The sequence below is a fragment of the Hippoglossus hippoglossus genome, chromosome 20, assembly GCF_009819705.1.
Source record: "Hippoglossus hippoglossus isolate fHipHip1 chromosome 20, fHipHip1.pri, whole genome shotgun sequence".
Lineage (NCBI taxonomy): Eukaryota > Metazoa > Chordata > Actinopteri > Pleuronectiformes > Pleuronectidae > Hippoglossus > Hippoglossus hippoglossus.
In genome coordinates this window covers 4,516,911-4,661,089 of record NC_047170.1, presented here as the reverse complement: position 1 = coordinate 4,661,089, position 144,179 = coordinate 4,516,911, and the positions used below count along the sequence as shown (strand labels likewise).

Here is a 144,179-nt window from a genome sequence, read left to right as displayed (position 1 = left end):
CAGGCAGAATGGACTTACATCAAGGCAGCTAATTTGGTCCCAACTGTGTTGATAATAGCACTTAAATGAAGCTTTCTGAATTGTTTTCTCTAGGTCGTGCTCGCTGGTTTACACCGGTTGCGTCATGACGCTTTGTGCCCTCAGAATATGTATATGGTAGTTTGTTTCTCAGAGGTGATTCACATGGGAGCTGTGCCAAATAATATCACGTCTGCCGCTCCTGGGCAAGGGTGTAATGTTATGAGAAGTTCTCAAACGTATATATTGTGAACTGCGATGCAGGCTATGGGTGTTTTGAGTCTTCATTATACAGTCAGTCTAGTATAGGCTGCCTTGTGCTCCCTCTGCGCGGGGTGTGCATGTATCCATGCAACTGAGTCCCATAGGAGCCTCTGAGAGGGAGTAAGTGACGAGAGCGGGGAGGGGACAGTTTGTTTAAAAGACAGTATCAGGCCCGATATACCACATTGTCCCCTTTCTCCCAGTGCCCTGTTATTTTTACCCTTGACTTCTTATTGTTGTGACGACGAAGCATCATCTGAGCCGTGCCGCAGACCCCTGTGGAGGAGTCTCTCGTCTCTCACCTCTGCCTGCCCTCCTCTCCTGTGTAATCTAAGATCCTCTCAAATGTCAAGGTGGGACAAATGGGAGCCATTCCCTCCTGTAATGGCCCCAGAAATGGGCTGGAGTGTTTCTTTTTCCCTCCCTCTCTTTGTCTCTTTCCTCTTTCAGAAAACACGCGGGCCTTTTCATCCCTTTCTATCTTATTGCGCTGCTTTCTTTCTTTGTAGCTTTCAGACTCTCATAGCAATTTCCTGCTTTTCTTTTTTGGCCTTTTGTAAATTGAATCACAGAGTTTCTGGCTCTGTTGTTTTAATATGTTAAAGCTGTTTAGAACTGGGTGTAGCACTGACATATTGCATAACGGCTCTCACTCAGAATCACATATAATAATGCCATTTCATCACTGTGGCTTAACTTCTAAGAAGTGTTTCTAGAAATTTAGCCCAAGGATTTGTGGTTTCATTTGAAAAATCCTACATTCAGAGCCTGAATATTCATATCTGCACACTAAGATAGATACATATGGAGCGCTGCTGTATACTAAGCAATTTCATTTCTGAAGCTCACTGAGCAGAGAAAAAATAATAAATGTGTATTTCCATTTTGCCAAAGGCAGTTTTCAAATTTATTGTACTTATTCTCGCTGTATTCATGATAAGAAGATGTGCGATAGGAGAGAAAACTTGGGATATTCCCAACCCTGCTTACCATTGTAGCTATTATAAACAGCTTTCATACAGTCTGTTGAACTTTTCACATCAGAAGTGAAGTATTTTTTGACCTATTAAAAAAATCCAAAAGAAGAATATAATAATATAATCAAAATGGCAGCTTGTAATTTTGTACTGCATTCATAGATGGGGTATTAACACATAAATAGATGCTGTGGTCTTACAATATTTAGTTAAAAGCAGACATTGAGAGGTATTTTATAAAGAAATGAACATTCCATATTTAGAACATTTCTTCAAAAGAATGTTATTTAGAAATACCCTTTGCAGCTTAACAACCATTTATTCTTGCTGTCATCTGGGGGTTAATAAGATTTTTCCAGCTTCAGCAAAAGGACCTTTGTGAAAAATGCAGTCAAGGTAGTTCTCTGGGAGCAGGAATCACACATTTTGGAAGCATCACAACAAACAGTTTTGTTTCAAACCAGTCAACCACTTAAAAGAAAATGCTGAGACCTTTGATTATCTTCAAGTCAGCTGCGTTAGGCCACATAAGACACATGGCTATGTAACAGAGAGCATTTTTATCCCTACTCTTATCTTATAGTCTCACTTCTATAATCCCATTATTGTGACCTATTTGTCACGACTTGCAGAAAATCCCCCCGTAGGGTAGAAACCTCCCTCGGTCTATCTGTCCTTAGATTTCTGAATAAATGAGTATTGTGCATGTTGCAGAGGGAGAGGGATGCAATAATTGAGCCTAAATAGCCAAATTCATTAATTTGATTGTTGGCGACAGCAGACCTCTCGACAGTGTAATTAGGAAAGCTAATGGATGGAGGCATGTTAAATCCATCAATGCTAATGATAATTGCTGTTTGGGAAAGCGACACTGCTCCACAAACGTGTGGCCAAGGCCGCCACAAAATCAGAACCAGCCACGATATCTAAAAATATGACAGATCTGACTCTCGCCGTGTGGGGGTGACACCCAAAGAGGCACGTTGGACGGGTGCAGCTGGGCCGTCTGGGCGGGTAATCTACATCTTTTCATCCATCTTTTTTAACTTCAATCCATCCATGTGGCAGGGAGGCGGTGAGCAAAGCAATCATGTCCCTCTCCCCTCACCGACAAGGAACCACTTCTGAACCCATCAGCTCTGATTGGGTGGTGGTTTATCCTGCTCGGTGGGTTGGCACGTTCTGTGGCCGTCTTTTTTGCGGATTCAGAAGTAGAGATCAGTGCAGAGATTGATAGCTTAAAAAAGCTCCCAAAGTTTTCATGCCTCATGGTCAAGCTGGTTTAATGATGAGGTCTCTCCCTTCAATACAAATTCTTAACAAGGGTTACCACTGGGGTTAATGTTTTTAGCTTGGACCTGGTTTACGGCCCCGTTTATTTAGCTCTTCCTCGTCTGTCCAGGCAAGCTGACGTTTGGGTCATTACAACTGGACTGGCTCTGGGGAGGAAGAGGGAACTTGTTATTCTAGTTCGGGTTAATGAATGTCACATGCAAGAAGGGGAGGGGGCAGTATGGGAGGGAAAGCGGAGAAAGAGAGACCATTTTATTGCAGTGATATGTCCCCTCCAGGCTTGGAAAAAGTAAGTCGCAGATCAGCTTGTCTCGGGCCCCATTGTACAAGCATTAATGATATTTTCCGGGAGCCCCAGTGACAGTTTGTTAGCGGGGACTCATTAACACCTGAAGTCTCCGGCTGGAGTTTTCTGACAGCTGACAACAAGGTCCTTTTATCCTGCTAAGCCTCCATGGGCCTCCCAGAGCCGTCCCAAGCATGTTGTTCAGGCCTTTCCACCTGTGTTACTTGGAGATGTTTTGACGTGTTGCAGGTGACATGTTTTCATGCAACAGCAATATTATACCGTGACAGCCACAGAAAAAACGGAATGCCAGAGAAATGCATCAGGCATTTGTTCTACACGCAGCTCAGCAAGAGAGTAATGACACAAAAAGAGCTCTTGTTCTGGGGCTTTCCACAGAATGCTTGAGCTTATAAATGGTCTGATTAAGAAATTTAACCAACTGTTTGAGGCTTATACAGTCCGTCATAGCGTTATTCCATTGCCTCAGATTGTATTTCTTTTTGTAGAACCATATCAAGCAGACATTTATAGAGGGAGGACAGATTATTTCCATGGGAAAGCTTCAGGCAATATAACTGTTATATTGTTAGACCAGTGGTTTGTCGCCTTCTCTTTGGCTTTGCAATGAGGGCTAATGTTCTCGTTTGACACTGGCGGATTGCTTTCTCTCTGTGCCTGAAGAAAGACGGCGAGCTAATACATTTGAATCGGTGAAGCGAAGGTCGTAGAGAATTACATTCGCCCCACCCCGCTCTGCATCACCCCCAACCCCTCTCTCTTTTTTTTCCCTCTTAATTTCCCCACTGGATTGGCAAACCGTTTTCACTATTAGCACTGTGTTAGGTGGCTCACTGTATGTGTGTGTAATCATCTGTGTATGTGTGTTGTGGTGTGCTGACAGGCCCACCCACACCCAAAGCAGACTAGACAGATAAATAGGTGCATGGCTTAACTGGATTCTATTGTCATGAGGAATAAGAACAACAACGGCAGCATAAAAAAAAATCACCACACAGGCCCCTGAGAATCTAAGTTTAACTTGACAGGACAGGAGGACATAGTTAAGAGGCAAAAACCCGAAAACGTGGGACCATGCAGGGCTTACAAGTAGGCCGTGTTCTTGTTCTTCTTTTGGAGATTGTTAACTGTCCTCCATCTTCCCCCAAAGACTCCCAACCCTAGAAGCAAGTCCCCACAGGTGTTTAGAGAAAAGGATTAGAGCTACATTTAACACAACTGGCAACAGGAGAGCCTTTCATAGGCGTCAAACTGCCCCGCCAAGCGTTTCCCATAATGTCTTCCAGGTGATAAGGGCCTGGATAAAGTGTGTGGACCTACTGGTGCAGAACCACTGGAGTTCTGGCACACACACCAGTCATTTAGTCACAAATAGAGATGTTTTAGAGGTGTCGCCTTTCTTAGAGCGCGGCAAGGACCACCCCCCCCCCCCCCCCCCCCCCCCCCCCCCCCTCTCTCCAAGGCATATTCTCTCCTCCATCTGCATCCTGTCTCCCACGGCGCCGCCTTTACGAGGACCATGCGTGCTGATAACGCACCAGGGTGAAAATGCAATAAACAGCTTTTCTGGAGGTGCGACGAGTTGACAAAGACGCAACAATGAGACTATTTCTCTCGTTTGGATGATGAACAAAGACTCTGTGAGGACAGGCTAAATGAAAGCATGAGCTGATTGGCTTCTGTCCATATGCACACATATGATTTTGAGCTGTTCACACACTCATTTGCACATATATCATGCATATGTGCACAGAAACAACAGAATCACACACAAAAACACTTGCTCAGCTCCTTCAGCTGTACTGCAGCTTGCTCTTCTCTCCCTCTTCATCTCAGCGATGCATCTTAGCATCAATTTTTTAGGCGTCTGGCAATGCTCAGCTTTTGGCAGTTGCAGGGGAGGAGTCAGATAGCTGCAGAGACAGAGGCTCTGAGGTGAATTATAAGTCTGCTGATAGAGCAGAGCAGACCCGCAGAAAGATTGATGCTCTCTGTTGTGAGCTGTGAACCAAGGGAAGGAGAGGAGAGGAAGAGTGGGAGAGGAGAGGAAGAGTAGGAGAGGGAGAGGAGAGGAAGAGGGAGAGGAGGAGAGGAAGAGTAGAAGATTGAGAGGAGGAGAGTAGAGGGAATTGATTTCAACAACAGAAACAATTTGGGGAAGAAAACTTACTGCTGCATCTTTTTCTAATCTGTTTTGATAAATACTGGCCCATTTATTGCAGACAGTAACATAAGACATTCAAAAATACCTTTAATTCAATTTTGACTCTAAAAAACTTAACTGGTGACTTAACTCGACAATGACAACATTAGAGCAGAAACACGATCCCTGCTTCAGGGGAGGCCTTTAAACTAAATAATGAGAAACTCCCTGGCCGTTAAGCCGTGAAGCCGTGGAGGAGGATAACATTGTAAACACCATGTGAAACTAGTATATTTTTTACCGAGCTGCAGCTGATAAAGAAGCTGAAACAAAGTGGTATTTGTGAAGGCCGTGCTTCTGAAATCCCAGCAAAGAGCAACGAGGAAAAAGCCAAATAACTCAAGCAGGGGATTTCACAGAGCAAGCAACAGAAATGAAAGGACTGGGCTCCTGAAGGATTTTAAGCAGTTTGAACTGAAGTGGAGGGAGCAATATATTCTCAGTTTGTGATGAAAGTTGTAATGCAGCTTGAATGTCTGTATGAGCGGACTGGAGCTGGATATATCAGGGCACACAGGCAGTTGTTGGATTGGATTTACAGACTGCAGTTCTCCTGCCACATACAGAACCAATCCTTCAACCTGAGGCGCTGAAATTTAAAGAGACAACGAATAAGAGGAGACTCATGTTGCATATTGACAGCTCCATATCACCTCAGATCACTGTACAGAAAGACGAGGGAAGTCATCCATCCACCCATTCTTCTTTGCAACATTTGTCTCTTATGTCCAACTCCACATTTAGTTACACTCGGTCTTTCCCCCGGTTTTGCTGACTCCCACCACAGGCCGTAATAATTCCCCACCTCCCCAAATCCCCTCTGGCAATTTAATTTCTGTTCACTGAATTTGAAGCAGGTGAAGGAAACCATTTTCATACGAAAAAAGTCCAAAATGGTGCGTGTGGAGACATGTCGAGGCCCACCTCAGGGACCTCACCCACCCTGAGCCATCATTCAAAGTGTAAATCGCCTTTTTGTGCAAAATCCTGTGAATTAAGTGAGTTCAGAATCGTTAAGGAGGTGCAATGTTTTGACAGTAATTTAGGAATCAAATAAAACTGTGAAAATAGGCCCCTTTGCCCAGAGGGCACATATTTTCTGAGGAAACAGAAGGCGCATTTGTACGACTAAATGTGCCTGCTCACCTGTTGCACATTATACTTAACATACATTAAAATGTATTAATGTAGTACTATGTGTGGATTGCATTTTTTTTTCTTCAACTGGTTGAAGAACGCGGCAGCAGGTCATCAGGGTTTGGGCAGGAAAATGTTTGATAAGTGGCGTGCATAGCTGAAAACTTGGCGTGAACAGACGTTATGGGCAATTAGGATCTATGGAAACCTGAACCAGAATCTGCTTTGAGAGGGGAGCTCGCCTCGTCACTCACAGTCAAAACACAGCACGGAAAAGTCATCTAAATCATCGTGCAAACACACACACACGTGCAGGCGCTGGAGTAGAACCAAGTCCTGCACTTTATGTTCCCTCTTAATAACTGCCTGAAAACATATACAGTGATAACCCGAGGCTGTTTGGACCACCCTCACTGATAGTCACTCTCATTTCTCCTCTGCCATCTTGGTTGGCATGCTAGATTCTGTGTGTGTGTGTGCTTGAGTGCGTGCGTCAGTTCCCGTTCCCAGTCTCATTTCAGTGCTGTTTTCCTCTTCTGCTCCCAAACTCTGCGACAACTCAATTAGGCGGCTGCTCCCTTCAATAGCCGTAGGTCTGAAATTCCATTTGAATGTGATGTTTCTGTCTGGGTGGGTGTGTGTGTTTAAATAGCTTTACCACCTGCTCTGTCTATACACCACCATTCTAAGCCAAAGGCCAAAATATGATCACTCTCGATTCTCTCATAGTCTCTTAAAGAACAGTCACACACACACACACACACACACACACACACACACACACACACACACACACACACACACACACACACACACACTGTCAGAGTTCTCCTGAGGTTAAGTAACACATAGACAACTGTTCAGCTGCAGTTCAGTAGTTAAAGCTGTTACGTAAACCTGACCTCAGCACTGTCGGGAGTACAAGACCTGTGTCTGTGTCTCTCTCTCTCTCTCTCTCTCTCTCTGTGTGTGTGTGTGTGTGTGTGTGTGTGTGTGTGTGTGTGTGTGTGTGTGTGTGTGTGTGTGTGTGTGTGTGTGTGTGTGTGTGTGTGTGTGTGTGTGTGTGTGTGTGTGTGTGTGTGTGTGTGTCAAGTCGATGTAATGAAATCAAAGCCGCCCACCTGTTCTCACAGTTTTAACCTGAGACCTCATTAGTACACAGTGTTTTATTTCCACTACATTACCTGCACAATATGTTATGTTGCTCTGTGGGTGTGCTCCTGCAAATATGAATGCGTGTGTGTGTGTGAGTGACATACTTGCACAGTATACACAACATACGAGTGATGTTCTAATTCCCAACTCAAGTAACTTTTCAAGAGGACAGGAAAACAAAGAGAACATGCACACTGGGACTGACGTTGCCTCTCTTCCTCTTGTTCAGATATGATTACATCGAGGTGCGAGATGGCGTGGACGAGAGCGGTCAGCTGGTGGGAAAGTACTGCGGGAAGATCGCCCCATCTCCGGTCGTCTCCTCTGGAAACCAGCTCTTCATCAAGTTTGTGTCGGACTACGAGACCCACGGAGCAGGTTTCTCCATCCGATATGAGATCTTCAAGACAGGTGGGTGGATTAATACAGATGAAGCTTCACTTAATCCCAGCTATCTGAAACATATACAGTACAGTACATACAGCATCATAACACCATGGGACATATATAGCTTTCCTTACTTCTACCTGAAGAATCCTATGTTACACGGTACAGAGACCGAAATACACCTGTGATGGCCAAAAACTAAATATTACATTCTCTTGAATATTAGAATGATTTGACTTTAGGTGAATCCATCATACCAACAGAGCAGGATAGAATATTAAGTTCCGATAGTGGGTTTTTATGGTTTGTTTGTGATTGAGTCAAGGCACCAGAGCATCAAATTATACACTCGCAATATGGCAGACAATATGTTCTCTTCAAAACCAATGAATCATAGTCACATATGTTCCATAATTGTAGCAGTTTGTATTTCGTGTGAATTATTGCACAATAAGCAAGGACATAATTCACTAAGCTGTGATCCAACTAATGTTGTGTGGAGTGTTGGTTTATCGTCAGATGGCAGGTTAGGACTAACACAGCAAGGACATGAACCTGTCACCATAACTAATCACCAGCTGGTTCTGGAGAAAGTGAGATCAGTGGACTCAACAATACACTTGTTTTCTGAGTGCTGCTATGGAATTCAGTCACGTTGGAAAACACATCAACTCTGCTACAGACACGCTCGGCATCCAAACTACTCCAAAATGTTTAGTCGCTAAAACGGAGAAGAATCCGTTTTAGTTTGAAAACTTTGTGTTAGTCTGGACGAGCAGAAACTGAGATTGTTCCAAACGATGACGTAGACACTCACACCCACTTGCTGATTGGGTCTTTCCGGTCGTGACGTAGCCTTCACTGATTCGGCGGCCTCCTATCACATAAACACCTTTTGAAAGAAAACAACCCTGAGGTTACATGTGTAGGAGACAAGCTATTGTCAAGTTATTCCAGCATTTCCTGTTTACACCCACACACGCCGCCAGTGGTCACGTAATAAGCATTTTTAGGTGTGTTTGTATGGACGAGGATTAAATCTGAGATGGGGCCAAGACATAAACATAGAAATATGTATGTAGCCTGAGGTTCCTTCCTTCATGTTAATCCTAAAAATAAGACCTCTGGGTAATTCTAGTTGGGAATTAAGTCCACATTTCCTCAGGGGAAGTCTATCTTATCAGAACACAGCATAACACGAGGGAGTACCCTGTTGGTTGGCTGCCTGCTTTGTTTGGACTAAACGAAGCGGGAGGAGGACAACACATATCTGGAGAGTGACTAGCAGGCAGACAGGTGCCACAGACTCCACTTTCATTAATTAACCTCAGCAGCGCTCCATAAGACGGCCCCCGTGACCTCGGAGACAAGATGAATGACTCTGCAAGGTCCCTCCTTCCTTTTAATCTGGGCTCGCATGCGTCTGCCTTGCCGCGTGTTTGTGTGTCTGGGCGCGTGCGTGTCTCCATCGCGGGAGGGCAGCTGGTGGAGTGTGGGTCCATTTACGAGATCAAAGCGACACTCCACCCCTGACGTACACAAACTCATCAACGCTGCCTCATTCCCCTTGATAGTCCGGTTAAATCTACCACATTCTTCCCTAATTTTCAGCATTGGTATTTCCGTTTCTCATCTATTAGTCAAAGCTGTTTATAAATGAGGCATGTAAGGGCCCAGTAGCAATATAAAAAAACACAGTTGTCGGATGTGTAGATATGAGGAAATACAGATCTGGCATTAAATATGAACGTAAGTGTGGATAGAGGATAGAAAGTCAGGACGAGAGAATTAAAGCTATAAGAATCAGCTTTGTTTGCTGATTGAATCCAATGGGGAGATTGAACCCAGGAACAAAGTTTTGTCCCACTTCTTTTGCTTCCTGAGTTGATCCAGACATTCATTATGCTTTGAATTCACTCTGTTCTAACTGCTGCCATGAAAAGAGCTGGTTTTAGAGATCAACTAACAGCTCTGTTTGAATAAGGCATAGAGAGCGGGTACCAGGCAAAAAGAGAGATACAAAGCTAGTTTATTAGCACAGCTTATCAACAAGCAGTGTATTAGTCGGGGAAAACATTGTGTTGGCTAACACATGTTACGTTAATGATGGCACACAGATGGCCTGATAACGGATGGAGGAACGGGAGGCGCGCGCTCATGCATTCCAATGAAAGACAAAGCAAAAAAAACAGAAAAGAAAAGATGCAGGCTGTTTATCACTGTGATTATAGGCCTGGAGATCAACCTCAGGGACAGCTCGTACCTTTCATCCTGGGTTTGACACAAGCAAAGTTCACGTGGAAGATGGATACATGCACAAAGCAAACATATGTAAGGACTCAAATCGGGGATCACACGCCAATGTTTGCAAGCTGTAAAGCTGTAAACTATGTAAATACACTTTAAAACACACGTACACTTCAACATGCTCGTTTTCGTAGCCCTGGCTTTCATCAGCGGTAGCCTGCAAAGTGTCTAATTGGGAGAGAACAGGTTGTTTGGCGGCTCTCTATGGCCACTTCCACATCAGTCTCTACCCCACTCCACTCCTCAATCCCATCCAACCATCTTAATTAGCATGGGCTATTTATTTTATAGCCTGCAAATTGGCAGCCTCGCTCCACTGGCTGAAGTCTGGCAAGAGATGGGAAGGAGGGAGATCATGGGAGAGGAGGAAGAGATGGGGAAAAGGGATGGGTCGGAGAGTGAGGGATATTTGAAGCCGTGTTTGTGTTTCTTTTTGGCATACCACCTCCAATTAATAATAAAATGTTGAATTAAAAAATCGAAACAAAACGTGAGGAACTAGAATGATACTCGCATACCCCCACCAAGGGCCGACAGTCCCCATATGAAGCCACATTTAAATTCACTAGATCCAGATTTTTGTCATGGATGTGCACCAAAATATTTTTCATCAAATATTCAATATGTTGAATTCCTGGATCTGCCCTATGATGCATATCTACACCAAAATTAGTTATTTTCTGACCCATATCCATTCAGTAGTTTTTGTGTAATGTTGCTTACAAACAAACCAACCAACCAACCAATGAACAAAAACACTGGGTTGAAAACACTACCTTCTTGGTAAAAATAACAATAACCAGCATTATGGCTGCTTCAAATCAAAATCATGGTAATTTTATTTGTCTTATCATCTGACAGGATTTCACTCGAAATGTTTCTGGACACATCCATCCTCTCCAGTATACTCATGCATACACAGCACATGTTTTCTTTTACAGCCCTGCAGTGAGCTCAGAGCCACATCAAGGCTGGCTGAGGGCCCATTGAAGTGGGCGACGAGGCAGAGATAGTGCCACTGGGAGCCCCCCTCCCTCCCACTTCCACACATTGAGGCTCATCTTCGTCTCCTCACTATTACTCAGCACAATGACTGTTGGTGGCAGAGCTATCGTGTTTCTCCTTGCACTAAAAAACACAATCTTTCACACGGGAGCGCTGTTTATTATGTCATCGTGATGCGGGCACATTTACTGTGAGCACACACCTGTGAAAACACTGTCAAGGTGCGTGTGTGTGTATATTTATGCGTGTGTGTGTTTGGTGGGGCCTAATAGAGGGTACATTCTGCTTTCATGGACGGCACGCCCTGATGGCATAGGTCACATCTGGCATGGAGAAGTACTGTCATCACACACGCAGCCCTCATGGAAACCCAAGACAACAAATCTCTTTAAGGGGAGCCGGAGGGAGACTGCATCCCCCTCCTCTACCCCTTCCCCTGCCCCAGAATCCCAACAGCACCGTGTCATCCCTCATTGGGTGGGTGGGGGGGTGGGTGACGTTCCCTGGCGCAGTCAATGCACTAAATACCATGTCAGAAGCCTCAGGGTGTGTGAGGGGATAAACGTAAACCTACCTTCCCATCTGTTTGAATGGCCGACACCCCAAAGGCTTCAGGTTAATGTTTGATTTAGTGTTGAAAGAGTTAATACTCCACCGGCGATTAATCCCCCCCGTTAGCGTGGCATGAGTACAGGGTGGAGGAGAGGTGGTGTGGTTACAGGGGGTGAATGCCAGGGGGCAGAGGGGGGTGAACTGGGCTAATGATCAGCCAGAGAGCATCATGGAATATAAACAGTGGTGATTTACTTAGGAGTCCAATAACAACACCTTCAGTCCCTATGGCTCCGGCCCCTAATAACCCCCGACTGTGGAGAGAGAGAGGGATGAATAGATGAAAAAATAGAGAGAATATGTGGAAAGGCAGAGCAAGAGGGAGAGTTTTAAAAATGAAAATAGCGAGAGGCCGTCACATTTAACGCCTGCTCCTTGGCGCTGTGTTGTTCTAATGATGAACGCCCGGTCTCTGCTCTCAGCACTTAGAGCAACAGCTTAATAGAGACATAGAGGACAAGTCATCTAGAAGACTAACAGTTGAAAGGCGCCGTTTTCCCTGAATGCTGAAACCATATTTATTTAAAATGCATAATAAATCTCTAACACTTGCAAAGACTGAAATCAGATCTCCATTAAATAGCATTTTACCGGCTACAACTTGTCCTGTTAAACAAACTCTAATCAGTCAGAGAGCGGGGGGGACTGACATTTGTTTATTCCCCCCCCCCCCTCCTGAGCAGAAGGGCTCGACATAAATGAGAGTTAAAAGAATCCATTACGGCCGGCAGTAAACGTTAGAGCGCCTGCTTGGAGGTTGATGGTAAATGCTGTGCGTTCAAGGTTACTTCTTTTTCTCTCCCATTGTAAATTCTGCCGTTTGTTTAAAAGCAGTGCATGGACCAGTGGGCACATGCTAGTATTTGTGTGTGTGAAGTCAAACCTGTCATTGTAACAAAACCCTTTTCCATTTGAAACCCTGTCTCGCTGTCGAGGTGATGAATCCGCCAGAGCAGCGACAGAGAGTGAGTGAGGGGCGAGGAGTAGGCATTTGGCTGACAACCGTGATATATTTGTCCCAACAAAGATGCAAGCACACAAGACGCCACCACTGAAACGCGTGACCGCTATCACTGAATGCCTCTCACACAGACATCAGCACAAAGCATCCTGGGTTGTAGCGAGGGGAGCCGGGGACGAAAGCCCTCCCATGTTGAGACGCCAGATAAAAGAGATCTGTCGGATGATTATCTTGCCGGTGGGAATGACCAGAGCGCTCTGTCTTCTCTTGCCACTCTATTTTGTTGTGATGTCTTCGCTCTGTCGTTTTCTCGGGGTGGTGGTGTATTAATAGAGACACACGAAATTTGACAATAGTGGAGTGTGTCCTTGGCTCGGCCTCAGTCGTAAGCATTCAGAGGCGTAACAGTATTAGTGAGATATGTAAAGTTAACTTTGAATTAAGTTGTGCATACTTTCAGCACTATCCTATACTTGCCAACTACAAAATCGTATAAAATACTGCAGGTAATACTGATGGAATATTAGTATTCGGGCCAGTCTTGGATTTTCACAGGTTTTCACAGTGGAACAGTTTCTCAAGACCAAATCTGTTCTGGTCAGCTGCTGCGCTGAGATAAGGGTCAAGGTGGGGGCTGATGAAATGGACGGAGAGCGGAGTTGTGAGCCAATATCCACAGGAAATTCAACACTCTGAACTAAATTGCATTTTGGATACCGTAGCTGTCTCGAGCACTGAGGAACCATGGGCGCCTTTTTCAAAGAAGTTTCTTGCATCTGTAGTTGTTTTCCCCCCCTAAAGCTGGCTGACATTTCTCCCAAATATGGCGAGGATGAAGTGCAGAGCTGCAGCGTCCGTCCAGCCGCTAATCCCAGGGAACGCTCTCTCTCGCTTTCTCCCTCTGAGCAGAGCCTCTTTATTTTGCAGGGGTAAATACGTGGGGAAGCTGCGAAAATTAATGGTGCCCACTGTTCTAAAAAGCCACACTTTAGCCGCTGCACTAAATGTCAACTCTCTTTAGAGTAAAAAATGCCGCTTGCTGTGGCTTTCAACTTGGGAAGAAAGAAAATCAAATGGCTCTCGCTCCTTTCACTCACTCCACTGGTGGACAGGCTGAAGTGGGCCTGATGGTCTTGAATTAGGGGCCCAGCGAGATACTTGAATGACAGTGGAAAAAGCAGTTTGCCACATTCATTTATGCAGCAATGACTGCAGTATAGCAGCTCTATCTAGCGATAACTCCCTGCAATTTTAGTCTTGATCGGCACCATCTGCAGCCATAATGCCGGCTGTCAGAGTAGCATAAAAATGACATTATGACATTTTGCTGGGCACATTTCTGCCACCAATGGCTCCAAATAATTGCCATCCTGTTTTGTTTTTTTCCCCTTCCTGTCATTGTATGTATGTGTGTTTGTGTAAAGCCTGGCTTGCTAACACTCCGGACCAGTGCTTGAGTCTGCATAGTGAACACGTCTTATGTGTCATTCCCTGCAGCTGCTAGCATCAGTTGTTTTTCCCCTCGTGTGTCACTCATTCTCAAATCATAATCTTGCGCTCATGATGCTCTGACAAGTGGCTAACATGGGAAATGTGTTAATGTTCCTCATCAGCTGAAAGGCAGCTCTCTGGGGAGCTGTGAATAAATATTTTGACTTTCCCTCGTGTGAAATTGTGTGTTTAAGTGTGCGCATGTGTGTTGATGTATGCAAAGTCATTGCCCTTCCCTTCCATCACTGACGCTGTAATTTTGCCTGAGCACCACTCATATGTTTCACAGACGTGTCCTGATGAGTGTGTGTGTGTGTGTGTGTGTGTCTGGGTGTGAGAGAGAAAGAGAGACGGAGAGAGAGAAAAGTTTTTCCACCGTAAATCAAACTGTTTACTTATTGTTCCCTGCTCCTGGTGATTGAGGCCTTTCACTAATGTTTACACTCATGTTCCAGATGTTCCAGGAGTAACAGATTTAACACACACATACACATACACTTTCACACAGAAACAGTGATGAAACAGTCTGATGTTTGTGAAAAGGGAGGGGAAAAATGCTCAAAACCACAGTGAGAGGAGTTGAGACACAGATGTTGACTCTCGTGAAAAGATGAAGCCATCAAGGTGGTCCTTCTGTGGACCGTAAACTGTCCTCCACTCAAAAGACCAGCTGGGAGGCAGCGCTCCTTAGTAACCACCACACAAAGTCACCCAAAACAGGTCACTTAACCAACAGTCGTACAAGAGAATCATCTCCGGCCACTCTCTCATCTCTTCCCTTCATCCTTCCTGCAGGTCCCGAATGCTCCAGGAACTTCACCTCCAACAGCGGCGTCATAAAATCCCCCGGTTTCCCGGAGAAGTACCCCAACAACCTGGACTGCACTTTCATGATCTTCGCCCCAAAGATGTCCGAGATCATCTTGGAGTTCGAGAGCTTTGAGCTGGAGCCGGACCCGACGCCCCCTACTGGTGTGTTCTGCCGCTATGACAGACTGGAGATTTGGGACGGCTTCCCCGGAGGTGAGTGAACAGTGCCAGTAAATTGTTTTGCTTGTAATTTAAACCATGAATGTGTATTTATCTTCTATCTACTATCTCGGTCTGTCTGTATGTGGCTTGCATATCTCAAGAACCATTCATATTATCTGCTTCACACTGCCCAGGGAAGTGCAGAGTGTAATTTGGTGCGATTTGGACATGTGATAGGTTGCATATTAATGAAATTTAAATAAAGAGGTGATCAGCGCTCTGTAGATTACAACAACAGCACTTCCCGCCAATGGCAAGAACATCTGATTCTCCTTTTCGGGGCTCTCCATACTGAGTTGAGCTTTACCGAGCTTTGAATAAACACATGAACAGCTCTTTGTGCAGCAGCAGCTTCCAGCAGTCACTCTTTACTTGCCGCGTCTATATTACGGCAGATCGCTGTTATAGTTTCAGAAAGAAAGCTGCAACCAGCATTACCACAGACCAAGTAAACAATCCATTCCAAACAGACATGTTTCGAACAGGCACTGCACTAATTTTATTAAAAGAGGAAATTAGAGGATTCTCCAAATAAAAAAAATAAAAAATCACACATAACAGAACCCATCCCTTGTTGACTTAATACACTCGGGGCATCTGCTGCCACAATCTCACTCGGTCTGGTATGACTTATTAACAAACTTCACATCACCAATTTAGACACAGAAGAGTGATTGTTTCAATAGTGGAACAGGAAAGATGTAAAAAGCTGCATTGTCCTGCTGCTTAGAAATCGTCTGTCCTGCACTGGGAAGCAGTTCATCTCTCCAGAAGGAATGAACAGCTTTACACTATATGATGGCATTACCCGGGCCAGTGGGCTCACTGCCTACGCCAGGCTTGGCAGAGCTCCAAGAGTCTGTCGTCATGAGCGTAATGCTTCGTCATTGCTCAGTGCCAGACACTTCCTGATTACAAGGGCCTCCCGCCCTTCCTTTTCTCTTTCACAGGCTGCATTGTGTCGGAGGATTTGTTCGTGTCAGTACGTTTGGGAATTCGGGGTCTAATGTAAGCTGCGATATTTAAGTTGTTGCCTCTCTGCGTCCTGATTCACAGGCCGATCTTGCAGGAAATGACTATAAAAGGAATTTCCTCTGGAAATGTCCTTGTGTTTCCCACTATGGAGAGGAGGAAAAAAAGTCTTATTGAATTTGAACTGAGCCAGTTTGGTCCTGATAAGAGCCAGCATCTCCCGGTCACAGGGCAAAGCAACGATAGATTCAGACACACAATAAAATATAGTATTTCTCAAATCCATCTAAAAATCAGCAGGTGAGAGAGAGGAGCGGGGGAGCAATGTTCAAAGAAATGCTTCCATAGCCCAAGATGAGGCTTTGAACTCAGCGAGAAAAATCACCTCTTGAAGTTTTCGGCTTTTCTTCTGGCTATTCCGACGCTGGGCGCAGACGAGATGAAAGCTTCTCTCATCCGTCACTGGCTGAAAATTGAAAGGATTTTATCGAGTGGCGTTCAACCTGGTGCGTATCAATGCTCCAAGTGATGGGGTTGAAGTGTAAATCTAGGTGCCTTTTCAAGCAAGTTTACTCAAAGTTCTGTCTTCTCTGTAGATGTGAACTGTGCAGCAGCTGACCCTTTGTTCCGTGACTCATTTGTGTGATCTTCCCAGGAGGTTTAATTTTCAAGATTAGTGTTGATTAATGCTTGTAGAGCAGAGAATATCGCACATAATTATCACCTTTAAATACATATTTTTACAAAAAAATAACCTCTGGGGATGGGGAGAGATACATTTCCTGTGCTACTTCGATGATTTCTACGATTTATCAGTTGATTCAGGTGAAAATGAGACACAAAAGTACCAGAATCAGTCGACCAGAATCTCTTTTACCCAACACTGAGTCTGTTCAGGGCAGAAACTTGACACCACCGCTTTGGACTGAAGTGGCATCGCACCCTTCATGTGTTGTGACAGACAGCCTTGTGTAAAAATAAGCCACGGGTGGAAAATAAGTGTGTTGGCTTTTGCCAGGCGTTTCCTGTGGTGCCTGCTGGATCGATAGTGCATTATCACAGAAGGCTGGAGTCGTGTTATTTGTCAGGGTGTGCGGAGCCAGGAGATGTCCGGGCAAAGGCAGACCTCCGCCAAGCACCAGGGGGGAGTCACACCTCCCTGTACCACTACCACTCAAAACACACCCTGCTGGTCAGGCTCTGTGGATGAAGAACCTACACTCCCTCATCCCTCTTCCCCGAGGACCAGGAAGACAAACAGGAGTTCATAGCAAGGATCTTAAACATTTCATAGTTCTGGGGAGTCATGCAGATAATCCAAGAGATAGTGTTTTTTCTTGTTCTGCCCAGTTCTTGGCAGGTTTAAAGGCACACATGGATTCTCACAAACACCTGGGTTATTAAGATTAATCTGAGCCCTGTAACTCTCCGAGGCCGTTCCCGGAGGAGCTGGGCTGGAAGGAGCATGTTTTGGATGACAGGAAACCGCAGGGAGGCAGGACTGTCACTGGCCGCTGATCACAGCATTACTAATCACAGATAAGGCGCAGCTCCCTGCACACCAACAAGGAGCACACGCTAACAAATGTGCACGGATCGCAGCGCACATCAGAGGCATAGCGCAAGGTCATTGTGTTCTCTTGCTCTCCCTTGTTACCACATCACTCTTTCCCGATGCTTCCCCACCCCTCTGCCTCCCCTGTCTCTCACCTTCACCCCCTTTTTTTTTCCCATTCCTCCTGTTTTTCCATTCTTCTCAGTCTGCTCAGTGGAACATGTCCCTCTCGTGCTTTTATTGCTCTTTAAATGGCCCTGTAGTCTATCTGTCCGGCCTTTACGTGTTTTGTCTCTTTCACAAAACTCACTCAGCCATGGCTGTGTCTGCCTCAAGTCTGCACGGAAATGAAAAAAAAAAAAGAGTTTGGATAGAGGAAGGACGGGATGTCTGAAGTATTTACAGCCACCAAATAGACAGAGACCGTGACCTGTCCACACCACAGGTCCCTCTTCCGCTTTTCTCTTTTTGTGTTTGACCAGCAAGCAGCCATGGAATGTTGGGAGTCTCTTCTCACGCATCGTTACGGGGTCAACAAAACAAAATGCAGCCGGTGCCATGCCTCATTGACACACTAGTTTCCACACCTCTGCAGGGGGGAGCTGCTAGTAAAAACCCATGTGTGACAAGGCCGTGGCAAACAAACAAATATTAACCTAACTCGAGTCTGACAGAGTAACGACATTTGTTCTTTTCTCTCTTTTCTCCCTCCAGTCGGCCCATACGTCGGCAGGTACTGTGGGCAGAACACTCCTGGCAGGATCATCTCCTACACAGGCATCCTGGCGCTAACAATCAACACTGACAGTGCCATTGCTAAGGAGGGCTTCTCTGCCAACTTCACCGTCATTGAAAGGACCGTTCCAGAGGGTGAGCCGGCATAAAAACCACTGAAAATCAGACTGATGGGATTGTCAGGGAGGCAGAGCGAGCCAAGGAATGCAGACGAAAAAGAAAATCTATATAATTGAGGTAGAAATCAAAATTAAATCAGAATCCAGAGAGATCTGTTCAGTGGAAGAAGATTTGGGTTGTGAGGATAGTGAATTAAAGCTGTGTAGTTGAATAAGAATTAGGGGGCAATAAAGTAACCACCAGAGGAATATTACTAAAAGTAAGAAACAGATGTTGTCTGCTACCGAAGCTACTCATGGTCCTATTGTGACAAATTTCCACTGAGCCGTTTAAACAAGGCTTAGGAGTTATTAAATAAACACCTCTTCCTGCTTCATGTGAGAAATGTGTTACATTTGAGAAGACTTGTAAACTGCCTCCCGGGGTTTACAAGAAGCTACGTTTACACACTGAGGTCCCAGACAGGCTTCAAAAGGCAGCCTCCCCACAAGTAACCACTCTAGACACACACCAACACACAACCCCAGGGTTTCTTTTTACATGCTACGCCGTCGTCACAGAGTTTGACCTCCAACCCCATTTTGCAAAACGCTCCGACTAAACATTTCATTAAGGAAGACGAGGACTGGAAGGAGTCATAAATCTGTCTATAGGACAGACCACCCCGGGCACACACACACACACACACACACACACACACACACACACACACACACACATACACACACACACACACACACACACACACACACACACACACACACACACAATGTCAGTCTTTGAATAGCGATAGAGATGGATGACATTCAACAAATCTACTAATCAACTAATCATCATCAAGAGGATTTTGTTTTGCCCAAAGGGAAGATGGGCGCAGAGTATACACGCAAACACACACACACAACCCTGTCTCACACTAATGAGATGACTGCTGATGTCATTTTCTCCTTAGTTTCCCCTGAGCTGAGTTGCGTTAATCACACATCATAAAATCAGATTACGCAAATCAAGTTTTCACATTCAGCATTAGGTGGCATGGTGAAATATCTGACCCATGATCAGTAAATACCTTAATTCACTTGAATTGCTTGCTCTTACATCACCAGCTGAGAGTTATCCAAGATAAGATTAAAAAAAAACTCCAAACTTTGGGTTTCCAGACTTGCACCACTTAAATCATTCATAATCCCCTTATGCATAATACACGGTGGATTTTCTCGCTTCTGCGTGGCAAGTGGAAGGGTACACTCTGGCTGAAAGCTACTGTTGAGAGATGATAAGGTGATGAAAGGAAGCCTGGTCTTTTGCTCTTATCCTGCTTCTCTTGCTTTCCTGCAGTCACCCTCCTCACCCTCACTTTCACCTCATCTTCTCCCCTAACAATCCCCCTTTGGCCAGTAATCCACATGATCAGATATTGTCCTTTGCTGTAAACAAATGCCTGATTTTGTTGATCGTGACCCAGTGACCTAGATGATGTGGGTTTGTTGCGTACAAACGTTAAGGCGAGAGCGGGCAGTCTCCTCAAAGAAAGAGCCAATGACGCGGGTGGAAAGGTGTGAGACAATTTTCTCAGCCTCACACAAAGCCTCGTGCATGAGCGCATACATATGCAACCGCACACTGACACTGTCGAGCACAGACACACACACTGACCCAGTGACTGAGGTGTGTTTGCAGTGTGGCAGATGGGGAGACCATCTGTGTTAGCTCATAGGCAGCAGCCACATTGCAGTTCCACACTGCTCCTCATACTGTGCTTTCTGAGTGTGTGTGTGTGTGTGTGTGTGTGTGTTGAACAAAAATAATTGGATCAGATTACTTGGCCGAATAATTGCAGATTACTCAAAATTGCCATATTTTAAAGATGCAACAACAGTCGAGATTCATTTATTAAAATATAATCTGAGTTGATTATAGTTTCTCAGGCTTGCAATCTGATTACGTAATCCCTATTATGTATTATTGCATTTTTGGCCAAAGGTAAGTTTATGGCTTCTGAAGGTCGACACCTTGAAACACTGTTAATGTGCTTTACATCCAGCTTCATCACCAGGTGACAAAGAAGTAAATAAACAATAGGAAGAAGGATTGTCCATGTCTGTGCGTAAATGTGCTGTCACATACCACTGTGTTGTTGTGGCGACATTATACAAATCCTGCCCAGATCAAAAGGTCAAGTCGTTCGTTCAGTCCGTTGCTGCCGCTCCGTCCATGTTGGTGTCAGCATGTCTGACCTCCAGGGGATAGAGAGGCTGACCCCAACCTGACCCAGCTCTCGCTTTAGCCACGGAGCCCGGGATGCCTCAAAATGGCTTACCCATGTCAACACAAACAAGGGGAGCCACTGCCTACCATGGCTGGTTGGGCCATTGAGTGTAAAATATGGCCCCAGAATACAGATACACAGCTCACCTAAACTCCCCCAAGAGAGCAAGTTGGAGGAAGATAGTCACCATGTAGAAAAAAAGATAAATTGCCCACAGGGAGGTGAGGCAAATAGGTCCAGTCAGTGGAAGAAATAAGCACAGTGAAAGTCACTTTAACGCCTAATACTGGCGTAAACTTAGCCCACACTGAATGTTTTATGAAGACACTTTTACATCTTAATGCGGAACACTTCCATCCTTCTTCCATTAAAAAGTAGAGGGAGAGAAACAGAAAGGATTTACTGAGGCATCGCTGATACGCTGTTCTTTTCTAGCCAGCAGCGCTGAGTGCCTGTCGTGTGGTGTCATCCTCCCCAGAGACGAGCTCTGAATCAGGAGGACACTGAAAGCACATGCTGGGTACATTCTGGTGCTTTCAGCACCTTACAACTCGACTAAACATCTTTTGCTCACTCCCTTTTTATCCTTTTCTTCCACCTTCTATCTGCCTCCCCCCTCTCTCACCCTTCAGACTTTGACTGCAGCGACCCTCTGGGAATGGAATCGGGGGAGATAACATCGGACCAAATCATGGCTTCATCCCAGTACAACCCCAGCTGGTCCCCAGAGCGCTCCAGACTCCACTACTATGAAAACGCATGGACACCGGCTGAAGACTCAAACAAAGAGTGGATACAGGTACAACCTTACTTTGCAGGATTGATTTATTATAGATTTTTTTTTTCAAGATAAATCAACTACTACTGAGGAAAGGTAGAAAATATTTGAACAGTCCACTGTGGCAGCTGCCTGCAGTATGTTTTTTGGAGGTGAGTCACAAACTGAGGGTGTATGCACAGTAGGAGTGTTCGTGTTTGTCCTTCAGTCTCCGGAGCTGTTGTCTCTCCACAACACTTTGACGAGAACCCAACAATGTGGATGATGAATGTCACCCGCACTGATGGAGCTCTGGGTGGTCAGAGTCCACGCCTCACAGAAATTGCCAGTGTCCACTCTCTCTGTCATTGTCTGCCTGTCTGTGTGTGTCTCTCCTCTGTCTTCCTGTCATACCTGACAACTTTCCCTTTCCTTGATAACAGAGTCCACCTCCAGGGAGGCTGGGATTTAGTCCAGGCGTCCTGCCTAGCCACACACACGCATGCACACACACATCGGCTGTGTCATATTTTTCCGTCTTTCTTTCGGCTTATCTCATCATCACCCTCCAGGGAAACTTTGGGAAGATTAAGGATTTAGTTCTTCCTCAGATGGGGATAAGTCACATATTCCAAGTCCACCAACGGTGCAGCCCCACCCCCCACCACCTCCAGTGACACAACCACCATAGCTCTACTCGATAGTTTGCACAATGTTTGATTTATTAGCAGAAAGCCTCCAGGCCTTGTAAATGCCCAGACTGTTTTTCTTTTTCTACTGTTGTTCCACAGTTTGTACTCCATCATTGAAAAGTTTTGGCCCCTGCATATTCCTCCAGGGATGAATAATAGAGCTGACCCAAAGCCAAATATTTGCTTGGGGAGGGCCATAAGCAAGCTTTTCCTTTTATTATAGCAATGAAAATATTGTCCTTGGGGCCCCCCACTGCTCCTTTGGACTAATTTAATCAGTGTGTGAGCGTGTGTGTGGGTTCACATGCATTCTCCCGTGCTTGTGGGTGAGTAGGAAGTTCTGGCTGGGTCCATATTGTCCTGTAGAGGAACCCAGCATGTGTCTGAGTGGATCAGGATTCATGGCCTCCCTAAACACTTCTCCAGTAGTTGTCTAGTACACTTACATGAAATCATTTGTCTCTCTAAAAGCAAAGTCCATGTTCATACTTGTCTCCACTCGTCCTTTTGTCAGTGGCAATTACAAGCGATCACAAGGATTTGTTGCCACTCAAGACTCTCCCTGCTGTAGTATTGATCATATTGAGGATTCGATTTGGTAGTGACATTTGGATTTTAAAGGGGTTGTGCAATAATGGGCGTGCTGATCCCTCAATACTAATCAGTTCAAAATACTGAACTGGACTCTTTTTTTAATTCAAATGCAGAAAAAGAGCCAAGTCTGTGTTCGCCACATAATTTATGTTTTCCAAGGAGTGTGATGCTCTTGCACAGAGCACTCTGAGAAGCCCAATTATCACAAGTGGTATTAAAAGAGGCGAATTCTTCATTCCTCTTTCATCATGCCCGTCCGTGGTGCAACAAGCTCTGGCCCCCTCACGGCACGTACAAATCATCTCAGTCTGCTGTTACATGCATAGTAATCAATTCATTATTTATTTCATTATCATTCCCCGTCTGCAGTATGAGGCCCACAGTTTTATTATTCATGACAGGTGGCCTTTTGATTCCTGGGCATTTTTCTCCGCTCTGCTTTTTCTTCTTTTTTTTGCTGAACATAATCCAGATTTGCCATCCATTTTAATGCTGCTTTATTCTGATGCCTGCAGAGGAGGAGGGCAAGATACCGGAGTGTGTGCACTCTTCTCTGGGTAATTAGATTGGTGTGGTGTGGCTCAGCAATGAGTGCTGGGTTAGCCAGGTCATTAATCGGCCCTTTGGTGAACACTGAGATAGACAGATGTCCTTTGAGGGGGTTGAGCAGGGAGTAATAAAAAGAGGCTGTAATCCCTCAGAACAGGATTTCATTTTTTCCCTTGTTCCTTTCAGATCAGCTCATTTTCACTCCTCTTTTCTGCCCTTGTTTTCCTCATTCCTCTTGAAAATTCGGGTTTACAGATCGACATCAAGGCGAGGGGAGATTTGTGCATATTATCTGGCTGCATGAGCCATGGCTTTCTTTGAAGCATAAGAGGATGAACAGTGGGGTTATAGCGAAAATAAATGAGGGTACAGCCCCCTCCCAGACTACCCAGTTTATGGACTGATCCTTGCTTTATGAACTCAGGCTGGTTCCACAAGGATACCTGAGCAACGCAGAATATTGCTGAGGAAAAACCTTAGTCTGCACAATATGTTTGTCTCTAAGAGGAAGGTTTATGATTTCAGACTGGCACGTCACAGCCCGAGAACTTACAGTTCCTCTTGGACCGTGACAGGGCAAATTGCTAAGAAGCTGACACAATGTAGACCGGCTTTGTCAAATATGTCAGTGGAAGGATCTGATGGCCGCCGTGAGACACAGCAGCACCGATGAAGCAATAAAAGCAAGACTGGATCTCAGTCAGGAAGCTTCCATTGATTGCACATACACAAAACATGAATAATTTACACTGTCTTGGAGAGAACCAGACTGTCAATACCTGAAAGCCTCTTTATTGTGCATCACATCATGGTACGGTTCATATATCTCATACACCAGGACTAGGTTATAGTTTTTTATCCTAATAGGCTTCACTTCATTTGTGCTCTCCATTTCTATGATGTAGTTGCAATGGTTCCTGCCATTATCTTCAATCTTCTTGCCATGATGAATTGTCCCCGACAACTTCATCAGTATTTGTCAGTCCCAATAACATGAAGTGTTTAATCATGAGTAGACACAGTGAGCTCCTTTACTCTTGCAATCTTGCCTTAGGGGTAAAGGTAAAGTCAACCATTTGCGGAGAAACTCAAAACAAGGAGTTTATAACATTAGGGACGGAGGGTTGGGGGGGATGGCATGTCCCACTTTAACCATATTTCCTCTGAATCTGTAAGGTAAACAATGCTGTCAAACCTGGGTCACTTAGCAAAGATAACAGGTTGACTTCCACCGCCCGACCAAACAAACAACCACTAATTGTACACTTCCTCGACAAAATCACCAGTCTGGCAACTGCAGCGTTTCCCTTTTCTGCAGCCGCAAGTGGTGAGGCGAAGATTGGATTATAAAACGGCACAGGCTTCTATATCCTGTTTTCCCTTCTCATCCAAATCTGCTTTGAATTACCCCAGGTCAAAGAGCTACAGAAATTCCCCCTTTACTGCCATTGTCTCTGTCTTCACTTTCTGTCCCAAGTCCAGGGGTTCCCGCCGCGTCGAGTTGATGAGTAATTATGATATGGACCAGTAATTAACAGCAGCTTCTCAGTTGATGAAGTGCAAGAACTGGGGAGCGGAGGCTGGCATGCGGCTGCCGGTGAGATCATCACCGTGCCGCACAAATGGAAACAATGGATGCTGTCTGTGCCTCGCTGCTCACAGGCCTCGCTCTCAATTGGAAAATCAATGTGAGGATAGAGATCCACAGTTGAGTGGAGTAGCCCAAAAGTGGGACTAGAAATCGAAACATGAGGGATGGCATGATGTAATGAAATGAAACAGTGCTGCATAAGTACCCCCAGACACAAACTCAGCTCAGCCGTAATCAGTGTCATTTTCAGTGTCTGCGCTGGAGACAGGGGAAATGCCTGAAAGCCTGGGAGTCGCTCGTCATCAGTAAATGGACCTCTTTAGCTTTATATCCAGGGATGGGGTCATGATGCAGCTTCCAGACGTGACATACCTACAGGTCGCCCTCTTTTCCCTCCTGATCCCTGTGTCATGGTTTCATAATCATTACTCAGAGTGTTAGTCATGTGTGTGGGGTAAGGATGGGACTGATCCCATCTTAACTGAGTTAAGAGTCTTTAAGGTGATTCACACAGAAGGGAACTGTAAAACCACTGTTAGGAACCCTTCCTTTAAAAGCTGGGACTTAAACGATTAGTCATGCAACAGTACGTACCGCACCGGGGGAGCACTTCACTCATGGCAAACTGGACCTTTTATTTTATTATATCTTTCACCCTACCTATATGTCCCTCTTTGTCAGGAAAAGAGATGATCGGCGCATAGGAAGACATGCATAATTTAATGCCACCAAAGAGGTGTCGAGGGGCTAAAAATAAAGTGTAATTGCGTCAGGTGAATATTGTGATAAATGGAGGGTCGGAGTGGAGCTCATAGGTCCTGCAGCATCAGAGTAATAGAATTTTTATGAAAGGAGAATTAATTACACTCTCAGGTAATGGAGCTCTTCCTAAAACGCTCAAACTACCAACAACGAGGTAGTGGAGTGATTTCTGAATCTCTCTCGAACTGCATTGTAAAGTAGCTGTGTTTATAGCTGCCTTCTTACGCGCACTGAACTCTAGATAATCTCCTTGCATTCTTAGAAGGGGATGTATGAGAGAATTCAAATGTCCGAGTGAGCGGACCCTTAGCAGCCCCTTAGTAAAAACTCCAGATAATGTCCAAATGAGCCCCAATTGAAACGTTATGTCCTGCCTCTGCATGCTGCCCCAGAATGCTCCGGAGATCTCTGTGCTGTTGTGAACACATGTGACCGGAGAATCTTCTGCTGCATTCTTCATGTGTAAAAGGTAAACTCCGGAGAAAGTCCGAACCCAATTCTGCGGAGATTCTCTGGAGTTCATGTCTGAACACGGCTAATGTCAGCTCACAAAGAAATTTGCTTTCCCTTATTACCATTCAAAGGACATTTTAATTGGATTTTATATGTAAAACAACAGGTGAATAAAGGTTTTTGCATCTATGTGATGGCCCAGGATGATCCCAGCCTGTCAGTCTCCCACCAGCTGCTCTTTGACTTTAGAACACAGAGGAGCGCTCCATCCTTTCTCACCCTCAGCATTTCTCTCGCTGTTGTTTTTGGTGAGGGAAAACTAATACATTCATTCCCCAGAGGCCTTGGTTATTCACTCAGCAGCCCACACACCTCTCTCTCTCTCTCTCTCTCTCTCTCTCTCTCTCTCTCTCTCTCTCTCTCTCGCCTCAGTTAGAAGCAGAGAAATGGACTGAAAAATAAAATTTCTTTCTCTCTGAGAACGATTCGCTGCATACAACTTCTTGGCAACTCAATTATAAGGCAATCAAGCAGCGAGAGATAGAGCCCTTGAGCCTTTGCTACCCCCCCCCACCCCCTATATAAGCCACATGTCTCCTCTCTACACCCACATAACAATGACTAGGCTTTAACCTCAAATACATATAATTTGGCCTTTGCTGCACATCTGAGTCATACAGCAGAGAGACAATACACTTAGCACCAGAGTGACGTCATGATCACTCCCACAAATGTCTCTGGTGCTGAGGAATAAGCATATTTTAAAATGTGTACAAACACATGAAAATACATCGTCTGTCTGTCTCTCTTCATAATGTTTCCCCATATTTACACACATACTGATGGCTCAGTCGAATGCCTGACGTGGATTTCAGTAAGCTGATAATTGCAAGCACACCTGACGTTACAAGCCCGAGCTCGACTAATTCTTTTTCTGCTTTTCTGGTTTCATTAGTCTGTGAAAACGACTGGAGCCATGTACAGTGGCTGGTGTGAGGCAAGAGACTTTGAGTCATCAGTTTGCCTCACAACAGGAAAGCAGAGAACAGCCAAAACGCACACACACACTGACACAGAGTCAAACATATTTTGGACTGAGCTGGAGCAGGAGACAAGAACATGTTGAAGTCGTGCCCACATATCAGCATGCCGCTGCTTCATGGAAAGATTCTTTACCCTGTCTGGCAGGTCTATGGCTCCAAGAGTGTGTTTGTTTGTGTCCCTCCAGATATGAGTTACCATGCACCAGCATGCCCAAAATATATAATTTCATCTGTCTATAGGTGGGATTGAGTCCAAACACGCTTGTAGGAGAATAACAATATAGTGAATGTGGATTCATTCTGTTGGATCAGCAAAGTCTGGAAATGCAACATGTCCCTGCAGATGCTAGATTAGGAGTCATAAATCCAACCTTTCAGTGCAGTGATTACATCACCCATTAAGCATGATTCAGCCTTTCAGGGCTTGATAGTTTATCATCTGAGCGGCATATATTTACCCAAGACCCGCTGCACGCTGTGTGCAATTTCTAATTGTTGGTTATTGGTTATGTATATAGGTCATGTTGTGCTGTTCATGGCTGCAGGATAAAAAGGAGTCCCGCCAGTAATCATTATCTGGTCCTGTTTGTTTTTCACTGCGGTCTCTGCGGTGTGGGATGGACTGCGCTTTACATCCAAGCATCCTGGCAGCACGTCTTCTCTCCCTGACCCGTCTAACCTCAGTCTGTTAGCGCAGCCTCTGCCTCGTTCCTCTGCCTCTAACAAGCAGCCATTAATAAATCATGCTTTGCCCGTTACACATGCCCTGTTAGCAGCCCTTGTCTGTGAAATGGAGACCCCACTGTTCTGTCCATCACATATCTTCCAAGGCATCAATGTCAACGGCCAGCTTCCCCTTCCAGCCATCTTCTGTCTTTCCATCCCTCGCACTGAAAACCTTTGTCCTCGTGTCACAGGTGGACCTGATGCCACTTTTGAACTTTTCAAAAATTCTAATAATTCCGTTTCCTTCAGCATCTCTTTGGTTTGCAGGACCTTAAAACTCTTGACTACATAGTGATGTGTATAAGTACATCTAAAAAAGAAAGTTACTACTCTTCAGATGAAATCCTTTCGGCTCAAAATATTGATTAAAGTCTGACATTACTCATACACTCTTCAAATCAGCCATATTTCAGTACGCTCATGTCCTGAGATTGTTTCGGTCTGAGCACCCATGAGTGTTCCCAATTAGTCCCGCCACTCATTTCATCCCCAGAGGTTCCTCCTCTCCATTACATCTAATGAGATCCTCTCAGAAAAACATCCCAAGGCCAAGTCTTTCTATTAGGTGAGCCTTTTTAGTAAGCCCCATCACCATTGGTCCAGATTGGAAATTGGTAACACTGGCTCTTTGATCGCAGATGTTAAAGACTTGTCTGCGCTAATATAAGCAAGCAGAGGTCTCACTGCCTTCCGCTGTGCTTGCCTCTTCCAGTGCAGGCACATACTGTACAGATATTTACCCACAGAGAGGAATTCAGCTGTGTGTTATTAAATGGGAACCATCTGAAGCTGACGGGATTTGATGTTTTTCTCTATTTGTGGACCCAAAAGAATCTGGGACTTACTGTTAAGCCCATTGAGCCTGTAGTCAGGAACAAAAGTATTCTGTCTTTATATGAGACAGTCTTTGTGAGTCTCCATCCATCCACATCCTTTGAGTAGCCAAGAGACAGTGAGAGAAAAGCATGGGGGAACCTCATTATTGCTACCATCTGTTTATCTCTTTTTACTTCTGGAAGTGGATTTGAGGAGCAGGAATGACCAGCGCTCTGTGGCATGCAGATGTTCCTTCCCTGCTCTTTGCTCCGAGTCATTAAGTGTGGTAAAGTGCTGTATATAAGGTTGGCAGACGAAGCTAGCGCCTCCGACTGTATGGTTTTAACATGCCAGAGCTGTGTTGGAGGCAGATCAACCTGGCTTTGATTTTCTCAAATATGTGCACGCTACTGGCTCTGTCTGCTCGCACCCGCATGAAGGATTTCACTGTTGTCGCTGTCGTTTACACACCCTTGCAGATGCACATACCGATGGTATCCCCCTGAGTCGATTCAGTAATCTACTCAAGACTCTGGTCGCCATCCATCACGGCCTGAGCCCATCTCACGTCAACATCAAAGGCCTTGTCTCTCTCATCATGATCTTGGAAACCTGCTCCGCCGACACCCCGGCTTTCGTGTTTCGCCGTTTTAGCGGAGCCTGCATGCAACACCATTACACCTCATTAATGTCAGCTCAGCCTGTCAGAGGCAGTGTTAACGCTTGTTAAAATTAAGCACACTGCTTCATATGCTGAGGAGTTAGCATTCTTTGACGGGCTTTAAGTTTCACATCACACCTCTTTTTTTCCCCTCAGTTATGGATGAAGGGATGGTACGGTGGGGTTAAGTAGCCTCCGCAGAGGGTCAGGAGGAGACGATTTGTTAATGTTGGTGGCTAGTGTGTCCCAATCAATAACTGACCGCTCCTCCATGCTCCGAGCCACGCCCTTAAAGTCGGGTGGGGTCAGACAAGGCCGTAGACAGCAAAGAAAAGTGATATGCAGACGGAGTGTGTGTTGTGTTTTCTTTGGCAGTGATGGACATGAACAAAGCATGATGGCTGAAAGACACTATGCTGCTCCAACAGGTCTAATGCAAATCAATACATTTCTCTGGTCAGCATCGTCTCTGAATGTTTAACACACACACACACATTAAAATATATACATGCCACGACCGAACTCATTCACGTGCCTGTCTAAACCCACCGCCTCCGGCTACCTCCTTGTGAAAATACAAAAGCCCTCCATTAATGCTACGCAGTTCATGATTACTTTATAAAGCCCTGCATGTTTTAAAAGCACAATATTTGATATTCAGTGTGTATCTCTCTTTCCTCCTGGACGATTTTGATAATGTGATTGCAGAACCCGTTTTATTCAACATTCACTTTTATCCAATAAGCTCTTGTCTCCCATCTCAGGAAATTAGATTGTCATCCTGTGTCTCTTTCATTAATGTGACTATCATTTCATAGCTGTTTATTAAATTCCAGGTAGCAGACTATGGCCAGAGGTGATTCTAATAGGGAGGGGGTTATATTTATACCTCTCCAGCTTGTCAGTGCATTATTAATACAAACTGCACTGAAAGCCTCTTCTCCAAAAATTATTCATGTATCTGAGCCGGAAAGGAACATTTTATTTCAGCGGTATATGCTCCAGTGTGTCACGCTGAAGGGGAATCTTGGCTTCCTTACAGCTACTGTGGAATTTTCTCACTATAGATTATATGCAAAGTCATTTTAGCAGCGTTTGCTCAGCTTATGTGTCTTTTCCTTTGCCCTCCACAGGTGGATCTTGGGTTCTTGCGGTTTGTCTCGGCCATCGGTACCGAGGGCGCCATTTCCCAGGAGACCCAGAGGGTTTACTTTGTCAAGTCGTACAAGGTGGACGTCAGCTCTAACGGAGAGGACTGGATCACTTTGAAGGAAGGCTCCAAACAAAAGGTAGGCGACCGAGCATTTGTGAAAAAAAGCGAGATAATTGGACACATACAGTTGTGTATGGTTCGCAGCCTTTAGCTCTATGGAAGACAATCAAAGCAGCCTAGATGATAAAAATACTTATTTTTGTTATACCTGAGCAGTAACTATGTCATTAAACAAACCTACACGTGTACTGCACTAGAATATCCCATCCCAGTGTAGCAGCCAGCTGAATTGAATTGCGGTCTGCTCCAAGTTGCCTTTGAACGCAACAAAAGGGAAAATACTCAGCAATATGTACTTGTCTCTGTCTCCCAACATGCAATTATATGCTTTGCTCGGTATGGTAATATACGCACCATCTGTGTAAGTAAATAGTATTTACAGCAAAGACTGCGGCGCTAATACGGCTCTGCAGTAGGCGCAGGGAGGATTGTGTAAAGAATGTAGCCACCGTTTTATGTCAGGCTCCCGTCAACATTGTAAAAGACTCAAGGTTGACAAAAGACTTGACAAACAAGGGTTAAAAGGGGAGAGGGAGAGACAGAAACAGGAGAGGCTGTCATGTTTGAGCAGCTGGTAGAGGTGGGTCCAGGAGGGGAAAGAGGAGAAAGGACGGGAGGGATGGCATGCTTGACTGGAGCGTGACAGGCTATAACCATCGATTGCTGATCAGCCCGTCAAACAGACCGGGTTTTGTCCATCTGGAGGTAAACACACCCTCCACTGTGGGTGTCTGCGGGGTCAGGGAGGCAATGTGTGTGTCTGACAGTCCTCAGGTTGTGTGACATGTAAATACCACAAGGTGTTTTTTGAGTGCCAGGCTGCACGTGGAACAAATAAAAGTTCTCAACGGCAACAGAACCTCCAAACAAGTGTCTTTGTGCTGCAGTGTACACATACCCAAGGCCTGATTCTTTTATGGTCCCTCCAAAGTACACAAGTTGCTTCTGTAAAGTGGTGGCTTAAAGGTGCCATGGTAAGCCCCGCCTGTGTTTTCCGGACTCTAAAGTGCTTTTGTGCGTAGGGGCACCATTTGCTACATGCTGAGCCTGCAGTTTGGCGTCTTAGCGCAGCTCTGAGAAAAAGCCACTTTACAGTTAGTGAGAGGAGAAGAGACCCAGCGTTACATGCTCTACAAGTATTGCTCAAGGTTACAGAGGGATAAACTAGTTGTAAAGACCAAAAGGTCAGCCCTGTTGGTTTTTTTCCGTTCATTAGCTGAACCTCTATCTTTTATCTTTCTCTCCATTGTGCTACTCTCCGCTGGATTCCCCTCTTGCCCATAGCTACTCCGTCAGGGAGGTCAGGAGGTCACATGGTCACCGGTGTTATTCAATTACCCAGAATGAACCGTGATGGACTGCGGGGAGTTGCTTAGATGGGTGGCCAGCCTCTTCGTATGGTGCTAGTAAACTGTCAACTGACCCCAGGGGAGAACAGCGGCATCTCCGACCTTTAAACAAGACGCTTGCAGTAAAATGTCCGCCAGAACTGGAACCGAGGGGACACAGAGAGGGCATCTTGAGCCAATCTGGTCTCGTCAATGTTACATTTAACTGCCTCGGGTTACCGCCAGTCACACACCGTGGCATGTTTGTGCTGCTGCATGTGGTGCAAGAGGAAGTGCTGGAAATGTCAGGAGTGACAGGGAAGCTATTTATCAGTCAGCGAAACCAACCTTCAGAAGGCTTTATGTGATATTTGTCTCTTATAGAAAGGGTTTATTACACAGTCTTGCACCAGTATCGTAACAATTATCCCTTTTAAAGTATTATTTAGATTTTCACTTCTCGTTCCTGTCTCAGTACGTTGTCTCAACGAAGATTAAGGCCAATCACTCAGCTCCAGTTATAAATCTCAACACTTGAAAATGAATGTGAATCTTTTTTCGGTTCTTTATTCTGTGCCAAGGTCTCACAAAAATTTCCACCCTGCATCTCAACTCAACATGTTCTGTCAATAACTTTCTTTTTCTCCGCCTCTATCACAGGTTTTCCAAGGCAACACCAACCCAAAAGACGTTGCCAAGACAATGCTGCCTAAACCCACGCTGACACGCTTCGTTCGGATCCGTCCGGTTACCTGGGAAACAGGCATCGCGCTGCGCTTCGAGGTGTACGGATGTAAGATATCAGGTTGGTGTTGCTGCGATTCCTGCTGATCCACATGCATACACACACGTACAAACACGCGCAGATCTCAGCTTTATGTTTGCATAAAGCAGCCGTGGAAAACAAACTCTGATTAGATACAGAACTGTTTCAAATGCAATAGTCAGACGATACCACTGACCCTGTTTATGATATATGTCCGTTCAGCTCTGCTCATGTTGCACCTTAGTTGGTATGTCCCATGCTACCCCCAGTTGCACAAACACCTCTCTTCTTATAGGACGAAGCTCTATTTCTGTGCGAGTCCTCCTCCAAGGCTGAGGCAGGCTGCTGCATAATAGAGCAGCGGCACATGAGGGAGGATTACCTATTTATGCTACCCCATGTTTAGATGTAGCTCATTCAATATAAATGGAGCCAACAGCTGGCAGGCAGGGAGTGCTGGAGCTGGGTGGGCTCTATGTGGTCCCATCCCTCCTGCTGATCTGGTCTCAGCCTCATCTTTAGCCACAGTCTGTCTTTTGCTTACAGTGCGTTGATTTTGGCAAAGCTCTTCTCATCTCTGCTTTTTTTTTGTTATTAATTGAGTGTGGTGTGTGTTTGTGCATATATGTATGCATGTGGCTCACTTTCATATGGTTTTAGCGCATCTGTCTGCATCTTATGGCTCCATGAGCATGTGTATTGAATGCTAATTAGTGCGTGCCTGAATACTTGTGGACGTCAAACGAGGACAGAAAACACCGAAAGTATTCTTTTCAAATGTTGTTAGTTCAGGATGAAGCCTTGGATTAAATTTAGGGTCAGGATTAGACATAGTCAGCCAAATGTCCTCATTCGTCAAGTTTGTTGTGTTATCTCTTTGTGTGTGGAGTTGTGCATTACATACTGTGTATGTATCTTTTCATGCCGGAGCACAGGGCACTGCGGGTACAGCAGGGCTGCAGCTGGGGCGTGTGTTTCAGGCACACGACCAGACCGCTGCGCAGATCATAAACACATCACAGGATCGAAGTCACCACAGGGCCTCCATGCTGACGTCAGCACCCCTGGGTGCTCTGAAGACACTGCCAGCTCCACTGCATGGTAGCAGCACAGTGGGAGGGAGAGCAACTGGGAGGCTCTTGAAGGCTGCGTGAACTCATTGACTCAGTCATTCCTACCTTAGGTTATGAATCTCTAATATCAGAACTTTAATGACAAACTTTTTTCTTGAAATTGCTGCCATAGTAGCAGCCTACACAGGGAGCTCTCTATATATAACAATTCAAAGTTGCATTATTTTTAGATGTTAAGACCACGATTAAGACCTCAGAGGAGGGGAGGAGTTGAACCCAGACTGTTGCAAGATGTTTTTCCCTAAATCACCATGGTCCCAAGCCCCTTGCTGATACAAACAGCCACACATTAATAATAAAGATCCACCGCCCTGATGTTTGTAAATAAGCCTTGGTGTATAAATATCTGTGATGAACCACTGATGCTCCGCCCAAACCCTTAATGCGGCCCACATAGCCATGGATCAACATCCGTGCTTGCTGTCCACAAAAACACACATGTGTTTGTTCCTCTGGGTGTGTCAGTACATGCGTGCCATCTCGGAAGCTGCTGTGATCGCAGCTGAAGTCGATTAACAGCCCCATATGACCCAGGGAGTTCACCGCAGTGCCTCAACTCAGATCAGCACCCATGCACGCACGCACGCACACACACACACACACACACACACACATACACCTTTCTCTCATTTATTCCTTGTTCAAAGATAGTCAGCATGCAGTGCCTTAGCTCTACTCTGCCAGAGGCCAGCTCCTGTGATCACTCCCAAACAGACCTTGGCCAAAAACAGAAGAAGAAAAAGAGAGAAAAACTCTGACAACAGTGGAGGGACTGCACTGACAGCGTTTGTTCCTCGAGTTCTGATTTTCAAGAATTAAGGTCCAGAGAGTCCCACGGGTCTGCATACGAGTGGCTTTAGATAACCAGCGAGCGAGAAAGACAAGTCTGAATAAAGCCTTGTTCTCCAAATCTTTTCCCAGATGCAGCAACAAAATTGAGTCCCATCAGTGTTACAGTGCACACTTTGTCTCATAGAGACACAGAGGATGTAATAATGCCCAGATTTATTCCTCTGTGGGAGCCAGATAGTAAATATGTTATTGCTTACCAGAGGTGCCTGACTCACTGTCTTGGGACTGGGATTGAGTGCACGAGAAAAGTTAGTGAAAGAGGGAAGGGGGTTTTAGCCCTAACACAAGCTGTCAAGTGTCCGACGTCTGGTCGTAGTTACAACATACAAACATTTGTAAACTCCAGTGTTTTCAATTTGGATACAAGCAGAAAAACATTGCAACCAGTCGACGAATGTTGGAATACTTTACTCCTGGAGGTGTTTCAGAATTACATTGTTTTATTGAGATTCATATTCAAGTTTTGCTACTCACTGTTACACCCATGGGACTCAAAAACTATGAAGAATATTCAAAGACCGCTAGTGTTTACATGAATATAGTGTTTACATGAATATAGTGTTTACATGAATATGTCAGGCCGATTATCATTTTAGTCTTTCTTGTTAATTTCAAAATGAATTTCTTTTCACATAAATAATCCAGGTACCATACACAACAGTGTAGGCTATATAACTGAAACCTTTATTATTGTTCCTCCCTACCTTTAAAGCAGTCTGGCAGTCGCTTTAAATCCTTGAAAATGTGAAGTCCAAATTCCATTTAAGAGTCTTTAAGTTTTTTTGTTTTTGTTTTATTTAAACTAGCACTGGTGCAAAGAAATCTTAATTGTAGTGTTGGGTTGTTGTCCTGGATGAAACATATTCTAGTGTGCAAAACAAATCTCATGTTTAAGCATGCAAATAGCTACAGTCTGTATCAACAGGTTGTTATTCTGTTCACCGCTTTGTATGAAGGGATGTCCATGAACAGTAAATGGTGAGGAAAAAAGGAAAAAATGGCCTTCTCCCTCAGGAAACAAATCAGGATTGATCTTAAGACGCTAAAACCTATAGAGGGTTAATATCTATAAGATCAGAGACATGGAACAAAAGGAGGAGAAGAAAGTTTTAGGGACATGGACAGAAAACAACAAGGTGTTAAAAGGCAGTCGCACAGATGCTGACAGCTGCGGCGTAGAAGGTAGATGACTGCAGCTGCAGATAAAACACAAAGAGAATGTGTTTTTGTGTGTGTGAGTATATGTGAGTCCATAGAGGGAGGAGGGGGTGGATGAGGGAGATGAAAAGAAAAGGCGCTCCCAGAATGCAGGAGGTGGAAGCACCAACCGAGAGGAGGGTTTTAATTGGCTGCCTGGAGACAAGCGCTTCAGGCGGAGGAATTAGTATGCATGAGATCTGCAGACAGAGGGAGAAAGAGTATGGAGGGAGAGATCACACTAACATCACAATGAGTTTAGGAAATTGTTCTCCTCACTTTCACTGTCCCACTTGCTACTACATAAACCTCAAATTCACCAAACTTGACTTGTAGCTTGGTAATTTATGTTCAACATCAAGCCCTTGGATATAGATGAAGTCTTTGGTCGCATGTACCTGTCATCTCAGCGGGTTTTCATTGGTTTCTATCAAAAAGCTAAGCACCTCTCGCTTTCCCTTTTTGTGTTTCAGAGTACCCCTGCTCGGGCATGCTGGGCATGGTGTCAGGCTTGATCACCGACAACCAGATCACAGCGTCCTCCCACACAGACCGGAGCTGGGTGCCAGAGAACGCCCGCCTGCTGACGAGCCGGACGGGGTGGACTCTGCTGCCCCAGCCCCAGCCCTTCACCAACGAATGGCTGCAGGTGGATCTCGGCGAGGAGAAGCTCATGAAGGGGTTAATCATCCAGGGGGGGAAGCACCGTGAGAACAAAGTCTTCATGAAGAAGTTCCGTCTCGGCTACAGCAATAACGGCTCTGAGTGGAGGATGGTGCTAGACACCAATGGGAATAAGCCAAAGGTAAGGGTTTCTTCTTTGCTTGTCGTTTGTGCTACAACAACCTTGTAAAATACTGAAGGATGTCCAAAATAATCCTTAAAGACTTCTTTATGTGTATGCAATGGTTCTTTAATGGGAATGGGTTGGGATTGATGGTTTGATAGGATATCACTTTACCTTCTGGCTGTAGGAAAATGGTTTGAATACATACTTCTAAAACTGGCTCTCAGAAACATCAGAACATCAATTCCGATTTTGATGCATGTAGTCAATTTTCAGTCGAGCGTTGCGTCTGGCAGTTGTGACTCATTCAGCAGTCGTTCTGAGTCAATTTCAGCAGCGCTTTGAATCACATTAGGATAAGCATCTCATGTCTCGCAGAGTCCTTTCCTAGTTCTCTCCTCCTGCTTTGTATTGTGTGCGACTCACACACCGTTCAACCCTTTCAGTGGATAGTGAAACCTCTCCAGGATGGGGGGGGGGTGAAGAGAGTGAAGGGAAAAGACGAAAGGAAAGACGAGAGCGAGGGAGGAAAGAGTGTGCAACATGGAGAAGTGATCCAAGATTTATCTGCGGGTGACACTGCATGCTCCGAGGACACATGCCAACCCTTTTCACACAGAAACTGTATATACGAGCACATATACAGAAGCATGCGCACAACCCCAAGAAGAGCTACAACAGCCTGTCCCCAATTACAAGCGTCCCTGACAGGGCATAAATCTGATCCAGATGGGCTGATTGTTGATTTATGAAGGGAGTCAAGGGGATCCATATCCCCCTGTCCTAGTTAGCCGCCTCTCTCCCCTCGCCTGAGAGGTTCCCAGCATCTGATGCACACCAGGCTCCTTCACGTGATCACACCCATTAATCCACTTCCATCAATCCTCTATCTCCTCCTTTGCTTTCTTCTCTCACACCCCACGTTCTCCTCTTTTTCGACTCATTTATTCCTCCGCTCGAAGAGGATCTGAGGCAGAGTTGAAGAAACTGAAAGTTGCCTTTGACAGAGGAGTGGGCCACGCTGTGTCTGCCACGGGCCCCCTGCGCGAGTCGCCTAAGCTGCGCTTTAGATGTCAGCAAGATGAGAGCGATCTGGTCATCCTCTGTTCTTTCCCTTATTTCCAACAACAGAGCACATGCCACCCATCCACCTATAGCTTTCAGAAGGCAGGAATAAGGCTGCTTCAGGGTATCTGCATTTAGAAAGCTGTATCGATCAAACACCCAGCACTGATACTATCAAAAAAATTACTCTTAATGTCTTTCCTTTTTGTCCGCTCACACTTTTCCTCTCTATCTTTGTCCTTCTTCCTTCCACCTCCAGATATTTGAAGGGAATAGTAACTACGACACTCCTGAGCTGAGGACAGTGGAGTCCCTGCTGACGCGTTTCATCAGAATATACCCAGAGAGGGCCACTCCTGCTGGCATGGGCTTGCGACTCGAGCTCCTGGGCTGTGAGATTGAAGGTAAGGTGGAACCCCAGTTAGCATATGTACCATAATCTGTTGCATTCTGTATGTTCTATGCAAATTAAATGCAAGAAGCATTTCCTTCCTGTCGAACTGATTTCTCGTAAAGCTGAAATTATGTTTCTACCAATGGTGGCAAAGTAAGCATCGATAGTAAAACTTTTTTTCCCCCCATTCTGACGACTTTTCCAACTGGTGAAGATGCTTTTCAGAACATCCATCCATCCGTTATCTCTAACGCTTATCCTTTGGGGGGGGGGGGGGGGGGGGGGGGGGGCCTGGAGTTTTGGTTTTGACATTACCAGCGTTGGTGCTTACGTTTTTTACATTTTTAGTCTGAGTAATGCCAAAAATAACTCAGTACATCCATTCACACACAACATGTATGTTCACATGTCATGACACACATACAGGTGAACCATATATCATCCGAGCTTAATGGCATGGCTGTAAGTGGCTTGCGCTTCATGTCTTCGCCACAGTTCAGGTTATTTAAAGATGTGTGTAAGGGCTCCCTGTGTTGAGCCCACAGCTGTCCAGCTCGTGCTCTTTATCTCTGCAAGGGACACTTGTCTTGTCTCCACGTTACATCAAAGCTTCCCATATAGCTCGCCACTTCCAGAGGGGATCAAATGAAAGCCCACCTCTCCCAGTAGGATTATTGCAGCCTTGCCCCCATCGCACTCTTCCCAACCCGTACATGTCTTTCTTCGTTCAAAGGACCGCACACACTTTGCTATCTTTAAAATGACCCCTATTTTTCTCCCCGCTCTTTATCTGTCTCTCTCAAAGCTGATGTAGCGCACAAAAACAGCTCAGAGATGCAGAGCGCACTATAGCCCTAAGTGGATTTACATATTGGATTTCAGGGAGGCCCGTTCCTTCGTAAGCCTCATGGACTCCCACAGGGAGCTTTAGTCAGATGATAATGCTTGTTTTCAGTGTTAATACCAAACACACACATACTCACACAGACATATACACAGAGAGCAACCGCAATCACCTTGCCAAACATGTGGTTACAGGCATGTATACACAATCACGCACACACACACAGGTGCTTTCACTAGTGTGTACAAGTGTGTGTGTGTGTGTGTGTGTGTGTGTGTGTGTGTGTGTGCGTGCAAGGAGTCATAGTAAAAGGGCTAAATCCCCATTTCTGTGAGAGGCTCCCCTGACGCAACGCTGACCCCATCCCTGACCTTCCCCACCCTGACTCTGACAGGGGCTGATCTGCCCCATATTTCATCTTGCAAAGGGAGTGAGCGAGACTATTCCCTGGCGCACATACAGACACACACACACACAATCTCACACACACAGATACTGTAAAAATACATTTTTCTGGCAGTTTGCCTCTATCTGTCTATCTGTGCCTTTCTCTTTATTCCACCTCTTTCCTCTTCCTCTTTCCTCCCTCTGCACTGGGCAGCCCGTTCATTACTCAGTCAGTGTAAACACACACAAATACACACACGCACCGCAGGACGGCTGTGCGGCAGCGGAGTGTGGCATGCATCTAGGGCCATGGCCACATCCAAGTGTAACATAGCCATAATGATAGGCCACTATGGCAGCCAGGGGCCCTGCCTATAGCCAATCCTGAGCCTTGTTTCTGCATCATTCAGTTTCAGCCGCCCAAGCCTCAAGCACCAAGCCTTTGCTTGAGCTTTATTTATACACCCACATCTCCACAACCTGATAAAATGAGGGATGCTAATAGCTCAGGCCTCCATTAAAACAGTGTGTAACTGTGAGCAGAGCCTGCTGAGCCTATTTATACATGTTTCTTTTTTTCTTAGATTTTTTATTTTTATTTTCAACTTAAGTCCAACTCAGCCTTTCAGACTGAATCTACACCCAATGATAACTCTCCCTAAAACTCTGGCATTGATCACACTTTTAGTGTTTGTTTATTTTTTATTCACAAACATTTTCTGATGACATCCTGTTCGTGTACAGATCATGTTTGAATACTTTTATTCTTTAGACAAACGTGTCTGCCAAATCAATGCACTGACAGATTTTTCCATCTAAATCTCAGTGTGTTATTTATGGTAAGAACATGATCAGAAAGCACAAAACAGTAGGTGCTTGTTCAGCCCGTCCCCTCCAGACCCTCCATTATTGTTTGTGTTTAACCTGAAATCTAATCAATGCTCTCTGCTCTCTCGCTCCTTCACCTTCACAGCCCCTACGCTGCCGCCGACCACGATCGTCCCGCGCACGACTCCGTCAGACGAGTGCGACGACGACCAGGCGAGCTGCCACAGCGGCACAGGTGATGACTACGACGTGACAGGTGCTAACATCGCCCTCATGAGACTGCAACCACCCCCCCACCCCCAACTCCCTGCTCCTCCTTCTGTTATGGCGCACACTTGATCTGCTTAAATGCCACCACCACTTCCCCAGCTTCACTGCTCTCTGACACAGACAGATCTGATACTACCACAGCTAAGCTGCCATACTGAGCACATTCGCAAGCACACATGCATGCACGCATGAGCACCTGGGCATGTACACGGATCTGACAGGAGACCATTATCATGCTTGCACCAATACATCAGTCAATCAAATTTTATTTATATTGTCCATATTCACAAATCACTATTTGCCTCAGAGGGCTTAACAATGTGTGCATCTTCTCCCCTAAACCCTCAACTAGAGTGAGGAATAACAAAAAAATACATTTTAACAGGGGAGAGAAACACAGAAACCTCAGAGAGAGGCCACAAGTGAGGCTGCAGTAGATATCGCATGTAACGAAGAACAGGTGTCTGTGCACATCAACAAACGTGCACACCTTACAGACACCTGTTTCTAAGCCCACCAGCAGCGAGATCTGCGCCGCTCTCTTTTCCTCCTGCACCCTCTTTTCCACTTCCTCCTCTTGGCCTATTTCCCCACTAACCCAGTGACTCTGAGCCCTCACTGCTGCTTGCCCTCCCTATTAACCAGCAGTCTCCAGTGATGAGCACGGCACCGTTTCAGTCTATGTATTTGAAAAGTATTACCTAACTGCTTCAGGGTAGACGATTGACAAGCTAAAGTTAATTAGCATGGATACATTTAGTGCATGGGTGACTTTTCTGGATGCCAGGCAATGCTAACTATGGTCATTTGTTGTGTCAGGTGTTACCACAATGCCAGAGACCACGACTGTTGACGTGGATACCATCCCAGGTGAGCAGAACATTGGTTCTATCTTATTCCATATCACACGCACAGAACTTTGAAAAATCAAGTAAATATTCAACTGCTCACGGTTTCTTTGAATTCATTTCCATATATTTATCAAGAAGCACACCTTAGTTAATGGTTGCCAGCTGAAGGCGCCCTCTCTCCTCTGATGTGTCTCTGTTATTAAAGCTGATGATGTGGCCCTGAGAAGCTCCCGCTGACATGGTGAGGGAGGTTGTGTGATGCGGGGCGAGCTGATGATTAGCACTGGTGCTCTGCTGCTGCCTCCTCAGCATAATCACTAATCACTGGGCCGGCACTGACACACACACACACACACACACACACACACACACACACACACACACACACTGCTATAAAAAACAGGAAAGCACAATGCAAAATGACCACAGGAAATTAAGTGTGCTCTGGGGCCACGTGCATGGACACACACACACACATGGCTGTGTCTCCTATAGCATGGTGTTGAGGCAGCAGCCAGCTGAGAGGCTGAGCCCCAGTCTGACCTTGGCTAATGGTCCATAGGCTCCACCCAGCCCCACATCACTCCATCAGCCTGCTCTGTGGTCTGTCTGCTACTATAATAGATGAGAGCTGAAGTGCAGGTGTGTGTGTGTGTCTGTCGTATGCATACATTGTGAGTATATGAACACAACCAAGTGTCTGTGGATAAACACTTGTCCTTCTGAGTTTTAATTTCAAGAGTCTCAAAACATGCATGCTAATCAGTTCCGTTCATATGTACGTCTGTGTGTGTGTGCGTGTGTGTTTGTTTGTGTGTTAATGTCTGAGTGGCGGTGTGCGTGCCAAGCACCCTAATCTCAGAAGATGTAGTTACCGTTGGCATTCGGCAAGAAAAAGTATCTTCTTCTCCTTGTCAAACAGCCACGTGAGTCATGTGGCTGATCATATTATCTAGAGCTGGTTGGTCGCCTCAGTCAAAGCCTCCCAAGAATGCAACAAACAAAAAAAAGGCCATAGCTATTTTAATTGGGAACGGGATTTCTTGATGAAAAAAGTGTCTTGGCATCTGAATTACTGCTCCATTTGGGAATTCCATCCTTTGTGTTTAATGGATAAATAGAGTCGTTGCCTGCAGAAGCTAGTTAAAACAGAGAGTATTGGTTTGTATAGTGTGTCATTTGGAGAGTCAACTCATTTTATCTCTAAAGGCATCTCTTGCTGTAGTTAAAGGCCGTGGCTAACATCCCAAACATCTCCCTCCCGTGTGTTCTTTGGAAGTCTTTCTTTATCCAATTTGAAAAGCACGAAAGCCTGAGCTCCCACACATTTTCTTGCCTCCATGGAGACTTCTTCAGCGCCGCGTGTGTCCACAGGGAGTTGCATTGTTGGAATGGGGCCCTGGCACTGTTACCATAGCTGTCTTCAAACCTCAAGTCCCCGCGCTCATTAAAATCCTGAGCTCTCCGCAGGTTGCTACGGGATTTGCTTTCTCGACTGGACGCCATGTCCAGACCCCATCTTTCTCTTCTGTTCTTAATGTCCCCACATACCTTTCTTTATGTCGCCTGTTACATTCATTAAAGAGATCATTCACTACAGACGATGGTATAATGTCAACATGAGGTCTACGCTGACTGTTCTTTCTCATGTCATATCATAACTTGTCTTCCATTCCAGTCCCCTCCTGAGTGACTGTAGTTGTTTTAATGTCCCCCAGCTGTGGACTCTGAGCTCTGGTCCCATGGATCTTTGCTGCCCTCTACTGCTTCTACTTAGTCACTGTTAGCCCAAGTGGAGCCTGCTGTCGAACCATGAAATATTCCTATGTCATTTTGAGGATGAAATCTGATCCCCCCCCCCCCTTTTCTTCTCGTCTGTGCAGCTTTCCTGTGGTTTGCCTGTGACTTCGGCTGGGCCAATGACCCGTCGTTCTGCAGCTGGACATCCGAGGACACCGGCTCCAGGTGGCAGATCCAGTCCAGCGGCACCCCCACTCTGAACACTGGACCCAATATGGATCACACAGGTGAGAGCCCTGCACGTGATGCCTCAAATCCACTTTACAATAAAAACCTACAACCTTCTGACACAGTACCTGCTGAAGTCACATTTCCTTGCAGCCTCATAGCTTTTTCATGTCAGTTATACAAGTTTCTCTTTGTCCCACAGGCGGATCAGGGAACTTCATCTACACGTTGGCGGCGGGTCCTCAGGAGACGGAGGTGGCTCGGCTCGTCAGCCCCGTGGTCAGCTCCCCAGACTCGGACCTCTGCGTGTCCTTTTGGTACCACATGTTCGGGTCGCACATCGGCACACTGCACATCAAACAGCGCAAGCAGACGGACGAAGGGCCGGCAGACATCCTGCTGTGGACGGTCAGCGGCCACCAGGGCAACCGCTGGAGAGAAGGTCGCGTCTTTGTGCCGCGCACCAACAAACCCTATCAGGTAAATAGAGGTTTTGAGGAATTTTACAGCTGAAACTGGCCTTTTCCTCTTTCTGTGACTTGTTTGTGCTTGTACCATTATACCTGTGTTCCACTGTGGCGTTCAAGAAAAGACCGAAAAGTCACTCAGGCTTCTTTTTTTGTTTGTTAAGGTGGTGATCGAAGGGCTGGTGGAGAGAAAGAGCTGGGGAGACATTGCTGTGGATGACATTACGGTTCTCAATGGGCTCAGTATGGCGGACTGTAAAGGTGAAGCTTCTATTCTTCATATCCACTCAGTTCTTCATAAGAAATATGACTATACAGTTTAAACTGCAGCTTGTCATCTTCAGGAACCGTATTTATTTATCATTTCTTTTCAAACAGACCCTGACGTACCCACTGAGGCCATGCTACCAGAGGATAACTTCAATGAAATCCGTAAGTCACCCAACACACAAGTGTTATTTTCCAATACTCCTCGTTCAGGAATCCTTAGGAGTTTATGTTCTCACATCTCATTCTCCTCCTCTGCCTCCGTCTCCTCTACAGTCGAAGAGATCACTGAATACCCGGTGTTCGTGGAGACAAACCAGATCAGCGGAGCAGGCAACATGCTAAAGACCCTCGACCCCATCCTCATCACTATCATCGCCATGTCCGCCCTGGGGGTCTTCCTGGGCGCCATCTGCGGCGTGGTGCTGTACTGCGCCTGCTCACACGGGGGCATGTCGGACAGGAACTTATCAGCCCTGGAGAACTATAACTTTGAGCTAGTGGACGGCGTCAAGCTAAAGAAGGACAAACTCAATGTACAGAGCTCATACTCAGAGGCTTGAGATGGGACTGAGCACATCGATGAAACTGTGTGACGTGCACGGCTCCCAGAGCGTGCACTAGACTGGCTATAGGCGTATCCTCTCGTGTCTCCGCGAGCAGGTACGCTCAACGGACTGCCAACGCCCTCACCTCGCTGGATGAGGGACAGGTTCAGGATCCAGTGGGGAGGTTTGGACTGATCCACGCTTTTCTCAGGAGCTGCAGTAAAAAAAAAAAGAACCTACCTGTAGGGGACACTGTGTACAAATAAAATACAGAAAAGAATATGTACAGATGATTTAGATGATATTTTAATTTTCTATTTTGATTTTCATTCATTTTTACAATCGGATGCTGGTGTTGAGACCAATTTATTAATAATGTTTAAAGTATTTATCATTTTCTGGGAGAGAAATGTTTGTTTCATCATCAGTTCATGAAGGCTGTTGTATATTTTCAACTTTTGAAAGAGACGAATCAAAAAACTTCAAACGAACCATATCTGGCGAAGCTGTGGATTGGCCCCATGTCGTGGTAAACAGGGTGAGTCCGTAGGACCCTGACACGTGTCCTCTTTCCTCTTTGACCCCGATCACTTTAAAGTGAGGGTTCCATTCATGGCAATGTATGGTTCTAACAGTGCCTTTAGTACGTTTTGGTTGGTCTCCTCTGTTGATTTTTTACTGTATATGGCTTAAGTTATGATTACAGGAAACAGGGGCACATTATCTTATAAATACCTACAAACCAGGATAACAATCTATCACAGCGCTTTATTTTTCTTTTTTTCTTCTTGTTGTCGTCGTTTTCTGTCCCAAAAAAACCACACACTGTAAATAAGTTTTAATATATTTTATTGCCCTTTTTAAAGAAAGGAAAAAGGAAAAAAGCTGCAGTATCCCTTTTTTCATGGGTTTGTGTGTGCGTGTGTAAATACAATCCTCTCACTGTTTTGTGGAAGGTGCAGTGTTACTTCTTTTTCAGATTTAGTTGCTCGGGATTCATGTGATGCTGATGTTGCAGCAGTTTCAATGTGCATTCAAGCATCTGTCATCCAAACCACTGCACAAAAAATAAAAAACAGAAGAAGGTCACAAAAGAAAAAGCTGACATACTGAACTCTTGGCACCTTCTCTCTTTAAAATAATCCCTCATTTCTTCATGAGTCACCAGAATCTTTCAGATTAAGCCTCAAACACACTCATGTCGATGGCACAGCGGCTGGTCAATTATTCATCTGCCAGCAAACCAAAACAAGTCCTGAACAAGTTTCACCTCAGACCAACACTAACTCTCCCAACATCACTGTGGTTTGACTTCTGTCTGGACGATGCAGCTTGAATGCACTTTGTTTCTGACCCCCCCTCGTGATAGGAGCCTATCAACCCAGGGGGGGTCACTACACTAACTGAAGAATGGTGCTATCATTACTTTAGCCAGACAAGCGTGTCTTGTGATAGAACCCCTGTTTGTATCCCTCACATGCTGTACTGTAGCTTCACGGCCGCTCGGGCCGCAACCAGAGTTGTACATGTGTTCACGTGTAGCAGCCATACCATTGTGATGTCAGAGCTGATGTCATTGGGACGGGTCGCTGGTGCAGCGGAGGGTCGAGTGGCATCACCTGAATCAGGTCACCTGGCCTCCTCCTCCTCCTCCTCCTCCTCCTCTCATGGCTTTACCAAAGGATGGTTGTTCTGTTCGCTGGGGAGAGGGGTGGGGGGGTCTCACCAACTCACAACTGCTCAGTTCACCAGTGGGCATCACTCTCAAGAGAACTGGTTTTACTTGTCAAAGCCCCTGGAGAGAAACATGGGGGATGTTGGGAATTGTAGTGAAGAGATATGTTTCTGTTTTTTTTCATGTCTTTTTAAGCTTAAGAGGTGCAGACGTCACCTCAGTGTGGACTTTTGTTTGCCGATGGGTGGGACAGTCCCACCATCCCCCACAGGAGGGGAGGGACCTCTGAGGGGACACATGGGCAACAGGGACCTGCAACTCAATCAAACAATCAAAAACTTGATCCTGAGAACGGTGACATCGTCTCCATCCTGTGTGCGTTGTACTTGTTGCCGTGGTGAACGCATCCTCAGCTCGTCCCATGTCAGTTTCAGCCTCTCCACCGTCCGTCTGTGCTTTCAGCTCTAGAAGGACTGTAGCCATGTGTGCTAGAGAAAAAGGATACTGTAGTGTGGACTCAAAAGAAACGATGTTGCACTGATAAATATATTTAAGAGGTTTATGTGTTTATAGCATTCATTTTCCAGGAAAAAAACTGAAGAAAGTCAAAAAGACAAAAAAAGTGTTCATTTCTTTCATCTTTTTTATATATATAGTTTCAGATTATGTGATATAATTCTGAAATGTAAAGATATCCAGATGTTTTCATTATTGAAAAAGGCATAATAGATTTTTCCAACAGTAACGTCCCTGACCCTTCATTTACATATTAACGCTTCGTTTTGTACTGTCTTTCAAATTTTGTGCAGAACTTCTTTTTACGAGAATAAGAAAAAAAGACTTTTATTTTCAATACTGCTTCTGTAATTTGCTGTTGTAGGATAAAAAAATGAATAAACAGCAAGGCCTTAAAAGGAGAAGAGGATATTGGTTGTGTTAGGATCTGAAGCCTCTTTGTTTCCACTCTGACGGACGTCACAGTCGTGCTGTAAAGGGCCAAAGCAGCAGAAGCTGAATCTGTTTTCTTCATCACAGTCGTGTAAAAGCGTTTCTGCAGCAGCACAGTGTCCGCTCTCTGTCTCACAGCCATCGCTCTCCAAAGATACAAATAAACTGCGTCTTGATGACAAGGAGGTTTAATCGTTTATTTGATTATTTATTAATTACAGAGCAATGAATTGTGGGTATTCATGCCCACATGTTAAAGCAGATGCAAGCTTCTAATGTGTGGATGCTCCACCTATTGGTGGTAGAATAATGGCGTAGAGCGAAGGGCGGGTACTGACCACTAATGAGAAGCTGCTGTGAGCTCCATCCCGTCACTCAGCTGGTCTTCATGTCGGCCTATCATTAGCCAGGGCTTCCACTCCATTGATTCTGGGCCAACTCCTAAACTGACAGGAGGCCTGAATAATATACCACTGTGGAGAAGGATGCTTTTATTTATAGTTTGAAATAATTGCAGCTCATAATATTAGCACATGTTTGTGATGATATTTGTCTTTAATCGTGTGAGATAAATAGCGACAGTGCTTAGTCTCCATTATCGTAAACAAGCAAATTAGACCTATGAAGTCATTTGGCTGCGTATCCTTCACAGACAATTAGCCGCTGTAACCCAGCAACCACGGCTTCATCCTTTTTATCTCACTCAAAAGGACTTAAATCAATAATCTCGCTTCAATGAGTTCATCAGTCGAGCAAACAACAGACAAAGCTTCATCAATCATTTCCCTGTGGAGCTAAACACGATCTACAGCCACAAACAATTACATTCATACATTCAAAGATGCACAGTTTTAATAACCTGCTCAGTTTGTGATACTTGTATAAAACATTTTCCTGTAGCTGTAACACTTTATCAGAGGTCACCTGTGATAGAGGCTTTATTTGAGAAAGTTATTATGGTCTGTTAATTGTTGTAAGTTTTTCACTAATGCAACAGAAGCAACAAGGGTTGAAGCTCAGCTGTGATTGACCACAACCCCCCCCCCCCCCCCCCCCCTCACCTACTTGATACCTGTGGATACAAGCCTGAATTTCTGCATAGAGGGGAGTTGATGAAAGCAGGAACACGAGGAACAGTGGAAACAGAATGAGACTATTAAACTTTAAACACAAGTTGAGGATTACATTACATTACATATCATTAAGCCAACGCTTTTTATTTAAAGCGTCTTACAATAAGTGGATTCAACAGGAGGATGTATGTTTGTGTTGAAAATTGGTCACAGTAACAACAAAGAACAACTTATTCAACATAACATGTCTGAGTTTTGAGAGCTTGTTTTGTTCGGTTCAGTGAACTTAGCTCAGTTTTAAATCAATGAACAACTCTTTAACTTAACTGATCATAAGTTCAGACAACTCACTCAAGGCAGCAGGGCAACTTACCACTCCAAGTTGAATTCACTTAAAAGTATTTAAAGTACAAATGTCTAACTAGACACCAGATCTGCAGTAATGATACATTTTTAGAAACCAATAATTAAGGGGCATCATCACTTCATAACATCAGGTCTGAACTTATGAATATGATTCAGTCATTAACAGATTGATTCTGGAGTTCGTGTTCAAACAGTCCAGTTTAATTACAGTGGTTTTCACAACCTGCCAAGTTTGTTCTTATTAATGACTCATAACTGATATATAAACAATGATAGTCATTATTTACAACATATAAACCAAGTTTTAAAGGTTAATTTACAGGCAGCAGATAAAAAGATCTGTGTGACTCAAACAGCAGCGAATGCAGCTGGAAACTGCATCTGTAGTTTTCTACCTTGACCACCAGGTGGCTCAGTGGAGCAAAGCCTCTCAAAACAAACGTGTCATAGACACAACATGAAACGTGATTCCAGTTTATCACAGGAGAGAAAATCTCACAGTTTCCTTATAATATCATGGAAAACGGTGAAGTGGATCAGTGCAGTTGAGGACGAGTCATTCATTTTCATCTCTTATAATCCATGGAAATACCACATGTATATATTACAGGAATAATTAGTAGACATCATTGTCAAAGGAAAAGGTTTTTACTGGAGATATTTGACCTGGTTCAGTAGGAAACACACAGTTATAAATAATCATTAATGATGACTGAATGAATCCCATTAGATTAGCATGGTGCTGTCACACTATCACGGTGCATTGCAGCACCCTCAGAGAAAAGAGCCATGTTTGGTTTTATTATATTTTATTCCTAGCAAGATAAATCTAAATATTTGCTCTGATAAAATTCCTGTTGTTATCCCACTGCTGCTGTTCTAGCTGGCTTGGCAGAGATGCTGGAAACTATGAACAGTAATAACAAGAAAGTGTAAACGAAATGTTTTTTTAGGCATTTAGCCCTGGTTCCATGCAGTGACCAAAACGGGCCACAGGGAGGCTCCAGAACTCAGAAAAATGCTGACAAGTATATAAGTGTTTATACAAAGTCATTTTTTAATAAGTTTCCCTCAAAGCATCCATCTTAATGCATTACATGGAAATCTCTACACAGAGTTATAATACTAAAGAATGTTCTACTGTGCATAAAGTTAAGTTTTATCATACTTACAGTATATTGTAGTGAATAACATTTACCTATATCCTATGTTTGACCTTCAGAAGACAGAAATCTATAACCTGAACCATTTTGCTGAGTTTTATGCCTGATTTCTGTTGCTCCTCCTACGACCCTCACACGAGAAGCAGTATCGATGACGGCTGAATGGATGTTGCTGTTTATGGTTTTTAATTGTAACCAGCCAAAGAATTCTTTGGATAACATTTGGGACATTCAACAAGAGGAGGTTTATTTCTGTGACATCTGCAGCACAGACAGTCTGAGCTCCTCGTCTGTTCTGTCAGTGTTTGTCTGCCTGTTGGACTCACTGAGCTTCCACTGAACCTCGTCACCTCCACTTCCTGTTACCAAGAGAAAACTCTCTGTGTCTTTTTTTGGTCATATTTGTTCACTCTGATATGATTCATGGATTTGCAGGAAGTTATCCATTCCGTTCATTCTTCAGCATGATTCATGAAATTGCTGCTTGACGTGACTGTAGATTCTCTGGAATTAAATAAGTCCTCAGTGCCAGCATGACTCCTTTATGAGGCCCTAAATAGAATCAATATGGGGGCCACTTACTCCCTTGGTGCTGCCAGTGGTCACTGCTTCAGTGTTTGAACATACATATATATATATATATATATATATATATATATATATATATATATATATATATATTTATATATATGTGTGTGTGTGTGTGTGTGTGTGTGTGTGTGTGTGTGTGGACATTTAGAGCTTTCTTTTTGGACCTTTTAGAGCACTCTTGAGGCTCTCTAGTGGCCCCCAAGAGCCACAAGGGCACACATTGTGTTTGCTTTTGCCCATAAGCCTTCATGAATGATAAAAGCCTGCCTACCTTGTTCCAGAGACATTAGCTGTATAGAAAAGTTCAGTGTCGTGCGTCCAGAGAACTCAGTGGTGGAGCACAGGGACACACAGACACACATTCCCCTCTAAACACTCTCTGGGGACTAAACAGGATCCAAGGATCTTCCGGAGCAGATAGTTTGTTTTTTCGAACATTTTTCCACAGTGTCCACAGAGCTGAGGCAGAAATTACTTTCCACTAAGTGTAAAGCAAATAAATAACTGGCTGGGTTGATTATTTTTACTAAAACTGATCCAGAAAACTTTGTTGATTCTTATTCATTTCATGGCATCTAAGAAAAATCAACAAAAAAATGAAGGTATTGTGATTATTAGGCATTTATATAAGTTGATGAATAGTTCTTTCTTACTTTGTTTAGACTTTCCTACTTTCTTTCTCCTGCTGTTATCCTCAGTAACTGCAGCTATCGCGAGTCCTCGTGATACTCACAAGTTCTTGAGAAAAATGCAGTAGTAACTAGTAGGAGGATCACAGACGACATTGAGGCTAAAACATGGTGTAAATGACCTTGTTTTGAGATGGATTTGAATGTCGGGGCTTACAGACACTCGTATGACACCACAGGAGCAGCATGGAGGCATTTTATGTTTATTTCTATTGTTTTTTTTCACGCTTGATGAATCGGTCACCATTTACCTCAGTTGTATTGGATTTGGCTGCAACAGTTTACCCCTGAAACTCCTAAAGGGTTTTGTGGACTCAAACACTTCACCCACCCCCCCATCGGCATAGTGGTGAGTAGATAATGATAATAATGATTTTTTGGGTGAACTATCCCTTTAACTTAAGTGGACTATATCAAAAAGAAAAGCTATTTAATGAACCCCATGAGGAAAGGAAGAAACAAACTCTGAGTTAAAAGTCTCTATTTCTATGATTAGCAATTAAATTGATTGGCTAACCAAACCTACTTGTTAAAAAAAATAGAAGTATAGTCAGTGTTGGAGCGTTTACACTGACTGTCAGGGCTGGACGGGGTTTTCTAATGTTTTTATTTAATGATGATGATCAATAGGAATAAACACAGTCGGACCTTAAATAATTTTACGTATAATTTGTTTGTTTCATTGTTAAGTCAACACAAATACATGTATATATTCTGTTTCATTACATGTTGTACTGTATATACACATAAAGGTGCTGGACATGATGATGATGATGATGATGATGATGATGATGATGATGTCAGATTGATGTTACATTGAATAGAGACGCTGGCAGCATGTGGATAAACAGGCAGTGATGTGATGGGAGTGGGGGTGTCTTTCAGCAGTGACGCCGATATTAATCCAAAATCAAACAGGAAAACAGAAGCATCTGCCTTCAAAATAAAAGAAGCTGAATTGTGATCATTGAAGCATGTCTGACACAGGCAATTATTCCAGTGGCCTCTTATATCGCTTGTCTATAACGTCTGTGCCTCTAAGACCTGAATCATCATCATCATCACTTGGCCCATTGTGCTTTACTGAGGGGACGACTGAGGAGCTGCTGTGTCAGGTGAGGGTTGGAAAGTCAGATGGTAGGAACAAACTAGGCTGTATGATATCATTTTAACATAGTCGTGTATATCTATAGTCAAGATTAAGTAGGTATATTAGTAGGCTGTGGAATCCAATAGTTTTATACTGAAATACGGTATTTATCTTAAAACATTTGAAGGAATCATTATTATTATCATCATCATTAACATAGCAACAAATAAGAGAACACAACAACAAATCACAAAACGTTCCCCTCCTGCATCTGTCCGATCAGCGACCTCACTTTTCTTTTTCTGATACTTTTCTGATTGGAATGAATGTTGTTCTGTCTTGTGATTTGTTATCGATGTTTGTGATTTCATCGGCATGTAAAAACCAGAGTAATGATTTGATATGTCGAAAGTCAGAGAATGTTTTTAGTTCAGTGTTCATGAACATGGCTGAATGAAATCGGATCATTCATTTATGTATTTATGTTTTGATCCACTAGACGTGTGCAGGTTTTATTTTGAAGGTCCTCCCCGGACACTCTGTATGTCACTCAGTGTATCTTGACTCTGGGTCCACGGAGCAGGAGGAGCAGGAGGAGCAGAGCCTCAGTTTCTCCTGGACTCAGACTGAGCAGTAGGAACCAGGAGCCTCGCTGCTGCTGCTGCTGCTGCTGGATGTGGCTCCGTCTCGAGCTGTTGCCAGGTCTGATCTGCAGGAAACACTGTGCAGTCTCCTGTGAGGAGGAGGTGGAGGGAATGAGCAGAGGGAGAAATCTACGGTGACTTTTCCCGGAGGAGACAAGTGGCCCCGGTGCCAACAGGGCAGAGAGAGAGAGAGAGAGACAGAGAGAGAGAGGGAGAGAGAGAGAGAGTGAGAGAGTGCTGCTGCTGCTCTATGACACCAGGGATATAACCACACTGACAAGGTAAACATTACACACATTGTACTATTTATATCCTATAACTAACATTATCTCTGTTGTTGCTATGGTTACAGATAATTCTATGTTTGCAATACTTCATCCAAAGTGTGCAGTGATGTTAAGGTGGATGATCATGTTAGTCAGTGTCTAATGTGAATGTTAAGATTTATGGCTGTCATAGTCAGAAATGACCTCACAGTGCTTTTACTTTGAATACATCCTGTCACTATGATGACTGTATGTATACAGCGCTGGTTGAAACGAAGAGAGACCACTGGGTGTCTGTTTTTACTATTTAAAGAACATGTTGAACATGTTTCAGCTCACAACAGATTCAACAGACACTGGAATGAAATGGCTGCCACACATGTAGAGATGCAGAGTTAACACAGATGTGGACTGGTCTGTTCAAAGTGATTGTTGGGGGGGGGGTGTTAGGGCTGGAACATCTCATCTGATATCGATAATTATCATGAGAAAGGTCACGATATTATTTCTTTTAATTCTACAGTTCTCCTGAGTGAAGGTTGTGGTTTCTTCTTCATGACAAACACTAAGTATTGATATTGTTTTATTACCCAGCCCTAGAAGCTAGAAGTTTTTTTTTCTTAGTTCAAACCTCAATCCCCTTTTCCCCTATTGCCAGGATCATATAGACCATAATACACACAATTATCCTCACACATTACATATAAACAAAAAAAGTCCTTGACATTACTTCAAAAGTAAGATATTCTTATAAATCCAAAAAGTATCTTCATTCATGGAAAGGTCAGCCTTCAATTTATTACATACATTTAAACCAAATGGAAAAGAGTATTCTCTTCTTCTATTTTCTAAGATTTTTTTCCATTTTAAGATTATAATTCAGTTTAAGGAAAGAGATTGTTTAAAAAAAGAAGCAAATATCACATGACCTCTTGATACTTGATAAACAATGTTATTGTGTGGACATTATAATGGGATAATTATAGATATAGTAGATGGATCTATATATATGTATATATATATATTGTTTTATTGCCCAGCCCTATAAGTGGCTTTTTGCTGTTTTTAAAAAGCTGTTGTAATGAAAGTGGTGGGCGTGGTCGTATTGGGGGGGGTTGTACTTCAGTATCATTATTCAGTTCATCTGCACTGTGGACACAGTGATCTGCTCCATCATCCATCCATCATGCAACAGGCTGCTCTCCTCTTTTCATGTGGGTCGTCATATGACAGAGGCCTCAGCAAGTGATCTCACATGATCTATTTAAAACTGCTCAGTTCACATGAGACGCTGTCGGAGGGAGGGAGCGACGTGGTGAGTTAGTGAGGTCCCAGAGACGCAAGGAGCAGTGGAGGGACATGATGAGCAGGATCAGATGTACAACAAAGACATCAGGAAGTACACAGCAGCGTTTTGAGCTGCTGCAGTGCGTGACTGAGAGGCCGCACAGGATCCGCTGATTGGATCAAGCCCCCACCGCGTTCCACTCTGTCTGAAGGAGAGCAGGAGGATGACGGCCTAATAAATCCAGCTGACGGAGCTGACTCCACACTGCAGCCGCCACCGCCGCAGAGCCCTGACATCAGTTTAATCAGGGAGATGGAGGCTGGAAGGGAGGCGAGGACGGAGGGAGCGAGGAGATATGGATGTCAAAGGGGGGGTGGAAGGACAGTGAGAAGGGAATAAGGGGGTGGAAGGCTAATTGAGGATGAGGGTTAAATGTAGGACATGTGCGAGGAGGGGGGAGGGGGTTTGAAAGACCGTGGAGGAGCCAGTAGCCACCAGCTAAATGGATGTGACCCCTGGGGGCCCCCCCTCAGGGAACAGCTGCTGCTGCTACCGGGGGGCGGGCTCTCACCTGATTTACGATTCACTGCACACACACACACACACACACACACACTCACTGGACCACACCCAGGCCTTTCTACCAGACAAGTGACGTTTCTGGTTGTCGTCGTGTGTGTTTTTGTTGCTCTGTCAGTGAGCGACACACACCTTATGTGTGAAGGTGTCCCCCTGGGGCGGAAATGATGAATGCGCCCTGTGTGCTGCCGTGGTCCTATGGGAAGGAAGTGATGTATGTGAAGGGTTGCCCTCCATGACACATGCTTTGTGCCAGAGGAGGGGATCACTGGCTCAGAGGTGTAAAGCAGGACAAATAATCGCCTGTTATAGCTATTTACTCCCACCACACACACACACTAAATGACACACACACTTTCACTGCAAGTTCGAGCGCAGGTCCACGCTGATCCCCGAAGAGCTGTTAATGTGATTTGTTAGGTTGTTACTCACATGTCTGACCAACAAGCACAAACCTCAGCATCCTTCTTGCTTTCTGAGGAATTCTCAAACCCTATGTTGATAAAGAGCTGAGTTAGATTAAATCAGGATTTTTAAGGCTACATCTACATCTTTTCAATACAAGTAACAAAGTGCTTTACAACAAACTATATGAAATTCACAAACAATCAGAGTAGATAATAACAATAAAGATACAGATAATAAAAGTCATAGATTTCATGCGATAAAAGCTTTTTTATACATATACTTTGCTTTTGTTCGACAACGTTGTGTGGAAACTAAAACTATCGCTGTCCACACAACCGTATTGGCTCCGTATTAGTTTGAATCTCCGTCCAGAATAACACATCTGAAAACCCATACATCACGGGATATCTCACGTCCACTGGGCATGAGGTTGCCGCTGTAAACAGGAAGCACTTGGTTGGTAGTTTGCAGAAAGAGCACGACTACAAACGAGAAGCAGCAATGGCGAAAAGTAACAGGGTCAGAAACGCTTGTAATCAATTGTACATGTTGCGTTCTACACTGGTAGCCGAGGCTAATGTCGGTTGTTTTCCTCTGAACCAGTGAAGGCTACATCGTGACCGAAGAGACCCTTCAGCGGTTGTGCGTGTCTACGCAGCCCCGGAGCTTTCAAATTAAAACGGGGCCACCAGCGTTCCCAAGCTTCTCCAGTTTAACAGCTCTAAAAGTCGGGAGGGGTGTGGACGCCAGCCGCGAGTTGATGCGTTAAGGAAAACATTGTAGTATGGACGTAGCCTAAATCGGTTCTGTGCAACACAATAACTCCCTGTGTTGTTTTTATTCTTCTGAACATCATTTTTGGAACGTTTGTACATTTTTGCAGCTAGATTATGGGGTGGGCGACACTCTTGGTTTTGGTTTGTGACCTCGGTTGCTGCTTTTAGCCGAAAACCTTTGCATTTTCTCTTCGCTCTGCCCCGCACAGGGTCGCCTCCTGCTTCTAAAAACAGCCTCTAAAACACCAGGGAGGAAGGGCAGGGTGGTTTAAAGCTGACCTCGGCTCAGCCAAGGTCTGCTGACAAAACGGAGTTCTGGCACAGTGTTTACTATTGTGACAGTGTGATGTTTAAACCCAATGAGAAGATAAATGTTTACGTGCAACTCATCCACAGGACGACTCCGTGGATATGAAAAAGTTTGTGTTTAGAAATGAAACTTTATTCACTAGCATGATCACTGTCTTGTGTCATACTTACGATAACAAAGATGCAACCAAAAGATAGAATTACTTCATACACGCTTAAAACAGTCATCAATACTCAACACCAGTAATTCTATCTTTCAAAAATATATATTGCATTGACCACTCCCTATGTGCCTGCTGCCTTCAGTGGCCTATACATGGACACATAGAAGCAGCACAATGCAAACACTGTTCTCTGCCTTTGTGAATATCGTCTGTTCGATGCTGACGTCTCAGGGGTGTTAAGTGAGTCACCAGAAGGCTGCCAGTTCACAGACAGGAACTCCTTGTAGTCCTGTAACTTCATACTCCGAGGGGCTTCTTTTAAAGTCAGTCGTAAACACTGGGAAATTCCATCTATAAATGTAGTGGACAATACAGAAAAGTTGACCTTTTTACACTGTTCTCCAAAAGTCCATACGTCTTAGAATATAATGCTGCCCCATAAAGGATGGATAGAGATTAGTGGTAAAGTATTCAAATAATGTTTTCTTAGGAAAGGTATTTTCATGGATAAGGAAGATGACAGCTGATCTGAACAGATGAAACAAAGTCTATTTCCAGTCTTAACTCAGTTTTGACCAAATGTGTAATATTTGCACTTTCAGGGCAGAATAGACATTTGAAGGTGAAAATAAGTTAACAGCGTCTGTAGAGGAGTTTGTGTCTTTCTGTTGTTTTGCCTTGTGAGTCATGTTCAACCCCCAGAACGTCTCCAGCTCTCTCACCTTGCTGTCTCGCCAGGCTTTTATACGAAGAAAATGAATCACTGTTTTTGCGTTCATAAAAAACAACAAGTACAAAAACGTTGTTAGCTATTTACGTGCCAGTGCCCGGAATTTAAATTTGCATCATAAAGTCCCGCATGACATTGCAGAGTCAGAGTTTAGACAGCCAAAATAAAGAAGCGTGCAGACAAAAGCCAGACGTTAGTGGGTGTTGGTGGGTTTTTTGAGCAGTGGAAAAGGGGCTTAAGAGATTACAATTGGAAGTGCAGTAATTACATTATAGTTGCTTTTATTATTTTGACATTTATGAGTTGACTTGTTCACTACATCACTGGGAGTTTGATGGATGGTGTACATCAGCTTCTGGGCAGATGAGGTGCGGGCCAGAAGCATCTTCAGGTAATTCCCAGATGGTCTTGCTTGTGTTGTTGGCTCATTGATGGGGGAAATATCCTCCACAGCTACACATTCAGGAGAGTCATCTCTGTTTTAGAGTCGGATGGTGTGTAACAGCACCTCTGAGGTCAGGACTGGAGAACTGTGTGTGGTCATGGAGGCTGAGCTCGCTGCTGGATGGTCAGTAAATAGGTTTGTGTGTGTGTTAAAGTGTCTCGGCTTTGGGTTTGACACTTTTGAGAGGCAGACAGCTGAGTAATAAAAGTAAAGAACAGATGTAACTTTTGCGGCTGATCACGTGATTTTATTAACAGCACATCAACACCAGCGTAACAATTACTGTCTTCTACGTGTGTGGCGCCGCTTTTTAACCCGGAGATATTTGTTTTCTTTTTGTTTAGTTTTTTTTCATTTTTGCGTGTGTCACGTGTTTGAAGTGTCATCAACCCCCCCAACTCGCTCGCAGTGAATCCAGCGGGGATGCGCTCATATCGACTCTCTGCAGACTAAATACTAGGGGGCCAGGCGGAGAAAGTCCGCAATAACTCTGGAGCTCTGAGATTTGCATTTGTATCTCATGTGTCAACTTAAGTAAAAAGTTCACTCGAAGTGCTCCCTTAAATTGGTCAAACTCAAAACTATTCAGATCTGCTGATGTATTTAAGTTTGTTGGATCAGGGACATCTTGTTTGGAAGCTGTGTAGCAGGGAAGGTTCTCCAGAGTACAAACTTTTTCCTCACAGTCTTTCGTTTGGATTTAGCAGAGTCACTCTCACATAGTTATAGAACATGATGTTCAGTCAGAGGCCCCTGAGAAAGTCTTGAGAATTGAACATGACAGATATTTCTCCAGTGCTCCCAGGAGGGAATACATGTAGCCACGCAGCGCTCACTGTCTAGCTCTGCAGAGTTTTCACTGTCCCATGGTAGCGGAAATGGAGGCCCTCTGGTTCAAGTGTCAAGTCTGGGACCTAATGAAAGACATCTGAGTGTCATTAATGTGCCAGTCCTGGAGCATTAGGGCCTCAGCTAAAAGCAGTGCTGTAAAGGTGTCCACAGCCGGCCCGCTGCAGAGTGAAAATCCAATTAAAAGACCAGGCATTGACAGATCTATACAGCGAAAGCAGAACTGTCTCGGATTTAATGTAGTTTCCACGTAGTCGCTGTGACTTTTAGCTTCTGTTGGGCAGCTTGCACGTGTGCTGCTGTTCTCATGTACAGTTGTGTGGCTGCTTTGTCCTGACTTTCCCTTTAGAGTCACTGTGAGGTCGACATTTGTAGTCTTGCATGAAATATCTCGACAACCATTGAATGGTTTGGCATGAAGCTTTCTGCAGTCATTCATCTTCTTCTCAGGAGGAATTTGAATAACTAGTTGATCCCTTCGATTTTCAGAAGATGCCACCTTCAGGTCTAACACTTTGGTTTATGACCTCAGCAGTAATTTGGGGCTAATTAGTAAATGTAAGCATTCTAAAGGTGAATAAGGTAAAGATCTGCAAAACATACATCTGTTAGCATTGTCATTGTGAGCATGTTAGTATTTAGCTCGAAGAACTGGCTATGTACAGGAAACAGATTTGGCACTGGCTTGTTTCAGCAGCGCTTCAGGCTCGTCCTCACTTCCTTGTCTTGACAAACCAGTTGCAGAGTTTTTTTTTCATAGTTTCCTCCAGAACATCTCATCTTCACCAACAGTAAACTTAACCCAAAGTTCTCCAGGAGCCAACTGAGAATCTCTATGCGAATGGGCTAGTGTGTTTAGGGCACCATGTTAAAAACTGTCGGGAGGTGTGCGACCAGCCGAAATGACGGCGTGCAACAGCAGTGGACATGACATCAGTTCTCCGCACAAGGACGTGATCTGTAGGAGTATAAACTAGGTTTTAGAGCTGTTGTTGTAGCTGTTTACGTTTGTTTAAACAAACTTTCACTGTGTCTTGTCAGATCTGGAGAAATCATTTGCATTTTTCTCTCCATCCTAACACACTATTCACTCATCCCTTCACTGCTGTAAATATTTGTGGGAGACTTCAGCCTGCTGTCATGTATCTGATTTATTCCTCTCGCTGCCTCTGCAACACAGATGCTGCTCTGATGTTTGTAGATTGTCCCAGAGAATTAATATCCACGGCGGTTGTTTGTTGATTAGCAGTGAGGTACTCAGGCTGCTGGCTTGTTTGGTTTTTGACCAAGTTTAGATTACTGTGATGGCCTGGTTTAGAAATCACACACGCTCAAAGACAGCGTGCTGCTGTTTGGCAGCTAGCAACATTTCAAATCTGTAATGAGGCAGTCTGGCCCCCTCTCTCTCTGTCTCTCCTCTCTCCCTGCATTTCCTTCCGTACTCGGTTGAGTGCCAACTATGTTATCTGCGCGGCTTCAAGAGGGAGATGTGGCTCGTTTCCAACCACCGTGATGCAGGCTTCCTGCGTGATCCGGTTGGGCTTCCTGTGTTCCAGCAAAGGAAGGGCCAACTCAGCAAACACAGGGCGTTTGGGGAGGCTTAGTGTACAGCAGATCCCAGCTCCACACGGCTGAGCCCTGGGCTCACGCTGTCACAGCCAGGCAATCCCCACAAGACCTTCAAATGTAGCCTTCATTTTCGCCTGGTGGTTGGTGGTGAGAATCAGATACTCTGCCCCTCTCTAGATCTGCTTTTCGAGGATCTCCATAAATGGTAAAACAGATGGTGCCCTGAAAATGTCTTATTTTACAGATGCTTGAGCAAACCATGTTTCTGTCAGGTCACTTTCTCTGACCTAATAAATGCAACTGTATAACAGCAGCAGAACTTTGGAACACAGGAAAATGACTTTATTTATATGATTCACAGTAAGTTGGTTGTATGAGATGTGAATTGTCTCCAACGAGGTTAGTTGTGTGTCTCCATGGGGTTGATAGTCCACCTTTTGGAGTGATTGCAGAGGCCAGGTGGGGGAAGACAAGTCAGAAATAACTGCACAGCTATTTTCAACACAGAGATGGAGCCGTGAATAAGGACATGGACTTGGCCTTCCCCCAAAGGTTGTGGTTTTGCCCTGACTGTTTCCTCAGGACAAGATGTGATGAGATATGAACCCAATTCAATATGAATGTGTTTTGGTTTACAGAATACAACCCAGATCTGCCCAAGTGTTATTGATTCACTGACTGGAAAAGTTGGACAGTCCTTCCAAGCAGTATCTGCCTCAGAAGTACGGTATATCTTTAGCCCCTGTCACACAAGGGGAATGTTGGCAGGCATCAGGCCAACATATGGGGCTAAGTGTTTTGTGTGAATAGCAGAGCACATTTTCAAGACCAGCAGCAAAACCTCTGTTGAATCGTTGCTAAAACTGGATGTTAGGCCGTAGCTACTTACCCCTATTATTCCAATAAACCATTACAGAGTGCAGAAGAGGCTCTTACTTCGGATTTACTCAACCATCTCTGGAACTGCTCTCAAATACCTGATTAACAAAGATCTGTGACTACCACCTAACATAAGCCGTTTTCAGGCATGACCTCTGTGTGCAATATGGTGTAAGCCAAATAAAAAAAGTCTTTTGAATTGAAATCTGGTTCATAAGGAGACTGTGGGGTGGAGGTATGTGCTCTAAGTACCATTCTTGGTCCGTTAGCGACTGAGATAACTAGCTTGATGGGATGGACTTTTTATCTTTACAGTACAACTGAAACAGACTTTTGTACATTTGCTCTGTGTTTCTACAAGTGAGGGGATGTGTTCCCTTTGTGACAGGTTCTGTTGATAAACTTCCTCTTTTTGCAACAACTTTTTACACCTAATAAGTTTTAATCATCATTTCATCTTTTTGAGGAAGGTGTGGAATCCTCCCATATGCCTTTCTGTATGTATTTTCATCCTCCTTGTAAACACCACAGTGGCAATATCATAATTCAATAATTTAAATTAGATTAAATGTTGAACTTTTAATCTAATATTAAAAACATATTATATACATAAAGAGCATTTGATTTTCTGTAATTAAAATGGTATTTATTTACATTTATTTGCATTGGAAAAACACATGCTGCACATGTACCAAGGAGATGTTTTCATTTGGGTTTGTTCATTTGATTGTTTGCTTGTTTATTCCATGAGATGTTGTGGAGGGGTGGGGCACGACCCAAGGAAGAACCCATTGAATTAAGGTGCGCATCCAGGTACAGATTTCACTTTGTTTGTGGAAGATGGTGTAAAGAGCCACAGTAAACAGCAGTTAAAGCTCACTATGACTCAAATCATCATTTTGCAAGCAAGTGTTCAGCAAGTTGAAAAGCTGTAGTGAGAACAACGTACTGATAGTCATTTAAATTCACTTATTCAATTTATTAAATTGACTTATTAAAATCCACTTTGCTGTTATCCTGTAATTGCCAATGTTGGCATGTGTTTTCAGCAAAGCCAGTTGCAGCTGGAAGGGAATGTAAATACCAGTTAAGGCTACCCTGGGAATATTACTTGAGTCCATAGAATGTGCTTAAGGTGTGCAGGGTCTTTTTTAACATTCTTCTGCCCACTGAACCTCTTCTCATTTTATTTCTTTGAGGCCAATAATAAAGAAACGCAGGCTGAATCAGACGTGGTGGAAAATAATTGGCTCTGCTTTTGCTCGATCACAAATTTCCACACGTTCAAAGTTACTTCCACTCTCCTTTTTTTCTATCGGACAAAGTATCTTCTATTGAGGAGTAGTTTGACTACTGGAATGCTCAATGTGGAAACTGTGATGAAATTTCTCCTCATTTCGGGCTTTCATCCCTCTCATTTAGAAGTAGTTTTATGTTTTTTCCTCTGTATAAAGATCACATTGGAAACCACTTTGGATTCTCTGCCTGTATTGAAAGACATCGCCATGTTTCTCATTAAGATTATTTATCTTTTAGTGGCTCTTTTGGGAAGGAGGGGACGGTGAGTGGGAACACTTTAAAGATCAGACCGTCTGTCATGGTCTCAGAGGGCAGCCTGATTCATTGCTTTTGTCTCTTGTGAGAGGGTCCTCTGGGTGGTGGTGGTGGTGGGGTGGCAGTGGAACGAGACACAGACGGACACTGTTTGGTATTCCGCTTCTGTTCTGTGGGGCGGCTTGTACGTCTCGGAGCCCAGACATGTTCTCGGCTCTGCGCGGTTTGAAGGGTATGTGAAGTCAAGGGGCCGCTGGTTTAGCTCAGCTCGCTGTGCAGGGAGTTAACTGAGCAGTTGTGTGGGTGGTTTGGGGGGGGGGGGGGGGGGGGGGGGGGGGGGGGGGACGAGGGAGGGGGAGAAAGAGAAAGGAAATTGGTGAAAGAGAGAGGGAGGATTGGGAGTATAGGATGCCAGAGATATGCCACGGAGAATGACATCTTGGAATTTTTAATGAAATATTTATTGAACTCAAGACCCAAATTTTTGAAGTCTTAGATACTTTAGCCATACTGACACTGTTCTTTTTCAAAATGAACACATACATATTCTGCTGAAATTACAAAATCTTCAACAACCAGATAAATACTGTTCAAATGGAGGGGGAGAATTAGGACAGAGTAAGAGGGCTAACTCAGCAGAAGCAAGGAGAGTCTGTAAGATCCTTTCCTTTGGACACGAGGCAACTCCTTTCCCTCGGAGTTCTGCACCGCCCTTTCCTGTTTTCCCTTCTTTTCCATTCCTTCGTTTTCGCGGCTGAAGAAAACAGCCATTCTGAGGGAAGGAAGCCCAGGCTTTCCTTCCACAAAGAGCACTGTGACTCAGATGTAGCACCAGTTCTCCACTGCTGCAGTGTACGCTCTGCTGTGTTGAGCTGTTTCCCTCGCTGCCTTTCTCCTGACTCTGCTGGCCATTCTTCATGGCTGTGCTTGGAAGTAAGTAAGTCAATCCCAAGCACTTGCAAATGCAGTTGGCCAGTTTGTCGTAAATGTAACGTTCAGATCGACAACAGGGGCAGACTGATCTGAGTTCTTGGTTTGTTCTGTTGCTGTTGTCCTTTTTCACTGACTTAATTAATTGATAAATTGTTTAAATGAATCATTTGAAAACAGCAAATTCATAAACATCTGAATCTTGGCATCTTTGCATTTTGTATTTGATTGACTAGCTCTGTTTAAATCTATCTTATTCCAGAAATCTCTTACTGTCTGTATGTTGAACACATATCTTGAGAAGCGTGTATTGTTAATGGCCCGAGTACAGTGTCAAATTTGGTGAGACTTGACAGACAATACGTTCAATATTATAAACTTTTGATAAACAGGCGACCAGCGCTCTGTAGCAGCTTCAACTGGGACTCATCTAAGGGATGTTGTTGATCACGACCACAGTGCGTTCATGAAAATGGCAACAACAACTGATTCTCCACCAACCTTTGAATTATCAGGTGAACAGCTCTTTGTGCAGCATCGCTTGTGCAGCTTCGGGCTTCTGTGGACTGAGTCCAGCAGCGGGTCCGCGGTTCAATGACTGCAGGTCACTTTAACAGTTTCAGAGATAAAGCTGCAACCAGCATTACCACAGGTCAAACAAATGATTCCAAACTGGTGCTGACTAAATAGCAACAAGCTGGAGGAAGAAGGATTTGGGAATCAATCAGGGTGTTATAAATACAGCATCCTTGTATCATGGGCGTCATGACTCACATTTCCCCAAAGTGCTGTAACAGTGTTGCACGTTACTATCCTGGTCAGGCAGCGTTCAAGCCCCTCAGGAATGCCTGAGAAGCTTGGCCCGTTTTAGTCACGCACCGCAGTGTCTGCCCTGCATCGCTTTCTCCTGCCAACTGATAGAGCGTTGCAAAGCCCATAAAACACTGGGCTGCTATCAGTCACACCTCAGGTGTGTGTGTGTGTGTGACAAGTGGACATGCATGCATGCTGGTGTCTGGCCCAGAGACATAGAAATAGCATGGGAGCTGAATAAACTACTTTCCTGTAAGAGAATGAGCAGCACAGCTCTGTCCTGCTGTTCACAGTAAACCGCCTTTATCAAAAGGTTGTATATAAAAGTTCACCTTGTGGTGCACTTAGATTCATTCCAGACGTCACACAGTCATACAAGATAGTGTTTGCTTGGCTTTATCTTGCTTGTTCACAATGGTATGTGGGTTTGATTTCTGAGAACCATGGTTTGTAGAGACTTTCTTATGGGGGAGTGAAGTTTAAGGCTGGTGTCAGGGAGTGTTGCAAGATCTCGCGTTCCCAGCTAAGCTGCAATGGAAAAACTTAAAACATGGTCAAAGCCACTGCTCAGTGTATTTAATATATTATCTTTTTGTTTAAAGTCTTTGTGGACCGTTTTATTTCACTTTTTAGCAGTACATTAAACTGTAGTGGATTATAGCACCATAATTCAAATCTTATGTTGTGGTCATGACGGATACATTTACAGATTTACCCGACAAATCCCAAAGCCTTTGAAAACCAGGATGAATGGCCTTTTAAGGAGCTAAATAACCATCCACATCATTATCAGACAATAAAAAACATGTTTCAAATGATGTTTATCTGCCTGGAAACATCTTACATCTGCATCGTCTAAATTCACTCCCTAAAAGTGTCCATAAAACCTCAACCTACAACATAAGGCCGATAAGATCTGATAGAAAGCATCATTAGTAGCACGATTAGACATTTTCTCTCTAATCATAAGCACATTATAGCAAAGATGTGGCTGAATAGTTTTTTCCTCCCAAAATTCATCAAGGTAGACCTGTTAAGTAATTTACTAAGTCACACCTATTTTTGTTCTCACTACATGTGAGGATTAATAGCTTCCTTTTAAACTGATGACATATTTTTGTTTTGAAACATGGAATACAATGGAATACAATGCATTTTACGCCCTAAACACTTCCATATTAGATTAAGAAACCGACTATGACAAATTTGAACAATGCTCCTGCTGAAGCCACCTTTATTTCCCCACTGTTAAACTAACATGTACTTATGACATTAAAGTAGAGCCCTCTGTGTTTGCAAGATGGACTCCAAGGTATCTGTACTACCTCCACCTCCACCACCTCCTCTCCAAGAATGGAAATGGAATTTAACATGGTTCTGCTGAAGTTCACAACTGTCTCCATGGTTGTGCCCTCATTCAAGAGCAGATGTTATTTCCACGCCACAAAGCGTTCCACCAAGTCTCTGCCTCCTGCACTGACACATCCCATAATTGCATCCATCGGAAAACATGTGCAGATGAGAGGACGCAAAGTTGTATTGAAAGTCAGAGGTGTACAGGTTGAAGAGGAAAAGGGAGATATGCATAATTATATACTTAAGTGACTGAATATTTTTACATAAATAGAAGACGATAATCACTAGATTAGTCGATAATGAAAATAGGTAAATCTCTAAGTGAATAAAGCTTCTGGTGAGATTGTGTAAACACTAAACACGACTCCTGCACATTTGTATGAGGTGAGGAGCTGACTCAAGTTACAGCCTGTGTCGAAAATACATAATAGACAAATCGAAGCAAGAAATGCACAATAATAGTTTGAGAAAGGAAATTTAGGCCAAACCCACATTGCCTTCATCAGCTGTTTTCTATCTTCTGCCTTCTACTGAACTGCTAGAGAAGAAAAAGTGCACGTGTTATATTGTCTATGTCAACCATTCCATATTGTATTTACGACTTTCTTAGTCTGAGATTTAAAGGTGCTCTTGGAGGCAATTTAACATCCTGGTCCTGACCTATCTCAGCCTGCTCTCTGTCCTCAGCTCCATAACTTACCGTCGTTTTTTTTTTTTCCTCTCATTCCTCTTTGCAGCTGCTAAGCTCCACGTGAAAAGGCAACATGGTTGTTTTTCTAACCCGACACCTCGCTGGACCTTTATAGACGTAGTTTGCATTTGAATGATTCTTTGGAACTGCAAAATAGAGCTGAAGTCGAAAACCTCAGCAAGAGAGAAAAGGAAAATATCTCTGTGGTTTTTCTTGAAAGAGGAATGTGAACCTGAATTCCTTCATGTCAGGCTCTGTGCTCACTTAAATCACTCGCGTACATCGACTGTACTTTATCATATTCTCTCACAATATTTACACCTGCTTCACATACATCAAACTCAAAATATCTGCCTTTCATTTTAGGTCATCATATAAACATTTTGTGACAGATTTATTGTTAAAGTCCGATGGCTTCAGTGAGGCAGCGGTGATGAGGCAGATCAAGGTTAGATGAGGTATCCGTCTCACTTGAACGTACACCGAACACACACTGACACACAGCATCCATGTAAAGCAGTGGAGATTCAAGCCAGTTGATCTAATCTGGGGGGGGGGGGGCTGCAGACAGGCCGTCTACCCCTCTGTGTCTATATAAACAGACACTGCCACACACACACACACACACACACACACACACACACACACACACACACACACACACACACACACACACACACACACACACTCAGGAATGCCTCACTCAACACCATGCACACTGAACGTCAGAGCGTCCTTTACCCCAGTGTAAGGGAACGCAGTCTTTTAATGTGACCTCTATGAGTAGCCACAGCCGCCGGCCTAAAAAAGTAAGAACAGAAGGAAAACGTTTTGTCACTTTATCACTGTCTGCTTCTAATTCGAACCTGAAGCTTTTAGATCCAGTGTTGTTGACATAGGCTACTGTGGAGATCCACTTTGTGGCTTATGGTCAGGTGGGTTATTGGCTCTACATTCCACATGATAATTAGATGAGCCCTTGATGGACAGTGAAGCTTTATACTGTAGAACATTATATTATTAACAGATTAACTACTGTGTAGTAGCCATCAGAGCTGCAACTCATTAGAACTGTCAGTAAGAGGTGGTGAGAATCCCACAAGCACCTCAGTGCTCACTAAATGAAGGCAGCAGGGGTAATTTACACTTGTAGGACATAGTGTAAATATAAACTTAGCTCTTTGGCTATGATTATTTATCGCGGATAAAGCTGTAACCTCATCCTCTTTCCAGGCATGTTTTAGCCATGCTGGCAGTTTGCTCGGTTGGTCGGCCTTTGGTCAACTCAACTATCTCTGGAACTATTCAATGAAATAAAATAGATCTCAACCCACTGCTGAAATTCAGTAACTCCAGATAGTGTACCTGCTTGACTTTGATGATCTCCCAACGTCGCCCCACCATGAGGTTGAGGTTGTGGGTTTTATCTAGCAGCACCTGCAGGTCAAAGTTTTTGTTTCTCTTGCAAAATATTTGGAAATCCACTCAATCGTTCAGCACATGATTTGGTTCATTCAGGGTTCCCAGAGGTTGATCACCAAACTTGTTCTGTTGTTTTGAGTGAAGCACTTGAACAAGATGGGTGGTTGGTCTGTTCACTGTCTGACTAGTTTCTTTTATCACACGAGTCAAATGTTTATCCACACAAAACCCAGCAATACCTTTTGTAGGTGTTTTAGGTTTTAGATGACATTTTGTCTAATCTCTATTAACATGTATCTGCATATGAATGCAGATAAATGCCTACAGCCATCCCAAGCCTTCAGATTACACATATTCACTCACAGGATTAGTTCCAAGAAATTAATTAATCATCCCCTAATTTTTGCTCTCATGCCATCATCAGGTAAAAAATATTTTGTCCTTTTGTTTGGTTTATGATCAAATACATCCATCTTCAAATAGTATTTTTGGTTTGGTGGTAAACAGCAAATGTTAGATTAAGATTGATGATCATAATGAACATTATATATATATATATATACACTACTCTGTAAAAGTACAGTCTCAGAGCTGTCAGCATTGGCTCTACACTGTTCCCAATTCAGCCGTTTAGTTCAGAGTAATGTCCTTCAGTCCCCTCATCATTAGTAAGTCATGAGTGCTGCATTAGCAGCAGGACAAGATGCATCGATATGGCTGAGCAGAGGGCCTGGGATCAATATACAGGACATAAGAGGGGGCTGGACTCAAGGGAGTCAGTGCTATTTACAATAAAAGGGGTTGTGGGAAAAAGGAGCCTGCGGCCTAAGCTAGGGGCAAGTTGATGTGACTGTGTGTGTGTGTGCGTGTGCGTGCGTGTGCGTGTGCGTGTGTGTGTGTCTGAGTGTCTGAGTGTACATGTTTGTGTGTGAAAGTGGTCTGAATTGAATTAGCCTACTGAGAATAGCCAAGCCCCGTTGCTGGATTATTTATGACCTCCAATTATAACCAAGCCATTTTCCGATACAATCTTTCCTCTCTCTTGCTCCTGAGGACCCTGTTGTCCAGGAAATTTGGATTTCAGGTTTTCAGGCCACCAAGCACTCTGCTGACGGTTATTGTTAGAGACACGGACACATAGACAGCTGCTCTTTTTGTTTTCATACCACAGCACGTTAAAACGATCTCTTCTTTGTGTGTGTTTGCAGATGGACCTGAAGCTGCTCTTGATATCCACATTGTTCGGAGTCATTTGTTACAGTAATGCTCAAAAAGGTAAGATCCCTCTGTCAGATCTCATTTTGTGAAACAGTATTACCCTGCGTATTGCTGTTCCATCATTATTCTGTCAAATGATGTCTTTTCGCATATTACTCATAATGTCGGCTCCCTCCCTGGAGAGTGAGAGCAGCTACTTTAGCGTAATGATGTCCCTGAGCAGTAGAGCTGCACCCCAGCATCACGGAGCGTAGAGGATAATGGAAAAGACTGAATATTCTGTCTCAGTCTCCTATTACCGTTGAGCCACACAGTGTTCCACATGATCTGATGCGTAAACACTACGGGGTTTAACAGGCTGCTTACTTTGCAGGGACTGTGATGTACGACTGCTCGCTCTGACTCTGCCTTCTCTCCCTTTGTTTTCCATCCAGAGGGGAACGAGTGCATCAATGCCAATGCCAAACACTGCGGGGACTGCATCCAGGCCGGAGCCAAATGTGGCTGGTGTAAAGACCCAGTACGTGAATCAGAGCTGTCAGCTGTATTCGCTACAGTATTGCTGACGCCATTAAGATTATAGCAATAGAGAGCCAGTGGTGTGGAATCGTGCTTTATGTAGCTTTTACAATTATTAATTTACCTTTTTTTTAGAATAAGCTATTCATATTTGAAGTATCAGAGAAAAATAAAGAAACATCATTACAATTTCCTAAAGCCGACATCTTCAGATTACGTAATTTTGTCTGACTAACAGCCCAACATTTTTTGTTTGTTCCCTCCTTAACTATAAAACTGAGGGGGGAAATAAACACAAAACCTTTTCACATTTTATAGGCTGAATCAAGTAAATATTAGGTCAAATTGCTGTCAATACATTTTACGAGATTGGAGTAATTGATAAATTGGATAATTGTTTCAGAACTAGCCTACGGAACAGTAAAACAGTAAAATGGCAGTCATAGATGTTTCAGGCAGATTTAGTCACGTTCACATGTCCTCAACCAATCAAGAGTCAGTCTTGACGTCAATCATGACGTTTTACCTTGTTTTATAGCTTCCAAAGTAATACAATTACTGTAATTAAAACCAAAACTCATCAGAAACTCATTTCAAATTCAAATTTACATGACGGGAACTTTTTACTTTTTAGTTCAGTCCATGTCTCATAGATTCATATGGAGGAGGTGAAGTTTATGACTTATACTGCAGCCAACCACACGGGGAGGATGGAGACACTTTGGCTTCACTTTTTGGGAGCCGTCATGTCGTCAATTTTCACAGACACAGTATTACTCTTCATGATAAACTGATATTCTCTTATAAAACTGATGGATTTCCCCTTTAATTCTCCCTGTGCTGCCGCTCTCAGGACTTCCTGAAACAAGGAGAAACTGTGTCGACCCGCTGTGACGAGGTGCAGTCTCTGTTGAAAAGGGGCTGTAATAGGACGATGATTGAGAACCCGCACGGCAAGCGGGTGATCCTGAAGAACAAAGCGGTGACAAATCGCACAAAGGGAGAAGTTAAGTTGAAGCCGGAGGACATCACTCAGATTCAGCCCCAGAAACTCAACCTCACCCTCCGATCCGGTGAGGACACATTTTCCATTAGCTGCTTTTACCCTCATTTGTTTTTTATTAGATATTTACCACAAAGACACTCCAGAGTGTTTTAATTATGTTAACTTCCTGTAGGTGAGCCCCAGTCGTTTGACTTGAAGTTCAAAAGAGCAGAGGATTATCCCATCGATATGTACTATTTGATGGACCTGTCCTACTCCATGAAGGACGATCTGGAGAACGTCAAGAACCTGGGAACCAATCTGATGGTGGAGATGTCAAAGATCACCTCTGACTTCAGGATAGGTGAGGATCTTCATCAAAATAGATCTTGATTAAAAGAATCATCCATATTGGGTGGGGTCGGGATGCAGTTGTGACACTATTGTCTGGGGGGATGTCATCTCAGCCTTCACAAACTCTTCAGACAGTGGATTGGCTGACTTGTATTTGCAGGTGTCCCATTGTGGATATTTAGTGCCACCCAGGTTTGAATGACCTTGGTGTGACCTGCACAAACAAACCAAAGAAGTAAACATTTGAGAGTTCGTTGACCTGCTATGAATTCATCCGGTGTCAGATTACACTGCAGCTCCCAAACCAAGCATCTTGTTAAAGCTAGAGTTGGTACTCCTGGAAAAGTTAAAAGCAAGAGCAGGCTACAAAATGCAAAATGCAACCGACATATCCCATCCCCGGCCATCAGCTCTCTAATTAGAGAGACGGCCCCAATACACGAGCACCGACTGACAACTGCTAGAAGCCGACTTTTCTGGGACTCGCTCACAAACTTCTGATTATCTGACTGCTTCAGCGCTGTCTGTCTCTCAGGCTGATGACTCAAGTCATGGGCAGTGGAAAACACAGGCAGGCAGGTCGGTTAGTGACAGACTCCAGTCTGTCCAAATTTAATGATATAGTCGTGTTTATTACAGTTCTGCCAGGTCCGCAGACATTGTTATTTTTTTCCCCTGACAACTTTATTTGTTTGCTATCGAGACGTGAAAACAATTTCAACAAATAAGATAAAAACTGTTTCATAATCAACTTACCAACCCTACCTTTAAGCCTTTCAGCCAGTGCTAAACCCTGTATCCATCTTGTCCTTCAAAAGGTTTTGGTTCCTTTGTGGAGAAAACAGTCATGCCGTACATCAGCACCACCCCGGCCAAGCTGCTGAACCCATGCACGGGCGATCAGAACTGCACCAGCCCCTTCAGCTACAAGAACGTCCTGAAGCTGACCAGCAACGGCACCAAGTTCAACAACCTGGTGGGCAAGCAGCACATCTCTGGAAACCTGGACTCACCTGAGGGGGGCTTCGATGCCATCATGCAAGTGGCTGTGTGTGGGGTAAGCCACAACAACAACAACAACAACAACAACAAAACAACAGCTCTGTTGCCATTCAGTGATCCTGTGGAAATAATTACGCTCAGGTTCACTATTTAATGCAATTTTCCCACAATTATGCCACTTGCTCGGAGGCACACTGCACCAATAAATGTGTTTATGTGATGATGAGTGAAAGTAGTAAGTAGTTTATGGCTCCTCCGTGTTAACAAGGGGATGTTTTGATGCAGCGATAATCAAAAGTTCATGTGTCCCATTCTGAGCTGCTCACATACCTGCTTAGTTATTAGAGAGGCATTACACACTTTGACTAATAATGCATTTCTTCCTGGTTTATTAGAAGCTGATTGGCTGGAGGAACGTGACTCGTCTCCTGGTCTTCTCCACTGACGCTGGCTTCCACTTTGCTGGAGATGGTAAACTGGGCGGCATCGTGCTGCCAAATGATGGAAAATGTCACTTGGAGAACGGCGTTTATACAATGAGCCACTACTATGTGAGTAGAGAAATTTTGTTGTGACTGATTTTTTAAGATTTCTGACTCTGCGTTGTAAATGTGACTTTTCGCCTCCATCTTTCTCCAGGACTATCCCTCCATTGCTCACCTGGTGCAGAAGCTGAGCGACAACAACATTCAGACTATCTTTGCAGTCACAGAGGAGTTCCAGCCCGTTTACCAAGTTAGTCGCCATTTTGAGTCTCATTCTGATAATGTATTCGTTATGCAAAACTCCTAAGCTGTCCCATTCTTTTCGAGTTGTTTTTGGAAGATGCCCAGTGCGTATAAATATCCACCTGGGTTGATGCACTACATCTGCTGTGAGTTAAACTGCAGCAACTCATTCAATCTCTGATTATTTCCTTGTGCCTCAGTGTTGTTTTTCAGGCCAGTTCAACCCAGTTCCCTCTGAGTCTGATCAAAGCTCTTTTATTATGTGTGCACACAGTAGCTTCAATGCTCGAGAGCTAATGTATAATAATCTCATGTAGGCAGATTAAATTAGTTTGATTCCATCTAAATATGGAATGAAATGGTAAGTAAAGGTTTATTTTTGGATTCCAGTACAATGCATTTGTGTTTTACATCAAAACGTGAACAGTATAGTATTCTTGATCTTTTGTTGTTGCTAATTGAGATTAAGAACATTAACAAGATTAACAGAGCTTTACTCTAAACTTCTCTTCTCTCCTCAGGAACTGAAAAATCTGATACCAAAGTCTGCAGTGGGCACTCTGTCTGCCAACTCCAGCAATGTAATCAACCTTATTATAGACGCTTACAATGTAAGTACACTGAGATTGTTGACTTTTAGAAAACTTTGTTCAAATGATCATTTATCCATATGAACCACATTAAAGTGTTGAGTATGTTGACTGAGTTGGAGCAGTCAGAAGTTTTGTCCAAACACGTTTCATTTATCACTCAGCCAAGCCTTTGTTTAATGCAGGCAGTCAAAACAAAGCTACAACATTCCTGTTGTTATCTTTTGGTTTTGGCAGTCTCTCTCGTCAGAGGTTATTCTGGAGAACAGCAAACTTCCAGAGGGAGTGACCATAGCCTACACATCCCACTGTAAGAACGGTGTGGTCAGTGAGGGCGAAAGTGGACGCAAGTGCTCCAATATCTCCATCGGAGATCAGGTGAGCGTGAGAAAATGACTCTTTTTTTTTAATAGTCAGATGAGTAGCTAATAATTAGCCTGTCAGTCGTCTATAGTACGATAAAACACACTCAACATTCAATATGCTCAAAGTTTTTGCTGCTACAGTCTTACTAAGTCTGTTATAACAGGAAAGTTATGAAAGCTACTGTTAACTAATATTGACAGACTTTAGATAGTTAAGCACAGCTTGTACGTACTTCACTGTTATAGTTCTATTTGTTCTCTTTGACCACTATTCAGTCAAAGTCAAGCGGCCTTGCTTTGTTACATATAGTGCATATTAAATTATTGCATTGAAATTAGAGATTCAAGTCCAATTTATTGGAGATTAACTTTTTTACTGACCTTTAACATTTATAAACTTATGTTAAATCATAAATCACATGTTTTTCTGCCTAACTTCTTGATTTTGGTTTTTACATTTGTCATGCAATTAGTTCCAGGTTACTGTGCAGCAGCCTTAAAAAGGTTTACATTTTCAATTTGAAAAACCTTCTGATCGCCTGCCTTAAAGTGGGCTCTTTTTTCATTGTCATGCACTTTTAAACAATAAAAGACACATGTACCTGTGGGGACATCATCATCTTCATTAATTTAGCCCAGTATCACTAATGTACATGTACATTATCAAACCTCATAGAATTCCAGTGAGCAATAAGTTGTAATGTTCAAATGAATTAAAATAATATAAAATTTGATTAAAAGAAAATATGAAACTGGAATGAAAAAATAAGTAATAATTACATAAGCAGTAAACGAGTAGCAATATGATCATGGAAGCTCCCTGCAGTTAGAAATTGATAAAGTGTAATTATTTATTTCTCACCTCTATCAATCCAGGACTAGCAGCTGTTATCATGTAGCACTTTGAAATTCTGCTATAAGCTGAATGCTAAATGCAAGTAGCTAATTAAACAGTCCTCTTGGAAAACTTCAAGAGCTTCCTATGTTGGAGAGTAAGATTTAACTGATTTTAGTTTATCTACTCTGGGTCTGCACACACATCTCACAATAACATGATGTAGAACCCTGACAACTGATCTTAAGTAAAACTTTGTCTTGAAATGTCCACTGACACTCACTGTTTTGATCTTTGGGTCATTTCTTTTTTCCTTTACTGCTGCGTTGACAGGTCATGTTCCGCATTAGTGTGACTTCAAAGGGCTGTCCGAAAGGAGGCGAACAAGAGACCATTAAGATCAAGCCCCTGGGCTTCACAGAGGAAGTGGAGATTACCCTGCACTTCATCTGTGAATGTGAATGCCACAAGAAAGGCATTAATAACAGTGGACTCTGCCACGGTAACGGGACCTACGAGTGTGGAGCCTGCAAGTAAGTCTGTCAACTTGCACTTAACACATCAAACAGAAAAAATAGCCTCATATTCAGCCTTTAGGTTTCTGTTTTAGTGTTAAATGAACCCTTCAGAATGCCGACCTGTCCCTCTGTCTCAGGTGTTATGAAGGGCGAGTGGGCAGAAAGTGCGAATGCAGCAGTAACGACGTTGCCACGGAGGACATGGACCGGACCTGCCGCAAAGACAACGGCACGGACATCTGCAGCAACAACGGAGAATGCGTGTGCGGCACATGCGAGTGCAAGAAGAGAGACAACCCTGAGGAGAGGTACAGCGGACAGTACTGCGGGTGCGACAACTTCAACTGTGACCGCTCTGGAAACAAACTGTGTGGAGGTGAGTGTGTCAGTACAACAGAGAAGGCTTTACATAGAGCGGTAAAGGCTGTTTAAAGGAACTAGGATGATGTTTTATCAAGTTAATTAAAGTAAATTAAGTGAATTAAAGCTTTCATGCTTATTTTTTCCCTTAGGGCATGGTCGCTGTGAGTGCAGAGTGTGTGTCTGTGACCCCATGTGGACCGGCAGCGCCTGTGACTGCTCTCTGGACAACAGCACATGCATGGCCAGCAACAAGCAGATCTGTAACGGCAGGGGAACGTGTGAATGTGGCACCTGTAAGTGCACTGACCCCAAATTCCAGGGTCCCACTTGTGAGACCTGCCCTACCTGCCCAGGAGTCTGTACTGAACACAAGTAAGTCTGGAAGGATGAGGTGTCAATGTGCATATATGATGGGAAAGTTATGGCTGGCTAAAAGTGATCCTCCTCTCTATACTGGCCAGGGGGTGATACCTCTCATTGGGCAGCTAAAATGGAGGGGAAGATATTAAATGATATGAGGCTTCAGAATTCAGAATTTACCCAATTGGTAAAATTATGTCTTTCATTTAAAAAAATTGTTTCCCTGGACACTGATTCCTCCTGGCCCAGAGGGATATTTTCCTGCAGTCATATGAACGGTCGGTTTGTTGCCAGGACACAATACCAGTAATAAAAGCTACACATGACTGCCAGGTTTGGCTAATTCTGGACAGCTGGAGCCTCATATTAGCTTTGACTGAACTTTAGAATGTATTTTTACAGAACTAGGACTGTGGAGTATGTCCCCTCATCTCTTATGGTGTCATCATCCATACGATGGTATCACTTCAAGGTCATTATTGATGCTTTCAACAAACACATGACATTTTACAGTTGTTCTATTATTAGAATATATAGCCTCTTTACTATTATCAATTCGTATGACATGTGATTTTAAAGACACAATGAACACAAGAGAAAGAAAGAAAGAAAGAAGGAAAGGGGGGTGTCGATTTTCCTAAAGTTCATCTGATGCATACAATCTCTAATCCATACATTCAGAGTTGGAGGATTTCCATCTTAACAGTACAAGTGTCCTGGCCTGGAGATTAGCAAAGAATATCATGCTTTTGTTGCACTGGTTGAGACACAGAGATCCTGCTGTACTGTGTCAACCATTCTGTTAAGGCATATGTGGTTGTATGGATTGTGGGTGTGTACAATTTATCTATAAAGACCAAGACCGTAAAAATCCTAATGATTGCACACAACTAGACACAAGTGAGACAGCAGATTAAATCAGTCAGTGCCCATAATGAGCAATAAGTCTGTTCCCTCCAGAGAGTGTATCCAGTGCCGGGCGTTCGGCACAGGTGAGAAGAAGGAGACATGCGAGCGAGACTGCAGCTACTTCAACCTGATTAAAGTGAAGGACAGAGACAAGCTGCCCCAGCCCAATGACGCGTCCTACCCCGTGATGCACTGCAAGGAGAGGGACGCCAACGACTGCTGGTTCTACTACACCTACGCTGTCAACAACAACACCGATAAGGAGGTCCATGTGGTCGACTCTCTGGGTAGGCAGAAAGCCGGGGCTGAACCAGGGTGTGGAGGGTTCCTGTTACAGAGGAAGCTAATTACAGGGGTTGTGGTGCTTGGGTTGTAAAAATAGATCATTTGTTTATTCATGGACAGCCGTGTGATGCTATGTTTTTGCCAATGGTATTGTTATTTTTGCACTGTTGATTTAAAATGCCTAAACACACTGCTGTGTTGTCCAGACTGCCCCGCCGGTCCTGACATCATCCCGATCGTGGCGGGTGTGGTAGCCGGCATCGTCCTGATTGGCTTAGCCCTGCTGCTCATCTGGAAGCTGCTGATGATCATTCATGACAGGAGAGAGTTCGCCAAGTTTGAGAAGGAGAAGATGAACGCCAAATGGGATACGGTGAGTGCCTGGAACCATAACCCGCTCGGTGAAAGATGAGCCCGATAAATATTTTTGATTTTTGGCTGAGGTCTTTGTTTGAATCATTTAAATGCGGAAAGCAGGTGTTGTTTGGCCGAACCTGCAAAGCCAGTCGGCGTCAGGGAATTAACTAGTGAGGATCAGATGTTGTTCCTAGCAGCAGATGAGATTCACAGACTTGTTGATATGATTACGAAGCGTCTCACTGGCATTCTGTGCCGTCTGTCAGCAGCGGGAACAGAATGAATTTGTTGCTTTTGAATGACGCTCAGAATAAAAGGGGAAAATGTCTGAAACCCTCTGGACTTTTTTGGGAATGTTATTCAGAGCTGGATTTTTTCTGAGGAGTGGCCACAGCTCCTCCCCTCCATACTTCCTCCCCACTGTAGCATCCTCCAGCCAACATCAATATGACAGAAAGCTTCATGTCAGCAGGACCTGGTGTGCTGTAATGTGCCTCCACCTAGTGGTGGAACTGTGTCATACCCTCGGTGTATGTGGGCATGGTGATGCAGATGTTTCTGATCACTGCGCATGTTGGATTCTTTCTTATTACCATGGGCAGGGCAGTCTGCGGCTCCTGCTCCATTTAATTTTGAGAAATTATAAGCTGTTTTTAAAAATCAGACGAACCAGGGGTGGCTGACAAGATAACAGGGCGAAGCAACCGTAAGGGATTTCACCCTCCATGGACTCCTTTCTCTCCTCACTTACTGCTGCAACCATCCCTTCTTCATCTTTAGCCTCGGTGGAAATATTGTTATTAGTGAATTTAAATAAATATAGATTACATTAGGATTTCAGACGTTTGGGGCGAGTTGACCCTTGTTTAATTAAGTGCAGCAATGATTCTTTATCTCTTATCAGAAAAGTTGAGTATATCTATATCTACAGTTTTTCACAGAGCAGAGATTATATAACAAGTTATACTTCAAACTTTCTGCAACAGTGTACGGTCTCCATGAATGGATTACAAAGATGGAACAGACCAAAACATTCATGGGATCCTAAAACCACAGCTTCTGTTTGAATTGATTGTTATTACCGAGCTCATTCATGAGGAGCAATGTCCCAATCAGGTTACTTACTTACCATTTCATATTCATTTTTCTTCATATTCCTCTTCATGAGCAACAGCAGCTACTTTGGTTTCTGTAACAGTGGAAATGAGTTGAGCATTTTTGGATATATTTGACAAATATATTTACTACTGCCTAACAAAATATATAATATAACCTGCATATATGGTTTTCTCGGTTCATATGTTTTATATTTACACATTGTATTTTATCTGTGGAGAACCTTTCAGCAGAACTCGAGTATTCAGTTTATAGGACATTATACAGATCCACAGTCAGGATAGAAAATGTGGGGTGGGCCTTAACATGAGCTCTTTTGTCATGTAATCTGTCCATGAGCTCCCAATTGGAAAAGATAATAATTATGAAGTCCAGGAGAGGGCATAAAGATCCACATTTCAATAACTTGATCCTGAATAAATATCTTTCTGAACAAAGCTAAACAAAGAATTTCTTCTTTTCAAGATTAAACATTTTAAAGCAAATAAGTAGTCAAATTCATACCACCTGTGTAAGGTTGAGCATACCAGAAGTGATGAAACTAATGAGGATAAATTGATTTAAATCTTCTATTGGGAGACTTGCACTGTTCCATAGATCATACTATTTTCTATTTATTTTATCCTCGTCTCTTTTCCACTGTTACTCACATCTTCTTGCCTCTACCATTCCAACTTTGTGCTTTATTTTTCCTTTTATTCTTTTTATCTGTGCTGTTGTACTTTTTCCCCGCTCAACTCTATATTCTGTCCTCATCCTCTGCCTGTAGCAAGAGAACCCCATTTACAAGAGTCCTATCAATCAGTTCCAGAACCCGAGCTATGGACGTAAAGCTGCTGCCCTTTGAGTTTGTATTTCTTTTCCTTTCCACCTGATTTCCCTGCATGGACTGTTTCTGTCTGCACTTCCTTGCTTTCACACAGTCTCAGGGTTGTTTTTTTTTAACATTCTCTTTATTGTACACGTGTCTTAAGTAGAAAATAAGAACAGTAATGTTGCCTTTATAGTTGGAAAAAACTGCATGAGTGTGCACAAAACATGTTCAATGTTTGAAGATATAAAACTTCCTCAGGCTACAATTACAAAAACCCTTTCTGATAAGTGATATAATTTAAAGACATTAGGCAAGATTTGTACAGGTGAGTATTTGGTGTATGTTTTAACACAAAGGCATGACTGTGTGCGGAGTGTGATCTAAATGAATGATGGCAAATTATTAGTAAACATAAAATGTTCTATTTGTGTGTTTAATGATGACCCTGTGTTTTTCCCTGTGTGGTTTGGTGAGTTTTACAGAAAATGCCATGAAAATGCCATGAACTAATAAAGCTATCTTATATTTTGAGTACAGTGTTGTAACTGATCCTTTTCATGTTTGTTTCCAGGGTGAAAATCCCATCTACAAAAGTGCTGTCACGACTGTGGTCAACCCCAAATATGAGGGAAAATGAAAATGGCGTCATAGTATTCAATGAACTCTTTTATTGAGTATTTTAAATCTGCAGTATTCAGTTTGTTTGTGTTCTGAGCAGAACTTGTGTCACTTCTTCTTGTCACCTTATCATTTATAATGTACCATTCAGCCACTGCATCTGTATTTTTACTAACACTTTATCTACATTGGTTTGTATTTGATGTGTACAGTAAACAATGTGTATATACTTTAAAGCTGCAACGCTGCAGAGGTGGATGATATGATGGTTGTGTGTTTTTCCTGCCACAGGACTGGTATGGGCAGACGATTTAGCTTTTTTTTAACAATACAGTGACAATACAAAACAGTATATGTACAAGAACTCCTCAGCTCCTGTCAGTTAGTCTCTGTCTGTTGTCTTTCTCTGTGCACTGACTTCCTGTGTGTTTCTGTGTGTTCAAGACAAGACCTTGGTTTCATATGTAAGTTGTCAGCCATAGCAGCACATTATGTCAATGTGTGTGTGTGTGTGTGTGTGTGTGTGTGTGTGTGTGTGTGTGTGTATATATAGAAAACGACTACAACAGGCAATATTCATATATATATACATATATATATATATACAGATCAGACAATTGCATTGAATCATAATAAATTCTGCAGTAGCGAATTGTTGTAAATGTAGTTTTAAACTGCAGATGAGAAACATCCAATGTTTGAAGGTTTGTTGCGCTCTTATCGAGTTCTGTTGTCTGTCTTGAAAGACTAAATACACAAGATGAATATCAATATCAACTATTGTTATTTGTATTGTTGATATACTATCACAAAGGGATTGTATACCACTTGGTGAAATTATAAAATTGTGGCGACGTTGAACAATCAAAGGATTTTGTAAAGTTATGATACAAGTTGCAATTAACGAATGAAGTATTCTTTTATTTGCTAACCGCAGTAATTAGCCACTCTCAGGTCCCCTCCTGTGTTCTTGTCTAGTATGCCAAAAATATGTTTTCTGTCCGCTCGTCCGGTGAACTGGTGAACTCATTTGTGTTGGTCAATTTTATTAGTTATGTTTCTGAAATTGTAAGCATTAATCTCGACTATTTGTTCAGATGTCACATGAATCCCCTCTGAAATGCTTTTACACCCAAATGCCTCTGATGTACAGCCCACAGGCTTTTACAGTATTCTTTTCAAAGTGCCTTTTATTTCAATACCACGTTCTCTCTCTGTGCTGTTAATGAGTTATTTATTAAAATAAAGTACAAAAGCTGTGTGCCTTTTTCTGTATAGCTAAAATATAATTGTATTCTGAAAATGTACTTGTATATGTATTTTTTTGGGACCTATTTTCAGGTGTGGATCTCCAATTTTTCAACCAATATTTATTCAGGGCCTGAGGGTTGAGCTGTGCTGTCCACATCCTGTTCAAAGGAGGATGCCTGGTGGCACTTAAGACATACATCAGCCATTTCATACTTCTGTAACAAAATACATAGAAAATATGTTTGTATCAGAAAAGCCTGGGCTCGACGCCACACTTGTCCTTTTGAGTAAGTATTTAATATTTGTTTTCAAATATAATCTTAACAAGACACAAGTAATAATAGTCACACAAATCCTTATTTACTGTCATTATGTAACAGTTGTTGATAACAATTATAACTTATATGTGCTAGAATAAATAAAAGGCATTTAACAGTGCTTATAATTGTTTTACATAGATAATAAACGAAGACAGTTCAAATGAGGTTTTCAATTAAAGCACCTAAATTAAAAGAGGCATTCCTCAAGTGAAGGAATAAATAGGTGAATAGATAAATAAATAGGGAAAATTAAATGAATAAGTAAGCTAATAATCAGGGAAACTACAAAAATACATAATTAAAAAACTTATTTTACAGAATGCGTTTTAAATCGAGCAATGGCAGTCAGTATATGTACTGCACAGATATTATGTAACAGAGGTCAAAACACACATTTGACTTAAACAATCATGTGTGATATTAAACTTAAATGTAACTTTCTACATAGTGTCTGTTTTGTTATGTCCTCATAATGCACAGTCTATGGTTATGTAATCACAATAAACAAAAGTATAAAGTCAACCGGAAGTTCCAGCAGGTCACACCGGAAATGGTTGGAGTGAGGCGTCTTTACGAAGACGAACCATCTCTGTCTGAGAAGCTGTAAACAAGACACACGCAGACACGTCGTTTAAAAACCGGCTCGTAGCTGATTACCGAGGGTGACACGGCTCAGCGTGAACACACGATGGAGGACGACATCGTGACGACGCTGAAGATACTGATTATAGGAGAAAGTGGCGTTGGGAAGTCCAGGTAACATCAAGTTATCTCCCGAGAAAAACGATGGCGTGGCTCTGTGGTAACGTCAGCTAGCTGCTGGGGCTAGCTTAGCAGCTAGATACAAACAATGCGATGTTCCGGGGTTCCACAGCGTTTGGAAACTATGTAGAACACTGAGCTGTGTTTGTGCTCTCTGTTTAAATAGATAACAGCTCACAGTGTTTGGTTGTTTTAAGCTTACATAAGGCTAACATTGTGTTAGCTTTCAAGCTAGCCTCAGGTCCTGTACGTGACATCATCTTCGCAGACACATGACATAGATATGAGCCACCTCGGATATGATGCATAGTCAGATTCATTGTTAAGTTATAGATAATTGGCTTTTCCCTGTATTTAATTTGACTTTATTTGTAGCAGTAGCATCTTCAAGATTGAAATGCCTCACATCATTATTAACAGCAGATCTCTGCTCGGGTTTGCTCATTTTAAATCTGCCCTCTGAGTTTTTTTTTAAACCACACAGTTGATTTAGCGATTAAATTCTAATCACAGATCGTCGTTAGCCACCGCAAATCAGCTTATTATTCAGAGCAGACTACACAGCAGGATTTTCTTTTAGTAACATTAGTCTGGCAGTTTATTCAGCGCAGTGTGCCAACAGGGAGCTCGCTCAGGTCTTCTGGTCTCCATGACTGTGGTCCAGACTGCATGAAAGAATCCGGATAGCCAGCCCGAGCCATCAACCATCACATTGCAAACTATGGTGTTGAGTGCACACAGCATGCCTTCCAGAGCCATAGCATGCTACATAGATAATGAGCTGCTCAGGGCTGATGTAAGCCTTCTGACAAGTGATCTTAAAAGTAAAGAAAATCCTCTGTCAGTGCAGACTCAACATAACAAGCTGTTATCACAGATCTCCAGGACCACGATCTGTAGCATGATCAGCAAGTGGTTGACAATAAAAAGGGAAATGGGAATATCTTTATTTTTGGATGAGCCACGCATTAGCCCAGAAGGTTGTAAATAATCTCAAGTGTTTGTTCTAAATCATGCTGTTTAGATCCCAGTGGTGGTAGCAATCAAAACAACGCAGACAGTTTGTTCTTCCTGTATTAATGTTGTTGGGCTTTTTTTCCTTTTTGTTTTCTCTTACATTTTATTCACTTGTGCTGCTAGTTTTCTTACTGTGATGACAGATCTGGAGTGAAGGGGACCGAGTTTATGTCAACACTATAACATAGACCTGTCCGGCTGTACTGTACGCTTCCTGCTTGAGCGATATTCAGGCCAAGGGCAGTGTTTCCAGAGAGCAATTTTGTTTTATTATTAAATAGGATTTTGCTAAACTAAATTAGACTATGATTAGTTTCAAATTTCATTGTTTGAATCCCTCTGAACCAGTTATGCTATTGTCAAAAAGGCAGAGCCCGGCCTCCCTATACGCTCATTACGCGTGTTGCATAGAGTCCTGCAATTTAAGCAAGGCCCTAAAGGCCCTAAAGGCTAGGCTCTGTAAAAAGGAACTGACTTTTGAATAGCATACCGATATTTAAATAGTTTCTCTGCGATCTATAGAGATCTTCTAATCAACAAAGAGAGGTTTGCCTGGCAAAGAATACACACATGTTTCATTTTACCTGAACAAATGACTTCTACAGACTATATTCATATCTTCCCTGTCTGCAAGCACGGCTCATTGGCTGCATGGAACTTAAATATGAAACACTTCTTGCATCCTTCCTGATGACCCATTCGGAGAAAATACGAAAATTATGTTCGGGTCAAAGGAAAAGAGTGAGCTTATCCCCATCATCAGTGCTGTGATTCAGCCATTTGCACTTGATTAGTCATAGTTGAGGAATGAACCCTGTCCTGCTGACTGCAATCTAGCAGTGATGTCATCCAAACCTTGTGTGTGTAATGCCAGTGATGGACGAAGTGATCAATAGAAAGAGATACAGAATTAGATAAGTCTGGAGCCTCAGGATATGTTGGGTGAGCCAGGCAAATGAAAACATGATGACAGACCAAAAGCTTTGCTCACCCTTTGTTGAATAGAATTACTGAAAAATGCCATCCAGCTGTTGTTTGTTGATGAATAATGAGTCTTAATGCTCTTATTTCCTTCTTCCTGTCAACAGTCTCCTCTTAAGATTCACAGATGACATGTTTGATCCAGAACAGTCAGCCACGATAGGTGAGTAACACCAGAGAAAAATGAAAATAATGTTTGATGGTGGCAACTGCACGACAGTCATCGGCCACAATCTTTAACTGCAATAAACACACAGCCAAGGTTGAGGTTGTACTTTGCACTGGTGTTGAACTGGTTTGAAGAGTTATTTGTAATATTTTCCGTCCTCCATTTGAGCTGCTTTCAGACATGCACTGAACTCTTCAGATCCTCCTTAATTTTCTCCAGAGGAGGTGCATGTGTGAATGTAAAAGTCAGAGTGAGAGGCTCTGGATTATCTGCAGATTTTCTCCAACTGGCCCCCTAGTATAAGGCTGCAGAAAGTCCTGGAGCATCCGATGTGAGCGCAGAGCAGGGGATCCCCCGCTGGATTCACCGCGAGCAAGTTGGGGGGGTTGATGACTATTTCAACGCGCCAACAGTAGGGCTGGGCAATTCACCGAAATGTATCAAAACCAACATTTATAACCTCTAATCGACATAACAATGCGAGCATTCATAAACTTTGGGGTTTCGGCTGCGTTCCGTGCGACATCACCCTGTTGCATGGCCTTTCTCCTCACTCCCCCCCGCTGACCTGCCCTCACATTAAAAGTGAACACATTACAAGTTTGGTAGAACACCAGCATTCCGGTGGCTCTAACCAGGCAAAATAGAAGAGAAAGTTCTCAATGTCAGAATGTCTGAAGATTTCGAAAGTGTGAAACAATGCATCGAGTCTGGAGAAATGGTGAACTTGGTGGAACAAAATGTTTTTTCAAGTCGATTTTTAATTCTGGTGGATCTGCAAATGACAGCTTCGTTTAATGGTATGAATCTTTCAATGCGTTTAAGAGACACCTGCTATAAGTGGTTTTAGGGCTACCTACTTTAATAGGTTTATTTTCATGAAAGCATATAACAACTCAAGGTTTGTCATCCTGTTTTGATAAGTTTGGATATTCAATTATTTTTTTCTTTTTGAAAAACTAGTTGCTCATAGCACTGTCTTTGTTAATACAATTGTTTGAAACAGTAAAAACACATTTTCTTCAAGGTCACAGCATGAATGGCTTCTGTGTTACTTTGCCAGCTGTGACTCTTTCCAAACAGATGTCTTCATTGGACATAAACTTTCCCTCACTGACTAGAAACAAAAATCACTTTTAATTCAGTCACTCCATCTTAATTCAAGTGTTTTCATCGTCATCATACAAAGCCCTTTATATGAGGTTGCTTTTCTCCCTGTGGGTAGAGTTTTCACAGTAAATCATCCCATTTCATATTGGATTGAGAAACTACTTAAGCAGAATGTAATCACTATAATACCCAGTCATCATTTGGTGTTAATGAAACTGAAGATGAGCAGCAGAAAGATGAGCAGCTGTCATGGCGCTTGTATTGAAAATTAACTTCTGGGTACACTTGCAGGGGAGGTCATCTGCTGACATCAGCACTAATTGTTTTGAATATGATATGATTGTGCTGTTGTCACTGCATTTACAAGATACGACAAAGGGCTGTTCCGAGGTCCACTGTGAACGACTTGGCCTGCAGGGATCAGCCCGGCCTTGACTTGTAGTGGTCGTGGCATCTTGTTGTATTGTGATATTACAAACAGATGCTTGAGTGTACGCTCTCTCTCTGGGAACGGCCGGTCTGAATTTGTAGTAAATTAGCATAAGCAGGAGATCTACTGGTCCAGGTTCAGGGAAATGTTTAGTGTAAACTCCTCTCCATGTGCATCTGGCAACAGTATCTGAGCAACCCTGCAGGACCTGAGGGGGGAGCAAGTTGTTGTGATTGACTGTGTGAACAGACGTGTGTGTGTGTGTGTGTGGGACACACCGTGTGTCATATATCCCCGCCTTGTCTCTGTGTCCCTTCTTTGGCTCTGGGCTGAACTTCTCCCCCCCCGTCCCAGATGTAAAAACAAGCCCATCACAAGTGTACATTTCCCTGGTAAATCTGTCACTGGATGCTAAAACTCTGGCCCATTTGTCATCCAGACACTGCACGCTCTGCACACCCAGACACTGCACAAAGGCAATCGAGGAGATTTACTTGTTGAGGGGAAAGGGGACAGCATTGTTATTTTCATGTAAATGTCTGTTCCTCTGGGACCTGGCAGGGATTTTAGGGTTGAATCATTGCTGTCTGAGCCATTTCACAGGTGGTGGATTTTTGTTTTTTCATTTTTTCATACAGACCTGTATTGATTTCGTTCTAGGACATTAAACCACACCATCCGCTCATGGTTTATATGAATACAAAGTCACACCATAATTTAAATACAGAACATGGGATGGGCATAATGCCAGTCTCAAAAGCTGGGGTTAACAGAAGTTCAGCGAGTGTGGTGCGTGTGTTTTGACAATTCATCATTGATAATCACAGTCTGTCGCCATTGTAATATTCTTGGCAGTAATTTGCTGAACCTGTAAGAGTCATCATATTGGTAGTGAGGCAGGATGAGGTAATCATGAAGGTATGACTGATCGACTCTCCTCTCATTGTCTAGGTGTTGACTTTAAAGTGAAGACCATTTCTGTGGACGGCAACAAGGCAAAGTTGGCCATATGGGTAAGTGACAGACGTACTTCAATAACAGCAACCATGTGGCTTTTGTCTGTTAAAGAGCAGAGATTCATTTTTAAAGCTCCTCCATGGCTGCGGTCAGGCTATTCTCTCCATTCCCCAGTAGATGGCGCTTTTGTAACACCATCTCTGCCTCCATGCTCCGTCAGGGACTCGGAGTCAGAGTCCGACTTGTTGTTTATGTCCGTCTGCCCTGGTTTTCCTTCTGTTTGAGCCACCAGTTATTTTACTGGTGACTGTGTCCAGTTGGGCTGACCTGGTCGTGTTTCGCAGGACACTGCAGGACAGGAGCGCTTCCGAACCCTGACGCCTAGTTACTACCGTGGTGCCCAGGGAGTCATCTTGGGTAAGCTCAGTGTGTGTGCATGTGTGTGTACAGGGGGATTGTCGCCCTCTTTACTCCAGAGTCGGACTGCTGGTTGTAAAAAGAGTGATGTCTTTCCATCCTGTGACCCACACACACGCACACCCTCCTGCCTGTCTCTCTGGAAGTTAGTTTATACCCTCCTCATATGGACATGCATGTACAGCATGAATACTCACACACAGGAACTTTAGTTCAACCTCTTAAACAGACTTCCTCCACAACCTGCGGTTTCTGACCATTCTAATGACATATATAGAAACAGAAGGTGCCTTGCTATGGAACTGGGATTGTTAGAGCTCCCCATGTGATGCTGTGTGAAAACTTCCATCCCTTCGGTTTTATTAACCATCTGTTTTTAGTTAACACTCTATTATTGTAGTTTTATTTTATTTTTTTGCTCAATCAGGTTTTGCTTGTTTTTCAAAAGTTGAAATAACTTGAGTTAAACTTAACAAAGTCTCTGCTTTTCAGTTAAAATAACAGGAAAACATAATTTAAAATTCAAGGTCTGTTAGATTTAATAACTCATGAAGAAAATGTTGTTTAAATGTGATGCATTCTCCATGTAAACGCCTACATAATTCCATTAGATAAACAGCACCACATTAATGCTCATAACATTCCCAATCTGCCGTATTGTTCTGTTGCTCTATCAAGTATTTAAAGATTAAATAAAGTCCTTTCCTTATGACCTAGAGCGTGGTCAACTTGTCATGAGAATGTACGTGTGTATATGAATGACTTCACTCTGAGCATGTCTCCTTCACAGTGTATGATGTCACACGACGAGAAACCTTTACCAAGCTCGATAACTGGCTCAACGAACTGGAGACGTACTGTACAAGGAATGACCTCGTGAAAATGCTTGTTGGAAACAAAATTGATAAGGTGAGTGGGTTTGTGAATAGATGAGCATCAAGTGTCTGTGTTCCTGCTCTGTCTCACAAGGTTGTTTGATTAGATATCAGCAGCTCATCAAGACTTTTGAATTCATCTTCAGTACTTTTTGTATCATGAGATGGAAAAACAATTGATATTTGCTGACGTTGTACAAACATACAGACGGGTCACAAATTTAAGAAAAACATGATCAAGTGTCATTGTAAGGTCTGAAGACAGCGTGCCATTAGAACAGCTTCAACAGCTTCCCTGGCATTGACCCTACAAGTCTCTGGACGAGGGCTTAGTGATATAGTGGAAAATTATATAAAGCAAAAAATAATCATCTGTAATTATCACAAAAAGTTCAAGGACTGATTTTGGCTCCTGAGTAACGGTTCTCGCTTTTAATTTGTCTTTATGGGCAGAAAATGAAACTGACACACTTCATAAAAACATTTTACAAATCTGATGTAGATAAATTATGTGTAAGCTTACACCTTGCATAAGCATTATATCGATATATATTAGACTTTTGTCATGTTGCTATTGATGAAACTTATATTACAATATTAATTGATATTGTTTTATTGCCCAGCCCTATTATGGACTTGACTAGAACCACTAGGACCACAGATATTCCAAAATTTGGTGTTTTGATGATGGTGGCGATCAGTGTCAGTCCAAACTCTCCCACAGCTGTTGATTGGGTTGAAATCTGGTGACTGCAGAGGCCATATCATATGAGTGACCTCATTTATATTTTCATCAAACCAAGCTGCGACCCTTAATGCCCTGTAGATGGATGCATTTTCATCCTGGTTCTCCTTATTTTTCAGATTTTTCCTACAGAAATACGAATCTTTAAAAAAACATCAGCTTACACCCATTTGACAAATGACAGAACTAAATGACCATGGCTGATATTTCTGTCAGCTGGTGCTTTACCAGAACACCAGAACCAGTCAGCGGGGATAAAAATGCCCACTAAGTAGAGCATTATGAATTTATTGTGTCCTGTTCTTTGTTTGTGAAAATCACTTTTCCTCTCTGCCCTGCCACAGTAGCTGTCAGCTTCGCCCGGCAGACCTCAAATAAGCCATTACCTCTCTTTTGTTTTAGGAAAACCATGAGCTAGACCGGGCCGAGGGGCTGAAGTTTGCGAGAAAACATTCCATGCTTTTTATAGGTAAGTCAGGAGGATTCCCTGCTCCGCAAAGACCTGCTGGGCATGAGTTACAGCAGACTGTTGCACAGGGGAAGCAGCTTTACAAATAACTCCCATACTTGCTGAGGAATGCTTGCATAGTTCTATTTATAAAACAGGATTCATATATCATCTTCCACGTGTTCTTGTTTTTTCCCCTGTGCATTTACTTTTCGCATTTGTCAGTAAAGGACTATGTAGAAGAGTTGAAATGACACTTTTATCTCCAGTAAGTGCTGAAGAATGTCGTTTTAAAAAACGTGTGGTGAAATGGAAAGATTTCAATCTCCTCTGTCAAAGGCACTTCTTTATATATTGTGTGTGGCTTTCTAAATGCGATTTATGTCCTTATTCTCTGGTAGTAACTATTATGTGTCTGGATATAATCATACTGTGGAGCTTGTGTTGACTATATCCCCTAAATTAGTGTCTGGAGGTGACAGTTATTGTTGAGACATTTTCCTTCCACCACCAGATGATGACATCAAGATGCAGACATTAACAGTTGTTGTATCTGTATCTCATCTTCTCTTCTCCACCATTTCCATTCTCCACACGCCCATTTCTCATTTTTCCCGCCCTGGTTATTTTTTCTTGTCTCACTACTTTTTCTCTGTCTGCTCCTGCCACTCCACTTCTCCCCCTCCTCCTTATACTCTGTGCTTCCAGAGGCAAGTGCAAAGACCAGGGACGGTGTTCAGTGTGCATTTGAAGAGCTGGTGGAGAAGATCATCCAGACTCCCGGCCTGTGGCAGAGCGAGATCCACGGCCGAGGAGTGCAGCTCACCGACGAGGACGCAGGAGGTGGAACCTGCGGCGGCTACTGCTCCCTAGTCTAGACAGCACATACATAAAGAACACAAACACATTCTCTCTCTCTCTCTCTCTCTCTCTCTCTCTCTCTCTCTCTCTCTCTCTCTCTCTCTCTCTCTCTCTCTCTCTCTCTCTCTCTCTCTCTCTCACACACACGTGTGTGTGAATACAACACTCTGAACAATAACATAAACACACACTTGAAAGAACACTCTTCTTCCCGCTGTGTGCTGCCCTGAGTTGAGCTCCCTGCTCTGACATGAAGGCAGTGGAGGTCTGACTGTCTCTGCTCCGCTGAGCTCAGGGTCGACCGTCCACACACTCTACCTGTGTCCACACAGACACTACTTTTTGCACACTTTCTAATAACAATGCTGCGCTAAAAATGCAATATGCAGCTCAGCCTTCCTCTCAAAGGAATTGAGTGAGTTGACCCTCCTGTTTTTTTTTTTTTTGCGTTACAATTTTGTGCAGTTTAAAGACCTCGGTCAAAATTACAAATACTTTTCAGTTTCTCATTATGCTTTGGGGTTAAATTTAACAGGACACTCGGCTCCAAACGTGTAAACCAAAGTTTGTCAGACAAATGATTTAAATGTCTGAAATGGCATGAGAATAGAAAAAAAACGTTTTTGACCGAGGTTCTTCTCTCGTCTCAGCATGCTTTTTGTTCTCAGAGCATCTTGCCTTAGTAAGCACATCTGTATAAGTGCAGGACTGACCTGACTTTTCTCCAGTGTTTGTCTTTCCTCTGCTCTGTCCTGTGCTTGATCCCAACCCCCTCCCGGCACAGACTCTATGAACTTAATGCTTCGTATAGTGAAACTTATCAAGCCAACCTATCTTGTATTCCATCTCACCACTCTCAGTTGAAAGCTTGGATCAGCTGTCTCTGTTGTCCACACAACTGCCTCATTTCTTCAGAGTATAATAGAGTTACCAAGTGTTGGGAATGACGTTTCGCTGCTTTTATTGACTTGCACTTCAAAACCATTGGTCTGTTTTGAGGAGTGCGTAAATCAAATAGATTGGCACCAGCGAGCGTTCCACTGGGTGCAGAATATGAGGGAACCACTTAAAATTGCACAGCTTTTTTGTAATGAGTTGCTTTAATGGAGTGTGACCGACTGGCACCCCCTCACTCAGACAGATAATATCAGTAATATCACTGGCATTGCAGCAGTCTTTGATATGGATTCCTTTGACTGTACAGGGACAAAGGAAAAGTGTTCAATATTAAACAGGGCAGTGAGTCATGGGGGTGTTTCCACAGAAGTTGGAAAATCAAAGAAAGAGCCATGCGCTCCACATTGCTAATGGATTTCCCAGTACTCCTATCTCTGTGTTTGTATCTGAGCAGCAGTTATAAATGTACTGTACCTCTGATTATGTTTGTGGTATTCGAGTGCTGGTATACAGGCTGGGAAATGTAGTTCAGAGAGTGTAACGGTGCAACAGGGATGGTGAAAAAGACATGGAGAACATGTCTTATCACACATTGGAACTTTTTTTTTAATCTTTTTAATTGCATGGGAAATTCTGTGTGCCATTCTTTTTACGTTTGTTTGTCCAGTGAATGACCTTCAAATGCTGTTTGCTACAAATACCTTAACTTATATTTAGCCGAAAATATAACTTTGCATACAGGTTTACCATTTAGATTTAATGGTACAATAAAATAGGACAAAAACTGAAGTAAGCTTTTACTTATTAAACTGCTATAGCTGTCTTTTTTGTGTTCGGAAACATGTTTAAATATGTAAAGTTATAAATTGTGTGTATTTTAGGAATTTGGTGGGATAATTCCTGTATGAATTGTAAAGCTGAATGTATGCAAGTTTCACAACAAACTGCCCTGTGTATTAAACAAAATAAAAATCTTTTTTAATTCAACATGTATGTGTTATTGCAGAATCTAGGTTTTGCTGTGAAGCCAGAGATGTCTTCAACTTGAATGGGTTCTTTGACTAACAATGAGGGATTTCTCTTTTCTAGTAATTGCTTTAATGTCCAAGTTTTCATAACAGAACTCCGTACCAATAACTCCGTTGCCATGTTGGAAATGTCACTGTTAGGTGATGGGTTTTTCACTCAACGCCCTTCACATTCCTCTGTCCTCAGAATAAAGACTTGTGTTTAAACAGTGTCCGAGGAACCACCAGACCCCAGACGTGTGATCTATCTAAATCATCTTTTTGGCAGACCTCTCAGGAAACACCACCACAGCCATAACTCACACTACCAGTGCTTTAACTGAGATGTGCATAATTCCTGGGCGATTATGAAAGGGTCGGGCCTGGCACCCGGAGCGATGACTCTCCCCTTGTAGCATATCCCTCATCTGTTGCCACAGTCCAAGCAGCCGTCTGGAAATATGTCTCAGTCAAACAACATTGGAGGCATACAGCATAATAATGCCTTCATGTGGTCCAACCATGTGCTGAGCTGTAGCGCTGCTGTTTCCTCATGCCTTCACTGGAAAAACATCAGATATCCAAGGGGCTGAGCTGACAGTTTATATATTTTTTGAGAATAACTTAGAGTTGGTTGCTCCACATTCCTTTTTATTGTCACATCATGATAAGTAGTGCAGTGTGTAGAAGCCTTCCTCTTATCCCTGTTGAGTAATACCCCACTACTGAAAACTCAACAAAGCTTATAACATTACATTGGAAATGTAATTTAATCAAGTTAGATGATTAATTGGAATGTTTTGTAAAATAGTTTCAGATTAATTTTGTACATCAATTAATGCATTAATGTAATTGTTTTGTTTAGCGTAAAAGCACATAGGTACTAATATCTGGATGCTACCATGCCTACAATGACAATGTTTTGCAGGTACAACATTTGCCATGTTCAGAACTACTACTACTATCAATACACCCACAGCCTAAATGATGCCAATGTGATTGAAAGTGATTGCAATATCATTGCAATTCAGGGGACATTATAAACGTCACCAGATGCAATGACAATCGATTCAATAGCTGCCCAGATGATTACCTCATGGTGCAAAGTCAGAGATCACCACCTCGGTGTGCTTCGCTGACCCGTGCTTTATGGCCCATAGGCTTTCATTGTTGCACAGCAACTCGAAAAGACTTCAACGAAGCTAGGCCGTTGTGGAGGTGGCGAGCCTTACTTTCTTTGGCACATTCAGACCTAGTAACATGCCAAACCCCCAGAACCATCTTGTCCTGCTCCACCTTGTTGCCCCAGAAGTCTGAGAGCAGCTCTGCAGGGAGGGTTTGATGGACTGCTTTCTGCCCTGCTGTCTGTTCCGAGCATGCAGCCAGGCGCTAAGCTAACAGAGCAGATCTGGCTCTCGTTAACACAGTCTTGTCTCTCTGCTCTTCCTCCGCCTGCCGTGGCGGCGGGCTGTATGGATTAGCACTCAGATGAGCCCCTCATGAGAGCAGTCATGCTGTCATGTGTTAAAATGTTACGAGACGTCGGGCATCGTTTCATAAGGTGTTGGGTTCCAAGACGTCACTCACTTTGTCAGGCTCGTTCCCGGTTTGCTATCAGGTAATTGTTTTGCCATAGTGACTTTTAAGAGTAAGAAAGAGTGAGAGGATGATTGGAAAGATCATCCTTTGCCACAACCTGAATTCTGTATTGTTTTGAGGAACTAATATGTTCGCCATAAGGTCGGCTTTGTTTCGTTGTAGGGCGGCCAGGTGCAGTCAGCCTTCCTGAAGTTCACTTTAACAGAATTCTTGAACAAGAGTTCAGGGCCTGAAGGTTTTGGGTTTAAATCATTTTATAAACAAGAACAGTCCATTTGTTTTCTTCAGATAACTTTCCTTGTTCTGGACAAAAAGACTCGAAGGCACCTGTAGGTCTGCAGACTGTTTGACTGTTTACGTTCAGAGTTGAGGTAGAGGAAAATACCCCTTTGCTCCTGCACTTTCCTTTCTAGAATCAGCCAAAGTCGAGCTCTGGCCTCTCTTAGGTTACCCTCTGCACACCAGAGGACCGTGAGGTAATGACCGGCATGCCCAGAACTGATGGCTCTGTCACTGCAGGTGGAAACACTTTGATTATGTGAGACCTTGTGTTTACATTGTTGCACCCGTTTACATTTAGACCCTTTGACATTTCATCAAGCAACGGGAGCATCCCGTTTCAGCGCCCTGATCTGTTTTGAGCTGTGTGACCTGCAGTAGGTCTCAGTGTCCTCTGGGTAGGAGAAAAGCCAGTCGACCTCCTTCTTATTGACCACCCAAAGCTCTTACAGGTCCCATCCACACACATTCACACAGCGCTTGTGCTTTGAACACAGCTCTTCACCAACACACACACACGGTCTTGACATGAGGACTAACCCTCCAATGGATGACTCCCTCTACTTTCTGAGATACAGCGCCCAATATCAAATCTTGAATCTTGTGTGGCCTTAAACAAGTATTTGATCTCTAGTTACTCAAAGCAACTCACAGATCAAGAAATTAGGAAGTAAGTGATATGCCAGGGAAGGCCTTGAGAGCAAATAAACTACAAATATGGCCTAATAGAAATAATATATTTAATATTTCAGCTGATGTGACTACATGAATGGTCAGAGTAAAACCATTTAAAGGAAGAAGTCCCATCAGGAAATGCCATGGGTTCTGTCAACACCGAGGCTTAGCCACATCCTCAGAAGCAGCACGCCTGTATGTGTACCCATCAATCACACTGGGCCTCCCATAACTTAATAAGAACAGACAGGAAAACCTCTGCACTTGTTTGGTGTGAACCTCTGGCATTGGATCCATGTAAGTCAATTCAGCTATAACAGGGCTGTAATTGAGTTTCATCATATTTGATACTCTGTCAATCTAATTTAAACCTAAATGATTGTATTGTAACCCACACTTGTTATTTTCAAAAACACGGCACCCTGTGCACAGGCCCTAAAGAAAGCAGAAGAAGGGGACGCCTCACCCTTGAAGAGAAAACTCCTCTCGCCGTGGGGGTTGCTTTCATCCCAGCCTCAGGTTACTGTGGCAATAAGCAAACAGGCTCAGGACAGGCAGGCAGGCAGCAGGGGCACAGCTGCCTTGTAGAAACAAAATAGAAGGATGAGTAATTTCATTCATCATTCCACAACCCATAATTCCCCTTGTCCATGGTGCTCCGGTCCCGTGTGGCATACCTCTGGCCACACACCGATTCTGTGACCGTGTCGTCATCCGGTGTATCAGGACACCAGTCCGGATCTTACTCATGCTACCGCTACAACATGGAAGCAAATACGCATGTACTCAGGCCATCGGCTTCTATAATAAACTAATCACTTTGTATCAACAAGGGTCGGGTGTAAGCTTTCCACATGCGTCAAACATTTTCATGGACTAGACACATGCTTCTACTGCAGAGCTTTGTTCCTCGTGAAAAAAAAATCCACGTTAATAAACTCCCTTTTGGGTGAGATGATTGGCATGTATAGAAACAAATTCATTATTTTGTATAAATAATCTGGCCCCTATGTTGTAATTGCACTGCTTATTTTTCTTTGCCAAGCTGATCTGGATTTTTGGGGGTCGGACCAGATAATTTGTTGTAAACCACCAAGACTAAAAGACTCCCAATTTCACTGTCTTTGAAGAGACAAGGAGGTCTGCAAGGCCGTGGAAGCTGCTTTTTCCACCAGGTCAGACCTGAGCCGTGCAGAGTTTAGGGACGGGGTTCATGGGTTTAACTTTTCGGCATTTTCCTCATGTCTTGTGGGGTCTTGTTGCTTGAGGCGTCAACCTAGTTACAGCTCCCCATCACTGTTTTCTTTCCTGACCATTTTCAGTCCTTTGTGCCTGGGATGTAACCCAAGTTAAGGTTTATTACTGCAAACCACAGGAAACTCAGACTCTCTGATTGTATAGTGGACAATTGAATTTGAAAACACAAAGCCAACCTCTACCTCTCCCACCCTCCCACTAGCAAGCAAAAGTCAAATAAAGCACTCTCCAAGGAAATCGTACCCAGGTCACACAAACACGAGACACTTCACATGTACATTAGGTTCTTTTAATTCAGCCTGTGCGTATCCTCTATCCACTTTGTCGCAGGATTTCCTTTCAATCAGATTATGAGGAATAACAGAGGCGTGACATGTGTTTTGTAACCACATAGCTCGCAGGAGTCATTTAGTGGGGTTCACCCACAGGTACTTCTGTCTGTCTTGTGACATGGGAGAAGACAATGTTTGATCTCCAGTTACTCAAAGCTACTCACGGGTCAAGAAATTAGGAAGTAGGTCTTTATGTAGTGATTTGACCGGGAAGGCCTTGAGAGCAAAATACAAATGGTTCAATCACAAATAAACTACAAATATGGCCTAATAGATGAACAGAAAATATACAACTTAAACTTAAACTAAAGGTTCACTGTGATCCATGGCGAAGGCAGCTCCGGAGGAGGATATCAGTGGACATTTAGGCTAAAAACATGGTGTAAATGACCTAGTTTCGGGTCAAATTTGAATGTCGGAGCTTGGATGACACCACAGAAGCGTTTATACGTTTGAAGAATCGGTCGCCATTTACTTCAAGTGTATTGGATTTGGCTGCAACACTGTTTTGTGGACTCAAACACGTCACCCACCCCTCAATTGGCATAGTGGTGAGTAGATATGGAGTGAATTTTCATTTTTGGGTGAACTATCCCTTTAACCTACTACAGTTGTTTTCTCTTGTTGTAGCGTGTCTGTTGAGAGTGTGGCAAGTGTTAAGTTGTCATGCCAGATGGTTTGTTACACAGAAACGTCAGGGGAGACGTCATTGGAAACGGTTTGGTAAAGTGCCTTTCAATCAAATGCCGATATTTGGCAAGTGATCACAAGAACTATCTGACTATCAACATCTAGTACGGTTGTCGAAGCCAGTGAAGAAGAGTGAAAACATGTTTTCCAACGAGAAAAAACTCCATTCTTTGCTTTTCTTTTAATGAATTAATACTCTCCAGTTCTGATATAACTGATGCTATCTGATAACCTTTAGGAGACGTCATTGTTGTTGGCGAACATTCACTTCTTGTCACACCTAAGATATGTCTGTAGCTGCCAGCTGCCAGGACGCTGATTGATTTAAAGCGCTGTTGTTCGGCCATCAGCAAATAAAGTCTGGAGTCTGGAAAGATGGATTCTCGCTTGTGAGTAACCAGCTGCCTCTCAAGGTAGAAGTGTGGTTGTCATACATGTCACTTTTTTTGTTTGTTAGTGTACATGTATATTGATTTTTCATTTGGTAGAAAAAAAACGATTCTGGGCTCAACTCACCTTACCTCACCACTAAATCTGTTGTCACTAAATTTTGGTTTTGTAGGCCAGTGCTGTTCACGGAATTCAGAGAAGCACTGTTTTTATTGTTTGTTTCAGAATGAGGAAACTGATACCTTCAGATGCCGTAGACTTGCTAACCAGATGTGCATGCATGTGGGCCTTCTTTTAATGTCGTCCTGCATGCATTGATTTTGACTGTGTTTGTGTGTGAGGGTAGTGGGGTGTAATGGTAGCTACAGTACCGGGGGAGGCTATTTTGTCTACACCTCACCACCTCCAGTTGCAATATGGCTCACATTATTACCCTGCTGAGCTCCAGCTTGTCTAAACGCTGCAGAGCTCTCTTCTCCCTTTTCTCTCTTTACGCCAGTTTTCACAAACATTGTGCCCAGAGCAGGCTTGTAATGAAAGACCAACTCCCCCTACCTCCACCGTGCTGTTGCCTCGTGCCCTCCTGGGGCTGTGAACAGATAGTGTAACAACAGTGTGTGCGTGTAGCATGGTTCTGCTTCCACACAGTTCAAACCTTGGCTTCATGTTTGCGGGGCCCGGAGTGGCTCCCAAATTCACTTAAGGTGTTGGATGCCTGGGCTCGGCTTCCCAGCAGGCAGCGGTGCCACGCTCAAATATTTACATTCATCCCATCAAGCAGCAGACAGTAGCACATATTTGTTTCAGTGAGGTCATGTGCTGCCACCCATTACCACCTCCACAGTGAAGGACTAGGATGGATGGATGGATGTTTCTCTGCGTTATCTGTGTCTTCTTCCCGTGTCCGACACTAAGATTGCTGGAGTTAAAGATAAAATTTACCATTTGATGAGTGTTTGATGAGAAGAAAGAGACTATTGTCATTTTCAAGCTAAACTAGTGTCATGGCCATAGAGATCCTATGGATCAGAATCCAGGTCACTGGTTCCCCAGCTCATCCGGAGCAATGGGATGCACCTGGAACCTCCCTCTCCCGGTGGCATCAGCTGAGGCTGGGAGGGTTTATCAGGAGGTTTGGTTTCCTTGTTCAGTTGGTTGTTTGCTGTCAGAGGGTCAACACCTTCAGTTTGGTCACGCTTAAGTTAAAAATGGTTTGATCACTGCACAAAACATGGAGTTCAGTTTGAGGTCATTTATGGAGAATCTGACTTGGGAGGCACTGAATTCATGCAAAAAGGCAGACCTCATGCAAATTGCTCACCAGTTTGGCATCACTGTGGCATCAGGTAGCAGAAAAGATGCAACAAAACAGGCTGTAGTCACTGTTGTTTGAAAAACAGATCCTCATCGATGATCCTGAGGCTAAATCAGAAAGTGTGGGTGAAGAGAGAGATACTGAAGAGGGGGCGGGGCACTGATCCTGTTAGCGAAATGGGGTTAGAACTAGATATGAAGCTCAAGCTAGAGCAAATTGAGTTTTGAGCAAATGAGAATGCAGTTGACATTCCAGGAAAGGCAAAGTGAAAAGGAGCAGGCCATTCGTTTGAAAGAGCTGGAACTTGAAGAGGAACAGCAGACTTGCAAGTGTCTGACACTTCATTTTTGTGACTACAACAATAAAATCTACATGAAATTTACATTTGTCTGTTGCCAAGTGTGGATACTGGCTATTTAAGTAGATGTTTTGGACATTACACGGTTTTGGGGTTCAAACTTTTGTTTATAATATAGTGGGAGTTTGTTTTGTGATATGCCAACAAGTCTGTTAGATAGTAGTTGTTGTCTTTTAAAGGGGGTGAGGTTCTATGGCCATGGAGATCATATGAAGATCAGAATCCAGGTCACAGGTTCCCCAGCTCATCAGGAGCAAGGGGCTGCACCTGGAACCTCCTGGGAGGGTTTAAAGGGAGGTTTGGTTTCCTTGTTCAGTTGTTTGCTGTCAGAGGGTCAACACCTTCAGTTGGGTCTCTGAGTTTGTGTTGTTGTTTTTGTATTGTTGGTTTTGCTTATCCTAAGAATTCATGTGGCCATTTTTATTTACACCCCCCTCTCTCTGTGGCTTCTATCTTTTGGTCCACATTTTCTGTTATTCTATCTGCTTTAGTGGTTGACGGTTGGGAACTTTATGTCCACTGTTACCTTTCAGAACCCAAGGACCCGTTTTGTCCCAGTGTTTTGTTAGTTTCCCCAACAGCGGCCCCTGTGTACCACGTTTAGTTTTTCTTGTGGGGAAATGTAACAATAGCATCTGGTTAGCTTGGTTTCATTAAGATAAACCTGGAAACAGGGAACACATTTTGCCTCTGTTTAACAAAGTCAGTCCACCAGCACCACTTTTTTTTTTTTTTTTAAAGCTCACCAATTAACATGTTACATCATTTGTTTTATCTGTGTAAATGTAAAAGAGATGATTGCAAATTGATTCTGTGTTGGGTGCTAAACAATAGGAAACTTTAGAAATGCTGGTCTTCCCAGTTTCCAATCTTTTTGCTAAAGCTATTACCAGCTGCTAGAAGTAGTATTTAATGGACTTCTATTAGAATGGTATCAATCTCCAATCTAATGCTTGGCATGAACGCAAATAAGCACATTATCCCAAGTGTGAAAAAAAACTAGACTATTGGATACCAATGTAAAAAACATATACAATGGTTTCTGTTGTCCTCTCACTTGACACATTTTCGGCCATTAGGTTTCTTTCAGTTCACTGGTGTCTATACCAACTCCTGCTCAACCGAGCTGCTAATAGTATGACTGCTGCGGTGAATATTTACTTTGTCATGACAACACTGACAAGTTTTAATTTGGATGCTTCATTAACCTGCTACTGTCACGAGAGTGTAGGACATTTCTGATGAACAGAATTCCCTCCTTTCCCTCCAGCCCTGACGCGAAGCCTACGGTGGTCACAGTCAGGGGACTCCAAATGAAAAGTATACCATCTCTGATCATGTACTCATGAGGTGGTCCCACAGCCATCTACACCAAGAAAGGGGATAAGGCGTAATGAATGAGCTTAGAGGAAGAATTCCGAGTGTTGCACAGTGTGCGCTCCGTAGGCAATGAAAAGGCCATATTTTCCAAAGGCCATGGGGGGGCTTATGTCACACAGTTCACTCTAAAGTGCTACTGTACACAGAATATAATTGATGTGTCCACTTTAGCCAGTGCAGGCATCCATCTATGAGCATCATTTAGTTTTAGCATATGGCACGAACTGATTATATTTCCCCACAAAACATCAAATAAAAAATGAAACTTAAGTCCAGATAAATCAAGAAACCTGTAACGACAGTGTCAATAATTCCTAGTCTGGTTTTCCTTCCAGTGTATACCTAGGATTTGTGCACTCTGACTTCAATTTATGATAATAAAAACATTAAAGTATTAAAATTCTAGTTATTGTAGGTCTCACTTTCCACTTCCCTCATTTTCCAGCCCCCCTTTAGTGTAATTTTACGCACCGTTAACTTTCTGTGTTTTGGATTTTAGCTCTCAAAGTAAATTCCAGTTACATTAAAGGAGACATATTATGTTTTTTCAGTCTTTTTCCTCTAGTGTGTTTTGTGTGTGTGTGTGTGTGTGTGTGTGTGTGTGTGTGTGTGTGTGTGTGTGTGTGTGTGTGTGTGTGTGTGTGTGTGTGTGTGTGTGTGTGTGTGTGTGTGTGTGTGTGTGTGTGTGTGTGTGTGTGTGTGTGTGTGTATCTAAAAGCTCTGCAAAGTTAAAAGCCCAAAGTCCACGATAACGGGAGCTCCTCTCCCCAACAGAAAAACGCTATCCGACCAATAATTCCACCCAATTGTGATCATATGACATCATGATTTCCCACATTTGTGTAATACACAACTAGCACCTAGTCTGGCATGCCCCCTAACAGAGCCAGTTAAAGCCAAAGCATATAGGCCAACAGTATAGCTATATGGGGGGAGGGGGGGGTGGCTTTAAGAGACAGTAAAACCAAGCATTTCAGACAGAGGCTGAAAAGAGGAGCTGCAGTAATGGACAGTATCAGGAAAGTGATGTTTTTTTGATCATTGAGAGTGTAAACCTCTTCAAGTAACATATATTTAAACTATGAATCTGAATATGGACAAAATATGTCTTCTTAGAAAGAATAAACAACAATTAACTTGCATAAAAGGTAAAATTACATAATTTAAAGAAGTTTACAAACTTCTCATTGTCACAATTACATTCAGTATTTTAGACTCAGAATCAAACCTCGTTAGAGTCAGACTTCAGATCAGGATTTTGTGAAGCAAGTTACAGTATGATCTTTAGATGCCAAGGGAGAGGGTGGGTCTAATCATACTCACTGAGTCACTGTAGCTTAATGTGAATAATGATACATGTTCAAGTGCCCAAATCCGATCTAGGAACATGAGAGTGGACAGCATGAACATCCGCAACCGCAAAGAGTACAGCAGGACGTCTCTACTCTGTAGTCATTAGGTATTCACTTTTTCCTCATACTTTTCATACTTGTACATTGATGCCAAACCAGAAATATCACTGAAATGGGTCAAAAAAGGACAGTAAACACACACCCCCAGTATTAAGCCCACGCTACGTGCAGTTGCTTTCCATTATGTTTTCTATGCCATGAAAATACAGAACTACTCTTGTTCCAGACGGCCTTACTAATTGAATTAGTAAGGCCGTGGAGTGTGAGAAATTAAGTACCAACTGACTGAATAACACTTTTTGAAATGATAGCCAGAGAATAACGACAAATAGTTTGTATGATGGCATCATAAACATGCATGAAACAAATGCTGAACATATTTTTAAACGTTCAATTCCAGAAGAAGCATAATCTGAGACAAACTAACATTATTGGGCTAAATGTGTTGAAAGATTAATGAGTGTTTGATGCAGAAGGTTGTCAACCCGACCACACACAACACACGTACCCACACTCCCTGGACAGGATTAGATGTAGATTTTTTTTGGCCCACTAAAGCAAAAATGGTTGCGGTGAGTGAAGTCGTAATTGGGCTTCATCAAATCACGAATCACCCGTGACGAGATCGTGAATCCAGACAGCTCTGCAGTTTTACACCAAACATGTGTATATATTTATCTGACCGGGGGGAGGAGGGCGAAAAATAAAAATAAGAGTTCCATAAGTAACATCTGGAGTAGTGGGCTCCTGCATTGGCAGAGTGCACCCATTTGATTCCAGATTTATGGTAACATTACAGTTTTGGCTCCGGCTTTGCAAAAGCAACGCGAAGCCTATTTATTTGCTCGCCTTCAAAACTGGCTGCCACACTCATGCCACGCTGCCTGCCAGGTCCAGCCTCTCACTCCGGGTCTCTCTGCCTCCACCTCCCTGTATGTTTAAATATCACAATATGCTCTTATGAAATGGTCAAATGTGTGTGTGTGTGTGTGTGTGTGTGTGTGTGTGTGTGTGTGTGTACATCTGTGTTTAATACCTTTTTTAAAAAAAAAAACATTCAGACTGTTCTGTAATACCATCCTTGTAAAAATATGTCCTGGGCGTTTCACTGGACACATGTAGGCCTGCTTAGTGAGGGATTTATCCATGTGACAATCAAGAAGGTTTGACCCACAACCCTGTTCCTTTTACACACATTGACTCACGCACGTCACTACGCAGACATGTGTTTGAATCCCGCTGCAGTCCACCAACAATGTATCTTTTTGCTCCCAAACACAAAGTGTTAACGTGAGAGGACCTTTCAGTCTCTCTCCAGGCCTCGCTCGCTGCCAAACCGCATTCCACCGTCAGCTGCCATTTCTTACATCTGCTGCATTGACGTGGTTTCACTTGACTGTAGTGAGGAATTTATTTAGCTTTTCTGTGATGAAATATTACACAGAGACACCAGGCCCTGCTCTCCACTACGTCTTATTTGTGATCCCCCGGCTGTCGTTATGTTGTGAGTGGTTGTGGCTTCTGTTTTACTCCGCATTTGCCCGGCGCTGTTGCTGCTGCTGCTAAAACTCACAGCGTGTGGTGGAAACACTCTCTGCCCTCACAGGACTCAAACATCGTAATGTGGATGTCAGGGTCCTTAATACTGAAAGTTGATAAATCAGGGAGGCCAGAGGAAAATGAAACTGCACACTTTAACCTCTACCCTGGGCATTTACAGGTGGATAAACAGAATTTAAAAGCAGTCAGTCAGTAAGAAGAAAAACACCAATAAAATACTTTGTCAAGGAGGTGGGGGAGTGATGCAGAAACAGAGAAACAGAGGCAGGCAAAAGAGCAAAAGCTACACAAAGAGCATTTACCTCCGCTAATGCCAACAGTCTCCTTATGAAATTACTTTTAAGATTTTTGATTAGACATGTACCAAATTACTCACACTCGTAAATATCAGTTTCCTACACATCATTTTTTTTTTTTCATCAAGATCCATTACTTCTGTGGAAAATCAATGAAAATGTTTGAAAACATACTATTTCACAATGTTAAAGAAAGTGACAACAATCCGTCATCTGAACCAGAGCCACACAAAATGTAATGGGTTCTTTCTTGGGTCATACACCACCCCTCCACAAAATTTAATGGAAATCAGTCGATTTTAGTTTTTGCGTAATCCTGCTCACTAACAAAAGAGCACAGAGGAAAACATACCCTCCTTGGCAGAGGTAATAACAGTGGAAAGAAATGATGACGTGGAACGGGAAAGTGGTTCGTTCCTAACAATGATCCTACAGAGACTGATTGCTCAACTCCTCACTTCCCCTCAGCTCTACAGAGCTGTTCAGCCAAAAAGCTCCGATAAAACCGCTGCACTGAAGCTATACAGTGAACAAACAGTAGTGTAGGATGTGGAAGCTGAAAAACAGATTGTTTTCTCAGGAGTTGTGTTGTATTGAACCCACATTGGTCAGGGGGCCAGAAACACGACTCCAAATGAAGGCGAAAGCTGCTCTGTGGCTGCTGGATGAATAAATGTTTGCATTTGCCATTATAGTAGATATGGTGATAAACTGTCAGTTGTGTTAACGGCATGTTATGCTGCTCCCAAGTGACCAAAATAACTAATGTATTTTAAAGAAAAACAAGTACATTTTCTTTTTTAAATTGGTATTGAATTTGAATATTGTAATAAGTAAACCCTCCTCCAGTATGTCTGCCCTGTTATTAACATTAAATATAAATATTATAAAATATTTAACCTTTTAAATATATTTAGACTTAACACAGTCATTTATCAATGTTTTTATTATCAGGTGTTATTATTCATATGGATGGTTTACTTACACATGTTAGAGGGGTTTGAATAACATGAGTACACTGTGTGCAACTGATGATGAAAAACGAGTTTCTATTCTCAGGTATGTTACTGATGTTATAAAGTGATCATTGACAGTTGACACATCACTTATAGGGCGGTTCGATCCCAGTCTACCCCAATATGAGTTCCCCAAGTGTCCTTGGGCAAGATACTGAACCCCAAAAGATTGCTAGTGCTGCACATTGATGGTAAATGTAAAATGGTCTTGTTGACCACTCAAAGCACTGTGTGTGTGTGTGTGTGTGTGTGTGTGTGTGTGTGTGTGTGTGTGTGTGTGTGTGTGTGTGTGTGTGTGTGTGTGTGTGTGTGTGTGTGTGTGTGTGTGTGTGTGTGTGTGTGTGTGTGAGAATTTATAAATGCCTCATATAGGGATGTTAAAGAAACTGGGCCTTCTACAAGGATGGTGCACCCACCTCTATGAGGCACTGTCTAACCCTAACCTCACAAAGATACTACTTTTCTTAAAAAGGGCAATCCATCAGGCTAAAACCAACATTTCAATGCCTTGCTGAGGGCAAAACCCCACAGAGAACCAGGCAGTCCTATCTGCTCTGGAGGATGAACACTGAAGAGTAAAGTGGCCCTGCTGGTGACACCACAGAATGCGAAAATAGCAATCATGCAATCATGGCATATGGTACTGCCATGACAGTAATTTCTGAATGTTGCTGCCCCAGCGACAAGCAGCACCCATAGTGTTCACAGGAGCTGAAATTAGACTGCAATGAGAGGTTTCTTCCAACACAAAATAATGGCTCTTTGTACCGAAATATTCAAAACATCATTACTGCGACCTTTGACTGCACCAAACCTTTTACTAGAGTAGATCATGACTTGAGCGATGCTAACGCCCAGACCAGTGGCTCCCAAGCTTTTTAGCTTGTTACACCTTAAAACGAAGCAATGTCTACTTGCACTATTAGTAGGGAAATTGTTAGAAACCCACAAGGGTTTATGAATCCATTATCTCACAAGTTAGAGTCTGAAAAAAAAAACTGAAGTGTCCTGTGATCAAAGACAGAAATGTCAGAAAAAGCTAAAAAGTGGACCATGAGATTCTTTGTTTTGTCAAATTGCTGTTCACAGATCAGAATTGTATTGCATTTCTTGCTAAGAAATGATTTACTTTGCTGGGGTTACTACTCCGCCAAACTTTAGCATTGGACTCCTGTGATGTCAGACTCACAATGGACAAACTCTGAAAAGGATTGAAGTCCATGCTGCAAAACATTCAAACATTCTTCTGGCTACTACATTACCCAATATGCAACTTGACCACTAACAGTTTGGTTGTGTTATGCTAGTAACAGCCTATGGCAACAGTTAATGTAGCCTGAAACATCTGGCCTCAAGCAGAGACAAGGAGACGGGTCCGGTAAACTCACTTCTCCACACCACCAGATTTTTCTTTTTTTCTTTTATAAACTTGTATTCTTGTAGGTTTTATTTGACTTCTCTTTAAAAAGTTTTCATCAAACTTGTAGCCTTGTAGTTTGTATACAACGTTTTCTCACATTAAGTAGCACTTCCCCAACACCTTTAAACCAACTTTGAAGTTTAACGTCAGTGGACTTCTATTTTAGAGTCTACATGTGGTTTGTAAGATCCAAACAACAGCAGTGAAATCATATAACTGAGATTCTATCACTGGGCAATCTCATGTGTATGAAATTAGATGAATCATCTTAATGTTTGTTTGCACCATCAGAAGTGGAAGTACCAGTTCACACCCCCAGCTTGTATGTCATTCTGCTCTCCCCAGGTTGCTCTGCTTCTCCTTGATCCCATGTTGGCAGACGAGTGCTCGCTCGGGCCCACAGCACCCGTGGATTGGGTCTCATTGTTTGTAGCAGCTGTTTAGTCGGCCTCTCTCAGGAGCTCAGACGACGGCCAATTACCAGGATTTAGGCTGTTAGGAAACAGCTGAGGTGCAGGCAGCTAAACCGCCAGCTTGTCTAGCCCTGTTACTGTTATCGTGTGAGCGCAAGTGACTCTTGGATGGACTGAGATGTGGGATCCTGGGAGGAAATTCACAGGCATTATCCTCCAATAAACAAAACAGGGAGAACCAGTGCATGTGGCTGTGCATGGTGGGCCTGTTTGGAAGCAGGAGGAAAATGGAAATGGGTCAGACTAACCTTTGAACACCAGCGCTGAACATGAGACCAGGGCTTTGCGGTGAGACTATAACTGGGATTATGTGAGTTTACAGCAAAGAGGAAGAAATGTTTTGCGTGGTTGGAGTTGGTGTAAGCGTTGTTTCACCGACAACACAGCACGTGCATGTACGCGCAACTGCGGTCGGCGAAATCGTGTGAATGACAACTCGACACCAGGTATCAAAGCAGAGATTTCCTGCATTCCCTCGCCCCCCCAAAGACCCTTCCTGTTCCATTTCATGAAAAGTGTGTCTCCCTTTTTCTGAGAGCAGTTTACTCTGGCAACTCAATCACCTACATTTATCCATTTCCTAGTCTACTCAGGTCAGAACTGTTCTTACAAAGGCAATTGACCCTTTTTGTTTGAAACTGGCAGTGCCACTTTTTCCCCCCGTTTCAAACCCAGACCCTCTCACAAAACAAAAAAAAAGGACATGATGTCCACCTGGAATAACACATGTCCTCAATTGGCCAAAACACAGCGTTTGCTTGCGGTTCCATGTAAGCACAGCCCTCTCCCTCTTGTTTCTCGTGGTTTTTAAAGAAGTTTATTATGAGAAATGAAGACAGGAAATATTTTTCAACTGCCTTAGGTTAGCTCAACAAGGAGAAGACTCAGAAACCGCCTTGAAAAGCTGAATCTAGTAGAGGACCTGGAAAAATATGGCTTTGATACAATAATGGAGACAAGCACACGAAACATCAATTAGTTGGACATGAATGAAAATTGTCTCGTCGTAAAATGATCATCCAGGAAAAAGGAATCCACTTGGGTGTGAACAGCTTGGAACAAAAAGGTTTTCTTCATCCTGAACAAATGCTTTAGGGAGTAATTAAAAAGGTTTTTGCAGGACATCCAAAAATCTGAATTCATGCGGGAAAGAAACACACTGATCGAGTGCATACGGCCTTCACTGAAGTAATTAAGTTAGTCAGTAATCTATGTAAGCACTACGCAGTCTAATTCCTCTTCACTGTTAATGTTTCCTTGTATCATCCAGTGGAAGTTGCCAGTATCATGCAAGCTCAGACTGCACTCATTTACAGACGTGCCCTTTGGGGAAAAATGCTAATTTGTAAAGTACCTGACCCTTTTGTCTCCTGTGTGATTATGTCTGGTTCACACAGTGTGCAGGATCTGAGCAGTGGCCTGCGTGCATCACCTCCTCAAACACCCATGAAGTTTGAGCTGATCCAAAACAGCCCCGGTCCTGAAGTGATTGCGAGGCTGGAACAAGTTTTTAATCAGTCAATTCTTTCAGGAATCTGACAATTAGGCAGCAATTTCTCCCATATTTGTGTCCAAGGTCCAGGAGCAAGCAAAAGACGAAGTTCTGGCTCTAATGAACAGGGGCTCCTCGGAGCATCCTTCACAGCAAGGTAACTAATTATTTCAGCATGCCACGGGAGTCATATTTCCTCATCAAATGGGAAATGATTTTCAGAACGTCTGTGTTCTTGGATTTCATTCCGTGTGGTTTCGCCCGCTGCCGGTGAAGTCGAGTCTCTGGCGGACTAAATGGCCAAGGTGAAGTCTGGAGTCTGTCAAGTCGTGGGGAGAGCCAAGCGAGAATCTCCACTTGTCTGTCTCGTGTGCCGAGATAACCATGCAGTTCCACGACTCCTTTCAAATCTTTCAGCAGCACAGAGAGGAGGCACGGATGAAAAAAAGAAACGAAGGGAGAAGCTATAGGCAGCATGGAATATCACTTAGTTTTTCAATGGAAAATGTGGCTCAGGGGAGGCGGGGTTTGGCCGGCTCAGTGCAGTGAGAGATGAGAGGTCAGAAAACTTGATAGGATTATTTGAGGAAGTTTCGGGGTGAGCCATCTCACAGGGCCACGCTGAGGTCTAGAGGCAGCTGATCCACAGGAAAACAAATGGGGTAACTTGTTGGATGTTTTGGCTGCGTTATAGGCTGTTCCCTGATTGGTTCTGACTGACAATGGAACCACAGGATACAGTACTGTCCAAAACTGGGCAGCGTTTGCAGATTGTGGCATTTGCTGCGACTGGCTTGGGAGCAGCTCCTGTCATCAACTTTATTCCAGTCTCTAAAATCGCTTCTTGTATTTTTATTTTCTTCTTCAGTATCTCTCTCATTCTGTCTTCCGTGACGTGAGAGTGGTATTGGCCTCAGCTCCATGGCACTGCACAGGTTCAGGCGGTGGCATGGTAGAGCCATTAATATACAGGAAAGACATGTGAGACTGAGCCCTGAGGAAAAGGACACACCTAGGAAGTGCGAGACATAAATTCAGTCTTCCCCTGGCCTCCCAGAGATGCCAGACACTGCACAAAGGCTCAGTTGTCTATTGACGCTATCATACAGGATGCGCAATACCACAAGCTTTCAAATTATACGTAGAGACTTCCTAAGGTATCCACATCACGATACATGAAAAACCCCAACTTCATAAAATCTTTATTTAAAGACATTTATATCTTTCTGCTGCTGCCCTCTGGAACTCCAGAGAGACAGATTTTGATCTGATCCCAGGTCAGGCAAATAAAGTGAAATGCCCAACATCCTTCTAAAGGTAGCAAAAATACACAAGAGACAGCAAACGATGGGGCCCGAACCACTAATGTGTGGTATGTGGTTGACGCAGCTCACTGCTGTATACATTCAGCTCTTCCAATGGTTTGTCATGATTAGTTTGTTTAGCTCTTAAAAACCACGCCGACTTGTGTGTCATAAACAAACATCTCCCACATTGCGTTCAGTGTCGAGCCGTGGCCCATGGTTAGAATTAAGACTTTTGCCTGGTGACATCAACAAAGGAAATCTAAAATTGCCTAAAGTGGCAGTTTACAGGCTACAATTTGTGTTTGATTTGTTCTTTCCTCAGAAAAAAAATGGGGCTTTCAAATGATAAACACACACAAAAATACAGACAAACATGTAATCTGTGGCTATTTAGAGAAGATTAATTATCTACAGGCATCTTTCAAGCTGCGATATTTTATATTTTTATATTAACAATTGAACCAATAACTAGTGTTAATTGAAAGGGAATTATTCATAGTGATTAAAAAGAGATTTATTGCCAAAGTGCGTAGTTCCCCTTAGCTCTACAGAATTCGTAACTTAACTTTTTCGGGAAATGTATTGTTTTGAACTGGTAAGCATCTAGCTAGCAAGGACTTTAGCTGCTTAAAAGTGCTACAACCTAAGTTAGTTTTCTCTGCTGCAGAACGTGGTTTCTTGCTGGGATCAGGTCGTGGTGATAGTTGCTTGCTATAGGAGCTTCATCCGTCACTGTGTTTGCTACACAAGACGTTATCGTACACTTCAACGATATAGGATGGGCCGGCTGGGCCAGGGCAAGCCGGTTAGCATGCTAATTTCGGTAGAAGAAAAGTAGTGACAGAAATAAAAGCAAAGCTTCCCACTGTTGGAGACAGCTCTTGGAAAGTAATGGAATGAAGTTGGATGCGGAACTCACAACATTTCTGCTAGATCAGTAACAGCTGGTAATGCCAATGCTATGTAGCAATAGCAAAAAAGAGCCAGACACGGAGACAAAAACATACCTAAAAATAAAATGGCACGCATTAGAGAACATACCTACGCCAAGGCCCAATAGCCTTTTTAAATTCAATCAAGCTGCACTACTTATAGATACCAGTCCCAGACTCTCCTAAATAGGCCAGATTTTTTTTCCCATCAAGATACGAGAATTATTTCCCGGGAAAAAGGTGAACATTTTAAAAACGTCCTGAAAATAAATGCTGGATCCATTGCTAAATTGAATGGCTTCTTCTGTGACTCATACTGCATCCTTTTTTAGTGTAATCTTGCTTAAAAACCAACTAACAAACAAACACACAGGGGTGAAAACAGTCTTCTTGGCAGAGGTAAGGAGTAAATGTTTTTAAACAACTCCAAATAAATGGTTGTTTTTATATCTACTGGATGTATTAAAATAAGAAATAAATTTGCGAACACATTTGCCATTTATATGGTACTGTCACTGACCCCTATTGGCAAATTAGTGTTTTATGCAAATAGATTAAGCTTTTACCAATTCAAATGAACAAGAAACAAATGAGATGCCTTTCATTTAATTTCGAGGTTTATTCATTGCCTTGACCAAGTAACAACTTTTTATAAAAGAAACTTTACATGAGAGCAAATTGGACAATACAAGGAGATATGCATTTGGTCATTGGATCGAAAATCCAGTCTCTATCAAAACAAACAAAAAAAAAAATCTGAATTTATATAACTTAACAATAAAAAACAAACTGTGGTCACCACTTTCTTTGCTTTTACAAAGTCTGTAATAATAATTTATAGGCTTTATTACACACCGTCGCTTTCAATTTGTTAGCATGGTTGTGAAAGCAGGGTTTGTGCTGTAGAAATGCATGTACAGAAGTTTGGCTGTAGGAACCACTTTGTTGGTACCCATAGTGTCTTTGTTGCTGAGCGACTGCAGGTATAGGAACAACAAAGGCTCCTCTGTCGTCTCTGGAGCCTCCTTTCTCTTGCTCTGTCTCTTCCCAGTGAGCGAGTATCGTGTGAGGTGTGAGGGTCGCGAGTGGTCCAGAGGTTCAGAGGTGCGATTAGAAACACACGGAGTGGGCCCGGCACTACCCCGCAGCTACCCTTCCTGGATAAAAAACACATGTGGGAGCCCACAACCCCCACTGCATAAGCAAATAATGCCTGGGGATTGGCTAGTGCGATTCATTTCACTATTATTCCATAGGCACGCTAACAGGAATAATATGCCATTGTCCTTTTATTTCTTTTACTTCTCATCACCTTTGTGTAAAATCACATCCATCCACGAGCCAACCAACCAAAAAACTGTAAGTGCACCTTTTTAAAAAAAAAAAAACAGTTTGCACATTCAAGACACATAAAAAGGTCAAAATGTCACTGTGCAGTTTAACTCCCTCTCCCCAAAAGTCCTTGACCATAAGCACAGTCTGGGTTGTCGAAAATAAAATATAAAAAACTGCACAATTTATGAAGGAGTGTACATTTTGACACGCATAAACAGTACCTTGAAGATATACATAAAATTAAAAAGTCAGCATAGAGAGCCAACTTCAGTTTCTCCCATAAGCCCAACAGTTAGTGAACTTGGCATCCCTCGCCGCAAACGTGTATACCATATGCACCGTACATAAGTACTTTCTATAAAAAATAAAAAAGATTCTTTCCATCAGATGACAAAACAGATCTGATTGCTATATCGTTAAGAAAAAGTACAAAGTTTGATCGAAAACAAAAATGACCACACATATACAGACAGAAGAAATACTTTGCACACTTGCCTGGGCGACAAAGATAATACTGATGTGTATTTTTGACAAAAAAAAGAAAAGCGAGGGGGAGAAAGTCAAACTTTTAAGTCCTCAGGCTTCTTGTAAACTGCAATTTGAATGTAATGCTTAACAGCTGAGAGGCCTGAGGTTCAGGAGGCTGGGGGAGCGGGTGCAGGATTCTTTTTTTTGTTTATTCACTCCGGACTATCGTGTTCTTAGCACACACAAAAAAAAGTGAAAAGGCCACACTGTCGACAAATAACACTGATATGCCAAGGCAAAAACATCCCTTTTAGGTCATGGCATTCTTCCATTTAGTACAAATACTGTACAGAGCATGTCCTTGGATCTACGTAGAACTGTGTCACTGCATGGCGAGTGTGATGTCATTTGGGTCCATGCGTGTCATTTGTGCACATTTCAGCAACTTAAAGCCTCAGATAAGAAAGGCTTGCTTTGCTGGTTAATGAAACCCAAGGCTGAGATGTGGACAGGGTAGAGAATGTTGGCTGCTTATCGACGTGCTGCTCACGTTCGAGCAACTTATCTACTGTATGTATCCAACAGTATTGTTGGCGTGCCAGAAACAAGAGGCTGACGGAGACAAAACAGGGTTCAGTTTACAGTCAAAATGAAGACTCCAGTCTAAACAAGAACAGAGAATTGATGCTGGGCATTAACTGAGAGAGCGTGTGTGCGTGTATTATTCGAGTTCATCAGCGCCTCAGATGGTGAGCTCATTCACTTAAGGCACATGCTGTTATGGTGCGTTTCCATTCACAATCACGACTAAAGTGTAAAAAATTTCTTCACAAATTCCAAACAGGCACCTCAGGATCTGTTCTTTGCATTGACCACAGTCGGTGAGTTATTTGTCTAAATAACAAAGGCACTTTGGCAAAAATACACATTTTGTAACGTAAAAAAAAAAAAGAGAAATAAAAAAAATCAGACTCTTCCAAAAATAAGTTAACATTACAAAAGTGTCTTGTTTTAGGAAATACTGTAGCGAAACTATCACCAATACTTGTCTGTCACACTTTAACCCAGCAAAGAAAAGGATGGTCAAGGCCTCTTTTGCACTTTTTTGGACACCGATAACAACCCAAAAAGATTGAAAGTTCTCTTTTTGTTCCACACTTCCTCGCCTCAAAAACCCCCTTTCCTCAAACAACAGTCCTCTATTCATGTCAGGGAGAGTTTATTTAGACTCTGGCGAGTTTGCTGACACAGAAATGTTTGCTGGTTTGCATAGAGAGATGGGAGCATGACGTCGGGGCTAATATTTCTGCAGCAGCGGCACTTTAACAGTCTTGATCTCTGCTATATGAGACGACTTCTGGATGATGCAGCTGGTGGTCCCGGAGGCGCTGTCCTTCCCCTGCGCCAAGTTGGTCAAGGCCATGGCGGCGTTGATCTCCTTCCAGTACGTCTCGTCTTTGCCCTTCACCTTTTCCTTCTGCGCAGCTCCGACACCACCGCTGACACTGATGATCGGCACAACATGCAAACACGCGCACAGAAGAACAAAACAGAGAAGAGCATTAGAGGTCAAGTTGAGCTTGTGATGAATGACAAAAAAAGGATATAAACTTGAGGTCAGGGGGAAAAGAAAGTCCACTCACTTGTCATATTTACTTAATCCATGGTCTGTGGTTTCTGAAAGCACAAAAAGGAGAAAAAAAAGGTTAATTTTGCAGAGTTCTTTGGGGTCAATGAAGATTTATTGAAATTTAGGAAAAAATACTGGTTCAGGAGTGTGTGTGTGTGTGTGTGTGTGTGTGTGTGTGTGTGTGTGTGTGTGTGTGTGTGTGTGTGTGTGTGTGTGTGTGTGTGTGTGTGTGTGTGTGTGTGTGTGTGTGTGTGTGTGTGTGTGTGTGTGTGTGTGTGTGTGAGGTCTGCATGCGTACACCCTGGCCTGTGCAAACATGTGTTGCTCTGTTTTCTCTCTCTCTACTCAGATCTCGGACAAAAAGGACCTTTTTGCAAGAAGCCGTCAAGAAACAAGGTGACTAATAGGATCAATTGAAAGATGTTTCTTATGACTCATAAACTCCATTCGCTAATATTTTGTTCAAAAACAAATGGGCCCAAGCCAGTGTAATTGAGTTTTCTGAAAAACTCAGATCGAAAATGACTGAGCGTAGAAGATTTGAGTGGGAATGAGCAGCAGCAAGTGAGTCAGTGAGAGAAAGATGGAGGCCTTCCCTCCTTTTTCTATCTCATATGTAAAGCATTAGCAGGGAATAGCAAAGTCATTAAACAATGAAACCGAAATTTTCTTCGGGGCAACCGAGTGCGTTTATTTCACTGATGCTCACTTGGATCGTGTGCACGTCTGTGTGTGTTTGCTCTGAACCTGTCTCCTCTTTTGGGTCCAGGTAGGTTTTGCCCAGCAGTGAATACGATGACACTGCCTTGGCCTTTCATGAGGCATTAAAAGAGAGAACAGAGCATCTGGATTTCCTAGCTGTGCTGCCTGCAGGCGCTCTCCTTAAGTTAACTAAACACGCAGCTAAGGCTCCTGTGAGCTTTTAAGAAGTTTAGTCTTGACCAGGTAGAGCTGACTGACTGACTTAAGAATGTTCAAAAGAGGGAAAATTCCCTTCCAATCTCCATTTAGTGCAAGCAAAGTCTTTGTTTTATCTACAGGTCCTTGACTCAACAATGACTTCTTGCTCTCTTGAATGTGTCTCTTTTGGAGCGTTTGTGGCTCAGGAGGTAGAGCTAACCACTAACCAGAAGGTTGGGGGGTTCGATCCCAGATTCCTACCTTCTGCGTGCCTTGGACAAGATAATGAACCGCAAATTGCACCTGAGGGCTCTGCTGGCAATTTAATAATGACGTATGATTGAGAAAGTCCAGCAGATAGATGTAGATGCACTGTTTGAATGTGTGTGTGAGAATGGGTGAATAGAAAAAAACTGCTCTGCTTTGAGTGGTCACAAGGCTAGAAAAGCACCATGTGCAGCCATTTCAACACACCACCATCAACCACTACACAACAGTGGACGGCTGTTCCTGAGCTCGGATTCCATTCCTCTGATTGTTAGACGAGATTGAAAAGTTTGCACGAGGACACTGTTTACGGATTTAGCGTTGTCACAGACGGCCAAAGACGGGGAGACAAAACTCCTCTGGGCTCCGGGAGAAAGCACACACAAGATTTTACTGTTCTGCTTTGTCACCTCTAACCTAACCAGATCCCTCCATGGACTTTCCAAAGATTTGGATCCAGTGTTCAGGATATTGCAAGCTGCCATAAGTGCCTAATTATTCCCAAAGCCTTCCTCTGTTCCTCCCTTGTTTTCCAAAAGTGTTCCCATGAAGCGTGACCCAACACCCAGCACAACCGGGTTTGTAAGGTCCCTGGCTGATGTGGGCCTGATTATGAAATTTCCCTGCAGTTTTCCTGTTTCTTCTGTAATAGGTGTATTCCACAGAGAGAGAGATAGACTTCACTCTCTGCAGTTTTCTTCTGTTGATCGTTCTTAGACAGAAAGAAGAGAGAAATGTGTGCGCACGTGTGAGACAGAGATGAGGACAGGATAACCCAGAAGTACAAACCACAGAATGAGATTTTAGGTTTTAGAGTTCCAACAAAATCCTCACACACACTCGCCTGGCCACAATTCCCCGTGGTCCTATCATTCCCTCGGTCTTTATCTTGCTTTATCAGCGAGGCCTTTTCCCTTTTTATTGATATTCCTCTTTTTCCTTCATCCTCTGTCCTCATCTATTTCAACTCTTGCTGCAGTGATTGGCTGTAACACCCCTCTGATCCAGGTGCTCAAGACTGACCATGCCCATACAGTCCAGCCAAAACAAATGCAATATTTCCCGTCTGTGTTTTAATAACGGGTGACTGTGCTATGTCAAGAATAAGCACGTCTTCCACATTTTCAAAAGCTGTTTTGGAAAGCCTTTGATTTTATCCATTCTCTTCTTAATCTCCTATTTTTTTCTGAGGCTCTATTTCAACCATTTTTCAGCCACTTATTATCTTAGCGTAAATTGTGAATATCAGGAAGAAAAAGGCATCCTTTCTGCACTCTATCTCCATCTACTCTCTTGATTGTTGCCAGTGCTCCGAAGCAGATAGCTCCTGATTAAAAATGTGCACAATTCCCCATAATCACAGCACTGTAATTGCAGGGCCAATTACATTATTTTCATGTGTTGTTCATGTTCCCAAGATATATTAGCTCAGTGTTTACTGCTCATGTGTATAAATTGGTGGGTGACAGCACCAAAAAGCTAATCTCAGTGACATCAAAGGCAAAACGATAAGCAGAAGAAAGACGAAAGTGCCTTTTTGTGTGTTGTGAAGTCACTGTGGGCTGTGAAGTGCAGTGTGTGTGAGTCTTTCCATCCACAGCGTTAAGTGTTTCCAGTGTCACTGTGTGTGAGACAGGCACTGTCCAGATGCTGCATTCAGATCATACAAACCGTGTTTTTAAAAGACCGCGTGGAGAGGTTGTGAGTGCAAAGTTGAATTATGCCAACCCCCCCCAACCCTTCTTAGACTGAGTATCAGTCTGTGCCCACGGGAACCCACGGGAACCCCCGACACCAGGATCCGAGAATGCACCACAGCATTCAAAAACTGTTTCCAAAGCCCTGTGCCTAAAACATCTAAAACTCAGATTTTTTAAAACAAGCGCAGTGCCAAAGACTCATATAAATCACCAATAAATCACACAAGACATTTTATTATTCTCTCATTCTTCTCTCTCTGTTTTTTTTTTCTTTTTTCTATCTTTACTACTTTGCTACTGAGCACTCAGGTCCACTTTGCTGTTGCCTTTGGGCTTCACCAACAGTAGGGTTTCATGGACCGCCAAAGGGGAAAGCTAAGAAGTCTGATGGTTTCTGGCGTTGCGCTGGAAATCCAAAAATACTCGCTCACTTAGCATCACCGCGGGGTAATGGAGGGAGAGCAAGAAGGGGGCAAAAAAAGAAGAAGAAAAAAACTGACAAGCTTTAACAAAACTTGGTAAGAATGAGGGAAAACAAGCAGGGGCTGACAAATTAGAGAGGGAGTGAGGTTACACCTGTTAAGACGACTGAGGAGGACAGCGGTCGACTATCATCATTACCATCTGGTGCTGTTGTTAGCAACATACAACAATAAACAAGGCCGGCCCCGCTACAAAAACCAAGGGCTGGGCTGAATTAGGCCAACAAATAAACACACATTCACACGTTTTATATGAGATTTACATTGCAGGCTTCTATGAGGTGTTTTTATCCAAAGCGACTGATAATTGTCGATTCTAGCGGTCAAACTAAATATCTGCACGTCCATAAAAGACAACGGAGAAAACAGGTTAGAGGTATTGTTAGGTAAATAGTTTAAAATGTAATTTCTTTCTGAAAGTTAAATGAGAAGATACCACTGCCATTTCGTATGGAGTTAATTTCCTTAGCATAGCATGACGCAAGCTAACCTGGCTCTAACGGCACAGCTACGTTTAGAGGTTTAGGCTTATAACTTCCTGTAAAATGAAAAAAAACACTAACTTTTTTCCCCCCAAAGTTATACCACCTTCAGAACACTTCTTTATAGTAACAAAGAAGAAAATGTCTTTGTCGTACTGTACCCTTTAATGAGTTTATAAGTTTTAACATTTGGCTTCATTAATAGTTCATTAATCCTAATCCTTTATTTATGCTGTGTAGATGAGTTCTAATGATTTATGGGTTGCCAGGTTGTGAATCATTTGTTTTACTGGTGAGTCAATAATAAAGTTATTAGTTCTATCAAACCATCAAGTTTACAATGTGTTAGTAAGTCATTAGTAAAGGGAGTAAACCATCAGGTCTGAAAGTTTCTCAGCTTCTAAAACGACATAAGAAGAACCTTAATAGTCATCAACAATCATAAATGTTAAAATGCCATTGATAAAATACAACAAGTCTGCGGATGTTAATGTAAGTAAACACTAGAAAGCAGCTTTAAAAAATGAGAAATTCTCCTGCGGGAGGAGGATAAACACCCGTCGGAGGGTTTTCATGACAGCGTGGCAAATAGTCATTCTCAGAAATATCTTAAACAAGCGATCTGTCAATTAACCAACACGTTCATGTTAACAAATGGACCCTTTATAAGCTTTTTGGGGGTAAAAAACCCCTGAATGATACCAGACTGATGGTGACATGAGTTTACTTTGACAGTAATGAGCAGATTATTCTATCTCTGGAGGAGACTTAAAGTTGGATACTCACACACACGCACAAATCCAAATCTCAATTGCTAAAGCAAGGAAATGATCTCAGCTGATTTCCTCTTAAGCACCTGATGAGAACCAGAGTGGTGTTGCAGACTTGACGATCTGCTCGCCGCTGACCTGTGAAGCCGCAGCACAGGTCAGCGTCATTACGCAGCCTCTTGGTTATATAACACAGATGGCCAAGGTCTGCGGATGAGTCAGGAGTTACTGTCACCACGAAGTGAGTCATAACGCCACTCTGGACTTAAAATGCCTTATCGTCTGTGTCATCGAGATTATACTGAATGTACAGTCTCATTCAAGTGAGTGAATGTGCAGACATGTGATTGCATGGACCAGTTAGGCTACTTTTAGCCAAATCCCCTGACCAAAAAGGAAATGACTAGCGCCCCAGGCGATGCATGGCGACGTCTATCGATGCTATCTTTGATTTGACACTAACCCAAGCCGCAGTCTTGAGCGTGAGGTGCGATGCTGCGCGATCCCTCACATTTTTGGGCTTCCTTATTCATCCTTTATAGGTTTCTTTAATGATCTGTGCTTTTTATAAAGTGAAGGAGGGTCTGTAAATGGAGTTAGAGATGCCTTGGCCCTGTGCTGCCTTGCGTTCTGCCAACGTTACTTTTATATCACCCCTCCCACTGTCTGTCTCAACGGGTGGTGAGAAAGTCCAAGTCTGAGACTCCAAAGAACCAAACTGTCAATTCCATTCAGTTAGCCAAATACATCATACACGGCATGAATTTAATGCCTTCTCCGTTTGCCCCGACAATGCCTTCATCACTTAAAAAATAATATTGAATAATTAGCTCTTACACTATTAAATGGAACATACACACGGTGACACAGCCAGACAGGAACTGAGCCGCTACCCAAAAAAACCTCCCCCCATCCGCTGCATTTCTTTTTCTGTGTTGCTCTTTTTCCGTGTCTGTGCGGCAGATGACACACTGGTGTGGCTGCGGTCGGGACAGATAACCAGGATCCAGCAACGAGGATTGCCTTGTGTGTTCTCGCTAGATGGAGAAATAATAACAGTGTTTCAGAAGTCTAAATGCTGCCAGGTCGTCATTGTGTTTACGAGTGCCAGTAAACAGAGTGTAATCAGGGCCCCAGTAAATCAGCCAAAATGAGAGGAGCGTCTCGACAGAGAAGTAAATACGTTGTCATGGCAAGTGTGTGAGCGTTTCCTTTATGTGCTTGTGTGGATGCGTGCGTTGGGACCGCAAGGGTGTCATGGACAAACAAACAGATAAACAAACACAAAAATCAAGGGCCGCGTCAGGAAAAGGTCAGGGTTTGGGATATGGCACGACAGCGGATGACCGCATGAAAATCAACATCACAGAAGCACTGAAGAGGAGACAGTGATCGCGTCTGAAGCGACATCCACAATAGAACGTTTTCATTTGAAAATGCATCAATCTTGCTACGGATACAACTGGCATCCACGTTCTAGAGTTCTAGAGCTGCTAAGACTGAGAAGTTTGGAATCGCTGCTGGCCCCGTTTTAGTCCTGACGGGCAGAAACTGAGATGCTTAAAAATTATGATAAACACTCAAAACCACTTGCTGATTCGGTCTTTTCATCAGGATGTAGCCATCGCTAATTCGTCAGGCGCCTATCACACGAACCTATTCAGAAGAAAACAACTAGTGTTAACCTCGGCTTCCAGATTAGAGCACGACACGGATAATCAATTACAAGCGTGTTCAGGTGAAATCTGCATTTTACAATAATACAACTGTCTACATATGTACGAGATGAGCTTTTATTTAAGCAATCGGCGACAATTCCTGTGTCAAGCTGGACGTGAATGCCTTCCTGTTTACACATGCGCATGCCAAGTGTACGTGAGTGGTCACATGATATGCATTTTCAGACTTGTTATTATGTACAGGGATTAAAACGGATTCGAGACCAAAAGCTTGTGTGGACAGAAACCTTTTTCAAACTAAAAGGTAGTATGGATGTAGCGTGAGAATCAGAGGGTTCGTACTTAAATTACTGACTTCAGCTCATCGCTGATGACAAACAGATGATCGCTTTGATACGACAGGTACAAAGCTGACACAACAGGGTCGACTCATCTCCTCCGGGGGATGAAGGCTTGTTGTTTGCGGCACACAGAAGACACACACACACACGCATGCATCAGGGAAAAAAAAAACTTAAACCACGAGTAAACATTATTTGGATTTTTAAGTGTTTTCATGTGCCCAAAAATATCCTTTTTTCGGGAGCTCGAGGCCAAATGATATGTTTGCGCAGCACTCACTGCATCATTATGTTGCAATTCTTCTCAGTGGTAGATTGAATTGCCCTCTCACACTCTTGGGGGATTTCTCTGTGTGTGTGTGTGTGTGTGTGTGTGTGTCCTGTGTCCCTGCTAGGTCACACCTCTGCTCTCTCATTAAACCTCGCCCTCTACTCTCTGCTCCGCTCCGTCCCGTGGGAACACAATGGAAGACTATTGTTCTAGACATGGCTCAGTTTTTAAAATGGAAACAATTTGTGTTTTATACAGACCAGGGCAGTGCAGCTCGGTTTCCCTGACTAGGCAGGCAGCTGTGCTCTCTGTATCTGATGACCTTATTATGTGTGTGTGTGTGTGTGCGTGTGTGTGTGCATACGTCCCAAAAAGCTTTAGCCTGCTGCTGATTTTAAAGCGATCAGATTGTGAGGGCTCATTATTCTGCACTTTTCCAGTTCTATGTTAGGGAGTTGCACATAAACAGTGTCTGCGTCGATGTTTGTCTGTGAACACTTCCCCGCAGGATGACGGCTACAATGAACGCCGCCTCAGTCTGCTGGTGTCTTCTCTGTTTACCTCACACCCAGCCTCCGCTCAGTGGTCTGAAGCCAATATCCCATCTTCCAGTGACAGAGATTCACCATCCGGGTTTTTTTTTTTCTCTCAATTCTTTTTAACTATCTCTGTATCTTCTATCCACCTTTCCATTCGCATGAAGCTGCACCACAGTTTAATGCCAGGATTATACCTCACCTCTGCCAACTCCCAGTCGTTCCCACCGTCAGACCAGACACACCATGAAGGACACCTCACAGGTTCTCATATCCTGTACATCTCAGAAGACTCATCATTGTGCAGAGCGTGTGAAAAATGACTTATGTTTATGTAATATAGTTAGTTATATATTGTGTCATGCACACACAAGCACCCAGCCCACATGGGATTATATGACACCAGCTATTGTTGCAGCTGTAAAAAGTAAATTTAAAAAACTCCCTTCCCAACTCTACAAATAGTTTCTTTTCCTTTTATATAATCATCCATCCAGAAACAAAAAACGGAAAACAATGACCTCTGTCTTTTTCTAAAGCTAATGGTGGAGTACATGAGCATAACTCTGAACATAGCGGTCAGTGACTCTTGTTTAAATTCTGCTTCACAGACGCTTCAGCTGGATTTCAAGAACACATTTTTTCATATGATTGTACAACGATAGTCCTTCTATTTGTATAAATGAGGAATAAACCTCTCACTCTGCCACATACAGTAAAGTACACCACCACTATCCTCAATCCGAGTCCTCTCTCTAAACTGACATTAAAGGGTCAATCCACCCAAAGTACCCCACAACTTTTCACCCTGGTGGTTTTTAGACAAGGGATGTTTCAATTTCAGAGTGAAAACAGACACATTGGTTTCTGTTTCTTCCATTTGATACATTTTAAATAACGTCTCACCACATAAAAAAGAGGACATATTTAATTGGCATTTAAGTCACCATCTGTCTCCAACACAATGGTGATTGTGCCTGTGGCCCACAAGTGAAAGTTTTGCAATATTTATGCAGGCTATTTGCAGTATTAGAAAGTGGGTGTCTGTGGAAATGCAGACAAAGTGCACCAAATGCATCACCAAAACATGACAACGGTTATTTTGGTTCCTTTCTGATGACGGATTAGAATAAAATATCACAAGGAGAATAAGAAGAGTCAGGAGCCGCCACAGAGGAGCTGCAGGCGACAGACTGCACATTTCCCTCAAATGGGAATTGAGGGACTGCCCTCAGACTCTGCTACTACCAGTAAGTATGAGTATCACCAGATCAACCAGGACTGAAAGATTCCAGATATTGTATATAAATATGGACAACACATCCTTTTCCTCTTCCTCCAACCATCTAGCACTAACCATTGGACAATGATTCTGCAGACACATCTTGCTTTTAAATCTTTGAAGGGAACTTTTTTCAATAGCCTGTAATAATAACATTATCATCATCTCCACTGCACTGGCAGGCGTTTCAGTGAGAGGTATTTTAAACTATCTTCACGTCCAGACAACACAAGGAATAAGTGCAAGAATAGCTCTGTTTTTTGTTTTGGGGAACTTAACCTTCACTGTGGTTTAATTGTTTGTGTCACCTAATTCCCAAATCCAAGTTCAATGCCTAAACCAGAAACCATTCTCTGTGTCTCTTAATCATTGCCACCATGCTGTCTTTCTTCTCCCGACAGGCCACTGCTGAAAAAAAGCTCAACTCTCCATCTTGATGGAACAAGTACCTCCCTCTCCTCTTCTCATCCCTTCCACACTGAGTCCTAAAGCCCAACCTGAATCCAGTGACTCTTGGCAAAAAACTGCTGTCTTGGAACAACATCCCCAACATCCTCGTCTCTCACTCTCCCTCTCTCGCTCTCTCCTTTCCTATGAAACTGTGGAAAGAGCAAGTTGAAGCCAGTTTATCCACATCTTTGGATTCCAGATGAGGAGTCCTGAGCCATCACTGTCCGGGAGTGGCTCATTGTCTCCGAGCGGCCGCGTGTTGAGCATTGTCTGTCTGTTGCTCTGTGGCCCACATTGAATTACACCACCGCTCACCAGCAAACACTGACGACTCTTAAATCAGCCACAACAGCCACACACTCTCAACAATGCTGCTGTGTAAATCATCACAGTCGGGCTTCTCAGAGGAAACGAGAGAGACAATAACAGTAGAGGAAACCCAGTTAATTATATCCTGTTAGTCAAAATATTAAAACAGCCAAGATGAAAATCTCTTTTTATCACGAACAACCATCACATCTTTCGGCCTTTTATACCTCAAGAAAAGAAATCCAAACATTCTTGAACTTTTCCACATTAAGACGACATTTCTTCCATTCACCTGGACGAGTGCTGTGCCACTAAACTCTCCAGGATTCAATAACTGTCTGGCACTCGCGCTGTGGTCTAATATGAAAGGCCCTTGGGATCTCAGCTGCTGCCGAACTGTTTTCATTGAACAGATTAATGTGTGTTTATACACACGTTTAATTAGTACCACTTTAGGTGATCTAGTAGTAGGACTATGCATAAGGGTAGACTTATTCTAGAAGGAGAATAGCAGGGAAATGGCGAGTATTCAGAAAAATAATAAAGATGCTTGCTGAAATAATTTTTTCTTCATGCTAGTAGTTGATTGAAATATCTGTTTCCAAGAAACTGACAAAGACATTTGTGCAAAAATCATTAGTGCGTTCAGGATGAACTCAAACAACTTTGGTGATGCCCTGACTTTTGGATGGATTGCCATGAAATTGCGTGTTCGTCTGCTTCATGAATAAATTATAAAAAGAAACCATCATGGGATCAAAGAAGAACACTACGACAAGCAAAGACCTCGAGACGCTCCCTTCTGCTTCATCCGTACTTTTTTGGGTCTAATTAGCAAATAGGAGCATGCTCGCACTTTAAACTGAGCGGGCAAATAGCCCCCTCGACACATCAACAGTTTCATGTCTGTAGTCGCCAAGAAGATCCCTCATCAGAAAATCATATTTTTTTTTCATTATCTTAATTTAATACATGCACTTTTGAAAGATGCACATTAAAATCGAATTATTGGAAACTCACTGGAGGCCACTGCCTTGCTTTCAGCTATATGTACTCTTCCGCATCAATAGAGACATTGGCAAGTGCTCCACATTCACCATCAGGCTACTGTACTCGGCTGTAATCAGAGACCATAAAGGAGAGAACCTGAGAAAATGTACCACTGTCAGCCTCGTGTAAAATGTCTGACCGAGATCGCTGGGTCCCCGTCCGCAGAAACGTTGGGAGTTATTTGGCGTATAATGATCCATATGATATCGGACGGGGCGAAATCTGGTACTGAGCAAGAAGAAAAACATTCAGCCAGATTCCTGCCATTTAATATCCCATTAAAGGGTAATTTGGCATGAAACCCCTGGCATGTGTGATGGAATTCTACTGCTCCTTGTGTTCAATGAAATTCCCCAAAGGCTTTTGCCTGTAGGTGTATGTGCATGTGGGTGTTTATACTGGATGTGTGTGCCTGTGCTTGTATGAGGCCCGTGAATTGAACACGTGTGTGTGTGTGTGTGTGTGTGTGTGTGTGTGTGTGTGTGTGTGTGTGTGTGTGTGTGTGTGTGTGTGTGTGTGTGTGTGTGTGTGTGTGTGTGTGTGTGTGTGTGTGTGTGTGTGTGTGTGTGTGTGTGTGTGTGTGTGTCCTTTCAAGCCAGCAGAAGTTTAGTTTTCCACTGGGGTAAATCTACACTCTCCATCTCCTGCCACGTCTGACTGCCCTCTGTAGTCACAGATAACACTGTGGGCTCAGGCCGCGGCCACAACAGCCAACTGGCCCGCTAATGGACTTTTGGCCAATGGTATGATGGTTGCCAGGCACGCCACTTCTGCTTGGACCAATCACAATTGTTTTACAGGCATGGAATTCAGCAAAAGAATGTGCCAAGAGACATCGTTCGAGCTCTTTCTTTCAAGTTCAAATTCTTTTCCTCCTTGCTGCCTGAACGACATTTTGTCACTGTCAAAAAGAAACCAGGGGAACATTCAGAGAGCTTCAGTCTTATTTATTCTGTCTGTTTTTTCTCCGTATACCTGCTGTAAGTACAGATTTATGAGAAATCCGCAGCTCAGGGAAGGATTTTTCTCATATTATGAAAACACAATAAAACAATTTGTAAAGAGAAATGTGTTCACTACAAAAATATCTGGAATGTGCAAACCACAGGAGGAAAAAAAAAAAAAAACAGCAGAGGAAATGATGCAAACCCAGGCTTAAAATTATTTCTCTGTCTCCCGCTTTCAATTGCTCTGTCTGCGTCGGCGAGATCAGATGTGGAACTAAAATTTCACTCTCTCGACTTTTCTTTGTTTCATGTCTTCAGCTGGGCGATCGGACCACGAGGGCCCCAGCAGGTGTTCGATCTCATGAGTCAACACTGCTTCAGAGAACTTTCCATGTGCGGACTCAAAAAGCTTCTCTTGCATGTAACAGAGTAACACTTCTGTGAATGTGCCAGAGCACGAGAAATCCAAGAGGGAGACGCCAGTGCCAAGAAATTATATTAACCATAGAGATAAAATAGTTATTCTCTATTAAAAACAGCAGGCCGGCCAGGTGAATTAATCCTCTTCCTGGGATTTCTCTTATTAAAATCTGGTAGAGAGGGCGTTATAAGTCTCACTTGGTCTATCCATCTTTTTCTTCCTTCTCCATCTGTGAGTCCCAGCAGGTGCTTCGCTGTGAAAAAAGCCTGATGTTCGTTCAGGTCACAGGGTTTTGAGTTTTTTTGATCAGGAGGACTGTAACAGTCGCTGTCGCTGATGCATTTTATACAAAGTCTGCTCACACACACACGCACACAGACACACACCCCACCCTGCATCACGCTCCGATAATCTAAAACACATTTGTCCATAAGAGGAGCTTTGAATGAAGCACAATAAAACCTGCTCTTCCCCACACAAAGCCCACATCCTCCGTCACTCCATCACCTACACCTTCAAATCCGCCCCCTCTGGGCCCCGACCTCACTCAACAGAGAACGAAAACATCACTGTCGGTCGGCTATGAAATCTGTCTGAACAAAGGGGCAGTGTTCTCACAATGAAGAAGACAGATCTGACCGTGATTGTTCACGGCTCAGCTGAGCTGTGAACTGACACGTTGTTAAAGCCCGAGGTTTGTGATTGGCAAGAGCCTGACACCAGATTCACAGATTCACCGCAGAACATGAGCGTCAATTTCTTCACTTCAATTAAGTTAAACTAAGTTTCCCTGCTGCCTTGAATACGTGAGTTAGCCAAACTCAACATTAATAATTGGCTCAAAGTAAGACCAATGGAAGGTTTAATGTAGTATTTAAAAAAAACTACAAATCTGTAATATGAAGTCAGCAGCAAGAATTTTCTTTCTTTAGAAAATTAATTTTTATAGTGAACACTGCAGATCATTCACCAAACAAATTATTATAGAGTCACAAAACTTCTATTTATATATTCTGAAATTGTATGAAATTTAAAAAAGAAAATTATACATTTTAAATTTAAACTCTAACAAAAGTTAATTACATTATGTTAATGATAATTATAAGTGGATTGTGTTTAATTCCTGTGGGATGTTTTACAGTGATTATAGATTATAGATGGATATACATTTTGCAATGAATGCTTGATTTATATTCAGTTTATTTACTTTTCTATTCACATTTGGTTTTTTAATTCAATTTGAAAAGAATGTGTTAAAATTGGCTAAACTAAAGAGCTGCCGAGCAAAGATGTCCTATAAAACATGTGGAAGTAACATTGTGTGCAAGGTTTAAAGGATTATTGCCTTTTAGTCACTAATTTCTCCACATTTGTTTTGTGTTACCTTCATGAAATCAATATGAAAACGGCCAGAAAGAAAAGAATAAAACCTCCGGCTTCAACCTCCCTCTGGAGGGAAAACAAGGCTGATACCCTCAGCTCTGTTGAACATCTGCGATAATATTATCTGCAATAATAATCGAATGTAAATGGGACTTTTTAATGTTATAATGCATTTGGAGGAAACACTCATCAATCATTTTAATCTAAAAAAATGTGGACAGTTCTGCGTAACGTCAGATTTTTCTTTGCGTTTTTTTTAAAGCCGAGGTGAAATGTAAAAATCTTTCCATATCACATGCTGCTGACACACAAACACAGCTCGACTTCCTTGTCGCTGCTCCCTCAGCAGGACCTTGTGTAGGATCAAAGACATGCCAAACAGTAGTCTGGGGGTGAGCATGTTCCATATGGCTCTGTTGTGTCTGGCCTGTTAGAGCCTGGTCAGGAGAGCTGGATGGGAGGAATTCCTTCTATGCTCGGCTGGAGTGAGGAGGGGGAGAAAGGGCCACTGTGCAAAATTGTGTGTGTGTTTAAAGTGGCAATACATGAGTGTGTGTGTGTGTTTGACACATGAGGGAGCACAAATTTTAAGGCTCAGGGTCCTTTTAACTGCATCTCCATGTCAGTAGTCACAAGAATCACCTTGAGCTGCATAAGGCCTGTGTTGAATAAAAGTATGGAGGTGTGATAATGGAGCCGCAGTGTGATACAGAGAGGAGGCCGGCATTTGGAAATAATGGAGCAGCTGCAGGAATTAAAACAAAATGTGCAGATGGAGGGGGACAGAAAAAGAACAAAAGTGAAGGATGTCGTGTGTGAGAGGGAGACTCTTGAAGGGGAAAGAATGTGAGAAATGTGGCTCCTTACCAGCCCGATAAACAAAGTTCGCCTCGGCCTCGGAGGAGGACGGCGAGAGCAGCTCGTCGTCGTACTCGTTGGAGCTGAAGGAGCCGGAGTGGTTCCTCTTGCGTGCGTCCATGACGGCGTTGGCCACCATGACGTGGCGCAGGGAGTCGTTCAGGTAGCGGTGCAACAGGCTGCTCTTGTACTTGGGTGGAGACACGTAGTCCTCGGCCAGTGATGCGGCTTCGGCAGCTGAGCGCAGCCCTGCGCCCATACCCATGCCCATGCCCATGCTCATACCCATGCCCATACTCATGCCCATGCCCATGGCCATGCCCATGCCCATGCCCACCATGGAGGAGCCCTCCTTCTTGATGACACTCTGGTACATGGGCTTGGTGAGCTCCTCTGGGCCGCTCTGTGTCCTCTGAGGGTTGTCACCATCTACAATATCAGGGGGAAAAACAGACAAAAAGGATTCAGAGTTTTAGTTTTTTCACTCATGTGCAGAAAAAAAAATACTTATCTTCTCCAAAGCAAAGAGCATATTTTTCCAGTATTTTTACTAATACTCTTATTTTTTCCTGTTTCTATTATTGTTGTTTTAATGTATTTTGTCTTTCACCTGCAACTGAAAAGCATTAATTGACATATAGGAGTAATTTACATAGTTTCCTGCATTAAAAAAAAAAAAAAAACCTGCATACTTAATCTATCCTCCTTCTTATCACTATTATTAGTTGTTGTATAAGGTTTTAGTTTTTGATTAAATGTTTCTTTTTTGGTAATTATTAGGAGCTCTGTTAGTTTTGATGCAGTTCAGGATTCACAGCTAAAACCTTTCTATGCTGCTGTTTATTCCTGCCTTGTCAAATTTAAATAAATGAAACCTGTAGTTTAGTTTGTCATTATTTGTCAATTTCTTCACACTTTTGATTTATCTCCTCTTACAGACTTAATGCCACCACAACAATTGTCACTGATATCTGCAAAGACCTTCACGAGATGTGTGATTTTTCTTGTTTATAATGTTTTTTGTTGTTTCATTAATAGCTCTCCCCACACATAACAACTGTACTAACAACAGAGAACTTCATTCTCTATTTCATATCATGATTTATGTAACATTCTCTCTTCAAATATAAAAATATCAATTCATAAAATTATCAGTATCATTGCTCCCAGCAATCACACATTTTCTTTAACAAATGCTTCACTGATTTAAATTGTGTAACTTCTGTGCATTGCATGTTCACCCCCACTGAGTCAGAGTGAGGGGACGTCAAACTAATCTTGGATCTAAGTGCAGGAGCAGGGGGATTTCAACCTGGCGCCCCTGCCCCTCTTGTTGGCATGGTCTCAAGAGCAGAAAGCCTATAGCCGAGACTTCCTCCCCGTCAGAAGCACGTTGCCCCGCTGTTCCCCTGCAGAAATAAATAATTTCCAGGACGATCTGCAGCTGAAGAGATTGAATTAGAGCACGGGTCCCTTCCCGATGAAAAGAAACGGAGAGGGGGGAGAAAGATAAAACACTGCACTGAAAAACCAGATATCCTCTGGCAACAGTGAAATCAGGGAGAAGTTCACTGTAGATACTGTCCCTGCCAAGACTGTAATTTTGTAATTTGGGCAGGTTGGACATTCGATTCAGTGCGCGCCAAATGAAAATTATAGCTCCCACATATCAGAAACACATGGAGGTATCGTACTTGTCCTCCTTCCCCTGCGCTGACTGAGGTAGAACTCGGTGAACACTCAGCGTCTCCTCTGAAACCACATGAGCCATAATGGAATTGTCATTATAATCCCATGACAGGGTCCTTAACCATCAATGTCTGCCATCTTTAAAAGGAAAACGTCTCTTTTCACACCTCCATGACAGCACGTTCTCAACATATCCATTCCTCTCTTGGACTTGCTACTGTACAAAACAAGCCAGACCATTTCAGGACAGTAAGAGGAATGTATAGCGGGTCAGGTCTGGCCCCGTAAATAGCCTCTGGAACAAAAGCATAGGCATAAAAAACATAATATAAGGCCTTTCGGTGCATGGGTCAGAAGTAGGAGCAAGCTGCGGAGAGCTTCATAACCATAAAGTGACAGGGAGAGGAGTCAGGGAGATATACAGAGCCTCCGGTGGTACAGTGGCCTGTGGCGCACACAATGCAAACACCATGCACACATTCCTCTGTCGGCCGCACGCTCAGCCTCCACTCCTCAAAAAATCTAATTAGAGATCACCGACACCACAGCGCTCTTCCTTTCTGTAAATTCTTTAAGCTGCGTGAGCATGTATGTTTCATTTATTCTTTCATTTTTTTTTTTTATGTTTCCTGAACCATGTTTTCTACGCTGTCAGTGAGTTGAGAACGCCACCCGCTCCCTTGGAAATCAGCATGTGTTTGCCGTAAATACACGGCTGACAGCGAGCCGCTCATTTCCAATTGCAGGCTGGGAGACAGGGATTGGCTCAGCGGGGTGTCTTAATGACAGCGTGTTGCAGCCCGCTGGCCTCGGCGTCTCTTGGCCCGCTCACACGCTCTGCATTTATATACACCCAGAACATGACTCTGCATAGCATCAGCCCACTTTAGCTCGGGCGCACAGGAAGATGGTCTGGCCTTAGGCCTCATTTCATGTCATAATGCTAGATTTGAATTTCGGGGGCACAACAAGTATGATGTAAGGAGCCTTTCCTGGTCATTCTGTACAAAGAGCACCAGGTTCACAGCAGAGTGGGGCCAATTCATAATGGACGTCTGAGACATTATGATGTCTTATCTTTGAAATGATCATCCATCACTTTGATGGATGGAGCAGTTACGCAAATGGAAAAGTTTTCCACTTTAATTTAATACGCTGTATATGCCAATCAAACAAATTCAATGATTTTTAAATTTGACATTCTAGAATATTACTTTAGATTTAGCATTCGTATAGTGCAGGTATTTATAGAAGTGAACTGTAGAATAACCCCAAACTTGCTTGGTCATCATGACATGGAACCATAACTAAGGAGATAAAGTGTCACGGACAAGATTCTGATGACGAACACAGCTGTGAGGGAGAATTGCAAAATATATAATGATTTTAACATTACTTTCAGTTTTATAGATTAAGTAAAGATGGAAAACATACCCCGGCCATAAGGAAAAAATAAACTGATGTAAATGTATGCAGGAATAGGTATCATCTAAAGAGTAACTGTAACTGAAATATTAAAGACCAAAATAGCCCTGAATCTGCCTCACACCTCAGAGCCAGCACCCCAGTGGACAGTAAATCATAGAAAGAGAAGGACAACAGCCAGCTCTTTGTTGTCGAGGACTTCTCGCCACCACCTTTGCCTACGACTGTGGATTAATCTGACACCATAGGTCCCTGTGCAGGGTTTATAGTCACAGGAAAGTTACAAATTACAGAGAGCATCATCATTGGATGGAGAATTGTGTTAGTTTAATATTAAACTGTGGAAAAGACGGCAGCATTGAGGGAAATGTATGTAAAATCTTAATAATTTAAAAAGCTTCTCAATAAGAACGACAAAGGCAACTTGAGTCTGTGTGTGTGTGTGTGTGTGTGTGTGTGTGTGTGTGTGTGTGTGTGTGAGAGAGAGAGAGAGGAAGAAAGAGTCCTCTGTAATGTTATCTCCATCAATTAAGTTTTCATAAAGTTACAGCTCCTGTGTCGGGGGACAGATCACATTTGATTTTATGACTTTGAATCTCTTGCGTCCTAAACCACTGGATCCTACAACTCTCATTCTGCAACTGTAGAGCATCTTTCATTATCCCCTTCTGACGTAAAGGCTGTTTTCTCCGACTTGACAAAGCTCCTCGAGAGCCACGGAGCATATTATACAAGTGTTTTTACAACTGAGTAGAAGTCCATACGAGTAAAGTGCCACTTCAGTAATATTCTGCAGCAGGCAGCGGGGCATGTTCAAGATTTGAGAACAATCAATAACATTTCTTCCTCTGCCAGTTGCAGAACTTTATAAACTTGCCCAGCCTTGTGAAACATATTAATTCCTGTTTAACTAGATGTTAGCTGGCACCACCATGCTAACCCCAGTCCAACGACTATATTATATGATATTTAAAGAACTATATTAGGGAACATGATATGTAAAATAGGGAAAGTGAGATCAGGATTATTAAAAGACTATTTTCAGATTGACTACATGTGGCATTTCGTCGGCAAGAGGTCATGGTGTACCCTGGAGTCTATAGCCCATCCATCACACAGTAGAATCATACAGTGTTACCTCTGTCAGTTGGTGCAATTCCCTGTGAAATGTTTGATTAAATAACCTATAAACCTCCTGTTACACTGTGAACCGGGGGTCCTCAGAGCTCGGGGGCAGTTGCTTATTTCAGCAGTCAAGCTGTGATACCGGTGGATTGTGAATTCTCCACTTTTGCAACACACACCTTGTGTTACTTGGACTGTACGAGTGAAACTGATGCTGTATTGTTGTAAGGACGTACCTTCCGAGCAGCTGTCGTCACTGCTGACGCTGAGCCTCTCCGCGTTGCCCTGAACGTATTTGTTGTAGAGTTTGATCCTGAGCGCCCAGCTGAGGTCTGGCTGCCTCACCGTGTTCTTCAGCCGCCTCCTGGCATTAGCAAACCAGTTGGACACCTGGGAGAGAGATGGAGAGCGAGGATAGGAGAAAGTGGGAGCAAACGGCAAATAGGAGCATTATTGTTTTGATTCCAAACACTTCCACATCCGTATCAAAACAAAGACTATACTTTATGAAAATGTCTGCTCTCGGCCTGCCGTCGGTCTGATTCAGAAGAACCAAGAGGGGCTGAGGCTGAGGAGAGGATCAGAGTCAGGTTGCGGTGCAGCTCTCTGAAACTGAGCTTTGAGAAACATCCCAGACGCTCCGGAGAGACGCATCTTTTCTGTATCAACACCATTCAGAAACATTTAACACGCTCCAAGTACCGGACAGACAGTGAACGCAACGTTTCATTAACCAATGTTCCGACCGAGATGTACGTCCCCCCCCCCCCCATGCTTATTCTGGACTCGCACAGCCTCCCTGAAATAATACAAATTTTTCCAACACTGTCTTCAAGATGCAATAAAAAAGACACTTGAGCTGGCACTCGTCCTTTCACTGGGAAGGGAGACCATTAGATGTTATACTAGAATAACTTTTCATGCTCAATAGATTTCAAGCAGCTTATGAAGGGGCTGGGACAGGGGCCTTATGCTAGAGTACTTATTTTTCTGATCCTCTCATTCAGTATCGTGTTTCTCGTTAACTAAGACCATCCCACATCCCTTTGTCTCGAGCCCTGCAGCGCTGTGGCACTCCACGGGGAAGGCGGCATCCAGTACATGTGGCTTGGCCTGAGGCGAGGCGAGGTGAGACGAGGCGAGGCACGGGCCTGCTCGCTAATGAGGACTGGAGGAAAGATGGCTGTCACTGGGGGTGAGAGAAAACAGAGAGGAGGGGAGGAGGAGGAGGATGATGCCACACTTGCTCAGATGACACCGGCAGAGAGAACGTGGGGGGGGGGAGCGCAGCAGCCAAACCAGCTCTTTCACCCACGGCCTGTCTGCACTGTGTGAACCGTGGAGGAGACGGCATGCAGGCACGGCGAGGGATTTCAGCGGTGGTGGAGAGATGGCACCGGCTTATGAAGAAACAGTTCACAACATTTACATGGAAAAAAGGAGCTGTTACGCTCCAACATGACAGATTTAGTTGCTTCGGACACCTGGTGCCAGGTGGGAGCACGCAGGGAAAACTGCACAGGGAGTGATGCGTTCTACAATACTGGCAGCGGCGACATTTGGACCAAATAGTGGAAGAAGTGGGTAGTTCTTAGCCTCCATGAACGGATGGGGAGGGAAAAAGAGCTGCCACCTTAGGGCTGCAGCCTGACAGCTATATTAATCTTCAATAAATTATTTTGTTCGAATAATTGATTCATTGTTAGAGAATGAGAGACACTAGTGAAAAACATCTGTCACATGTTCCCAGATCTCAAGGTGACAGCTTGTTGTGGCCAAACAGAAGTCATAAAACCAAAAATAATCAAATTCTTATGTCATCAACGAAGAGAAAACGGACAAAAGCTGCAAATTCTTACAGCTAAGAAAGTAGAAACAGATATCCGATATGTTTACTTGATAAATGACGAAATGATTAATTGATTGCAACAATTATTGGCAAATGATTTTCTCTTGATCAGCTCAGCGCCACAAATTAAAAAAGACGACAACAAAATAACTTGAGTACAAAACCCACAGATCCCCCTGAGGACCTCTTTCATGGTGGAAAGTGTGATGGAAATAATTTACCTTCGTGTCACCTCTCTCGCTCAGATTCACAAAATCTTCCACTGACCTTTGACACCACCGCTGCTGCTATTTGGGTGTCAGCTTAAATGAATGCGTGTTTGGGATTGTTCGTGTGTGTGTGTGTGTGTGTGTGTGCGTGTGTGTGTGTGTTCACAGCACGGCATCCCACTGTCCAACACAAAGCATTCCTCTGCACTCTGCTCGCGCTCACCAAAACAAACAGCTCCATCAGGCCCCCAAAATGAGAACCAGATTAAGCGACGTGGCCGGCGGCCCGAAAAAGCTGCTGCAGACGTTCTGAGGCCGTATCAGTGACCTTGTCAACCAGATGATACTGTACATACACAGCTGGATGCACCAGACACAATATACACTATTATTCACCACTGGGTTTTCCTCTAAGTGGTCTGTTTGTCAGCTCTTCCACGTTGCTCTGGTATTATCAGTAGAGGGTGCAATAGAACTTAAGGCATAAAGAAAATCCTGTATTCATAACTGCAGTGTATCCAGTGTAGACCAGTAGTGTGGGTCAGGGGCTTTTGGGGGGTCTGGTGAGAAATAAAATGGATCATGTAACAAATAAAAGAACGAGAAATAAGGAAATACTTATTTTTCAACATTTAAAAAAAAAGTTTTCGAAAATTATGAATTAATTAACTAAAAGAAATGAGAAACTGAGCAGCAAGGCTAATAGACAAGTTTGTTTGAGCGGTTTTAAGTCAAGAATCACTGACTTAGACAACTCCAACTTTCATTTAGGACGACAGCAACTTTTTCCAATAAGTGTTAAATTACAAATGAATGAAGATAATAGAACTGTAGCATTAGGAATAAATAGAAATAAACATCAACGGTGCAACAGAACTACAATACACTATAGTGCAGGCGATTTACAACATGTGTGGGTTTGGGCCTTCATGGGGTCTGAGGATAAATCCGAGGCGTCATTTTCAGAATAGCTTTAACCTAACGACCTCCACAAAGTATTAGATTTGAATGAGTTGAGAAAAGAAAATTACTTTCTGGTTAAAATGCAATATGACAGGAGTTGATAAGTATAAATTACTTTCTTAATGGGTCATAATTCTACAAAGGTCACAGCCAAAGACACAGAACACGACTACAAATTGTATTTATGACTACAAGCTTCACACTGCTGTGGAATAAGAAGGAACCAACGTAACTGCCAACCGTAGCATTTCGAAGAAAAGCAGAATTAACAATTCACCGCTGCATGAGAGCTGTAAAATAAACAGTTCAAGATGTAAAAACACTTTGGACCCGAACGCTCCTAATTGCAAATGCGAGTTCAAATCCAGCTTTTCAGACCTAATTAGACAAACACTAAACCAAAGGGATCAAATCTCACTTTTCCCCCTCACCGATCACACTCATGAATGGTCCATAAACTCCCTCTCACTTTTTTTCACTAATGCAGCATTGCATTTTTGTGATTATTATTATTATTATGAGCTGACTGGCAGCTTGACAGAGTCGACAACAATAGACTCACCTGGACCAGGGTCATTTGTGAGCCGAGGGCCAGCAGGATTTTCTCCGTCTTGGTGGGGTAGGGGTTGTCTCTGTGCTTGTAGAGCCACTGCTTGAGCGGCCGCGCCATGTCCTGCAGGGCCTGGCGCTTGTGTCGGACTTTGCCGCCACCCGGACGACCCCTGTGGTAAATAAATTAGCTTAATATTTAGCCATGTATTTGATAGAATATACAGTATAAGGCTGAATAATTTCTTCTTTTTTTGTTATTATATTAAATAGTATTGATTTCTCTTTTTAAACTAACAATCAGACACATCAGCCTAAAACACGTGCAGGATGTGGTTGTTCTTTGGGTCCAAGATAAACATTTTGACAAGTTTACTTTATGCATTTTACATTTTATGACAGAATTTTAATTTATTTGTCCTTTTTCAAATTGAAATTCAAATCTGGCCTTAAACTCATCAACCAGAACCAGTGTTGTTTATCGAAGTGAACCAAACAATGTAACACAGCTGCAAGTGCTCTGCATGTAGTCTGAGTTGGCCAGTCATGACACATAAAGTGAACACTCTCTATGCAGTGTGCAATTTTCTCACCCAAAGCACTGCAAATTAAGCTAGGACACATTGGAGGAGGGGAGAGAGAGAGAGACTGAAGCAGACAGAGACAGAGAGAGAGAGAGAGAAGCAGACGGCTGCTCGCAGTTTTCTTTTCATTGCGTGTCCCACAAACCACCAACACGTTGCAACGAAACAAACAAAAACATTTTTTTGCCAGATTAACATTTTACACGTGGGCGAAGTGGATCAAGAACAATGTAGCTGGGTCACGATCGCAGCCAAGCCATCACACAGGGGAGTGACACAAAAACAAAAATTATACTTCTGCGTCTTCCTTCACAGAAAAGAGCTGTGACACATGTCCAGAGGAAGCACACACAAAAAAACATCACATCAGGAATCTGCCATGGGGTGGGCGTTTAAAAAAGGCCGAAGGGCTTTTAGGTACAGCTGTTAGAAGAATACTGTAGTGGGATTGCAAAAAAACCACTACAAACTATCCTGAAATTCATTACTGAGTCCCTAAAGGAACATTTAAACTGTATCTAAAGCCGTCTTTCGTCCTTCCTGAGCTGTGAGGGATTCTCACCTGTAGCTCCAGGTTTTATGAACCTGTAGATGTCAGTGTGGTGCTGTGCTCTGCTTCTTCTTTTATCTCACCAGAAAAAAAGCTCCACTGAGTGCAGATGTAACATATTTTAGTCTAACCTCAAGTCTGCCTGAGGTCCATGTTCTACAAATATTTTCCTTGTAATCTAGATCGGTATGAACATCCTAAAGGACATTTTACGCGGTGTTCTGAACTTCTCGTGCACATAAACACACACACACACACTCTCACACACTTCTTTTTTTTAAATAATTTAATGTTCCTCATTAGTCCTGATGTGTCCCCTGAGGTGACACATCACACTTTATGATTACAGGTTCATAGGCTTCTTAAGGGCACTGCTTCCCCTCAGTTGTCTCATATCTTGGCCACTGCACATTCAAACAAACATGTAATATCAGGACATGACCTTCACTTACACCTGCTCTCTGTCACTGAAAAACAAAACAAAATAAAATATATACTTAAAATGTGGTCTACTAGACCACACAGCGAGTTGAAGGACGAATTTCTTTATTGGACACAGATGGAGACCTCTGTGAGACACGCTACCGAACAAGGTTGACCTACTTATTAATTTTAAGATTAGGTGTCCACATCAACACCCAAATGAAGACGAAGGGTATGATTTCCTGATCTCTTATTGCATTAAAGCCACGTGGAAAAAGTCCGACTGGAACATCAGATTAGTGTTTAAGTCTTATTGTAAAGCATGAGTAGTTTTCCACATGTAATTGTCATCCAATGTGGTTATTTTATCTGTGCGTAATCGTTGGATTTTGGGGGTAAACGGTTACTTTTTACGCAGCCACAGAAACGACTTGATCTGTTTGAAATTTAAAGAATTGTTACAAAACCCAATGGGGCTCGTGCACATATAAATATCAGCAACACATCTTTATAGTAATGTGACCCCCCGACGCCCGGTGTGAGCTTGATATTTCTGAATCTGTCTTATCACGCGCACAGCGTGGAGATACGATCACAGGGCTCTCCGACCGAAGCCAACTCTTTTGTTCACACAACTTTGTGCTGAGCGAAACAACCGTGAAATAGAGGTATTCCTCGTGGGGCTTCCGGCACTCCAGTTAATCCTCATGTTAATACAAGCCACACATGCCGGGCAGCAGCAGCGTTACACACAGCAGCACAGGGGCGCAACACATACCCGCTCCGTCTGTGTCTGATGGCCTGGTTGTCTCTGATGCTCTGGTTGCTGGACAGGAGGTCTGGATGTTGCCCGTCGATGACTTCAAGATAATTTCTGCTGCTCATCTCCACCTCCTTCGCCTTCTCCTCAAACAGGACCTGGCTGCTCAGCTTGTTAAACACAATGGTGTTCATCTTATGGCCGGATAGTCCACCCGATTTCTCTGGTGCGCAAAAATGTTTTTTAAAAAAAGGAAGAAAAAAAAATACAGATCTCCTGGGTTTTGTCACAGTGGCCCCGCGTCTCTCCTGTGGAACAAGGGAAGATATTTTACAAAACGTGTAAGTGGTCGTGACCAAATTATTCCCTTTGGTGGGAGATGATTATGAGAAATAAAACTTAGATATCAGGGAAAAAATAAACTAAACAGAATTTATATTAGTCCTTGACAAAACACACGTTAAGCATTAATTCTTATTAGATACCTTCACTCCGATGTGTCTGAGTATGGTACTTGTCACTCTACCTGCTGCTACAATAATACTACACTGCATTAAACTGTCTGCAGACCATCTCCAGTTAAAGCGGACCACGCGTAACTGCGCTGCTGTGATGTGTCAGTAAAAGGTGGCTCTTTGTGCAACATTTGCCTCTGCGATTCCACCTCCAAAAAAAGAGTCGAGTTTATAAGTTTCTACTTGTTTCATCAAATAGACATTTTTGGAAACAGACGCACATTAAAGCCCAGAAGAATCGGCGCAGGTCCATTAAATCCATTATGGGTAATTTGGGGTAAATACGTTTAACTTTGGTCGTGCGCAGAAATTCCGCGCTGCAGCAGAAGCTCATTCACAAGTCAGGAGAAAAATCAGGTTTGAGGCTGAATAAAATCTAAGTGACATAATTCCAATGAGTTCTGTTTAAGACACATTGACTTAATTTCCTGCCCGGAGGAGAATTTACTCCAATCTGCAGAACAGGGTCGGTGGTTTGGACAGCAAACACTTGACTTGGATACAAAAATAAAAGTTGTGTTAAATTCAGGAGTGAATATCCCTGCGTCTCCTCCTCTCCATCGCGGTCGCGCTTCGCTATAAACCCTGAATGGTTTATTTTGGTTGGTGCGCTCCGTTTCTTTTTTTAAATGCACAACGAACAAACCTGCAGGAGCAAAAACGTGCTCCTTTTTGTTTTTGCCTTTTTAATTTATCTGTAAATGTAAAATATTGAATCTGTGCAAACGGTGCGGCACCGTGATGTGGTGCCACAGGGCAGCAGCCTGGTGCCAACTATGTGGAGCCCCATGATGTCCAACGAAACAAATAAAAACTCCTATTTAGTATCTATGTCTACATTATATATTATATGCATCTATATGAAAATCATACAGACTAGTGTCCGGATAGAGCGCAGTGTAAACTCAGTCCATTCAAAGTTGGGTAAACTGACTTTAGATGAGATTATCCTCCACTACATCCTCGCTGCAATAAATAACCTGAAAATAAAAATAAGAAAGTATCGGTCCTTTGCTGATCAATACTCAGTGTGTGTGTGAGAGTGTGTGTCAGGTACCTGTCCCGGGCCCCTCCTGCGTCTCTCTGCTGTGTGTAACAATAATCCTGTTCCCAGTCGCCCATTCCCCGCTCACATGTTCCTGTCCTGAGATCCGGAGCTCAAACCACACGGACCGCCGTCTCCTCCTCCGCTTTATCCAGCGGCCTGCGCCTCTCCGCCCGGGACTCTGAATATCCCACCCTGCTCATGTTTCCTCGCACACAGGCCGAGCCTGCGAACATATTGTTGATGGTTTACGCCGGTTCTGGGGCCGAGGCCAGCACAGGGGCGGAGAGGGAGGGAGGGAGGGAGGGAGGACAGCACGCTGCACAAAGTGGGCTGTCTGAGATCACTGAAGACAGGCTACTTTGAATATGTTGCTTCTCTTAAAGGTTCAGTGTGTTAGATTTAGGTGAAAGGGATCTTTTGGCAGAAATTGAATATAAAACAAGTCTAGTGCTGTTTTCACTATTGTGTTTCATCTAAATTCTACAAATTGTTGTTTTCTTTATCCTACAATGGGCCCTTTATATTTTTAAATACTTATTATTTACATTGGGAGCGGGTCCTCTCTACGGTGGCAGCCATGGATTTTACAGTAGCCCAGACTGGACAAACTAAACACCATTTTTATTAACTGGAGGCTACCACAGGTTTGCTTTCATCTTTGGAAGGGGAGGATATTCAGCTGCAACATGCAACTTCACCACTAGATGTCACTAAATCCTACACACTGAACCTTTAAAACAAGTTCATCGAAGTGACATGAGAGACCTTTTCTTCATTCAACAACTTTCATTTTCTTTGTCTAATAAGTCTTGTTACCTCGTTTTATAACACACCCTTTATAAAGGCTTTATGAGTTAAATGAGTCTGGAACTAATGGTTTATTTATAGTTATTAAGTATTGACTCATGTTTACTAGATCAGTTACAAGCCATTGCAGTAAAAGTAAAAAATTTGGATTAGATAAGCAGGTCAATACCATGACAGTTAGTTAGTTTAGCTTTGCAGGAAACAGCTGGTATCAAACCCACAGCACAACTTTAACCAAGTTTAGTTTCTTTAATGTGACTAACTGTGCAGGCAACTTCTAATGCGTAGTAGCTACACTCAAAGGAATCATCACAACTTGGCAAACAAAAGTGATTGTTAGAATCTTTAGTCTTTTTTCTGAAAAACTTAGATTAAGTGGTTTATTAACAGCAAATAAAGCAATGATTTGCAACAAGCCTTAATAAATTATGTTTTAGAATTTGTAGCCAACATGGACTAAACTAGAAGGGGAGCACAGGGAAAATATAACAGAATAAATGTTGGGTCCCCAACCTACGGCCCTCTGTACTTTGTCTATGTACCCTGTTGCAGTAAAAAAGCCACATTAAATAAAAAATATGTTTTCAGTATTAATCCGATGTCCCTGTGTTAATTGTAGCAGCAGTTTGCAGGAGAACCTGTGAGTATGGTGAGAACATGCGATAGCTGCAGTTACTGCAACAGTAACTGGGAGGATATCAAAGGACTAAAAACATGGTCTAAATGACGCCGTTTCGAGTCCAATTTAAATGTCGGGGCTTACAAACATTTGGATGACACCACAGGAGAGTTGTTTTTTACGTTTGAAGAAGTGGTCGCCATTTACTTCAGTTGTATTGGATTTAAATTCAATCAAATTCAAATCCCTACTAAACCAAACATTGGTCTTAAATGGTCCTGTGGTCTTATCACATTAGTTTTGTACATGTAACTTCCTTTGCATTCCTCACCTCAGCAAACCGTCCATCCTCTGTCGTGTGGAACATCATCTTCAAGTTGCCTGAAGCGGACGTCAGTATCAAACACAGACCCACTGCTTTTGCCGCAACGACGATTATTTCATCAGAATCAAACCCAACATAATCCAGGCTGGTTCTGGTGACATCGAGAAAACGGATCGTACTATGTAGCCATGCCACTGTTCATTACTCCTGATGTACCCTGTCATTGACTTCCATTATAAAAGCTGTCACAGTATGAGCTCATGAGTCATAGGTCCTGTGGTGCTCAGCTGTGTGTTCCTCTGGGGTTTATTCAAGGTAGTGATTCGAAGGACGTGACTAAGCAGCAAGAGCCATATGAACGGTTAGAGATCTGTGTAATTATTGTTTATTTGTACTTATTTAAATTTAACAGGGGAAGTCAATGTAACCCAAGTGAAACATATGGTTACTATAACTGTACATGTAATTTAGAGAGATAGTGTGTGCTGCCCCCTAGAGGAGTGTGATACACTGTTGTACACGTTCAGTAAACAGTGTTGGGGGTAGTCTTTGCACTTCCCGGTTTGAGACCCCCGCATGAAAGCACCAAAACATGATGTAGCTGAATAATAACAAATAAATAACACCAGCGAGTAATTCAAAATCGTGATTATTCTATGTGTCAACGCTAATAAGCTGTTCGTTCATTTGAAACTCAACTGAGAATGAGAGGCAGACATCTTTTGCCATGTTATCAGTTAGCAGTTGGAACTGCAGTGAGCTAAAGCACTCATGCCTCTGCTAGCTTGTTGCTATAGTTACTGTGGAGAAAGACTACACTAAACTTGCTAGTTAAGTCAGATACTTCCCATAAAAAAACAAGTTAATGAGAATGTTTTCTAATGTTTTCAACTTAATTTGGTGCTTGTTGTATTATTTTAATGCTATAAAAAGATTGATGTTTTAGGTTGTTAGAGTTCATGTTAACGTGCAATATATTGACTGTGTTTAAAACAAATTCATTTGTCATGCTAAAATGCAAATACTGTGTCATTCATGTTGAGTCTGTCAATGTTAAAACACATAACGTTGTCATGATAACGGGAAATGATTCCATTGGAGTTGTAGAATGTCCTTAATAATCAGTTAAACTGTGTATTATAAGTTGTTTAAGACATTGAAAAATAAGTTAATGAGGATTCTTTGATGGCCCAGCCCGTGAGACTGTGGACGTGTCAGGGGTGTGGCCAACCGTGGGACAAGTCCACAGAAGACACCCGACCTGCTTGATTCATCTAGCAGAGAAGTGTACACTATTATATCTACCCAGGCAGAAAAACATTCAACATATTCACAAGGACAAATACTGAACTTTTGGAACTCACTCTCCTTAACTTGGAGGACGGAAGTTGGAGGTTACGCTCCAAAGGGACTCTTTTTGTTGTTTAATTAATTATTTTATTTTATTATGATTACCTTTTCAAAGAGCTCTATTTTAGTTTTCTACCCTTTTGTATAAAACTTACAGCGCTGGGCTGGTTAAGCTGTGGGTGTCAAGCAATAAAGCTGTCAGCTGTTCAACATCAAATAAACTCCTCTGGTGGATTGTTGAAGTCACACTGAACCTCTAAACCTAGGTAGATGTTAACATCTCAGTTATTCCCATCGCTTGAGACAAGAGCCGCTACACTAACTTTTACTAACCGCTTGTGCAAACATGCTATGAAGGGCCCAGTCATGAAATCACGTAAATTAAGGTCACGGAGGGTTTATTTGCTCGGGTTATACACAATATGTAAGTTTTCCTTCTCGCGCGAAGTGAACTTACGTTACCTCCCATGACCTCGTCTCTGTTATTGAAACCTGCGGGTCACAACAAACTTCTCTAGGGATGTGAAAATACATAAGCTCGTCATGAGCATCTCTTTAATCTGAATGCACCTCTTCCAGAGCCTCTGCTCTAGCTCAACATATCTGTGTTTCAGACTCCTGCTTGTTGTCTAGTATGGGCGTACCAAATGATTCAACAGGTAGGAGCACCACATTAATCATGATGTCCTGCTTTGTCGGGGTTGGTGGCAGGGACTCTTTAGGCAAGCCCTGTGCACGGCTCTGTTTCATCTCAGGCTGGAGTTCATGAATTACTCTGGCATCTGCTTTCGTTGTCCTCTAATCTCTGTGGCTCTACTGGTCATTTGCATTTGACTAATAATGGTTTTCAGGGGCCTGGCACCAACACTTATATTTTAGATTAAGTTAGACACAGCTGAGACATTGTGCAGATACTGGCAATTTTTGTGCTCAAATGATACAGGAGCTGAGGAACTGATTCTTGTATTAGTTAAAAAACTTTCCTGTGACACCCGAGTCTCCTACTCTAGTTCCAGGGATACAATAGAAGTAAAATCCATAAGAATAGTTGAATCCATAAATAAATGAATAGTAAAACCTTGATTACTCCAATAAACACACCACATCTTTTACAGTCAATTGACTTAATGTGTAAAATAAATGATCTGTAAACAGTATACGTCCTCTGTAGCTGTGGAGAAGATTTAGCCGGTGCGACATGACTAACCATGCCGTCATGGTTATCTCAACTTGGAGACTACAAATTCGAACACAAATTACGTGTGTGGAGTTTGAACAATGTGGTGTTTACAGGCAACATGTGTCTGATGAAAGATGCTATTGAATGGCATCATGGGAAGTGAGGGATCCAGTATTTTTAACACATACCAAGTGTCGTCCATGCTAAGGCCTCACAAGGGCTGTTCACACCAAGGAATGACACAGCTGAGGTTCATTGACACACATGCTAACGGAAGTCCGTCACAATATCTCAATATTAGGCCATTTATTACCCCTAGTATCGGAGAGCAAGCCTGTATGCTAGA

At 43.0% G+C, this 144,179-nt stretch overlaps 4 protein-coding genes and 1 long non-coding RNA gene across 7 annotated transcripts in view; 3 read left to right on the top strand and 2 right to left on the bottom strand.

Annotated features, from left to right (window-relative positions):
* nrp1a (neuropilin 1a) overlaps positions 1-47,089 on the top strand; it is a 59,988-nt gene extending 12,899 nt beyond the window's left edge. The window contains exons 4-18 of one of the 2 annotated variants that reach the window (XM_034572302.1): positions 7,584-7,765; positions 14,913-15,140; positions 18,391-18,546; positions 21,433-21,599; positions 30,578-30,733; positions 32,706-32,850; positions 36,467-36,798; positions 38,105-38,249; positions 40,444-40,554; positions 41,388-41,438; positions 43,303-43,446; positions 43,590-43,867; positions 44,019-44,115; positions 44,233-44,286; positions 44,398-47,089. In XM_034572302.1, the coding sequence (XP_034428193.1) occupies positions 7,584-7,765; positions 14,913-15,140; positions 18,391-18,546; positions 21,433-21,599; positions 30,578-30,733; positions 32,706-32,850; positions 36,467-36,798; positions 38,105-38,249; positions 40,444-40,554; positions 41,388-41,438; positions 43,303-43,446; positions 43,590-43,867; positions 44,019-44,115; positions 44,233-44,286; positions 44,398-44,684 (2,533 nt within the window). In that variant the 3' untranslated portion in view covers positions 44,685-47,089. The remainder of the gene's footprint in view (positions 1-7,583; positions 7,766-14,912; positions 15,141-18,390; positions 18,547-21,432; positions 21,600-30,577; positions 30,734-32,705; positions 32,851-36,466; positions 36,799-38,104; positions 38,250-40,443; positions 40,555-41,387; positions 41,439-43,302; positions 43,447-43,589; positions 43,868-44,018; positions 44,116-44,232; positions 44,287-44,397) is intronic. The other variant, XM_034572303.1, reaches the window with a different exon arrangement.
* Positions 47,090-52,862: 5,773 nt separating this feature from the next.
* Positions 52,863-81,129, top strand: itgb1a (integrin, beta 1a). Its single transcript, XM_034571947.1, has 16 exons — positions 52,863-53,189; positions 69,145-69,211; positions 69,589-69,674; positions 70,527-70,746; positions 70,852-71,022; positions 71,831-72,069; positions 72,410-72,565; positions 72,654-72,749; positions 73,264-73,353; positions 73,570-73,710; positions 74,866-75,065; positions 75,188-75,426; positions 75,563-75,785; positions 76,734-76,969; positions 77,174-77,340; positions 79,826-81,129. Exons 2-16 carry the CDS (start codon positions 69,145-69,147, stop codon positions 79,889-79,891), a joined length of 2,397 nt encoding a protein of 798 aa, XP_034427838.1. The 5' UTR covers positions 52,863-53,189; the 3' UTR covers positions 79,892-81,129.
* Positions 74,286-92,085, bottom strand: LOC117753699. The gene is made up of 3 exons (XR_004612294.1): positions 90,357-92,085; positions 86,549-86,552; positions 74,286-74,299 (listed from the first exon to the last, which is right to left on the bottom strand). It is a non-coding gene; the product is annotated as an uncharacterized LOC117753699 (long non-coding RNA).
* Positions 81,985-109,735, top strand: rab18a (RAB18A, member RAS oncogene family). Of its 2 annotated transcripts, none has more exons than XM_034571949.1 (8): positions 81,985-82,199; positions 84,311-84,366; positions 86,864-86,925; positions 87,214-87,286; positions 88,077-88,195; positions 89,309-89,375; positions 90,063-90,274; positions 109,716-109,735. In XM_034571949.1, exons 1-7 carry the CDS (start codon positions 82,132-82,134, stop codon positions 90,230-90,232), a joined length of 615 nt encoding a protein of 204 aa, XP_034427840.1. In that variant the 5' UTR covers positions 81,985-82,131; the 3' UTR covers positions 90,233-90,274; positions 109,716-109,735. The 2 variants fall into 2 exon arrangements, with proteins under 2 accessions (XP_034427840.1, XP_034427841.1); XM_034571950.1 differs by lacking the exon at positions 109,716-109,735 and adding an exon at positions 94,505-94,516 and having other exon boundaries at positions 90,063-90,272.
* A 1,949-nt stretch (positions 109,736-111,684) lies between these two features.
* On the bottom strand, positions 111,685-139,745 carry mkxa (mohawk homeobox a). The gene is made up of 7 exons (XM_034571948.1): positions 139,562-139,745; positions 138,008-138,297; positions 135,686-135,845; positions 132,339-132,492; positions 127,873-128,292; positions 113,749-113,782; positions 111,685-113,610 (listed from the first exon to the last, which is right to left on the bottom strand). The coding sequence occupies exons 2-7, from the start codon at positions 138,181-138,183 to the stop codon at positions 113,403-113,405; spliced, it is 1,152 nt and encodes a 383-aa protein (XP_034427839.1). The 5' UTR covers positions 138,184-138,297; positions 139,562-139,745; the 3' UTR covers positions 111,685-113,402.
* Positions 139,746-144,179: the final 4,434 nt, after the last annotated feature.

Excerpts from the sequence above, each read along its gene's own strand:
- itgb1a (XM_034571947.1), top strand. The coding sequence starts at position 69,145 with ATGGACCTGAAGCTGCTCTTGATATCCACATTGTTCGGAGTCATTTGT. Across the intron at positions 70,747-70,851 it reads CAACCTCACCCTCCGATCCG|GTGAGCCCCAGTCGTTTGAC; the intron begins GTGAGGACACAT and ends AACTTCCTGTAG. Across the intron at positions 72,750-73,263 it reads AGTTCCAGCCCGTTTACCAA|GAACTGAAAAATCTGATACC; the intron begins GTTAGTCGCCAT and ends TTCTCTCCTCAG.
- rab18a (XM_034571949.1), top strand. The coding sequence starts at position 82,132 with ATGGAGGACGACATCGTGACGACGCTGAAGATACTGATTATAGGAGAA. Across the intron at positions 86,926-87,213 it reads AGGCAAAGTTGGCCATATGG|GACACTGCAGGACAGGAGCG; the intron begins GTAAGTGACAGA and ends CGTGTTTCGCAG. Across the intron at positions 87,287-88,076 it reads TGCCCAGGGAGTCATCTTGG|TGTATGATGTCACACGACGA; the intron begins GTAAGCTCAGTG and ends TCTCCTTCACAG.
- mkxa (XM_034571948.1), bottom strand. The coding sequence starts at position 138,183 with ATGAACACCATTGTGTTTAACAAGCTGAGCAGCCAGGTCCTGTTTGAG. Across the intron at positions 128,293-132,338 it reads TGACGACAGCTGCTCGGAAG|ATGGTGACAACCCTCAGAGG; the intron begins GTACGTCCTTAC and ends CTGATATTGTAG. Across the intron at positions 113,783-127,872 it reads GAACTTTGTTTATCGGGCTG|AAACCACAGACCATGGATTA; the intron begins GTAAGGAGCCAC and ends TTGTGCTTTCAG.